The sequence below is a fragment of the Heliconius melpomene genome, chromosome 4 (assembly GCF_056956725.1).
Source record: "Heliconius melpomene rosina isolate 202511_hmr_F chromosome 4, ASM5695672v1, whole genome shotgun sequence".
NCBI classification, from domain to species: Eukaryota; Metazoa; Arthropoda; class Insecta; order Lepidoptera; family Nymphalidae; genus Heliconius; species Heliconius melpomene.
Window position 1 is genome coordinate 8,125,907 of NC_140392.1, and position 144,179 is coordinate 8,270,085.

The following is a 144,179-nucleotide window of genomic DNA, read 5'->3' on the forward strand; positions in this document are numbered from 1 at the left end:
TGAATTAAGCTTATAATAAGTAATAGGTTCAATTTCGTACATAGTATCGTTTGGAAACTCAACGCCTCTGCGTCAGGAGAGCGTCTAATCGACCTCGAAGGAACCTAATATCAGGACACACGGTTACCATTTGAATTTGAGATGCTCCAAAAAAGTATTCCCATCATTATCCACTTGCTTTTTCTTGGTTTTGCTCGATTTAAATAAACAATTAAAAGATTCGAGTATACTATATTTCTGGGATAGAATAAATTATAGGTTGATTTTCTAACAAGAGTTTCTAATGAATTTCCACTTCATCAGTCAGTATACGCCCCATTTATAAAACCTCAACGAACTAATTGCTTTCAAAGGTTAGATTAACGTCTTAGGAAGACTTATAAGTTACTCTAACTGAAACGAATTTAGTGGCGAACTAGCTTTTAAATATTATATATTTATAGTATAAAATATATAATTTTCAATATAAGTTAAAATTTCGAGGACAATTGTGGCTCTGGGTACAAGCGTGTTGGTTCTATTACCATTGTATAAAATTAAACATTTAAAATTTTCATTATGGTGACGAGGCAAAACGCATAATCTCTAGAAAACGACAGATATTCGGAAATGGAAAAGGATCTTAATGTGAACGGACTGACTCAACACTACCTCCTATAGAAAGGAATATGTGCAGGTTACAGCGTATAGCTGAAAAAAAATTCTAGTTATCTATTTGTATCTATAAATTCTTTTTTCTGTGTAACTGACAGACAGAGATTAGCAGAAGAAACATAGTAACACACTCTTTTCCTCACACGGCACTCAATTTTCAACACAATGTTATCAGAGTGCAGAAATGAAAACAACTTATTCTTTTGAATGAGAATCAAACGCACAACCGTCGTTTCTGCTACTGTAAGACCACTACCGCTGCTCTAAAACAGCATCTTATGAAATTGAAAAGTTGATTTAAAACAATCTGAATTACAAAGTTTTAACGGATTCAAATCCATAAAGTCGGTAATTATGGACGATTATTTAATGCATTTCCATTCTAACTTTCGTTGGACAGTCCATTTACGAATCCTCAAACACCTAATGGCTTTCGAAGGTCGGATTAACATCTTAAGAAGTTACAACTTACTTTGGCTAAGGTCGAGCTGTGACCTTATGAAAATTAAAACATTATAAGGAAGATTAGCTATTAGTAAAGTTTTCATTCTTTTATTTGATTTGATTCTATTCTTTGAGACTTTCTGACGCAGGAAGGTAAAACACGAAGTGACTTAACACTATGTTCCCTCTGTCAATCCTTCTATAAGCAGGACACTCAACGCATGAAAAAAATGAATAAAAAACACTTAATTCTACTCTTTCAGCACGTTAGGAACCTAACGTCGCCGTGCCTGTTCTAGCCAGATCCAATAAATAAATTATCAACTCAATTTTATAATATAATAACTAAAAATACAAGAAAAACAATAAAAACAGAAACGTTGATGACAATACAACATTTCATCTAAGTCATTACATTATGCTTCACTCTCCACTCTCCAGGCATAATTTAAAAATTTAACGCTAGGACACGTTTCAGTTTTTTCTCAGTGGATTTAATTCGGTTTTCTCGGCGTCCTGTTCCAGCCGCGTCGCTCTGGAGAAAAAGTCGAGCTGAAAAATTGTGTAAGAAGCTTTAGCGAGCGGAAAGTAGCGAGGAATTAGATTATAGCGAAATAAAATGGACTTGAAGAAAATATTTATGTCCTTCTTTTACATAAGTTTTAAGTCTTTATTTTTGTGTGTTTATTATATAAAAATAATGGTACTGGATATTTATTTTTGGTGTATTTTGCTATAGTTATATTGTAATTGCAGTTCGATTTATGATCAAATTAAAAAGAAGTAAAGTAGTTCTTTTTATAAATGCAAATATTATTAAAAATCATATGGTCAAAATAATATAGGTAATAACGTAATTGCATTCTACGTAGAGTTTTATCATAATATTACTCAACTGTAGAGTTAGTTTAAAAACAAACTCTCTTATCTCAAAAACTCAGAAACTACTGGTTCGAAGTAAGAAAATATTTCTATGTAATCCAGTACTTGTATATGTCTGTAGAAACAAATATAATAGTCTTACATTGTATCTTGCACATAGCAGGGTAGGCAAAGGGAACCTAGAAACCTAGTGTTAAGACACCCCATTTCTATTAAAACACTTCCATTCCCCACTTCCTACCCAATTTTGGAGGCTTTGCGGGTTGAGTGGCGTAACTCAACGCCGCTCTTTACTTTTACTAGAGCGAGTAAATGAAATATCTCATCATATAGCCAAAATCAACTGCAATATAGGTTACCAAAGTAACTAAAATATCCAACTCTTATAGTTAAACAAGCTATATTAGTCACATAAGCTAGCTACACTTAAATAAAGACACAAGATATACTCAAAGTAAATTAATTTTATCCAAAGCTTAAATAATTAAATTTGAAATATTCATATTAGACTTTAATTCTTAGAAAATAGGGGTTATTTTTGTTCAGCTGTAAAATACTTATGGCGACACTCGTTCGCAATGTTTTTTATTACTCTTTACAGAGGCTAATTGCTCCACCCATTTCCTAGGACCGCAGTTGGAACCTAGATTTTCTAGATATTAATGACCTATAAAAGCAATAAACAGCACTATCTATTTAAATCTATGGGTTTTTTCATCTCCAGGCATTTCTAATATCTTAATAGATTTATGTTATTTTGTTATGAAATATTTTTAAGCTTCACGTTTTCCGCGGGAGGTTGAACCTACCCAATTTTAATGTGGCGGAACTCAACACCGCGACATGTCTTGTTTTTTCTTTTGAAATATACCACGAAAATGTCGTCCGTCGTCCATTCTTTTTTTATTTATATATATTTATTATGATTTAAAAAAAATCAGAATCACCCTGTATATATTAAGACACTTCGTCCACACACTCGAGTTGGGCAAAGCGAGATGTTTAATTGAAAATGAACCATTCCTGTAGAACAAAAAGAATATAACGATGCATTCAATCACCTCTGTTTCTTACTAATGAAGCAAAAACGGCCAAGGATTCGATTCCTGTGTAAGACAAATCGATTTAATCTCAACTAATTTACAGGAACAGACAAAAAGGCTATTAATATCAGCGGGAACCTACTAATCGATGTTGTAATTACTTGTGAATGATAAATCCTCGTTAAGTAACCGTCTTGAACTTTGCATAGTTAGCTATTGTTGTAGAGGATAATAAATGTCCAAACATAAATTAAGCAATTACGCTTAAAATTCATAATTTTGATAGCTAATCTGTTTTAATAGTACTGTGAAATTATGATATCTACAATATAATTATGTAAGAGGACAGGCGCGGCGTTCAATTCCGCTAGCTCAACACGTCATTGTCTTGACCAGTTTTTAATATATTACTAAATAAAATAAAAAGAAACAATCCACAAGATTCCCCCGAGTAAACGCTACAAAGCGATGATAACCAGCACGATATTAAATTTTATCATATTACCGTCCATGTCTTTGTTAAACAGACCGTAACTAAAATCTTTACGCGTACTTTTTCTGAATGAAGCGAGGGGTGAAAAGACACTAGGTTTCGGTTTTAATTGTCAGTAAAGTAAGTATATAAAATACTAAATTATGATTCTTGTAAGAAGGAAAGTTGAAGTGGCCAAGTAGCACAGTGTGTGATCGTTAATTTTGTGGTTATATTCGATTCCCACTTGAGGAAATGAAATATTTATTTACATTTATATTTTAATTTCTTCGCTCTGGTGTCGAGGCAAAGAGTGACGTTAAGCTCCGCTACTCAACACACCATGTCTCCAGAATTCGACAGAAAGTGGAGAACGGGGTCTTAAACACCAGGTTCCTCCTGATCTGTGAAGCTGATACAAAAATATATGAATTTGTTAGCATTTAGCATATATATGTTATTGAGTAACAGTGTACGGCTACTTTACGGTCTTAACATCAAACAACCCATATTTACTCCGTACGTTTGTATAATACCCAGCATCCTTCTTGTTTATCTTCACCTGTTCCGTCTTAGTTTAACTAGTTGTGGTCTATAATAAATATGTGTCTTTAGCTTTGATTACTGTATGATGCTATAAATAGTGGTATATCATATATCTATTATTATATATATTATAGAAATGTATGGAAATGATAAATTTCTGTATGTGAAAAATCCTAAGTCCTTCAAAACCCTTCAAAACAATGAATTTAAAAAAAAAGTATAATTATGTATAAAAAATGCTAAATTTGTGGCACATTGCCCCAGTGTCACAGTGGCACACCAACAAAATTCAAATTCAAATTCAAAATATTCTTTATTCAAATAGGCAATTATTATAAGCACTTTTGAATCGTCGAATGAACATATGAACAAAAAGCTACCACCGGTTCGGAAGGCAGTTCTGCTGAGAAGAGCCGGCAAGAAACTCAACAGTTGCTCTTTTCAAAATCAATGGTACAATCTATTACATTAGTTGGCAGCTATCCTGCATTACATTCAATAGACATTAATTCCATACATGTTTGTCCTCTAAGTATTCTTGAACAGTGTAATAAGCTTTACTTGTTAGAATTTTTTTTACTGATATTTTAAATTTTGGAAGTGGCAAATCTAGAATACACTGTGGAATTTTATTATATACACGTATGCTCAGACCCATAAAAGATTTATTAACTTTTTGGAGGCGAAAATTTGGAGTAACAATCTTATCTTTATTTCTCGTTTCTATCGTAAACTGTAAATATAATGGATGTGAGTTCGATTTTCACTTGAAGGAATGAATTATACTCGCTTCCTCGTTCTGGGGACAAGACGAAACGCGGCGTTAATTTTCTCGAAAATGATTCGGACAGTAGGGAACAGAGTGTCTGAACAATAGGTTCGCGTTTCACGAAACAGAGAGCTTCAACACTAAAAAAATACAAAACGGACAAAGCCACAGTCAAACATATGTACGTTTGTTTCAAATTACAAGAACTCCACACAGATCATAAATCATTTCCGGATTTACAATTTACCAAACAGTGAAAAACCACAATTTTAAATTATGTTCGCAGATTTATCTTGATATTGTTGTTTAAATTATACAATATACTTTTTGTGCTTCCCATGCGGTTAATTATAGCTGCGGTCCCTTCCTTCGGAGAACTGCAGAAAAATATAGACTGTAATAAACGTAGGCGCTTAAAAATTGCAGTCTTGGAAAGTCTTCATTAATTAATTTTAATATTTTCTTGCATGTGTTTATTAATAATTTCAATAATTAAATTGCAGAGAAATTAAGTTTAAATTTATGTCAGGATAGCTAAAACCGATTGACGATTTAAAGTATCGATTGAACATACGTTATGTGCAATCGATGTATCGTCAAATGTGATGGTTGGGGTTTGATCCTCACTCGAGGAAATGTTTTTATTTATTTTTTCCTTTTCCCCATTAGAGTTCCTTTAAATCTTAAAAAATGTAAATTTCTAATATGTGCTATATAGGACACAGTGCATATCTAAAATACATATATTATATTAAGTTATATTTCGCAAAAATCCAGGAGTTTTTACTAGCTAGAGATCCAAAAGCTTAAAGACAATAAGGGCAAAAAGGGTGATTGATAGTTGATATCTGGGACCGACAAGCGATAATCGATCACATCGTTACGGCTTTATATGATGAATCCTCATACACCAACCTCCATCAACTATGTGATTATTGAGACATAAAGGGTCGTGGAAAAGCCATACTAAGTAGAATATTTTAACTTACACTTATATATTTCTGTTAAATTTAGAGGGAACTTAGTGTTAAGACATTCCGTTCCTCACTTCTCTGACGAATTCTAAAGGCATTGCGTGTTGAGGCGCGATGGGCGTAGGTTCGATCCTAGTTTACGGATTGATATTCCCAACTGCTGCTGCTTTTCGTTCTTGCTCAGGTAAAGTATTCCGAATTATGGCAGAGAATAAAGAGGACAGTGTGTCTTGTTGAATGAAGAGGACAGTGTGTCTTGAGTCTAAGTTCCATTTATCATCCCGTGCTTTGCCAGAGGGAATCAAAATATTAAATATTTCATTCTTCTGATAGGAAACAAATCGACAGTTGTGTCGCATTTATACCATGCCCATACTTATCCCCATGCAATAGGTAGGTCTCCAGTAAAACCTACAAAAATGATATAAAGCATATTTCTCTTAGTGTTATTAAATTAAATGCCAGCACTGGTCATGCCGAAATGTCTTTGTTAAACAGACCGTAAGTAAACTGCTCCCAGAGTGGAAAAAAATATTTCCACGGAAAATTTATTAGCGTTGAAATGAGAACAAATATAAGCGGAGGGCCAGTTTTAATCATTTTACTTGTGTATCACAAATTTCGATATGAATTTTGTTTTTCGTGAGTAAAAAATAAATTATTGTACAATAGAGATAAAATAGAGACCAGTCAAGTGTGTGACTGTGAACGGCACAGGTAGTAGGTTTGATTCCCCTTTTGAGAAAATTAAATATTTAGTATTTTCATTTACTAGCTTTGTTCACGCAAATCGTTGAGTTCCGCCACTAAACATGTAATGCCTCCAGAATTTGACGGAAATCGGAAAACGGAAATGTCTTCATAGGAACGTAGTGACTTCATACTAAGTTCCCAGGTTCCCTCTACCCCTCCCATGTGCGGGATCCAGTGAACCTGAAAAAAGAACAAAGCTCATGTATTTAACGTTAAATCACCTTAATCAAAGATCACATTTAACGATGCTTTTAATTAACAAATGAAAACTAATTAAATACTGGTAATAAATTATCTCGATACGCTCGGACTTAATTAGTAACAATTAAAATTTACATCTCTATAATTAATTTAGATATGAATACAAAACTATGTTTCTATAATAAATAACATATTTTTTTATTTGCTATATCCATAACTTGAATTATAATAAAAATCAGCAGTCTTTGCTATTAAAAATTGTTAAAATTGTTAAAAGATTTTCGTATTTTCTTTGGTTCTTTCTACCACCACCAGCTAGTGTTAAGACACTTCGTTTTCTATTTATATCTAAGTTCGACATGTGTGTTTAAAGAGTGAAGAAATAGTTAATTTCTCTGATTTGGGATCGAACTCATAGCATCGTGTTTACAATATAATCTTCCCATTAAGCCGCTAAATTATAAGCCACGGAGGTTTCAATGTTTAAAGGAAGTATTCATCAACGCAATCTAATCTTATCTGGGAATTACTGAAATATAAATATATATTTTTGTAACGAAAAAGAAAAAGGTGAAAGTTAATGTGCATTTTAAAGTGGGGCCCAAAATCAGATTCTTAATTTGTAAGTCCCAGGCACTACAGGCCCGGTGCTCGAATCAATGGCATTCTAAGAAATTTCTTAATTGCTTTACAACACTTTCTATAAAGAATGATTGATAGACAATGCACAGCCAAAACTATACAATATAGAACGAATCTTGGCGAATAGGTTCCATTAGGGGAACTTAAAGACTACTAACGGAAACGGAAAAAAATGGGATTTTCTGGGAATTGGATAAATGGGAATTTTACGTCTTGGCGTTCGCAAATACAATTGCAATTGATAACTAGCGCACTATAAAATGGTCAGATTTAAATTTAAATATACAATACAATTTATATACAATTTAAATTTACAATACAATTTAAATATATAAAACAAAACAATATATTCTTATCTTTGAGATAAAAAGATAAGAAAATATACATTTTAATACGAATGTCATTTTCCGCCGCGTTTGAAACTAATATAAATGGGATTAAAATTCAAACGATGCTCATTCCAGATACGATCTTGTAATGCTGCGTAATTTTGATTTTATTAAAATTTACGAACGACTTTCTCTTTCGAAGCAGACTTTTTGTGGTAATTTTAATTAATTAAAAATAGGTATATTTATTTTTATATGTATAATTTTATTGATTTATGTATCTATGTAAAATATATAAAAGGAAAACTGTATGTTTCATTGATTCCTACGAGAGTTGTCTTGAAAGTAAGTAGAGAATGGAGTCTCTCAACACTAGGTTCCCTCTACCCACCCCGCCAGCTGCTTTTTTATATTAAAACCTCCTTTTACTGAAAAAAGAACAGAACACAAAGAACGATGGACCTAGTCATATATTACTGTATTTCTCTCGCTATTTTTTAAATTACCTCTTATGTTGAGGTTAAGTGCGGCGCTGAGTTCCGTCACTTAACACGCAAGGTTTCCCCTATCCTGCTGTATGCGGGATACAGCATGACGTTAAAAAAATACAATTTAAAACGTTTAAGGGTCATAATCAGAAAAAGTGCACATTTTGTGTCTTTTCTTGTCCCGCTACTTTGAATGCGTTTTAAAAATACAATTTTAAAGATAATTTAAATATTTTGCCATTTAAGATAAATTTACTTATTAACTTAAAGATTTTTGTAATATTTTAAATGTATTAAGGCTTTTAATAGTATTTTTTGTTAGTTGCAAAAAACTTTTCAAAATGCTTCCATACAATTTTTCGTGTCCCATTCACCACTTTACTTTTTAAAAATTGATTTGTTACGAATGTTTATGGTTTTATTTGATTTCAGATATGTTTATATTACTTTACTTTATGCATAATATTAAATAGAACTACTTTTATTGATACATTATTTAATAAATAATATATATTAATTAAGTAAATTTGTCCCAAAATATTGTCTTTTTGTTACTCAGGGCTAGTAACGTACAATTAAAATATGAACGCAATTATTTTGGATGGTATTTAATATTAGTTTTTATTGTGGCACCATAATTGTAAAAGTCAATGCTATCGTAGATACAACCAGTAGTGTTCTCGCAGCAGTTGAGGGGTTCAAATGTTTTAAAGGGAATGCGTAAAATTACATCTCAGGGTTATAAACGGCTTTTATTTTGGTAAGTATTCTATAATTTCGTTTTCTTGTTTATGTTATTTGCTTCTTTTTACAAAATCTCAAAAAAGAACGTCAGTGCTTGCACATGCAACACGTGGCTTATGAGCAAATATTTAAAAAGGTTAGAATTTCTCAGACTTCATTCTCAATTTCGTTATATTTCGTTACGTAACGAAATTGAGAAAATATGAAGCCTAGTTCACAATTACGGTACCAATGTTTTCTTATATATGTTTATAATAAAAATTTATCGAACCGGTGCTTGTATATGGAAGATATGTATATAAGAAAAAAAAATTGCTGGCATATGAAAAAAACTATTAGTGACTTTTCATAACGTAAAGTAACCAAAAATAATGATTTTTAAGTTTTTTTGCTTGTTTGCTTGTTTGTCTATGTGTTTGTGCACGCTAATCTCAGAAACAGCTGAACCGATTTAGTTAAATTTATTTTTATTCTTTCTGAAATTAGTTGTGATTTTGTGATTTTTATTTTTTGATATATATTTTTGTATTTTCAGTAAGCGTAAGCTCCTATGTCAAATGCTGAAACAAATGCTTTTTTTTTTTTAGATATAGAGAACGTCTTAAAAAGACCAATCCTATTAAATATGAAGATATGCGGAATAAACACTTACAAAGAATTAAACTTAATTCCAATGATAACGACTCAAATTTTGATATATTTTAAAGTGAATTTAATTTTATCATTAACTTTGTGATCTCTAACTAGAAATATAAGTTTATTACGTTACGAACTAGCATTATTATATTGTTAATATTCTCACTTTGTTATGTTTTCTTCTTACATTTATAATCTGTTAATTCAACGATTGAACCTTTAAAATTTTGATCTGTGTCTCATTAAATAAAAAAAACAATAGTTTTATTCATATAATATCGTTATTTTGTTGTGTATAATGCCTTATGTCATCAGTTTCGTAACAAACTTTATCAGTGTTGTTACTTATCAGTTACGTTACGAATTCGAAAATGTCCACTTTTCTGATTATGACCCTTAAAACGATTCTTTAAAATACTTTTTCAGTCCACGAGAGCCATGAAGTTTTGACAAATGTCGTGCCGTGGTTACACTGACGTGAAAAATTGCTCTCTTAGATAAGGGAGACCAATTGCTATCCAACCAACCCCTTTCCTTTACTTGGCACTCAGCGAAACGAACAATGTGTTACGTAAGAGATATGGAAGGGTTAGATCTTATATATATAATTATATATACTGTTTATTTTTAGAAGTCGTTTAGTGGGGTCAGACAGAATTTTGTGTTAAGTCACTCCGGTCTTTGTTTTCTGTTTTTTGAGGAATATTAAATATTTCATTCCTTCGAGTTGTAATTGAACCCACAACCATCACGTTTGCAATCAAACGCTATGCCACTGTGTCACTACGGCTTTAAAAAAAATTCTTATTCTTAAAATATTTATAGAGCATAAGCTTATTACTATCAAAGTAAGTAGCAAAGTATATTGCGTTCTTTATTAATAATTCACAACCAACCAACGCACGTTGCACAAAAATTTCCGTCAAAAAAAAGCGACGCGAGCGAACGACAAAACGTATTTTCCGCTTATATTGTGTATGTCCTTTCATAAAAAAATTAGCCGCTAAAGAACTTTATGAAACTGTTCATTTGAGCGAAATCTCTCATCCTGGGGGTAATTAAGCGTTTCATCTAACAAGCGCGGTCCGCCTCAATAACGCTTAAGCCAAGTGATAGGCGTCAGTTTGGCTTAAGCTTTAAGCGCTTTTTTAAGCTCTATAGAATTCTGAGCGAAGCTATTAAAAAGCTATCGGACTCTACCGTGTATACTCGTAAACGCCAGTCGACAGTCCTTTTTTGGAGGATATATGATTTTTTTATTAGTTGAACTTGTTCGGTTGGTTCTTATGGCGTCATATTTTTAATTCAAATGATATCAATATTATCAATAAAAATATTATCAGTATTAAAATATTTTGATATTAAGTGTATTTATTTGTTACTAGCGGCCCGCTCGCGGTTACACTCGCGTGAACTATGTTATTATTAATTTCTGTCTCCATGGCTACGTCATAGTGACGTCTATGCAAAATTTGAGACTCCTAGCATTTGTAGTAACGAAGTTTCATACAAATTTTCGACCCCAAAAACAACCCCTTAGAAGTCGAATATTGCAAATTCCCGTCTCAGCGAGCACCTACGTCCTATAAGTAACTCCTATGCAAAATTTGAGATTCCTAGCACTTATAGTTTCTGAGATTTCCTGATGAGTGAGTGACCTTTCGATTTTATATATATAGAAGATATCAAACGGATGATGAAATAATAGTCGTGTCTGAGTATTATTCTTTTCTATTTTAAAATAAAAGTCGTCGTGCCATAACTTCTGACTGTAAGTGTGACAGTTGTAGGTTCAATTCTCAGTCACGAGAACAACGTATTTTTATTTCCTCGCTCTTGTAAGAATAAAGCGTTGGCATTGTATATCGTCAATGTAGACGCAATATCTTAAAAATTAGGTGAAAAAATGGGAAAGGGAAATTCTTAACATTAGGTTCATTCTGCCTTCCCTGGTATATGCGGGATATGGCGTAAAGCAAACTAAAAGAAGATGAAGAATATTACTAATGAATATATTAGTGATATTACGTACTTATCTCAAGAGGAACTGAGTGGAATAAAAAATATTGCATTGAATAGAATAGAAGGATTATTGAAATACTACTACCGTACTACCGTACTTACGGCCAGCGACACATATACAATTATAACGACGTCATATACAACTCTTAGTTATTTCCATTTGAAAACGGGAGGAAAACCGAGGGTAAAATCTATTTATTATTTAAAAAGTGTAAAAATGTAAAAAAAAAGAAATACATTAAGAATATATAAAAAAATATAGAGTAGATGACATTTAAAAATAGAATTCCAATTGATTTTAGCCGATAAAAATCTGTCCATTAGCCAGTGCCTAAGCTAAGTGATAAACGTCAGTTAACTTAAGTGAGCGATTTCGTAAATCCTATGAAAAGGTTGAAAGCAGCTGAAAATTTTATTATTTCGCTTTTTGAACATTTTCGGTATAAAAACTTAAATGGGTCTAATTCAAATGGAATTTTCGTATTTATTTAACAAGAAAAAATATAGTCTGTTAGAGTTTGGGGTTAAAATATGTTAAAACATAAAATAATAAGTGTTAATGTAGGCATTATTGCAGTAATAAATTAGTGAATATAAGTAAAATTATCTATTTATTATCGTTTGCTGTTTTATTTAGATAACCATTATTATCAGCTTGTCCCCATTTGCTGCTAAATTTAGGACTTTACAAAGCTAAACTTTTCATGTAGGTAAAGTAAAAATTCAATAACTCAAATTTTAGAAACAGGTGATTTTTTAAACGTAGCGGGACTTTCTCCTACGCCTCTTTTAAACTATCTAAGGTAGTGTAAAATACTACTTAGAAATTCATCACCAATTCTAAAGTCAATTACTAACCAATAAAGTCAATTCCGTTTCTAAATTAAAAATAATAAGAAAAAATGTATCATCCGTTATATCAGGCAATTTGTACAGAAAATTTGAACTTCTCTAAAAATAGATAAGTCTAAGAAGAAAAATTACTTTCATTTTACAGTGTCCAATATCTCAGAAATTTTGCGACTTCTTTGTCCTTTGAGAGCTTCGAACGAGCTAATAATTTAAGTAATTATTTATTCAAGATAAGAGCATTTTGTACTAACTCGGACTTTCTTAATGGTGGAAATTTATGAAATGCTGTTAGGGCTATATCAGTCATTATGATTATAAAAAAACTAGCTTCATACCGCGGTTTCAGGCTTTACAATTTTTGACGTAAATAAACAAGTTCTCAACTACAAGCTTTACTCTGCCTGCTTTAGGCAAGTAGGAGAAATGAACCGCTGTCAACTCTGAGATCAATTTTGAAAGCGATCTTGAGATGAGATTTTTAATAAGTTATAAATGAAAATTGTACTCAAGATTGATCTCAAGATCTATCTCAGCGTTGAGTGCAATTTAGAAATACGGGAATTAGTATCAACAAACTGTATTCTTCGGTTTCTGCCCTGTACCGGAACCACATTTTGACATGAGTGGGATGTCAGGAGAATAATTCTTTTCCTTAACTGAGGGTCCAACTCATAACAATCACATTTATCCACTACTGTGCGGTTTCGTCGAAATTTCCTTCCACGCGCCACCGAACTGTGGAACGGTCTACCCGCGGCAGTGTTTCCAGGTTGGTACGATATGGGTACCTTTAAAAAGCGCGTCTATCTCCACCTCAAAGGCCGGCAACGCACCTGTAGCTCCTCTGGTGTTGCACGGGGTCGTGGGCGGCGGTGATCATCATCAGGTGACCCGAACGCTCGTTTGCCTTGTCCTTTTACCATAAAAAAAAAAAAAAATTAAAGTCACAACATTGCTATGCACTGCGAGATGCATTTTGCAAGGTAGGCAGAGGTAACGTAGTAAGACACTCCGCTCCCCAATTATTATAATTATATTTAAAAAGTTCTAAACAAATAAATACATTCGTTCGTAACTCCTTTCGTAATATATTCACACCTTGCAAAATTTAGATAGCTCTTAATATATTCTATTGAATAGAGCACTTCGACGACTGAAATAACAGCTTCAATAGAAATAGATATGCTTAGGAAGTTTATTCGAAACTTGTGTGTGGATTTAGTATAATTATTGTATGATAGTTTAATCTTATTAACCATAAAGTATATGTGTACTGTACTATATAAATCATTAATAAATAAACCATTTTAGATTTTTTTATGGCGTATTTTACAAATGAAGCCCTTTTATTTGATGCCTGTATTAGGTGGGTTGTGCCAAAATGTATAATCCGCCATTTTGTTGAGGCGGCCATTTTGGATTAAAATATTAATTTTATGTAAGTTCATTGTTTTTAATTGAAGTGGTAATGCAAAGTTCAGTTAAAGTGAATACTGGACAGTGGGTCATATTGAGCTTGAAAGATTTCACATCTACTAACGCAGTCAGTTAAATAATAACTAAAACAAATTTAAAATGATTAAATTGCAAAATATATATATTATTCTAATACACGAGGCCAGTAATGGCGCAGGGGCATACAAGTGACTGTAAACGCCACGCTTTGCCCCAACACCAGAGCGACGAAATGAGAATAATGAATATTTAATTCCATCGAGCGGGAATCGAACCCACAACCGTGTTGCGTTAAGTCTCAATAAATATATAATCAGTAAAATTACCTAAATCAATATGTCGCTCATACAATACTATTAAATCTATGGCTTATCAATAAATAACATTTTCAAACGACACTGCAATCAGCCGTGACGGGTTTCGAATGATTTCCCAAGGGTATACGATACAATTTGATTTCATTTTTATTCTTTGTTTGCTTGACATTTTAAACAGTCGATCTAATCTTGTTATATGTTTTGTCATATATTTGTTTTTTTTTTTTTCATATTTACGATGTATCCCGCATGTATCAATGTAAGTAAAAAGAGCCTAGTGTTATGACACTCTACTCTACTCTACCTCACTTTCCGCCGAATTCTGGAGGCATTGCGTGACGGAAACCAACACTGCACCTTGTCTCCGTTTCAAAGCGAAGATATGAAAATATTGAATATTTCATTTCTTTAAGTGGGAATTGAACCCATCTGTCACGTTTACAGGTACACGCTTGCCGCTACGGCCATGACTGGCCCAATTTGCAATGTGATTGTAAATTACAAAGAATATAATATCAACGATAAGAACCTACAATATTCACAATATTGAACCTACTAAACAAATCCCATAGATTATACAATATTCTATACGACAATCGCTATTACAAAAATATAATAAAATAGTTTAACTAACATGAAATTAATATGTGTGTATGGACCGATTTTTTTATCGATAAATAGATAACGGATACAATGTAAACTAAATCATATGCCAAGAATATATAAGAATCAATATACTAAATAATATAGAAGAGATAAAGATAACACGATAACCATATCGCTTTGATAGACCTCGATGATAACAGAGAAATATTGAAAATAGATATTTTTTCTTTGTGGTAAATTACGGTCGTGTAAATTATATTATAGTTAAATTAATCAAAATGAATTGGAGATATTATTGTAACAGTACATTGGGGTGGATGTTAAATAATAAAATAATTGTGTTTCTTGGATTACTGTCTTTCTGTTTAATGGTTTCTACTTGGGCATTATCAAATCAGAGAAGTCGACTCGACCGAGAGCTCAACGAACTAAAAGACAGCTTGACTACCTCAGCACCAACGACAGGTAATGCAGGAACCGATCCTGCCAGTCAGCCTGCTACTGACCCTGCCAGTCAGCCTACAACTGACTCTGCTAGTCAGTCTACGAATGTGCCTACTACTCAGCCCCCAACAGAATCATCGCCAAATCCACCAGAAGAAAATGTAAACAAAACAGAAATATTACTTAATTCATTAAAAGAAAGTAAGCTATTTGATAAAATATCAGTACCTGCATAATGTGACGCATTTTATTATTTCTATTTGGCTATAAATAATTTTCTAACTTAGTAAGCATAAAATTGAAAAATAGTTTTCATTAATTTTACCTGTTTTAAATATTTTCAATTATTATTTCAACATTATTTCACAAATTTAATATTTATAAATGAACGTGAATGAGCTTACACAAATAATATTTTAAGTTTTGTAAATGTGATGTCTAGATTAGGTTAATAATAAATAAGTGATTTTCTATTGCGCTTGTTTTCTTTATATACGGACTATATTTTTTTATAATTTTACACCTGTTTTTCAAGTAAGTACAGAAAACCACTACGTGCTCTTTCCAACTTCATTTTAATTCCCACAGATTTATATCCATGGAACGGTTGATGAAGGATACCAATATTTTTGGCTGAGACCAGACCAGTTCGGTTATTTAATAATTGGTGTAATTTTTTGATGACTACATTATCTACAATTTTGACAAATAAGATAATAAGAGATAACGAAAAATTTTTAGTAATATGTGGCTAGTGTTATAAATGATAATACCAAATTTTTGTATTGTTATTATCACATTAGTTTCTATACGCGTCTTTGCTTGCGTGGTTATGACAAGTTCTTCTATTCTCTTTTATAGTCAAAGTGAACACAACTAGCACCATGGTGTTACATTAGTTTAAAATATTTCTTTAGCCTTTGGCCTTGAGAGGAAAGAATATTGGGAATAACTAATAACCTGTCTGTTTGTTGGTAGGCGGCGAAACCTAACGTCATGTTTATTTTAGCAGACCGTAGAATTACAAATAATTTACTTATAAACAAGCGCTCTTGTAAGCGCGAGGGTTGTGGTTCCGATTCCCATTTGAGAAAAATATTTAATACTTTCATTTTCTCGCTCTGGTAACGAGTTCCGCCACTCAATGTGTAAAGCCTCCAGAATTTGGCAAAAAGTTAAAAACGTAATTGTCTTAATGCGACAATTTACGCTTTACAGTAGGTTCCCAAGATTCCCTCTGCATTCCTTGCTATGTGCGGGGTACAGGGTGAAGCTATAAAAAGATTGTACGTATAACTCTAGGCATTGGTAACTCTTCATTCACATTTCATGCATTTCATCCACTGAGCCTTAATGGTGTCTATTTATTTTCTATAGCAAAAATTATTTTAGTCACATGCACACCCATTATTGTAAAGTTAACTTTCCTCTCTGTTTATCGGAAGTGTCTCCGTAGACTACCCGGGCGGGAAGCTATCGAATTAGAATATAAATTGAACTCTTTATATAAACATTTATAATTTGCATTTACAGCGGCTCTACCGACTTCATATCTTAATCTACTGTAATCAAGACGTTATTGATATGGAATCGAGGTATTTTTAGGAGAATGTAGTTTTCGATATATATTTATAAATTTGTTAGATTTCATTTAATGATAGTAATTATTATCAAATACATGAAAAAATATTAAAAAAGGCTAGGTCATTGAAAGAGAGAAGAATTGCTAAAGAGGTCTAAATAGACTTTTTATAAGTACATTTAAGATTTTGGTATTCTGTTAATATATTTGAGGCTTTATTATTCTCGAAAATGATGCAATAATAAACAATTCTGTGTCAATATCACAAATATCATATCTCAAAATGTTTTTCTGAGATATGAATGTCTATTTATTTTAGTGTGTAATATATAGTTTTATGACTTTTATACAGGGTGATGGTATAGTAGAAAAGTTATTATATGCCTAAATAATTATTTATAGAGGCGGTGGCGGCGCAGAGGTAAAAGCCTGTGACTGTAACGCGATGGTTGTGGGTTCGATCCTCACTCGAGGAAACGAAATATTTACTTAAATTTATATTTCTGTTTCTTCGCTGTGGTATAGAGGAAAAACCGCGGAGTAGAGTTGCGCCACTCAACATACAATGCCTCTAGAATTCGGCGGAAAGTGAGGAATTAAGTGTGTTAACACTGTGTTCCTCTGTCTATCCTGCTGTGTGCGGGATGTAATGTGAAGCTTATTTAATGTAATTTTAATAATTATTTAAAACATTGAAGCAAACTTCTAAATACCCCTCTATATGCGGTATATAGCGTGAAACAAGAAAGAAGAAATTGTGAAATATCAACGCGCATCTTATAAATTACTAAAAAGTAAACAAAAAATAAACAACAATGTTCATTATTATATTCTATTATATTAAAAATTCAAAAAGTCATTGTCTATGTATATTACATGTTATTTACAAAAACCATCAATAAAGTAAGACAATTTTTCGTTAAGCATAAACTTAACCGGCGTTCGGCTAATACGTTATAAATATTCATAGTCATAAGTAGCTTCGGAGGCATCGAGCGTTTAACATGGCCAGCATACCGTGACCTGCAAGCTCCCACCTGGCACCCCCCAAACTTTCAGCACCCTTATATAAACAAGGGGTGGAAAAGTTCAAGTAATATTAGCCACGAATAGGGGATTCCGATACACATTATAGCTACGATATTTCAATACAGTATTTATATTTCCTTTGGGGATGGCCTGGCGTTAAATCTGGTTCGTGTGTGGTATTGTCTTTAGGTCGAGACTCGTCTGTTTGTTGTGCTTTGACGATTTCTTCAAATAAATATTCCTCTGCATAATTGCTTTGGGGAGTTTGTGAGACGGTCTGTGTATACGTTGTTAGGACGCGCTACTCGTAATGTACTCTAACGTTATTAGTTATTGACTAGGTTTAACTTTTGTAACTTTTGTAAATTTAAATTTAACTTAAGCTGCACCCAGCTTAAGTTAAATTTAAATTTGTATATAGTAGATTATCTTTTTAATATAATAAATTATTAAATTAATATTAAATAGTGCATTAAATATAATAAAAAAATAAATGCAGCAAATAAAGATTCGGTATCATTAAAAACAGCGTCGCTAATACATTGTACAACTATTCACAGCTTTAGAAAAACGTTCTGCTGTAATAAAAGACCAAAAGAAAAAGAAATGAATTTCATAACCTCCTCTATAAAGTAAACATCATGTACTTTATGTTAGACGAATGTCAATTATGTTCATAAAATGTAAAACCGTCCTTAATCCAAATGCTTGTCATCGCCACCCCTCTTAAGGGGTTCGAAGATAAAATATTCTAATAACCCCCGCCGGTACGTAGGTATTCATTGAAGGGTGAACAAATGAGATCACATTTCTCAAGAAGTCCTATTAGTCAGGAAAATTTGGTAATCAATATTTTTTTTTCTTGTCGTGCTTCCTGTATTAACTGTGATATAGGCTAGAGATCTAGTGATATATCACTTTCTTTTTCTTTTTCGCCTTAAAAGTAAACTTTGATTTAAAAAAATAAAGCAGGAAAGGGCCACATTAAGTTTCTTGTGCCAATTCTTTTTGATATTTTTAGTGCGTCGCTATATTCACAGGGTAGGCAGAACGGACAAGACAATCCATTCCCACTATCTTCCTCATTTCAAGATATGCGCAATAATTTTAATTAACTAATGTATACAAGATAATATTTGCTCCTAATATGTTCGTAGGCGCTCATAGGATTTAGGGTTCTCTGGCAGAGGGTTAAAATTATGCTAAGTAAAGCATTGAGTTTTAAAAGTTTAGTAATATTTCTTGTATGTAAGTTACCTAATAACTGCCAAAGTAACCATCAATGAAGATCCATATTTCTTAATAATACTTACCAGTGTTTAGCTTAGAAACTATAAGGCTTTATAAATACCGAAGGTCTGGCTACTATTGGCTCTCTCTCTCTCTCTCTCTCTACAACGAAATGTGAAAAAGTCGCTGAGATCAAAAATATACCATATATTAATTTTCTGCCTCCTTTTCGGACTATTTATCTAATAACTAATGGAATAATTACAAACATATACTTCAGAACCGAACGGAACTAATACGTAGCTTATGCTAAAGTCTTCCGAAAGCGAATACGTGTAACGAAAAGCTCCAATGAAACTTGTTTTGACATAATAGCTAGAACTTCGGCAGTTTGCGCACCTTTACTGTGTGGCGTAAGTTATAAGTAGGCGTGACGTGAGGCCAGACGTGGCGCTGGACCATAAACGTGCCTGTAAACGGAACAGGTTGTAGGTTCGATTCCTACTTAAGGATATATTTAAAATTTTTATTTTCTCGCTCTGGTAATGAATGTGGTAGGTATAGCTACTTTTGACTGATGTGGAATAATAACTTTTCTTATTCTAATTTTTGTCTGTTATATATTTTAATAAATAAAAATAAAACTGTAGAGTGCCTGATTTAAAAAAAAAGCTTGAGTTTGCTCAGTCCAGATATAATCATATAATCTACGATATAATCTACATCAATATAATCTACGATAGACGAAAGATCCATCTACTATATTCACAACAAACAGAGACAGAAATCTCTTTCTCTTTATATTGAAAATATAATATTATATATAACTTTAATTTTACGCTGTATCCCACATACAAGGTACGCAGGTGGAACCTGGGAACCTAAAATAAAGATACTTTCGTTCCCCACTTCCTGTCGAATTCTTAAAAAAATAAAAATTCGAAAATAGTAGTATTTCAGATATTTCAAATCGCTTTAATCCTGCAACTTAAATACCTTAGTACAGTACTTGCTCCGTTCGCTAGATATAAGGGGCTTGCACACTTATAGCCCAGTCTAATGACCGAAGTTTTGGCAACTTTATACATGCGTAATTACCTTTACAGTTATGATACAATATTGTTGTTCGATATACGTGATTATATATGGCCACTCGATTAGTTAACGTCAGGTTGAAATAAATATTATTTACTATGTAATTATGCTAAGCATAAACTAGATGTAATGCTTATATAAGGCTTTTTTTCTTTATTAAAACTGACTTTTACGAAAGGCTTCGTTGGTATTGTGGAATAAGAATAAAGCGATCAGTTTCGGCTAATTTATTTATTTTATTTACAAAGACAATACAAAAATTACGCTTCACGCTGTATCCCGCACACAGCATGATAGGCAGAGAGAACCTAGTGTGTGTAGTGTTAAGACACTCCTTGCTTTGAAGTGCATGAAGATATATAAATAAATATATCATTTCCTCGTAGGAATCGAACTTACCACCAGTCACGTTTACATTCGCTTCAATTTGAATTTGATTAGGCTTTTATATCTAATTTAAAAGCTACCTACAAACGTAACGTTTTCATATAATAACTGTTGTTTGATAAATTTTGACCCACCCATTGCCTTTGAAGAACAAAGGAGCTTCGTCGAATCTTTAACGAAGTTTCTAAGTAATTTTAGTACTTACGATATGAATCATTTATTATTAAATATGTTAAGCAGATTTTAAGTGCTTTTAATGTAATTTAATAAAGAGGTGTTTTAGATACTAGCTTGTGACACGGCGTTGCTCTAATAAATGTGTTTTTTATTCGATATAAGCGAAACAGAAGCTAGATGCAGCTTCATAATTACCCTTATAGCAAGGATAAGAGGAAACCTAGTGGCAAGACCCTCAGCTCTTCGCTTTTCGCCCGAATTGAGTGAAGCGAAGAAATGAAAGTATTAAATTTTCATCCCCTCGAGTAGAAATTAAACTTACAACCATCAAGGCTACAGTCACATATATCCGACTGCGTAATGAAGGCCTCTACATATATTATTGTCCTATGAAAAAGAATAGAAGTATAAGTGGAAATAAAACCAACCAATTGCGTCATATTTAAGATTTCATATTAAATATATTAAACCTATATACATAATATTATATTATTTCAAAATTCTTAATAGCAAAAAGACATTTAAAATTCAACTTTGTTAACAAAACTCCGGCTTTGACCTTAAGACGAAATCCAAACGTTAACCTTTTAAGCGCCATTTAGCAGAGCTACACTTAGGCTAATGTGGATTATAAAAATTTCAAATTTTAATGTATATTTTTGTATGAGAAAGTAAATTTAAGGTAAAATCTATTTAATTATATTTTTTTTTACAGATTTTTGTATTTGGCTGAGTAAATAGAAATAGAGATAGGGGACAGAAATATCTTAATGGGAACGGAGTGTCCTAACACTAGGCTCCCTCTGCCTATCCTACTATATACGAGATTCAGCTTGAAGAGGAAATAAAAATCCTTAAGATAGAATGGTTTTTTATAAATAAAAAAATATACACAAAAATATTTTATTTACTAAACTTTTAAGTGTTTCATAACATTGAAAATATATAATAAAATAAATATTCAATAGAATATCTCCTAACAATTTCCGCATTAAATTTCTGTTTCCCGGAAACTTCAGCAATAAGTAAATAAAAAACTTATATATATTTAGTATAGGACGATAGGCAATTCTCTGTAATAGATATGATCATTTATCGATGTCAAATATTTAATTTCCATTCAGTCAATAAAAACACTATCCATCATTGTAACTCGTTGACCTGGATCGTTGATTCCGTTGTTGACATTGTATTATTATAGTTATAATGTGAGTTTCATATAAAAAGGTTTTAGAATAATTATTTTTCAGCTTCCAATCTAGTGCTTATACACTCTTTTCTTCCATTTTTGCCAAATTTGCCTGTTACCTGTTGCCAAAACAGCCTGTTTGGTGGCGAATTAAAATAATTATTCATTTTAGTCACATATATTGTAATAAACCAGGGCAGAGAAATGAGAATTAATTGTGCATATCGGGAATCGAACTCCCAACCGAGTCAGACACTGTTCCATTACGCTACGGAATAACTATTAAAATATTATTTCTACTAAAGCAATTGCTCAAAGAAAATTAAGTGATGCGTGAAAACGAAAAAAAAAAACAAGTATTAGAATAATTCCAAATGAATTTTATATTAGAACCTTCTTATATAAACAAGAAAATTTTAAATATTTTAATATAACGAAAATTATATTTCTTGTAATAATATTTTGTAGGCACAAAGACGGAGAGATCTTAGAATCTCTAAGGTTAGGTTGAGTCTACACTGGAGTCTGGTTCGTTAGACGAATTGTTTAGATTCTCTTGTGGTTTTTGATTAATGTATGGCAAATGTACTAGTTACAGCTTAAATGGGATTCATGTATTTTTTTTCAGGTTCACATAGTATCCTACATGTAGCAGGTAGGTAGGCAGAGGGAGGCTAGTGTTAAAACACTCCGCTCCACACTTTCCGTTGATTTCTGGAGCTTGTCGCATTTACACACTTTTGCCACTGTGCCAAGATGGCTTCTGCTGTGTTTAAAATAACTGAAAAGTCCTATTTGAGTTCTATTTGAACTTCTTTTTAGATAAGGCTAATAGTAAAAATTATTTAAAAAATAATGAAGTATTTGAAATAGAACATTTTTTATTATTAATTTAAATAGATAATGTATGAAATTATCCCTCCTATTATTAATGGTAAGCATGTACCGTTTGCCACTATCACAATAAATACACTTAAAAAAATATTTGTTATTTGACTAAAGCTTATTATGTGCAATCAAGTCGCTTACGTTTGTTTGTTTTAACGTAGTGTTGCTACAGAGCACATTTAATTGGTTCTTTCATAGAACTCGTATATAAATTTAAATAGGAAATACGTATCTTTTTATTATTTGAGGCCATTGAGCCGGTAGAACCGTGCGACTGTAAACTTAGTGGATGTAGGTTCAATTTCCTCTAAGAGGAAATATTTTTTTAATATTTTCATTCTTTCGCACTGGTAAATAGGTAAAGCGCACCGTTGAGCTCCCACACTTAACACACAATGCTCTAAGAATTCGGTGGAAAATGGGGAACGAAAGTGTCTTAATGGGGTAACGGAGTGTCTGATCAATAGGTTCCCTTTTCATTTAATACCCATATCTTATTATCATCAGAACTGATGATTTAATTCAAATTTTAAGTCAATCGAATATTAAGTAAGGAACCACCACCTACCACTACAAGTCAATTAAAGCTTATAAAAATGCTAAAACTAGAAAGCACTGAAAATTTCTTCTCAATCCAGTAAATAATTTAAAATAATTAAATTACTGAAGTCCCTCAAAATCTTTGAAGCTGCCTAAAAAAAAAAACAAAAAATGACTACTAAAAACCTTTGTTATAAAACAATTAATCACGACGAACTTTTATTCGGCGGGATGAATCAAAAATTTATGACATTTGTCAAAACGAATTTTTATTGAAGACAATAAACTTATATTTCGCAGAATTCTTGTTATAGGCGTGTTTTTATGTGTAACGATGTATTACCATTTTGAACTTCACATCTTAGACGACAGAGTTTAAAGTGTTCTGGAGGCTTTTTCATGTAAAAGTTTTTCATAACACCGAGAGAAGCAATTGACAATTGTATTTTTTTTCTGTTTAACAGTCAAAAATCTTGAATGTAAAGTAAGTATGATTATTTTTGATTATAACTTAATTTGAATATAGAAATTGACGCCACTCCTGGCGCAGAAGCATAATCTTTCGACTGTAACTGACTATAGTTTGTGGCTTCTGTTCCAATTCCAGAAGACGAAATACTTAATATTGTCAATTCCTTTCTCTAGTACTCGTTACTGTACCAATTACCAGAACACGCAATGACTCTAGAATTCAGCGGTTAGTGGAGAACGGAAGTGTTTTAATGGGAACGGAATGTTCTAATACTAGGTTCCCAGAATCTGTCTGCTTACCTTGTTATGTGAGTGAAGCTAAAAATATATTTAAAAAATGTAACAACATAATATAATGTGCCTAATATATCATTTAAAATATATATTCTCACAAAAGCTTTTATAGCCTTTATAGAAGTAATTATTATTTTTAAATAAGTTGTTTTTGGTGCCTTATATATATATTTTTCTATTTTACAAAAAAAATACGATTTTATTTTAAAAAAATAAAGTAAGATAATAAATATTATTTTTGAATTTGAATACAATACATACAAATGTATGTATGTAATGTATGCAGACTATAAAAACAAAAGTAACTCTCCTTAACATGTACCTTATTCTAGTACATAACCTAATTAAACGATAAAAATATATCGTTCCTTATAAAGTATTACAGATTAATTTCTTCAAAGAAACCTTTCATCGTACGAAACAGTGTATTAAGAAGGCAATACTTAAGACCCTCGCGGGCTTCCTTGGCATTAATCTACAAATAATCAATAAAGTGGTTTATGTTATATTAATTAGCTGTAAGTTGTATGTGAAAAAATTGTTAAGCCGTGTTAAATATCAATTAATATTAAATTTCTTCAAAAAATTCTTCATTAATATTAATGTAGTAAAGGCGTAAAAAAAATATTTAACTTTCTTAAAAAACTACGAATATGTAGCTAAATGTAAATAATATTAAAATCTCTATTTAAAATCATATCGTAAAAAATATTATTAAACAAAAAGTATTAACATTTTTTCCCTATGTTTAATCACATTTCTTATTCACTTAAAAAAGCATTTTTTTAAAGGAAAATGTCACAAACAATATTCAATTTCGAAAACCGAAACTAATTACGGAAATTAATTATTTCGCAACGTCCCTTAAGAATTGAATGAACATCGCTTACTATTAAGTTTCACAGCTAAAGTGTTACATCACTCTCCCGCAGTAGCATGGTAAATGCTAAACACTAGTGGACTTAGAGTTAAGACACTCAGTTTTCTATTTCCGCATAGTTTCAAGACAATTTATTTGACACTGACATTGGCTTTGTTATAACAAAGTGTTATAACTCTTTGCGGGAGCAAAGAGTGCTTTCCTCCAGGTGCCTTCTTCCTACCCTGCTACAGGTATGTGCAGGATAAAACACGCAGCTATAAAAAAAATATAATTACGTATTACGCGAGTGAAGAAATCGAACCTACAATCATAATACATACCGACAATTGCCTATAGAATGAAAGCTTCCTACAAAAAAACAAGAAGAAAAAAATATATATGTACATAATAATAAAAAAGAGAACATAAACACTCTTTTATATTCCATAAATAGAACATAGAAAGGAAACAAAACACATTCGTAGTAATATTCATGCAAAACGCGCAAGGTTTAAACGTTTGAGCGGTAACCTTTTCATGCGGCGCTACGTCCACGTCTACGCCGTAGAGGCTCGTAGGTGTGCGCTACGAGCCTCAGTGTGCTACTAGACGCGGCCACGGTTGGACGTCTGCGTCTGTCGTTACACTACGCCTTGCCGCGATGTTTTTTAGGGGAAATGTATCGAGAATACGTGATTTTGCGTGTTTTTAATTGATCCAAAAACAATATAGTAATATTGTTTTTGGATAGTTGTTTTTTCTTTTGTGTTTTATGAAATCGTTTTGTAAGTAATTTTGTGTAATTGTTACATTTAAATGTGAATATGGTTTAGAAATTTATTTTTGTAGTATACTAAATAGAAATTGTAATTTGTAAGAGTAAAGCGTTAGTTTAGAACGTGCTGAATTAAAATATACAATTGCCCCAGGTAATGTCGTTATATTATGCAGGATGTTAAATTTTAGATAAAAAAGGAAAGATATATGTAATATTATAGATAAAAACTGTATTACCGAATTATCTTAATTTAGTTTGTATTTATTAAATGTATAAATAAATATTTATACCGAACCAATTTTAATTTTATATATTTAATATAAAATTTCTTTGCAAATATTGATGATATATTGCGAAATCGACCAACCAATTGATTTATAAAAGAAAACGGCAAAAAACTAATTGGCTACAATCCATTCATTCGAAACGAAACAATGATTGAAATGAAATGCTTCAACAATATTCAGCACGCTTTATTCGATATAAAATTTCCTATATTGTTTTCATTTTCTTAAAAACCTATTTCTATTATTATTGTATTGAAATTCTGAGTTTATTGTAAAAAATATATTAAACAATTAATATTTTATGGTTAGTTATTTAATTAAGTTTCTTATAATTAAATCATTTTTTATAGTAAATCATATAAATAATAAAAATAGATTAAAATAAGGCCATTAAAAAATACTGTAGTGAAATAAATGAATACGCGAGTGCTCGCGGAAGTAAAATGCCATGTTTCGGATGATACTGTGAATAGTTGATGAAGGCGGAATGAGGAGCGAGCGATCCTGTTTTTGGTCCATGCTTCAAGCTTTGGTCTTATTGCCCACCATGGCTTTGAAAGGTAAGAAATTTATAATTTTTTTAGCTTCAAGCTGTATCCCGCACACTTCAGGGCAGCCAGAGGGAACAAAGTGTTAAGACACTCCGTCCTCCACTTTCCGCTAAATTTTGGAGGCGGAACTCAACGCCGCACTTTGCCTCGACACCAGAGGGAAGAAATTGACATATACATTTAAATAAATAAGAAATTTATAATGATTGTAAATATTTCGTCAGTAGATATTGTTTAGTGTAGATTAGTAGAGTAAGCTTGTATAAAAAATACATTAAATATTAAATTTAATTGTTAGTAAATATTACTAAAATAAGTTAATTTTAGTTCTTGAGTTATTGTGTTTCGAGTGTGTACAAACACAATTGATATTAAATGAGCATTTGTTATGTCTGTCAATAGGCGCACTCGAGATTGTATTAGTTAGCAGTCTACATTTCTAGTATACTAACTTATACAGTCTGGTCAGTCAATAATAAAAAAACATTACTTTCAATCATTCGACTCATAATATATTTATGATTGACGAAAGTAGCAAAGAATTGCAGTTGTTTTTCGCCATTTAATCCACTGAAAGTGGTGAATCCATTGAAATAGTAATCTGTTATTTTGTATGTATGTTTGTATGTATAAATAGCACTAACACCGTACCTCTTGTATAATAACTAAACTTTTGTTATATTAGCTTTCTTAAGCAATCTCGATTTCAGATTAAGTTCGAGTCAAAGTTTCAAGTTACGTGCCAAAATTTACATAAAATGCACAACGAGTAATTCAGGCATTACTGAATTATAATAACCAAACAACTAAACTGGGTCACTAGTTTCGCTTGTACTTTAAAAAAACATACTTGTGCAATGTTTTTTCCCCTTTTTTTCATAGAATTAACTAGTTAGCATACACTAGTTATAGTTCGTTGGTTATATATTTGTAACTATATATTTGTAAAATAAAGCTATAGATTATTTTTGAAATTTCAAGATATCCTTTCTAAGTGCTCTCCTACTTCTCTATTCCACCCTTGGTTGTTTTTTTTTCACGCTGTATCCTCCACATAGCAGAAAAGGCAGAGGGAACGTGAGTTCCTAAAGGTAAAACTGTCCGATCCCATTAAGACACTTCCACTTTTTATTTTGTGGAAACCCTTTTACGAGTACAGCACTCGAGCTGTATATGTGGGATTCATGGACTGGCAGATTTGTTGAGGATTCCTGGAAGAGACCATAACAGGCGGTCTTATCGCTGAGTGGGCGTTCTTTTCATTGTTGAGGTTGCCTGAAAGGGATCGCTCTTAGGGATAAGGTCACCTTTTTGGTAATTTTTAAAAAATATATATATTTATTTGATAAACATTATGATACTATACTAAAAGTCTCATAATCAATGGTATATTATAAGGAAATATTATTATTCCTATGTAATTTTTGGAATGCGCTATATAAAAAATGTAGCAGATCCTGACTCTGATTATGAATTAGTTAGCAAATTCTATAAATAACTGTGTTTTGTATGACTTCAAATTGTTCGAAGCTTGTAACTATTAACAATATCTGTTTTGTGTGCTTTAAAGTTTCATGCCGTTATAACTTAGTTTAATGCTCATAATAATATAAAATAAACTTCGGCTTCTTGTTTTATCCCATATAGCAGGGCAGGATGAATTTAATGTCAAATTCCACCATTCTATACATTTTACCCAAATTTGAGACATTGTGTTGAGTGGCGTAACTCAACGCATCACTTTATAAGAGTTGAGTTGAATACGATGGTTGTGGGTTCGATTCTTACTTATAGCAGTTCATTTCTCGGCTCAGGCATTCGCATTTGTTATTTATTTGTTAATTTTTTTCCTATATACTGAACATAGTAGAGTTTGTAAAGGGAACCTGGGAATCTAAAAACCTAGTGCTAAAACACTCCGTTCCCATTAAGACAATTCCGTTCCTCATTTTTCCGTCAGATTCTGAATTTATTAAATTTGAAAAATATTATTGGTATTTATGTAACTAGTGAATTTTACTGAGATAATTGAGTGATCAGACACTTCATTACTTGCTGCTGCATTACATGGTGGATAATGGATTGTATGAGTACCTAAAGCTGGATTTTTATACAATAATTGAAGAAAATTTCGGCCCCACATTATTTTGTAGAACCAGAAATATCTATATTTATTACACGTTTTAATATATAAATAAATATTTTTGACACAAAAAGCCTAGTGATAAATCATATCGTTTTCCTGTTTACGTATGTGTCTTTGAAACCATTAATATCAGACGGCGCCGTGAAAGCTTCGTTTTTAAATTAAATTTATGAAACATCCAACTAGGGTGAAAAGGCTTTTACTGGTATAAATTATGAATAATTTACATAATTTTTATTTTTGACGTTTCGACGTTATCTTATATTTGGTATTACAGAGAGAATTTAGTGTTAAGACACTCTCGCCAATTTTACTGAACAGAACAAACACACAGATACATACAAACTACTGAACAGGTTTAGATGAAACTTCATAGTAATATAGCTTATAGCATCCGAATAACACATAGATAGATTGGCTATAACATAATAATAAGTTTCAGCGGTTGAAGAGGCATTTGGCTCGCTAGTATTTATATAACTACTAGTGGACCCGAACGCGGCTACGCCCGCTTGAACTATACGAATATTTATTAAATATATTTATGAAATTATTTTCAGTTTTCAATAGAGAGATGCATTAAGCAAGCTCATTTTGGATGACGTTTTCTAACAACAAACTTTGCAAATCGTTGCTTAACAACGACAGTTGTTATTAACATGGCGGAATAAATTGCATGTCAAATTAATAAGTATTTTAATATATTGATATATATATCGAAAATATTACAAATATGAGAAAAAAAAGTATCCTATGTTCATCCCGAGATCGTCAAGTATCTCTGTATGAGTATTTTATCACAATTAAATTAGCGGTTTGGCCCTGATTGCGTAAAAGACAGACAGACAGACAGAGTTACTTTCGAATTTAGAATATAGGTATGGATATTTGTAATGTTTGTTTTTTTTAAATAGTTACATTTTTCACTAAAACTTAAAAATATTCAATTGTCAGTTATAGCAAAAGAATAATTTAGACAGCGAAATATTGTCCATCTTGCTACCTCTATCTAAATCTTTTCTGTTATTTACTGGGTGACAAACAATGCACAGACAGAGAAATTAATGGATTCAGTCAGTTGAAACTTCATATATAGATAAGTTACAGAGGATAACAGACTACTAAAGTAGGATATTTTAAAATTCTTATAAGAACAGGAATTTTACATTTCTACGCTAACGAAATCGCAGGTTTAACCAGTTTAACATAAAAAAACATCACAGCTAGCCACATTTTTATATTTTCTTCAAAAGTTTTTCTTAGGTACTCTTCATTCTTCGTTTTATAATTTTTAAGACATAATGAGTTGTATGATAATGTAAATTTAAATACTTGTGTGAGTAAGAATTGAATACACTATCACCATCGTCATTTTTATATGTATTGTATATCTTTAATAGTTTATTTACTGTATCTCATATTAACATATACATTACCTCGGTAGATAAAAGTAGAATATAAAGCACTGATATCTTTTATATCGAAATTATTAGTTAACTTACATAATTATAATAAAATTATTTAATGGAAGTTAAAAATATTGTAGGTACTTTTATTATATCAATAACATCTATCCACCCGTGTTTCTTTTCTTTGAAATATTCCAATACAGTAATGAAAAATCAATTGAACGAATATTTGGGGTACAAGCAACTTGTTCTGTTAATAGAAAGACGTGACCTCCCATGAATATATATCTATTATTCATTTAATTTAAAAGCTTTTTCTATGGAGCTTTCACTCGATCCATTAGATTTGTGTACAAGTTTTGATGAAATGTAGGAATTTGATTGAACTTTTGTGGATACTGTTAATATTTGATGTAGTACTAGCGGTTAGCTCTGGCTTTGCTTAGGTGGTTAATATGGTATTTTATGTGGAGATTGAACCCACAACCAATGCATTACAGTAACACGCTTCCACCTTTGCGCCTCGACGGATTCGAATTGACTAAAAATATATTAAATGTGAGAAAAATAAGCTTATCACCTCAAATAACACTCAACACATATCATTAGTACTAACTTTTGTAGACAACTATTATAAGTTGCGTATGTATCTTTTAATTAGGCTTGCCTTAATTATAATAGAATTATACTCCCACACAATAGACCTGAATAAACATTAAAATTGAATATTCAAACTAAGTTTATAATTGTAGTAAATATATTTTTTTAAAATTTTACGTATCTTCCATATAAAAGGATAGGCAAAGAGAATTTAGTGTTCAGACACTCCATTGTCACAGATAAGAAAATGTGATAAGATATTCTTTGATATGACGATATGTTGTATGGCATATGATTTGGAGCCCAGTTCCATACAACTAAGCAGAGGATAGAAATGAAAATATTTTATTTAAATGTTAATATAAAAAATAAATTTATCTGTTTTTAATTTTCCGTAACTCAAAACAAAACTTATGTCCGTTTGTGCTCACAAAATGAGGGCCGAAACCTTAAGTTTTTCAATTTTTATACATAAGTTATACATTTCCGTTGACCTACAATTTTGAAATTAGTGGATTTTTTTTATAATTTAGTTTTTCATACATATATATACATTAATAATACCTTTTTATATGAAATTAAATATTTCATTACAGTTGCATTCCAATGAAAATCATATTGCTTAGCAACTGCAATAGTTTGATCTCACGGGATAAACCGGATGAAATAACGCGGAAAACTCGTAGAAAATTTATCTAGCTGTAACCCAGTATATACTAGTAGCTTACCCTGACTTTGTATGGCTGTGTCGCGAGTTTCCAATATAAACTTCCAATACCTTTTGTTTACGTTTAAAATATATTTGTTTTTGTAGTCTGCTTTGACAAAGTTGGACGTTAGTTTCTGTTAGTCGATATGATATGCTATATTTTTGTTCGTATAAAAAGTGGAGAATGAGAACTTTGTGACTAGATTCTCTTTATTTGCTATACAAAATCATAATAGGTAAAGATTATTATTATAGCAGCTTTTAAAAAAAATGTATAGATAGAAGAAACTCTGTCTTTTTTTAAATTAAGTAATTGTATTTTGGTTGATTTTTTCTCGTGTCATTGAATATTATTATTATTCAATTACACAATAGAATATATATGGGTAGCAAAAATTAAAGCAATTAAAAATAAATTTATATAGAACCGAGCAGATTGTTTGGTCTTTTCTTTTTACCTTATATATACGAGATACCACATAAGAAAAACCACCACACCACAAATAAAAAAAAATATGAGTGTATTTTTATCTATAATATAAAATATTTCAAATTTTATATACATATATAAGAAAAGCTGTTCCATTTCTTAGATTTTTAAACCCATTATAAGAAATATTCTTCACAATTTTAATAATCTCTTAATTCATAATAACATTTCCCCAGTAGTTCTTTATAGGCAATGACCTAGATCAAATGGCATACTCAAGAGCCAGATGCTGCTTAATATACTTGGGAATATGATAAGGTGGTGTTAATGTGCTCTCGTTTCCTCGAGGGGGGGAATCAATGTAACGAAGGTCTTAGTGCTGGGGAAGTCGACAAATGAGGGGAACATTTTTTTGTATATATATTTTTGGTTTAATTAAATGTATAGAGAATTTATTTAGAACCAGATTTGAAAATTATAAAATCTTTGTAAAATTATTATTTACTTTTCAGTTCGTTGTTAGAAGTCGGTCTTTCTTTTTGTTAAAAAAATATTTTAAATTTTAAATTCCACGTAAACGAAGTTGCGGACGACCACTTGTTATCTATATATATAAAATCGAAAGGTCACATCACGAAATCTCAGAAACTATATGTGCTAGGAATCTGAAATTTTGCATAGGAGTTATTTATAGGACGTAGGTGCTCGCTAAGACGGGAATTTGTAATATTCGACTTCTAAGGGGTTGTTTTGGGGGTTGAAAGTTTGTATGAAACTTCGTTACTAATGACATTTGTCTTTGTCATTCGTTACTAAATGCTAAGAGTCTTAAATTTTGCATAAACGTCACTAGGACGTAGTCATGGAGACAGAAATTAATAATAACATAGTTCACGCGGGTGTAACCGCGAGCTGGCCGCTAGTTATATATATTTCCTTTATCATAATAACGTTAAAGGCCGAGATGACATTTTCACTAATGGAATATGTACACAAAGAAACTGTCGCATAATTAAATATTGTTTGGCATTAAGAAAAGTTACTCTAACATAGCACAGTCGTTATGTGTCTCTATGTGTGTATCGATAGTTACAGGATCAAATTTTCTTTAATATTATTTTATAAGTAGTACTGATGAAGATGCTCAGGTGGATGTGCGGCGTAACACGGTCTGACCGCAAACGTAACATAGTCTTGGAGTCCGTGACGTTGTGGATAAGCTCCAAGAGCGTCGCCTGAGATGGTTTGGTCATTTTACGCGCCGATGTAAGAACTGCCGATGTAAGAACTGCTAATGTCGGATGCAAATGCCTTCTATATCAGTGAGACCTCTCGGACGCCCAAGGCAGCGCTAGTTGGATGTCGTGATGCAGAACGTGAGAACCGAGGAAGCTAAAGATCGTGTAAAGTGGAGTATGTTGAGCACGAATGCAGACCCTGGCAAAAGCCGAGATTAATGCGAGGAAGAAGAAGAAAAAAATTTATAAGTATTTCTTTTTTAAGGACTCGTGGCGTAGCGTCTAATACGACAATTGTGGATTTGAGCCTAGATAATTATATTATTATTTTCTCTATCTGGTGACAAAACACTGGCGCTGAGACCCCCCCATTCCACTCGTAATGTCTTTGAAATTGTTGTCTCTGCCATGCTAAATGCGGGCTACAGCGTAAAACTAAAAAAAAATTGACGGCAATATCTAAGCGTTATTTAACTATTTCTCCCTATGTAGGAGATGCTAAAAGATATAGCAAAATCCTTTATTTCCATGTAAAAAGGTTTCATTGGAGCATATCCCCTATATATTGGTTGGAAAATGTGACAGGGGACCGGCGCGGCTCGCACCTGTCACCAAATGCTAATGCCCCAAACGCCTTGGCCCCAATCGATACGAATTCACTTTAAGGTGAAATTTTTAGAATGAATTTTTCCTTTATATTAGAGAAATTTTCATTTTTATTGCTTGAAATCACAGTATTTGGATTAGAAGAGGCGCAGGTGGGGATTGTGAGGAAGATTTTAGTTTGTGTTTGTTTGTAGGGAAATGGATTGAATTTGTTTGTATGTGGAAGCATGTTATGCAATTATAACATTAGATTTCTTAATAATTGGAACGAAGTTCCTTACGGCAGGCTTGGAAGGGATAGAGATTTCATTGCGTGACCGAACTGAAAAAAATGTGATAGTCAAACCGTAAGAAAAATGTGTGGAATAAAACCATTAAGAGAGACGTGCGCAGGCGCGACAGTCGCATACACAGACGAGTAGTGTATAATACCTTTCTCTTTCTCCCTCTTTCTTTTCGTTCTCTCATAATTTTTTTGCATGATTGTGTGTTATTGTTGTTTTTTTATTTTAAGTAATTTATTATTTCCTAAAATACTGAATTTCCTAAATACTTTCTTGTACTTAAATAAAAACTAATCAGCAATTTTAAGAGAAAAATCAAGAAAACCTACATAAAATTGAGCACGACTTTTTTTGCAATTTGTGTCGATTCTACATTAGCCGAAAGAACTTCTTTCCTACCTGGTGTCCCACGACACCATTATTAAATTATTAATATTTTTTTTAAAGATTTACATATTGTTTCCACAAAATTCATAAACACCGCACCTAGCAGGGTAGGCAGAGGGAACCTAATTTTAAAACATGCGACGGCGGCGAAGAAAGGAAAATATAAATTCAAATAAATGTTTAATTCTCTCGACTGGTGATCAAACTCTTCGCCATGACTGGCCTCAAAACGGGATTTTAAGCATCTTTTTAAATAAACGCATACCATCCTTGCATTTCCCAGCAACGAATAGCTTAATATCATTTCGATACCCTTGTTCGTGCTTTTCAGGAATTCGGTTTATATTGAAATTGAATTGAATTTTGTAAAATCTATACTTTAGCAAATATCTATCTATTCGAGTTGTATATTTTAAACTGTAACTAATTTCAATAATTTATGATAGAATGTGGCGATATGTTAGTAAAATAATGTGGGAATTCAATAATGTTTGAATTTGTTGATCTATTTGGGTTTAAAGTACGTGTGCTAAATATTGTATTTGTTTACAAATTTCCTAATAATTAGAAGTCATCGAGATAATTATTTTATGTATTACTCCGTTTCCCACTTTCTGCTGAATTCTGGAGGCTTTGCGTGTTGAGTGGCAGAGCTCAAAGCTGCGCTTTACCTCGACACCAGAGCGAAGAAATGGTAATATAAAGGTAAATACATAAATATTTCACTTCCTCGAGTCTGGATCGAACCCACACGTTACAGTCACACTCTTGTGCCACTCCGCCACGATGACCATAGACATATGTATGTACATAGATATAAAATGATATACAGCTTAAAGTTTATTTTAGCACCTGCAACATTCTAATAGAAGTTTCGATCGTGTTGAAGACAACTTAGACAGTGAATCGATCAATATTCCAATTTAACTATTCCGGTTTTAAAGTTACCATTTAAAATCGATATTTGTAACGTAACGTAGTTTTGGGAGAATGATTCGATTTTTATCGATATTAGTACAATATTTTGTAGTATATTATTACACTGTTAAAGCCTTAGTGGCACAGCAGCAAAAGAGTGCGTCTGTTAGGGAGCAGTTGTGAGTTCGATTCCAACTTGATTCTCTCACTTTTCATTTCCTCACCCTGGTAACGAGGTTCTATTTATTAAATAAATTTTGAACATATAACTGCCGTGTGCATACACTTTCACTGAACCATGATAGACTAACTAGAAACGAAAACACCATTTCACACGTAAAAGAATGGAAAAATGCGTGTAGTTTTCCCAAAACTTTTGCGATCATTTATATAGGCCGCGTCATTTGTCGGCTATCGTCATTTATTTGAGTTAACGCGGCCTTACCTGCTACAGTGTGATCATTAGAGACGGTCCACGAAACTACTAGAATTTAAGTTGAATTTATGATGGATGTCTTAATCCATTTTCTAATTGTTTCCCTCGTTCCGTTACATTGTTGAATGGCATAACTCAACGCCGTTCTCTCGTTACTAGAGTAAGACAATTAAAATAATTCATTCTCTTTAATGGAAATCGAACCCACTGCCCATAATATAGCGACTACGCTACGATGGTCACAAAAATTCTTATTTAATATTGCGTAGCGCGTGTGTAATCGTCGATCTGGGATCATTCTATCTGTAATATTCCCAGTGAAGCTATAATACCTCGTAAAACGTTTTTGCTAGTGTCCGTTTCAAATGTACTATAAAAAAGATCGCACTATTTAGGGATAAATTCTATTGTAAAAGTTTTGAAAGTAAAAATGATCCCGTCAAAAACATAAATGTAAAATGAAAGCCAAGTTTAGTAATAAAACATATGCTTTCAGCGATAAAAGAAGTGAGATGTAAATGTATGCCAAGTTCAATGGTCAGTCCTGAAATTTATTTTTAACAATATAAAATATTTTATAACAACTGAAAATGTCCATTCTTCTTACAACTTGGAGACTTTATTTATGTGTAATATCTGACTTGGCCAGTTTTCATATAAATTTACAATAGAATCTGAATAGAATAGACTTTGAATACATTTATTTATATCGATGTAAATTAATTTGAAAACTGGCCAAGTCAGATATTACACATAAATAAAGTCTCCAAGTTGTAAGAAGAATGGACATTTTCAGTTGTTATAAAATATTTTATATTGTTAAAAATAAATTTCAGGACTGACCATTGAACTTGGCATACATTTACATCTCACTTCTTTTATCGCTGAAAGCATATGTTTTATTACTAAACTTGGCTTTCATTTTACATTTATGTTTTTGACGGGATATCATTACTTTTTGTACAGAAATCATAAGTAGAAAGGTTTATAATATAATCAAAATCAAAATGTTCTTTATTCAATTTGGCCATTACAAGTACTTTTCCGATAGGAAGCTACTACGCCAAGAAACTCAATAGTTGCTCTTTTTAAAACATAGTTTAGAGTAAGGGCTTCATAGGACATTTCTGTTCGCCGAATAAACCAAGTAGGACACCATTGTGATAATACACTTCTATCTTAATCTATATATATAAAAGGACTTGTCCTCACTGACTGAGGTAAGACGCACGCACAGCCGTAACCGCTGTGCGTAGAAACGTGAAATTTCGACAGATGTTTACTTCTGTAATCTGGACATCCACTAAGAAGGGATTTTGAAAAATTTTAACCCTGAAGGGGTGAGATAGGGGTAGAAAGTTTGTATGGAAAAAAATTTAAATTGACACCGATTTTTATAAAATTTGCAATTTAGATTTTTAAAAGTATTTAATTGAATGCGTGTTTCATCGTTTTCTAGAATTCTCCCCCTAAGGGTGCAAATAAGGGGTTGAAAGTTTGTATGGAAAAATCTTTAAAACGCCACGGATTATTAAAAAAACTTGAAATTTAGACTCTTAAAAATATTTAATTGAACACATGTTTCGTGGTTTTATAGAATTCACCCCTAAATACGCAATCGAAGCTGCGCGCGTCCGCTAGTCTATATATATAAAAGGACTTGTCCTCACTGACTGAGGTAAGACACACGCACAGCCGTAACCACTGTGCGTAGGAACGTGAAATTTGGACAGATATTTACTTTCGTAATCTGGACATCCACTAAGAAGGAATTTTGAAAAATTTTTACCCTAAAGGGGTGAAATAGGGGTTCAAAGTTTGTATGGAAAAAAAATTAAATCGGCACCGATTTTTATGAAATTTGAAATTTAGATTTTTAAAAGTATTTAATTGAACACGTTTCGTGGTTTTCTAGAATTCACCCCCTAAGGGTGCAAATAAGGGGTTGAAAGTTTGTATGGAAAAATCTTTAAATCGCCACCGATTTTTATAAAATTTGAAATTTAGACTCTTAAAAATATTTCATTGAACATAAGTTTCGTGGTTTATTTTAATTCATCCCCTAGGGGTGTAAATAAGGGGTTAAAATTTTATATAGAAAAATCTTTAAATCGCCACTGATTTTTATAAAATTTGAAATTGAGACTCTTAAAAATGTTTTATTGAACACGTGTTTCAAAGTTTATTAGAATTCACCCCTAAACAATAAGCAAGCGAAGCTGCGCGCGTCCGCTAGTACTGTACAAATCTACTGCAGCCTTTATTTCGGAAGTAGCTCCGTACGTAGTTAAGCAAAGCATGTCTTCTTTAGAAGAGTAAGGATTCCCGTTTCGAGCGCTATTGTAGATACTTAAATCATTCCAGTTACGACATACGTACTCTACTATAGTCTCGCGCAATTTATTAGTTTGTTGTATATCAATACGATCAAACGAAGAATATGCAATAGCATGGAAGGGACAGCTCCCATCGTTAGGCATTGGAACAATTCGGTGTAAGTTCTTGTTTCACCCACAAGCAATTCTATTGAACGACTCATTGTTCAACATGTCTTGGAAAAAATATAAACAATAAATTTATTAAGTGCTGACGGTACCAATCTGAATTGATATGATCCCAAGGTCGACTTCGTTCTCTGCCGTTTTCACAAGTGTTCCTAAAACCAGTAAAATCATGAAACACAGGCCAAAAAAACCATTAAAATATGAGCGCCTTCGTACAATAAAATATATCTAATATAATTAGGTATTTACTTTTTTATTATGGTCAATAATATTATGTTTTATTACTCTTAAGACGATATTTAATTATATATGAAAATAGATTATATTTATATACTAGCGACCCCCTTGCGGCTTCGCCCGCTTTTACTACTGGATTATTCATATAATGTATGTTTGCAAAGCACTTAAGATAATGTGAAAATTAATTAAGCTCTAATGCAACCCGCATTTTCGTAGTTTCAATAAGGATTTTCCAATTGTTTTACACAGCAAGGATTTTTTATTAGGTACCGTAATTTTAAATCTGTGCTACTAATCTTTTCATGTACTTATTAAAATATTTTTAAATGACTATTTTTAGATAGTTAAATGTCTATTTTTAAACGGAAGAAATTATAAACAAAAGCCTACCTACTAATAACTACTACAAAAAATATGAAACCAAATATATTGCGCTGAAATAATACATTCAACTCCAATTATCCAATACGTGCAAACGCATCTAAATCTTCGTTGCTATGTCTCTATAGCGGGCGGGTTTTTTTTCGAGCTTGTGGTTATTGCTGAAGAGGGTATTCTGTCCCTGATGAAAAGCAAGCACTATGTGGCTGCCTGTGAGGAAAATTAAATAGAATGCATTGGCCGGGAATCGAACCCGGGCCGCCCGCGTGGCAGGCGAGCATTCTACCACTGAACCACCGATGACTGCTCATGACGCGCTTGTATAAGCAAAACGTCGCGGGGCGCGTTTCGCAGCTAGGATGTTTTGATATTGTAACAACTTCTAAAGTACTTATTAAAATGAAAAAACAGTAAAAGACAGTTTTGATCTACATTAAATGGCCAACGTAACTAATATACTTATTTATATGCTGAGAGTAAGGGATAAGTAAAACTTGAGTCGGCACAGCTGATGTGTCAACGGCGGGATGTGTCAACAATTAAATGCGTTTTTCTCTAATACTATTCGCAATTTCGAAATACTGTAAAAAGTAAATTTTATCTTCGTTTAACGTAGAAAATTAATAAAGTATTTTAAAGGATAAGGATTAATACCATTATGGAAAAATATCCCTCACAATAAAAAATATATTGAAATTACTATTTTTAGACAGAAATATGATCACTACACGTTATTCTTAAAAGATAAAAATATGCTCTCGCGGACTTTTTTGTAGATCTTATTAAGAGGAACAATACTCCAGTACATTTTTTTCATGTAGTACTTACCATTAAAGCAGCGCATGCGCGAAAGTGTCTCAACGGGTAGGACTTTAGACACATTTATCGTATTTATGTTAATTTACATAAGAATGTACAAATAATAAACTATATATAAACCTTCCCTGAAAAATACTCGACCTAATGGTGAAAACTGCATAAAAATCCGTTGGGTGGTTTAGAAGAAGAAGAGTTAGAAAGTTCAGACAGACACGAAAAGCGACTTTGTTTTATAAGATATAGGATGAATCTCGACTATAGTTTTTATTTTGTTGCTTAAATGACAGTTGTCAGATTAGAAGGTAATGAATGTATGCTGCGTTTAGAAATCTGATATATTTATTATTAATTTTATTATTTTGTTGGAATAACTCAACACGGAATGCCTCCAGAGTTCGATGGAAAGTGGGGAACTGAGTATCTTAACACTAGGTTCCCTCTGTTTACCCCGCTATGTGTGGGATACATCGTAAAGCGGATTTATTTATTTTTTATTATTTTGTTTAAGTAATTCTTTATTTTCTCTTTTTTTCTCTTATTTTTTTATTAATAATTACTTAAATTTTTACTGTTAATAATTACTTTACAATTACTTCTGTTAAGATAGCTGGTAGGCTGACAATATATCAAATTAAAAATAAAATCAGCTTCACGCTGTATCCCGCACACAATAGAGTAGACAGAGGGAACCTAGTGTTAATACACTCAGTAACCCCACTTTCCATCGAATTCTGGAGGCATTGTGTGTTGAGTCGCGGAACTCTCCGCCGCGCCTTGCCTCGACACCAGAGCGAAGAAATGGAAATATAAGTTTAAATAAATATTTCATTTCCTCGAGTGGGAATCGAACTCACTACCAGTCGGTTTACCAGTCACACTTTGTGCCCCTGTGCCACGACTGACCTTACAGATAGTATATTATTATTAAATTTTATATATATTTCTATCAATATAATTATTTTTTTTATATTTATTTTTTAGTGTATTTTTTTTCTGTTTTAGGATTCTGTACCTCGAAAGCAATAAAACAGAACCCTTATAGGATCTTATATAGGACTTAGTACTTAAATATTGTAATAATAATTTAATATCAAATACGTTAATCGACTATGCAAATACTCTTAGTATAATAAGTACTAAAACATATGTTTAAATTATAATAAATAATAATGAAGGATGTTAATCCATTTATTATATTTTTATATTTTTACGTGAAGCCCTTGAAGTCCACATGATGGCAGGCTTTGTCAGGACATAAATTAGAGGCATTTTCAGCTACAAATGGAGACATATCTTATCTTAGAATATACTTGAAAGCATCGTGTTGTTTGAGATGGCTTACGTAAGTAATAGTGAAGTTAGTCTACAAAACAAATAAAATATTTACTAACGCGTGACATAAATTAAAGCAACATATTTATAAATAATGCATTGCTCTTATTTTGTTGGCAGGCGCTAAGCCTAAAAATCAATTATCATTAACTTTGATTGCTATGCTTTCACTACAGGTGCTATAAGTAAATGTTCCTAATTGAATCTATTTATTGAAAAATTATAAGAAAATATTTAAAAAAATACTAGTTTCGGATTTTTCCCTTGACATACACCCAATTACTTAACCGGATGCTAAATTTCACCATTCTAGATCATCTGGAACTTGGTTAACATTAAGGTCTATAGGTCAGTCACCCCCCTAAAAATTTACGATTTTTGGACGTCATTATCTAAATAACTGTTTGAGCTATGTTTATGAAATTTAATGCACGTATACAGGTAGGGGGTCTAAATATTTGAGCCAAATATGACAGCTTTAGGTGGAATAGTTTTTGAGTTACGAATAGGTAAAAAGTGGCTTCAAATGGTTCGTGTAAAATAACACACGGTGCTGCTCGCCAGTTCTGTTCGTAAAAAAACTTGGCCACGCGCTCCGCGCGTTTTAAATTTTTTGTGATATTTTTTATGCTGTTTATTAGAATATATGGTTTGTATTATGAAATGAATAATGTGTCATGTTTCTAACTTTTCTCTCTCTCTCTCTCGCTGTACAGTTCAGATCTGGGTTTAATTTTGGAGGGAAGTTTAATTTTTTAAAATACTTCTATAGCTTCACGCTCAGTCCAGCACAGAGCAGGATTGGCAGAGGGAACCTGGAAACCTGGTCCTAAGACACATTTCCATTGAGAAATTACCGTTCTCTATTTTCTGTCGAATTCTCTGGCGTAACTCAACGCCGCACTTTTGCCTTGGTACCAGAGCGAAGAAATGAAAATATTAATAAATAATATTTCATTTCCAGGATAATTCATATAAACTTTAAAAAAAAATAATTTATTTTATTAATAAACCCTCCATTATGCCCTGAAATATAAATTGTGTACAAATGATTAATGCTTTAAAATAACAATACTAGTTCTAATAGCTAAGTTTCAAATGACACAGCTTTTCCATTTTCTCCAACATGATAAATTTAATTTGTAAGTTTTTAGTGATATTTTATAATATTAGCATGTAATGTGTCATGAACATGAACTTTAGGTATGGAAAAGAGAGTGATATATTACTTATTTCTTTTTTCCATTTATTATAGAAATACTGAAATTAAAGTGTAGATGTGTATCGAGGCCGACGTAGCAGATAATGGAAAACGAAGTGTCTTATCTCTATAATTTCTTGCATTTAAACTCAATGTCGTCATAGTGGCATAATAAAAATCACTTTAAGCGTGATAGTTTTGGGTTCAATCTCACTCGGTCACTCAGGTACTGTTTTCATTTCTCCGCTCTGGCAAGAAAAATGTGGTGTTGAGTTCCGCCACTCAACACTCATATCATCATGAAACTTGGCAATTTTAATTACATGTAGATCAAATTAGAAAATTACTGATGAAACATTGGACTGCCTACTAGAAAACATAAATGTAAAGCACGTTTTTAGTTTTTAAACTTAATTATTAGCGATAAGCTCGCTTATTGTGGCTGTATTTTTTATATTGTTTGAAATAAAGGATTAAAATAAAATAAATAAACAAATGTTATTAGGTCAATATAAAATTAAAGCTTTTGTTTATGCATGAATTTAAATTTAAAACTGTTCAAAGTCCATGCACGAAGAAGTGAAATGAATAAATTAAAAATGTTTTCCAGTTTATATTTATTTAAGCGACAATTTTTGAAAAAAACTAATATAAATTGGTTAGCAATGCAGTTCTATACAGCACTCTAGTTACTATAGGTTTTTTACTGTGTAAAAAAGCTTCACGCCGTATCACATTATTCTAATAGTAAAGTCAGTAAAATTTTAAAGCTTATCATATTTTTAAAATAAAGGCTATAGCATAAAATAATCTACTTATACTTCTGCTCTACAAAGCTGGAAATAACTCTGTTAATGAACGTTAGATTGCAGTGAAGCGAAGTAGTTATTATTTTATAATATTTTAAAGTTTTAATAATCCTTTAGAGTTATTTTTACTTTTATAATTAATTGATTGAGGCTATCGAGCAACACAGCAGCTGACTGTAAGTGACGATTGTGGGTTCGATTCCTACTCAAAGAAAACTCAAAGAAATCGATATTTCTTCGTCTAATAAACTTGGAAAATGGATGACCAATGGATGGATGTGTTCATTTCATACACATGTTTATTGTATACACAAAAAAAACTATTACTTAATATTCTGAACATAATATTTTACATATTAACTTGTCACGTTAAAAGCATTATTCTATATTAAAAAATATATTGTCAAAATATATCATTGTAATAATAATTTATATAATACGTCTCCATCGCTTTGACTTTCAACTTAGAAGCACTAATAACAAAGTATGAGACAAACTTAGTATACGGGCTTAGAAACTTCAAGTGAAATTGAACTTTATACCCTCAAAATAAGACTTCACATAGATCAGCAGCTCAATCAACTTTGAAATCTCTAATAATATTATGTAAATGTAAGTATAAATGTCGCAACATGTTATAGTTGCTTTGACTGAAAGTTCGACGTTTCAAATTTATAATCTATATCAGGTTCTAAGTTTTAGTTGTTGTAGTTGAAAGGGGGAGGAATTTGAATGAAAGCCTTTGTTATATTTAGTGTTTATGTTATATAATATATAAATTTACGTTTTGGACTAGATAGAAATATAGAAATTATATTTTTAGGGTTCCGTACCTCAAAAGTTAAAAACGAAACCCTTTATAGAGTCACTTTGGTATATGTCTGTTCGTTTATCAAGACGTTTTATCTCTTAAATTTAAACTTAATATTAAATATTCTAGTCTACGGTCCCTTTAAGTACAGAAAAAATCAGGCGCTATAAAAACCTACAGAATGCTACCCGTGCACCTACAGGTATGTAATTTGGCAGGAAATAAGAACTAACAAATGAAGGAAAAATAAAACTAAAAATTTACGGTGAAAAACGAAAATTACAGTGAAATACGGTTGAAAGTGAAAGTTTATAGGTATATTTATAGGATAATTCAGAGAAATAAACCATAACACACTTTTATTTACAGTTCCTTTCATACAAAATCAACACTTGCGCCCGCAAACTTAAATTTGTCAACGGCTGGATCTAGTACATTCACGCAAACTCCAAATATAATAATTTTATTATATCTTAATAAATAAAAAAAGATAACTAGATGCCCTTTTTTACAGATTCTCAAACAACGACAAAGAAGTTTCCAGAGGAGCCTTCCTTCGAGAAACCAATCGGCAACCACACTTTCTTCCTTGGAAGGGAGGCTGTACTCGGTTGTTCTGTTACGAGTCTCGGCAAACACAAAGTAAGTTGATCTTAAATATTTGAAAAGAATATATATTTGCATTTTCTTTCATATAGTTACAAAAGCGGTATAGTCAATTTTGTGAACGCGATAGGTTGTGGATTCGATTCCGAGTCGACAAAATTAAATCTCTAATATTTTCATTGCAAAGTAATAGGACCGCGTAGTAAACCAAATAGTAATTAAGTTGGTGTATAGCTTATTTTTCCTAGTAGGAAACATTTTTTTTTAAATATTTTTTCTTTCATAACAATCTCTCCAGAAATATATTTAAAAAAACTAAAAATAATATACAACTACTTCAATTATACTCCAGAATTAAATTTAACTTCAGGCTAATTGCCATAATGAAGACATTAATAGATTCAACTTACAAGTAAAAGCAATATACTGGTGCAAAATATTACTATTTTCAGATATAACTGTCGCTTATATAAGGCCGTCGTGAAACAAATAAACTTTAGACAATTATATTTGGAAAATTATATTATGTTATTCTAGTGTATAGTCTACTTACTTACTTCATGACGGTCCTGGATTCGATTTTACTGCTGGGAAATGAAAAATTGTTATTGTCTTCCTCTGATATAGAGGGGGCGCGGAGTTAAGTTTCGCAACTGGACATATAATACATCGAATATCAAATAAAAATTCAGGCATAGATGATTAGAAATCGAGTCTTAAAATTGACTATTGAGGCCGACATTTCACAAATTGTAACGACGGTAGTGGGTTCGATCCCCCCTCGCTTGAATGAATTATTATTTCTTAATATTTTCAATTCTTCGGTTTGGCATTGAATTTTTCAAGGCGCAACGCAATGTCTTGAAAAATTTGGCGGGAAGTGGGGAACGGAGTGTCTTAAAAATAGGTTCCCCCTGTTTACTCTGCTTTTTGTGGAATATAGTGTGAAGCTAAAAAAAAATCTTAATATTATTATTCCCAGTTTTCCCCCAACTAATTTACTTCCATTAATTCAATAACATACACTCTGTCCAATTTCCCCCACACTTAATGCACTTTAAAGGTTATCTCTGCATCACGTTAGATACAAAATGCTTATGCAAAAATAAATTTGGCTAAAGTAAACGCTTTATTATGAACCAGCCGGGTGCCTCGGGCTAGTTTCTTTAAAGTGTATTCAGCAAATTGACACTTTCCGTCTTTTTTCGATTGCATTTAATGAGATTTTTTAAAAATTTAAATCGAGTAGTTAAATAGGAGGATTTTTATTTATGTTATGTTTTATATTTTAATTTCTATGAGCCGTGTTGTGCCGTGTGATGAGGCCGTAATTCCCATTCGTGGAAATGAATTACATTTACATTAAAGCCACTTCTGTGGAAAGTAGGGGACGGAGTGTCTTAACACTAATTTCCTTCTGCTTACCCTTCTGTATGCGGCATGCAGAGTTAACCTAATTTATATGAAGCAGTATATTAAACATTTTGTAGTGTACGCAAAGAGAACAAAAGAAGAAAGCGACAAATAATTTTAGTATATATTTTTCGTTCTTTATGTCTCTCTCGTTAACCATCAGGAGTTGCCGTCAGAGTTTCAATTTGCGTAAAAATCCAGTAGGAATCGAATCCACAACCTGTCGCGTTAGAATCACACTTGCACCCCTACACCAGTCGTGGCTTCCAGTTCCTACGAGTACATGAAATACAGATATACTATTGAATTTAACGCTGTATCATACGAGTGTATTATTATATATCTAACAATAGACTGGATATTCTAGCATGGGAATGTGCAGCAAATAATGTGCATCTGTGCATATAAAGCCCAACCATGTGAAACCTATTGTAATAGGTACTCGTGGTGCTTTGCCGAATGTTACAGGTTCGATTTCAGTATTCATCTGTTCAAAGCTGTCTCCAAGTTATAAACCAAAGTGAAATGGGATTTTTGTAAAGACTTTTTTGTAAATTTCCCCTGTAGGATACAACGTTAGGCTATAAAAATATATAAAAGAAATATCAAGAAATAAAAATAGATCTTTTTTTAGTAAATACAGAAACCTAAACGAAATTAGTTTTAACTATATGTAAGAGTGCTCCGAGCTGTATCCCGCATATAGCATGGTAATCAGAGGGAATCTACTATTAAGACACACTGATTCCCACATTCTGTTGAATTTTTCGTAGCATTGCCGGGCTCTTGCCTTGATACCAGAGCAAAGAAATGCAATTGTTAATAAATAATAATTCACGCGATGCAAAGACCTGAAGATCGAGCTCAGTGGCGTGCCATTGGAGAGGCCTATGTCCAGCAGTGGACGAGGACAGGCTAATGATGATGATGATGATGAATAATTAATTTTCTTGAGTGGGGATCGAACTCACAACCGTCGCGTTACAGTCACACCCTTGTACCCCTCAACGACCTCTAACTATATTAATTTATCAATATTAATTATGATTAATAACTAGCATACCGTACGACCAACTTAGAGGTTCAAGTCGAGCGTGTATTGGTTTCGCAGTGACCGCAAGTAGTTTCTATGACTTTATTATGTGGTTTTCATTGAGAACTTTCAACCACTTTTGTTTGATAAAGCAATGGAGTTTATAAAAAAAATGCTTTAATATTTGAAAAGATTTTATTCATAATTAATCACAATTAAAAAGTTACGAGGCCAGTCAGTAAACGCGACTGTTGTGGGTTCAATAGCCACATGAATAAATAAATTATTTTTATTTCTTCGCTCAGGTATCAAAACATAGTTCGATATAGATTTTTACAAATAATCAAGGAATATCTCGATAAATTGGGAGGTACCTACGTGAGGAACGGGGTGTTTTAATATAAGATGCATACGCAAAGTAAAAAAATATTATAGAAAAAGATTTACAATATTTCATTTTTTAAAGTAGATTTTTTGAAACCTTAGTGTATCTGACTGCCTTAAGAGGAGGACCTAAGTAATTATACATCCACATCACTTATCCTCTATGCTATGCTGATTTCGCGACGAGTCCAAATAACCTGTAAAAAAGCTCCAAATCAATAAGATTTACTATAAAAGTATAGAACTAGCATCAAACACCAACTTCAAAATTTAGCAACTGTTTCGCACCGAAAACACTAGTTAACAAGTTCCGCGCCATACTAAGCTGTCTCTGTACAAATATTTGCTGCCCACATCGACACCGTTACTAGACTCTTATTTATGTACATTGCTGGTTGTTGAAGCTATAGGTTGGTGGGGTTAGGTTAAATTACGTAATGTATATGTTATAATTGAGGTTTTTGATGGATTGGTATAATTATGTTAATTTATTTGTTATTTAGGTATGAGGTAATTCATTTCAGTTTCAGTTATTTCAGTTGCTTATACATATATTGAGATCAGTGCACAAGTGTCTAAACGCGACTGGGTGATCGATTTCCACTCTAGGATATAAAATATTTAATATTTTCATTTCGTGGTTCTGGTATCGAGACAAAGCGCGGCGTTGATTTCTGTGATTCTACACATAATGCCTCGCGAGCGAACTATTCCTTTTGCTTACTCTCCTACGTGCAGGATTTGAAGTTTTGAATTGATTTATGTAGATTTTTTTGTTATTTACGTTAAAGGTTACATTTCAGTTTCAGTTAATCGACTTGCTAATATGTATGTTTAAAATATCTTAATATTTAATAATAATAATAACTTAATAAATAATAATAACTTAATATTTGGGTACGTACCACTTTCATTGTTAGATCGACTAGTTATATCTCAATTTTAACGGGTGTAAGACATTACATAATTATGATTTAAATAAGTGACGACTCTGTTCTCTAGTCTTCCTAATTAATAGATAAACAATATCCACAATATTTTAGACAATAAGAAAATTAATTACACGAACAAACAATAAGTGGAACATTGTCACTCACCACCAGCACCTCAATCACAACGTCGAATTAGGTTCCGCAATAAACAATAAGAAGTTCCACACAAAAGAGACTAATCGGAGAAAAAAAAACAAAGAAAATCAACGGGCAAAATAAGAAACAAAAGGCGGCCTGGCAACGACGGTACGCGCTCACCTCAGCCACAGAGACCTGATAGGCAGTGCTTTAATAGAATATTTTTCTATTTTTTATTTCATTAAAGAGATGTTTTAGTTTAAGTGGTAGTGTATAGGCAAAAGCGACTATATGACGTGATAGGTCGTGAGTTCAATTCCCACTCGAGGAACTTGTTGTGTTCCGCCACTAAATACAATGTCGCCAAAATTAGTTTCCCTCTGCCTGCGATGCTGATGCTAAAAAAACATAATAAAAAAGTTACTGGAATTCGTCATAGTTATGACAGAAAAAGGTTGCTTAAAGTTTAAGTATAATAACTAAATTATAGTTCTTACATAAATGCAAAATATATATATGAATGTTGTACGTGTTTTAGATGGGGAGATGAAAAATTAAACGAAAAAAAAAAGAAAAAAACAGAGAAAAATCATAATAATCACACCACAAAACTTACCCTCAATCCTGCATAATGATAAATCTAGTACAATAGGTCTTTTTTTAATATTTAAATATTTCTATGATTATCTGTACATTTCTAGTCTGTACAAGCATTTAAGGTCCGTGTGTGATATTAAAATTCACGAGGCGTTTTGTAAACCAGAGGTGCACTGATTTTTGTGCATTGTTATGCTGTAGGCATCCCGCCAACCCGCTGTTCTGGAACGACATGTAATGGATGATAATCGCTCCATTTTCTAAGACCATATATTACTTCCCTTCTCGCATGTGGCAGGATAGGCAGAGGAATCTTAGTGTTTAGACACTTCATTTCCTTACTTTGTGCCGATTTCTAGAAAATATAGTGGTGGAAATCAACGACGCGCTTTGAATCAGCACCAGAGCTAAGAAGAGAAAATATTAAATGTTTCATTTTTTCAAATGGGTTTCGAACCCACTACTGTAGCGTGCCTTTTTGCCATGACTCTCCCAATATATTACGTATACGAATTTTTACAGTTGATTCCAGTAAAAAAGGCACACCTGAAAAATATTAATTCGGATTCAACTTCCTAAAGTTTATTGAAGAGCTAACTAAAACAATGAAAAATTGCTTTTTGCTTCTCAAAAGTGAGTGAAAAAACTTTTTCAATATTCACGTGCGTTTTATTTTGCTAGAGTGGAACAATGAAATTGCATGATTCAATATTGTAAATGTATAGTATAGGGATTTTGAGGTTTATTCCAAAGACGAAATGTTACTAATCATTTGTAGAATACGATATATGAAGTAAGTATAAGTAAGAAATATAAAATTTGAGATTTGGACTCGTTGTTAACTGGAAAACACTATGAAATAACTGAGGTTAAACAATAATAAAAAATATTAATATCTATTGCCCTTATAAAATACGTATAAATTTAAAACATATTGGGTATAAAATGCCGCCTTTTGGAAGCCACAAGTTCTTGTCAAACTACGAAAATTATTTTTTACGCTTTCTAAAAAAAAATCTTTGAAAGCGGTAATTGTTCCTAGGAATAACACTTTAAAAATAATTAAACGTAACGAATTTCTAATCTTTATATTTTTAGGATTTTTGCATTTTTGCATCGTTTTTCATGATTTTCTTTGGAAAATAATAGGAAAATGTAGTATCTAGCACAGTTCAAACGTCTGTTCAATACAAGCATTCCATGCGGTAATTGCACGCATAACTTTCGTTCCACACAAAACCATGATGCTATCGACGTACGAGTACAACAACCAAAATGAAATAATTTAGGATTACATCATTGGCAGTTTAAACTCGTTTAAGAATTTATATTAGAACGACAAAATTTGTTTAAGGCAATTGGATTTTCAGATGCATATAGACAAAATTAAGGCAAAGTTTTCAATGACACATGTTATGTTACTTACAACTATTCTAATCTAGCGGGATTCACATGCAAAGTGAAGAAAATTTCTTAATCTTTTATTATTTTTAGACTAATAAAGTACCCACAATATTTGATTTCATTATTATATAGCTATTTTGAAGTACGTTGCTAGAATAGAAAAGAACAGTAAAAAAATAAGATAAATGGGTTCAATCTACAAATGCACGAGAATCTTAAAAAAACTTATAAGAATATTCTAAAATAAACAATATGTATAGGTGTTATTATATTTATGTGGATTTACGATTATATGGAGACTGAGACGCGTTTACATGTATTAACTCCGCTAATGATGTTTTAAAATGCACAAAATAATCTAATTTCGTTACACAGGTGGGCTGGCTTCGGGCAGAAGACCAAACGGTTCTTACAATGCATGAGCGAGCGGTCCTAGGTTCAAGATACGCAGTCAGCCTGGACTCCCCAAGAACTTGGCAGCTACGTATACGACCTTTAAGGGCTGAAGACAGAGGATGCTATATGTGCCAGATCAACACTCAACCCACTATGACTTGGCAAATTGGATGTATTGACGTTTATGGTAAGTTCTTTTGACTTTTGTTTGGGACTAACTTTTACCTTTGGCGTTGCCGCCATGCCATGTGCCGTCGGTGTAGTTCCTGAGAATAACAGTTCAATTAAAGATAATTTCCATACTGAGAGTGACGCAATTAAAATAAATACAATTTGCTTATAATCAAAACACCACAGATCCTGCAATAGACTTTTTATAATAAGATTCAGCAATATCAGATAGTAAATTAAAGGAAAAATTATCGCAGAAAGACCTCTTCAATACATATTTTTTTCAATATTTTCGCCTAAATATCAAATAGTCAGTCGTTATAATCTCATTATAAAGCGCTTTCTAAATTTAGAAAATCAATTTCATTTCATTAATGTTCTAAAAAGGTAACGTCTTATATTTCGTTTTCCTGTAACATTTTATATTATAACTAAGAGTTTAGTTTGAGTAGACATAGAAAAGCGACTGACTGATATTATTTCCATTTCTCTTGTTCTTGTCTTGCTGTCGCTCACCGCTCGAAATCAAACCCACAATGTTCAATTTCGAGCAGACAACGGAGTGACCGGACACTAAGTTTGCTCTGCATATGCCTTCTATAGGCGGAATAAAGCGTGAAGCTGATAATTTTGAAATTGATTGCAATTTTTATATTATAATTTTTTTTTATTTATAATTTTAAGTACAATATTTAATTTTCTGGAGTGGGACTCAACCCCCAACCTGTTTTGTTTGCAAGTGCACCGTGCCATGCCCGTGCTATGATTTTTTACAAAAACAAGGAAGTGAAAATAATTCTTTCCCCGAGCGTCAACAGTCGCATTAACAGTCTTTCTCTTTATTAGCGTTTATCTTTATATATTTCAAGTAAAATCAGAGTGAACCAAAAAAAAATATCACTTTGCTTTCAACTTTTCGCGTACAAACACCATATTTAGCTTAAAAACTTTTACTTTTGTATTTTTGAGTCATATTAATTAATTGGAATTAATTAGACAAAGACAATCGAGGTGCAGAGAAGTATGATTTAACTATAAGTGCGATGTCTGTAGGTTTGAAATGAGCTTGGGGGTTGATGTTATTTAAATTATTAAAGTTTTCTTAATTCTGGCATTATATGGAGAGCGACGTGACTTTCTCTTTTGCGAAAAAACGTAGAATTTTTATTACTGTAAAAGACATGTTTATTTTTTTTTATAAAGCAAACATAACCATAATAATAAATATCTCCCAACCATCTTATATTTAATTAAAAATATTATACAAGAGAAGAAAAAAACAATATCAGGTTTCAATAACTCAAAAGTGCCTTACATAGTCCAGACGCAGGTAAATTATGATACTATTAAGGCGTGGTGGATTGAGCGTATCTTTGAGTCCCCATAAATTCCGCCCCACCCCCAAGCATTAGGGTAAAATAAGGGTATAACGCTTCAGAAAGATTAGATTCACGTTATGACCTGAACTTCGCTTAATGAAGTTGTAGAAAGTTTATTTAATCAACGATCAGTTTGTTTTTTCAAAATCCAGGCCACAAACGTGCAACTGTAAACGTGACAGGTTGTGGCTTCGATTCCCACTGGAGGAAATTAAACATTTGATATTTTTATTTCCTCGCTCTGGTAACGAGGCAAAGCGCGGCGTTAAGTTCTGCAACTTAACACGCAATGCCACCAGAATTCCATGGTAAATGGGGATCGGAAGTGTCTTAACGGGAACGGAAGTATCTTAACACTAGTTTAACAAGTTACCTCTGCTTAACCTACTGTGTGCGGAAAAAAGCATAAAGCTAGAAAGCCTGTCACATAAATCAAATAAAATACAAACTCTAAATGAAATATAATATACACTAAATCAAATTTTAATTACCATTAACTTTAATAGAAAATATCATATAATAAATTCATTTAGGCCAATTAATTAGCTCATTTGTACGCTAATTGGCCCTATTCAGATATTACAGCAATTAATGTGAAACGTTTTGAGAGCCCTAAGAATAAAAAAAAATCCGCTCGTTATAGGTTGAAAAATAACCATGAATTATTAAAGCTGTTTCTCAAGAGCAAGTGAATAAATGAAAAGAATATTTCGCAATTACCCACATTTTTTTTACTGTTTCAGTAGGATAGCGGATAGGGCTATAACTGGTTTTAATTAGAATCTTTGAAACAGCCTTCGGGAGTATCTAACGTCATTGTACTAACAAATCGTGGCTTACGTAAGATCTCTTGTGATATTTTTTTGTTTTTTTGAGTTCAGATTTTTATTGAAAATTGAGTATTAGTTAGTATTACTTAGTTTTTATTTAAATAAACCTTTAATATTGCGTTTATAATATTTTCTTTAAAAATATGAATTATCAATTTATTTTATATTCAATTGAGGAATTCTATACCTATAATATGTATTTACATTATGTCTGTTGTTTTTCATAGTGAAGAAATGAAAATAATTCCTAATAATACAACGTACAGTCTACGTTTATATAGTATAGTCAGACGCTGTCCCAGTCTAGTGTACGCCCACTATTGGGCATAATAATATTATTTATTCCTTGAAACATTAAAAAATACATTTAACAGAAAAAAAATAGCCTCGGTGGACATATCTCTTTAAGAGATTTCTTCCAGCCAACCTGTGGAAGTGGGTGAAAGAATATGGCGAGGAGACAAAATATGTTATATGAAAATAGAGCGGATGTGAATCTAAAATTTTATAAAAAATAATGTAATTCCTCCAAATGTTTACACGACGCTCGTTCCTACCCTTCCTGTATCAAACAGCTTTCGAGGACTTTCCTGATTGACATTGATCAAAGACTTTGGACTTGGTACCGTGAAGTATTAGATACGAAGATCTGTAGCTCCGCTATTATATACTGTATTTATATCTTCAAGCAAGTTTTCATTATATGTTGTTACTTTCTACAATATAAAATTTCAAATTAAAAAAACCGCTTTTAAAATCGAACTACCATTGCCCACACTACGTATAGTGTGATGCTATCGTATTTCGTAAAATACGATAGCAAATGGTAAAACTCTTGATCGCACTCTCCACGCTATAAAAGTGAGAAACACATTGATTCCCCGCTCGTTGCCTGCTAATTGCCAATTAGAGATGCTAAAAACGTTTAAGCGAACTCCAGCTTTTGGGTATAAGTATGCCGAAACCATAAGCATTATATGTTACGTCAGTATATCGACTCATATGGCGATGTCTTGTTCCAATTAACGGACTATCAGCTATCAGCTATCAGCTCCAAATTTAGTTTTTCGTTTGTTTTGTTTCTTATGAACTGCTGCCAGTCGTGGTAGGATTACTAAAATGGGGGGCTGTAAACGCGAAAGGTTGTAAGTTCGATTTCCAGTTAAGAAATTGAAATATTTAATATTATTATTTTCTCGTTCTGGTTAAAAGAAATCGCTGTTTTGAGATCTGCCACTCATCATACAACTTTCCAACAGAATATTCTATCATTACCGTCCATCAGCCTTGGTGACACCGGTCTCAATACAATAAAATGAAAATGATTAAAATATTCCTTCAAAAATCGATTGAACCTACAACTAACACATAAACAAACTTAGTCCCACTGAACCACAATACCCGGAACAACAAGTAGATATAAAATAAAACTGCAAATACAAGTTCCCAACAGAATATTCCATCATTACTGGCCATCAGCGTCGGTGACACCGGCCTCAATAAAGTGGCGAACTAAGTTGAAATTGAAAAAGAAATCCCGACCGCATGCAAATACGTATTACAATATTGCTAAACTATTCCCTCGTCGTCTGAGGGGAGGTCTTTTATTATATTTTAAGCGGGGCAAAATGTTATTACTCGTAAAAACCTTTTTAACTCGGGAAGTATTAGGCCTGGAATTTTTTTTTTACTTTTGTAGTTGTTTATGTTTATTTCTTTTATTCGTTTTCTTTTGATGTATGTGGAGAGCTCGTTATTCATTGTCCACTTATTTATGGATTCAAGTTAATTCGGTTCTTCATTTGTGGTTTTCGAACATGCCAGATAAGCACAATTATTGATGGAGAATAAGTATTACGTTGCACGCTCTATCCCTCATAGAAGGATAGATGAAGGGAACCTAGTGTCATAAGAAAAATCCTTTATTCATTTCTTACCTATCTCGTGACAATGTAAATTATTATTTTTATTTACATAATTATATAAAAATATGTATTTTCTTAATTTCATGCTGTACCCCTCATATAGAAGAGTAGTCAGAGGGAACCTAGAAACCTAGTAAGACATTTCGTTCCCATTAAAATACTTCCGTTTTTCATTTTCCGTTAATTCTGATGGCATTGCGTGTTTAGTGGCGGAACTTAACGCCCCATATAAAAATGTAAGTTTCATCATCATTATCACTTTTAAATTTTATAAGGCTTTTGGAATTATTATTATTTAAATAAGTTATTTTGCAAAAAAATGTCGTAAGCCCGTGAAATGCTTTAGGTAATTAAGAAGCGTAAGTTTTTTTAAATGTAATTATAATCTTTATAATCCAAGGTCTCAGAATATATTTTTTTATTTAAATTTAAATTTAGTTTATTAACTAACTGTACGAAGTTTTATATATAAAAAAGAAAATATAAGCTACTTACAACGTGTAAAAATTATTTTTCAAGAAACTATTATTTCTAAGCATATTTTTAAAAACACTTTCAAGTTTCAGTCGTTAGTTGTTATGGCGGTGTCACCTTCGCTGACAACGAGTAATGACGAGGCTTCAGAATAAACTGAGATAGCTTTTTCTTACTCCTGCTATTATTTTATATATTTTTTATTATTTTTGATATAAATAGTATGTGCAAAGAGATAAATGACTAGAAAAGAGGAAAAGGGTATTATGGTACAGTTAAAATTTATAATTGAACTAGGTGTTTTGGGTTGAAATACCTCTAGGAACCTTTACTTGAAGGAATGTTTATATTACCGATTTTTAGTCAATTAAGATATCTTTCGTCGATTAGATAACTTTTTTAAGCCACGCTGTATCCCGCACATAGTCTGGTACCTAGTGTTAAAACACTCCGTTCTCAATTACACACATCCGTTGTTCACTCTCTTTCAACTATTTTCTCATAAAATTATATTAACATACATATTTCCAGAAATTAAAAAAAGGTAACTATAGAAACTCAAGTTGCAACAGAAAAAAATAAAAAGGCAAGACAATATAAAGCAATCTCGACATTCATAAACAACAAAATCTCAGAACTGAGGTCTCTTTTAAGCGCATCAAATGCGAGACAGCGATTCTCGAAAGCAACACATATGAGCATAGCGCTGAAATGAAAAAAAAAACTTTAAAAAACACCACTGCCTTAGAATAAAAAGGGGAAGGATAATATGCTAATTGCACCTGTAGATTTTTTTTAAAGTACCCTACTTTAGTCCAAGGAAAACACAAAAAGGCACTTCGATCCCCACCCTCGTGGCGCAGCGACATAAGGGTGTGACTGTAACGTGACGGTTATGGGTTCGATCCGTATTGAAGGAAATAAAATATTTATTTACATTTATATTTTCATTAGAGAAATATCCAGCACACAGCAGGGTAGGCAGAGGGAACCTTGTTAAGACACACCGTTCCCCACTTTCTGCAGAATTCTGGAGGCATTGCGTGTTAAGTGAAGAAATGAAAATGTAAATTTAAATAAATATTTAATCTCGTCGAGCAGGGATCAAACCCGCAACCAGTGAGTTTTACAGTCACACTTTATTGCCCCTGTGCTATGACTGGCCTCAAATTAATTAAGTGATATTTAACATTGTTATTGTTTATTTTAAAGGCATATGTATACTATCTCTAGGCATATTTAGTAATAATATGATATCAGTATCTCAGATAAGGTATTTCATTGAAATATTTACAACATCAAAGACTGGCGCTACCAAGTCAGAGGTACTTAATTAATATGAATTCAAATTAAGCTCTAAATACTGATCTCTCAAATTTATGAAGACAGTTTACTTTGCTCTAGGCTTGACTTAAACAAGCTTGTTATTTACTAACGACGATGTATATATGAATATTCTTCTCTGTTTGTTGTTTCTTAATAAATATTTTTCATTCCTAAGTGTGGAATAACACTTAAAAATGTTAAAAAAGCCGTCTTAACGCAGTGGCAAGAGCGTGTGACTGTAAACGCAACAGTTGTGAGTTCAAATATTTTGATTTCTTCGTCCTATGGAAATCGTTACCTTCTGCCACTCAACACGCAATGCTTCGAAAATTGAAGAAAGTGGGAAACGGAAGTGTTTTAATAGGAACGGTGTATCTTAGCACTAGGATCTCTGTTTCCAATCTGCCAAACCTGCTATCTAGCGGCAAGATGAACAAATATCAAAAATACATAAATAAAACGACCCGATACCATTTCCAATTTATCCTGGTTTCAGTTCTGTGCCGTCTTTGCTTCTCAAAGGAAATAAAAGTGCAACATTAAACATTTCTTGGAAAGTTGGTGTGGAAGTTGTGGAACTATCTCTTATGCCGTGGACATGTTTGTACACTTTGTGTTTTCTATTAAATTTTTCAAAGACAGCCCGTAAAATTATATGCGAGATTATATCCTTCATTGAGATACCAGTGTTATTTGGTTTTACGAAGCCAATTTTTATATATAAATATTAATACAAGCCTGATTTATTATCAAAATTTCCGAGCCCTTATCTATATATATAAAATCGAATGGTCACTCATTCATCACACGAAATCTCAGAAACTACATGAGCTAGGAATCTCAAATTTTGCATAGGAGTTATTTATAGGACGTACGTGCGAAGACGGGAATTTGCAATATTCGACTTCTAAAGGGTTGTTATTGGGGTTGAAAGTTTGTATGAAACTTCGTTACTACAAATGCTAGCAGTCTCAAATTTTACATGGATGTCACTTTTAGGACGTAGGTACTCATGGAGACAGAAATTAATAATAACGTAGTTCACGCAGGCGAAGCTGCGGGCGGGCCGCTAGTAACAGATAGAGATATCTAATTATACTTTTGATAAAAAAAAAATATATATTTGACGAAATAACCTACGTTTTGTGTTGTATAAAAATTGAATTTAATATCAATATTGTAGATATTGTAGGTTCCGCGTATCGCTAGTTTCCAGAGCAAGAATCAAGCGGATGCTGGCTATCGATAGCGCGTGCGTCATCGCCACCGCACAGCTGATAAGCGCCTTGAATTATCATTGCAAATAATGTTTATACATTTATATCTGACCTGAACACTGAGGAGTTCCACCACTGATGCTTATCATCACACAATTTATTAACTAAATATTTAGATTAATATCCATAGTGTAGTGACGCGGGCTTATTAGTCTTTGAACAAAATAAATAATGAACTAACAGTTTGATATAGAGGTCTTAGCGATAGTAAGTTCATATGATAATTTAAATATAGGAAAATACCAGCTGTTTATACAATTTCAAACTTATAAACAACATTTTATTTGTATACAATTCTCTGCAATAATAATAACCAGAATGTATATAATTTATTTATCGATTATTGGATGGTGTAGTGAGGTCTCTTATTAAGCTTAATTTCTCCACATAGATAGATGAGTTCAATTTTTTTCTCCAACAGTGTTACAAAAGTCCATTTTTATCAAGATATTTCTGTTTTCCACTTTATAAAGAAATGTAGAAATGAAATATTAAATATTTCTTCGCTCTCACAACAAGACAAAGCACAGCGTTAAGTTCCACCACTCCACACGCAAGGTTTCGAAAATTGGGCGGACAGTGGGAACCGGAGCACCTTAATACTAGGTTCCCTCCTGCCTTCATGTCATTTTTGGGATACAGTATGAACTTGGAAAAAAACTGTTGTGTTTTTATTTGATGTGGTTATAAGATTAATTAAATTAGCATTTTTGTTAAGTCTGTAGCACACTTGAGTCCACAGCGGCAACAACTTACATAATATTAATTTCCCAAGTCGAATTAAGCATTAAATATGTTTTATATTGTCTTGTTTTTATTAGTATAAAATTGAACTATTTTAATTAAAATTGTATGTCGTATAATTAAACCTAATCAAATTGTAAATACCTAAATATTTGTATTGTAAGGTAAGGTAAGTAAGGTAAGTAAAGTTAACATACTTAACAATTGTCTGGTATGTAGGTGTTCCCCTTTTCGCCTTGGAGTGTATATTGACTAATTGATTTTGGTTTTTAATTGTATACCAAATATAAATACATTTATTTTTTACATTTTTAAAGCGCTTTTCCACACATGGAAGAAAAACAAAGAGTATAGAAATTTGAAAGCAGTGGAATTTGAACCCACGCCTCTTGGAAACCATTTAAGCGCTCTGATAGAACATATGAGAGTGTATGGCTTTTGTTCAAATTTTTACTAGGCAGAGGGAACTTAGTGTTTAGACATTTCCCCAGAGTCCGAGTGGAGATCGAACCCACAACCGTCGTGTACAGTCCCGCCCTTGTGCCCTCAATGTCCACGTTAATAAAATGAATAAATTTATTACTTTCCATTCTTAATTCCTTACAAAATCACAATATACTTTGTAAAAACAAAACCGAAAATTAAACAGAATAGCGAATAACAGTCGAAGGAAATTCTATGTCGTAAATTAAATTTTCTCATTAGACCGATACGAGCTACCGACGCGTTGGTAAGCTGATGTATTTCTAGGTTAAAATACCAAAAGTTTGGCAATTTTACTTTTATTCCAACGATTTGCATCGCAGAACTCGCGATTCCTTTTCCAATTCCAAAGTTACTGTGCTATACTCGAACGCGACCTGACTTTTGTGACTCCATTAGTTTTTTACAGCAATTTCTCTTCGGCCAGTTGGTGTCGAATGGAAATTTCTTTAGGAACCGGGCTCAGGAAGTTTTCTTCTGATCGCTTATTGGTTTTCTTCCAATATTCTTTAGTTCTGGATTAAATTTCTTTTGTGTTATTTGCATGACAAAGTATTATAATTAGATTGAATTTGTCAAATTAGATCAACTAATAATATAGTTGTTTTAGCATCTTCCCAAATGGGAGGATAGACAAAAGGAATACATTCCGATCCTCACTTCATTTAATTTTCGAGATAAAGCATGTTGATTGATGGAACCTAACGCTGCGCTTAGCCTACCAAATTAGGAAAATGAAAATAATTCACACTTTGATTGGGAATCTCTATCGTAAAAATAAAATATTTACTTATTATCGAATATAATTTTAATAATATAATTAAATTACTTTGCCAGTGTATAGCAATTTGCGCGAAATTGTTATAGAGCAATGAAAGGTTTCTTCCGGAAACCTTTAAAAATATATTACGAAGTAGTGTTTGCTTATATAACTTCGGTTTACTTCCTTATTTTGACAAGACTGTATTCAAACAGAAATGTTTTTCTGTATAGTATTTGTAAAATGGATAGAATAGTGTGCAAAATTATGAATATAATAACTTTTTTTTTGTTTTTCTGTATAGCGATTGAGGTTTTTTAAATAAGATGTATTATTTTTTTTTATATTATTTACACCGTGGCTGTCGTGGCATAGTACATATGACTCAGAATGGCGATTATGGGTTCAATCCCCAATCGGGACAATGATTTATTTTAAATTAAATTCCATTGTCCCGCTCTGTGTAGACATAACGTGGCGTTAAGTTCCGCCGTTTCCATTTCCGTTTAAAAGCGTTGATTGGAGGTTTCGATCCTTACTCAGATAGAATGAGCTATTCTTAATATAAAGGAAGGATATGAATATAGGATTATATTCCTAATAAAAACTATTCCCCTACTTAGGCACTGACAGACAAAGCCCAAACGAAACTACCTATATATTCCAGCTCACAACATAAATAATACCCCAAAAATTCCACCAAAACAGAAAATCAATATCCATTATTTTACAACATCTGGTGGAATTTCCACGACAGGTCGTTATATGAGACATATCAGCATCAAATCCCTATTGAAATCCACAAAATATTCAAACGACAAAAATATGAAACGAAATAAACTTGTCCAAATATTGGGTATATTACCAATAACAAATTACGTCAGTAAAGTGTCCCATATATTGTCAATAAAGGCTTAATTTCTTCTACATCCGCTATGATTGATGGATATATGTTATGTCGGGAATAAAGCTTCTGGGATCAACGGTTGGCGAGGCTGGCTGTTTTTACCACGAACACCTATTTGGATTTATGGTAAAACCTATTTTAGTACATGTTTACTAATATTTTAAAGATTTTCAATTTTATAATAGAGGCCAGTGGTGGTGTAGATTCGATCCCCTTCGAGGCAATTAATTATTTTAAGTTCCTTACACTCTATAAGCTAAATAGTCTCTAATTCTGGCAGAAAGTAGAAAACGGAGTGCCTTGACACTAGTTAGGAGAGCTACACATTATTTACTTTTTTCTTTCTCATGAAGCTTTTCCGGAACAATCGTATTTACACTCGGGTAAAGCTAAAGTGGGTCGCCAGTTTCGTTAACATATTAGCCTATTTATTTCCGGTTCCGCCATCTAATAGGTATTTTTCCATGCGAATCGTTCTTTCCATCTATCGCATTGAAAATGATTTGTCATTGGGTAGTTTCTCTACCATCATGGGGTATGAAAGTATAGTTCCAGGTCTATTTTTTTTATATTACAAGCAATAATTCTTATTCAGATAGTATTTCTATGATATATTCTTCGTTAGATGTTCCAGATCTTCAATTTTGATATATCAATGGGAAGTGAAAGAAGAAAGAGATTAAAATAGTATAAGTAGTATACTTATGTATATAGAATGCCTTAAAGATGATAAATTTTATTTGGGTGTGATTGTAGGTTCGAAATCCACTCGGAGAAATCTATTAAATAATTACATTTTATTTCCCAGTCTGGGTGCAAAAATATTTATAATACTATTTTTATTTATTTTTCTCTTTAACAGTGCCACCAGACGTCGTTAGCGATGATACATCGTCGGACGTCTCAGTGCAAGAACTAGAAAACGCAACGCTAACGTGTAAAGCTACTGGACACCCTCCACCAAAAATTACATGGCGAAGAGAAGATCACGAACCTATTTTACTGAAGAAGCCTTCTTCGAGGGACTTTGATAAAGGTTTGATAGTAAAATAAAATTTATTAGAAATAATAGTGAAGGCAAAATTAAAATTGAAGTCGTCGTAGCATAGTGGCATGACTGTGAAAGCGATGATTGTGGGTTCGATCCCCACTCGAGGAAATTAAATATTAAACTGAAACTAACTAACTAACTAACTAACTGAAAAACTTCTTTAAGTTAAATTTTAGTATTTTTTCTACAAGTCAGGTACATGTGTAAGTTTTGTATAATAAGCTCTATAACGTTAAATTTCTACTAATTTGCGTATATTAAAAGTTAAAGTAAGTTACATTATAATATTATTCTGTATAGTGCTATCAGAGTATACTTAATGCAAATTAAGATAATACCATAACCATCTTAGAAGAACAAGCTTAAGAAAATTCAAGTTTTATTTAATAAAAGTGCCTTCATTGTAGCTTGACTCTTCTGATTCAACACGACTATTATGGGTTCAAATTCAAATTAGAGTAATTTTGTATATTATAATTCTCATCTCAATTCTCATTCCCTTCGCTGTAATAATTAAAAAAACTAAAACTCTGAAAAGAGTCGTCGCACTTTCTCTACCAGATCTAAGAAATGAAAATAATTTAAATATAATAATTTCCTCAAGCAATTAATTATCAAATCGTGCTTAGCACTGCTCTAGGACGGTCTTTGCTAATATATTGAAGTTTGATTTGAACCTGAAACAAAACTAAATATTTGTCCAAAAAACTGGAAAACAATTCAAATATAACTTGTTTCTGTCATCTAATGTCATTTGAAGACGACGCTTTATAAAAAAACATAGGCCTTTGATCTTTCAGAAAAATAAAGAAAGAAATAATATGGCATAATTCATTGAGAGCATTTTAATGATCTTATTTGATCCATGTTTTTTTACATAAAAATAGAGTTATTTATATATATATACTTTAAATTAACAGTGTGGGTAACAATTAATATTTGTATTTCGTTCTCTTTTTTAGAGAGATCCGTTGGGAAAGAGAACGGAGAGTCATAAAACAATTTTATTCTGCCTATAAGTATGGTATAAAGCTAAGAATAGACAGGAAAAAAAACGTTATTATTATTATGGCTGGCCGCAAACAAAAAAACAATAAAAGTTTGGAAAAATATTTTAAGTAAAAAATTATACGCGTACAGTGTGTATAATTATAACATTTTAAAACTGAATTTTATTATGGAATAATTTTAATTACATTTTACGGATCCGTGTTAAATTAAAGAAAAATACAAATAAAATGTAAATTGTTATCGTAACTGAAATAAGTTCTTTACAAAATTCAAATTGTTTTTTTCTTTTATATAATCTTCATTCATTAAAAAAATCTTTACGAATTTGCTTCAATAATTATTTGTACGTGATTTAAACTTTTAATGGAGGGTAGGCTGAGGGAACCTAGTGTTAAGACACTTTACTTTCCACTTTCTACCGAATTCTAGAGGTATTATATGTTGAGGGGCGGAACTCAACGCCGCGCTTTGCCTCGACACTAAAACGAAGAAATGAAAATATTAAATATTAACCTGTCGCGTTATATTATTATAGTTCTCACGCTTGTGCCACTGCGAAACAACCTACATCATCCTTGTTATTTTTATTCTTATAAAAATGTATGGTAACGATGCATGTTAAGTGGTTCATTAAATTCATCTGAATTTCCGAAAAAATAACAGTTAAAAATGACACGAAAAAGTATATTTTAATATTGTTATTTCATAAAAGTAATATCCCTTAGCCAAGGAAAACCAATACAAATATTTTCTTTATAAATATTCGATGTTTCATCAACATTTCTCCCCACAAATTATCCGTAAAGCGTCTTGGGGAATATTAGAAAATCAATTTGAAAAGTTCGATGGAATGGATTTGTGAGACTTGTGGCGTGGTAAGTTTAGTCGTACTGCTCGTGGGTTCGATTTCTGTTCGGAGAAATATAATATCAATATGAAACTGTTGAAAACATGAATATTTTATTATGACCGACATACTGGTATTTCAAGTTTAAGTTGTGTTTAATATCTCTTCTTTTCCACGTCCTAGTAGACATAGGGCGGCGGCATTGGGTTCGCCTCTTCACATACAATTTGGCAGAAAATGGGGAACAGAGTATCCTAACACTAAGTTCTCTCTGTCTATTCTAACCTAACTAATCTATACTTAATGTTTATGTTTTGATACACATTTTAACTTTACTTAACTTTGGTTTCTTTTAAAAAAAAGCTTTTTATAGAAATTTCGCTAAAATAACTGAACTATGTATATAAGTATTCCGTTCGAGCCTTGCGCGTGGGTTGGCTACTTTATAAATAAGTTATAAAATATTCAGTACTACAACCAGTCCCTATTTCCTCTGAAAGCTCAAAAGCTCTTACTTTCATATATATGAAACTGTAATATATTTTTTATTTTTTACATTTAATAGGTTAGGCAGAGGGAACCTTATGTCAATAAACTTCGTCTTTTTACCAGAGAAGGAAAAAAAAAAACATTTTCCGAATTGCTAATCGAACCCATATTCATCGTGTTTTCAATCAGACAATGTGCCTCTGCGCTACGACGGCATATATTTTTTCCTATATCTATATATATAAAATCGAAAGGTCACTCACTCATCACGAAATTTCAGAAACTACAAGTGGTAGGTACAATCTAAAATTTAAGGAGTTTTTTAAGGAGTTGTAGGACGTAGGTGCTCGCTAAAACGGGAATTTGCAATATTCGACTTCTAAGGGGTTGTTTTTGGGGTTGAAAGTTTGTATGAAACTTCGTTACTACAAATGCTAGGAGTCTCAAATTTTGCATGGAAATCACTTATAAGACGTTGGACTCATGGAGACAGAAATTAATAAGAACGTAGTTCACGCAAGCGAAGCCGCGGGCGGGCCGCTAGTAATGATATAAAGTTATGCAATATGCCATTTTCTAAGAACTTCCTTTTGTTTAAGAGCTATGATGGGATTCTATGAATTCTAATTACCTCACTTAGTTCCATAAGTAATAAGTACTTACGAGGTTTATACTCTAAGTAGTTTCAAAATCCTATTACCTTTCATCATTATTATAAGTTTATTCCAAGACAAAGCTAACTAGAATTAACTGTAAATGTAATATGTTCGTATATTATAAATGATGAATGATTGTTTGAGGCGGTGCGGTGGTTCCTACGCCAAGGTTCCAAGTTTGATTTCCACTCCACTAGTAGCAACACAAGACCTGGAATAAATTTGTTTTACTCTTCAGATAATGTCTCGAAGATTAAAATGAAAGTAGGTAATCGAGTCTTTACACTAGGTTCCCTCACTTATAATACTGGATAGATTTATACTACAGCTTGTTTTTTTATATTTTTTAGAAATGTAAGAATATTTACCTCAAAGTTAAACATAAATATACGGTTTTAATTTTTTTTTTGATATATTGCAAAAATGACTAATTTTTCATTTCCCTGGTGTGGTTAGACAAAGCCTGGCTTAATACGCAAGCGCAGTTCAGTTCCGGTACTCAAAATATATTGTCTTAAATTCTTTAATACTAATAATAGGTTTTTTTTTCTATATAATGCACGTTTAATTTTACGGGTTATAGCGTGAAGTTAAAAATAAAAAAAAACAATACCCACATATATATGAGGGAAACTATACAATTTAGTGACAAAGTGAGTTAGTTATTCTTCAACCGACCAAAATAAAATCAATAAAAATTATAAATAGTAGCACAGTGTTCAAAAATTGAATTAAAAGTGAGAACAGAACTTCTTAAGGTTCCCTCTAGGTTCCCTCTAAAAGAAAAAAAAAACAATAAAAAAATAGCTTAAATGAAACCGGAAATATCTAGCTATTACAGTAAAAGCTTAACAGTTACTCTCTGAAAGTATGCGTCATAAGTAAATGTTGAGCGGAATGACGGTATGGCGTGATTCCCTCGATAACTTATGAAATTTCCTTTCGTGTTAAACTGAGCGTTGTTCTCCATCATGCTGGAGTTCCCTTTAATGATAACAATTAAAGTGTTCATCTAAAATAACGAACTACATTTCTCTGTTATTTCTATTGAAATGTATATTTTTTTAATTTGGTGAACTTTTATACAATTTAGTAAGATAGAACCTCGGAGCTGGTCTGATGATGGAGCCAGGGCCTGAGAGAAACTCTTCAGAGATTACTAATCTAGTTCATGGTTCATGGTTTATGGCTCAAGCTTATACAGTTTTAGTTCAAGAATGCTCGATTTATTTTTTTTTTCAATTATATAATTTTATTTTCCAATCTAGAGTTAGGTAGAATATAAACCTAAATAGGTACAATTGAATGAAAGAACAAATGAATTGATAGAGGCTGTCGTTCCGCATTGTGGATTCGATTCCCTCTCAGGGGTATGATTTATTCTCTAGTACCAAGGTGAAATCGATGGGTTTTATTCCGCTTATTGACATGCAAGGCCTCGAAGATGGCATGGATGGATGGCGGCAGTAGGTAAAAAACGGAATGCGAAACCTGAAAGATTTCTGAACTTGTTTAGGCATATTTAACTATTACTTAAATGTAATTACTTACTAAGCTCATAGTGTTAAATATAGTCCAAAATAAAATAAAAAAATATATATGGGTCATAATCAGAAAAGTGGACATTTTCGAATTCGTAACGTAACTGATAAGTAACAACACTGATAAAGTTTGTTACGAAACTGATGACATAAGGCATTATACACAACAAAATAACGATATTATATGAATAAAACTATTGTTTTTTTTATTTAATGAGACACAGATCAAAATTTTAAAGGTTCAATCGTTGAATTAACAGATTATAAATGTAAGAAGAAAACATAACAAAGTGAGAATATTAACAATATAATAATGCTAGTTCGTAACGTAATAAAGTTATATTTCTAGTTAGAGATCACAAAGTTAATGATAAAATTAAATTCACTTTAAAATATATCAAAATTTGAGTCGTTATCATTGGAATTAAGTTTAATTCTTTGTAAGTGTTTATTCCGCATATCTTCATATTTAATAGGATTGGTCTTTTTAAGACGTTCTCTATATCTAAAAAAAAAAGCATTTGTTTCAGCATTTGACATAGGAGCTTACGCTTACTGAAAATACAAAAATATATATCAAAAAATAATAATCACAAAATCACAACTAATTTCAGAAAGAATAAAAATAAATTTTAACTAAATCGGTTCAGCTGTTTCTGAGATTAGCGTGCACAAACACATAGACAAACAAGCAAACAAGCAAAAAAACTTAAAAATCATTATTTTTGGTTACTTTACGTTATGAAAAGTCACTAATAGTTTTTTTCATATGCCAGCAATTTTTTTTTCTTATATACATATCTTCCATATACAAGCACCGGTTCGATAAAATTTTATTATAAACATATATAAGAAAACATTGGTACCGCAATTGTGAACTAGGCTTCATATTTTCTCAGTTTCCTTACGTAACGAAATATAACGAAATTGAGAATGAAGTCTGAGAAATTCTAACCTTTTTAAATATTTGCTCATAAGCCACGTGTTGCATGTGCAAGCACTGACGTTCTTTTTTGAGATTTTGTAAAAAGAAGCAAATAACATAAACAAGAAAACCAAATTATAGAATACTTACCAAAATAAAAGCCGTTTATAACCCTGAGATGTAATTTTACGCATTCCCTTTAAAACATTTGAACCCCTCAACTGCAGCGAGAACACTACTGGTTGTAGCTACGACAGCATTGACTTTTAGAATAATGGTGCCACAATAAAAACTAATATTAAATACCATCCAAAATAATTGCGTTCATATTTTAATTGTACGTTACTAGCCCTGAGTAACAAAAAGACAATATTTTGGGACAAATTTAGTTAATTAATATATATTATTTATTAAATAATGTATCAATAAAAGTAGTTCTATTTAATATTATGCATAAAGTAAAGTAATAGAAACATATCTGAAATCAAATAAAACCATAAATATTCGTAACAAACCAATTTTTAAAAAGTAAAGTGGTGAGTGGGACACGAAAAATTGTATGGAAGCATTTTGAAAAGTTTTTTGCAACTAACAAAAAATACTATTAAAAGCCTTAATACATTTAAAATATTACAAAAATCTTTAAGTTAATAAGTAAATTTATCTTAAATGGCAAAATATTTAAATTATCTTTAAAATTGTATTTTTAAAACGCATTCAAAGTAGCGGGACAAGAAAAGACACAAAATGTGCACTTTTTCTGATTATGACCCATATAATATATTCATATTCCATCTAGTTATACAAGATTTTCCAATATCTCCTCGAAATCGCTTTATAATATTTATTTTAGAAAAGAGAAACACCACAAATATCCTTTTCATCCGCTATCCATGTATCTCAGATTGGAATGCATCCTGCTATACACACAAACATACACGTCGATATTTATATTATATTTTGTATTTTGCTCGACACGTTCCCAGTACTCTATATTCTAGAATAGTAGGGGTGTACACGCATTTGTCCTGAATACCAAAGAAGGCAGGAAGAATCTAGTGTCAAAATATTCCGTTCGACGCCCTACGTCCGAATACTAGAGATTATTGAGTCACGGAACTTTACGCCATGCCTAAGCTACCAAAGCATGAAAATAAAATGTTGTGTAGTGTTATTTGCTTAATTAGCTTCACGCTGTTATCCCGCATAACCTGGGAACCTAGAGTTAAGTGCGCTATTCGTCCTCCGAGTCATTGCGTGGAACTTAACGCCTCACATTGTTTTATTAGCAGACCAAATATAAATAAAATAGTTATAATTATTACCCTGAGTGGGTGTCGAACCTACGATCGTCATATTTACACCCCTACGGTCGAATTGCACCCCTACGGTTTTAACATAAGTTAAATTATTTTAAGCTAAATGTGTTCCCAGCTTATACGGACGAGGTAGTCGCAGGTGCGTTAGCAAATTGCAAGGAAGATTGAGGCGTGGCGTGTTTCTTGCTGCTATTTCTGTTTCTGTTCTTGCTTATCCCTTGCCTTTATTCTTGGGTCGTGTTTGTTTTGTGTTTAGCTTTTGATATATTGGTGTTGTTTTACTTTTGTCTGTTGTGTTTTACGTATATTCTTCTGTTTTTTTTTTGATAATATATGACTATTTCTAGTGATTTCGTGATAGAATATCTAGAGAGATATATAGAGGTTTTTTTCGCTCTGGCACCAAGGCAAAAGCCCGGCGTTGAGTTTTGCCACTCAACACACAATGCCTCGAAAAATTCGGCGGAATATAGGGAACGGAGTGACTAAACACTACTATAAGATAATTATTTAAAGAAGCCAACGATTAACTTTAAACAATTTGAAAGTTTAATTTAAAAACAATATCAATTAAAATCCAACCAAACCTATCTATCTATCTATAGAACAATTATAAATTAGAAATTAGTTTAAATTAGCATATCCAATAGACCAATATTCAGTCCAATGTTGGACTAGAACAAGAACTAAGATAAACATTTGCCTTTCAATTCGTAAGAAACTATAGGAGCAAACTTGCTAACTGTGTCGAGTCTATTTACGAAGGCCTTGAATTCGCTAATGCGTTCTAAGCGTTATGGTACAGGTGTAGATATTTGTAATTTAGTAAGAGGATGGGGTTTTGAGGGTAGATTAATATAATATATTTGAGAGGTTGTAGAGGCGCAGTGCTACAAGATCGAATCGATCGAATTAAATATTCATTAATACAGATTATATTTTCATTTCTTCCACTACAGCCACTTAACATACAATGAATCCAATATTCGATGGAAAAGAGGAACGGAGTGTCGTAACACTAGGTTCCTTTTGCCTCCCTTGCTGTGATCGGGATACAGCGTGAATAATTTAACTTATTTATATTTTTTAAGCAATACACAATCAATTGTCATTTTATTCAATTTAAAAATGCAAGATAGAATTTTATATTGGAAACTCAAATTGACCTTTTTTTCCGTTTCCCAACTATTAGGAATTTTCCAGTAAATTATCCGTCTTAAGCTCGCCTCCTTAAATACATCCCGTTGGATTACTGGAGAAAAGAAATAGAGTGCACCTAAGCTTTGTCACACATATATATGTATGTATGTATATTTGTGTAAGAGATTTATAAGAAAAGAACTTAGGCCATAAATGTGCAACTGTGAACGCGACGGGTATGGGTTCAATTCCCACTCGAGGAAATAATTTATTATATTTTCTTTTCTCGCTTTGGTAACGAGATAAAGTGTGGCATTCAGTCCCGCTAATAAACACGCAATGCCTCAATAAATCAGCCAAAAGTGGGGTACGGAAGTATTTTAACGGGAAACAGATTGTCATTAGGTTCCCTCTGCCTGTGAATCGCCTGAAAACCATTACTCAGGCTAAATTTCATTCTTCATTTCATTGAATATTTTTTCATATTAATATTCAAACTTTGCTACGATAATGAAATGCTTAACTGTGAAACAATACAATACTGATGAGTTTTTTATTTGTTATAAAAATGAACGTATTTTTTCTGTTTTTCTACTTACGACCTACCTGTATGTGGTATTTATTATAAGAATTGGATAATATTTGAACTTTTTAATATTAACTACTGCTGTCTCATACAATATTGTCAAGTTAGAGCTAAAATAATTTGCCTGAAGCTTAAAAATAAAGAACCTCTCGCCTTAATCATTCGCTTCGACTGCCACTGAAATTGAACTTTCATGTCTAGGAAATTGATGAGACTCGATGTAAAAATGTAGCTTTGATAGATACGACTCGCGATTTGCTATCAATTGGTTTGTGTTTTTATTTTTTTTATAGTTTCACCCTGTATCCCCTAAATCCCCTGTTCCCATGTTCCCTCTGCCTACCGCTAGGTAGGCAGAGGGAACATGGGAACCTAGTGTTAAGTTACCCCGTTCCCAGGTTTCAAGGTTCAATCCACCTACCGCCGAGTTGCGGAGGAATTGCCACGGAGTGTCTTGACAATAGGTTTCAAGGTTCCTTCCGTTTACTCTGTTATGTAAGGAATACAGCTTGAACCTATAAAAAAACACTAAATATTTATAACCATTGAATGAACTTATTTGAAGTGAGCTCGACTTATTACATATTCAAATTATCTTCAACATCTCTATTTATTATATTTCTACAACAGAAAATATATTTCTAATGTATGTTAAAGTAATTTGTGTAGAGGTAGAGTTCTAGTTATCACAATTCTGTCGCGTTAATAATTCCCAAATTCTAAAGGTCGCCATAATTAAAGTGATGTGAACATTTTCTATTGAAACAGCTGTTGATGATTCGTGGACCTGAAAATTCTATTTTCGTTGACATTAATAAGATATGTGGATATGTAATTATATTATAACTAGCAAACCGTCCGCGGCTTCGCCCGCTCAGAACTATACGTTTATTACTTTCTGACTGCAATGATTGTGTGGGTTCGATTCTTAAGTGGGGAGAATTGTCATATTTTAATTGTTTTGTGGTAGTACAAAGCGCTGCGTTAATGTCTGCGAATACTGTATTCTTCACTTTCCTTATTCAAGAGAATAAAGAAAGTGGAGAATGCATCATCTTGATAATAAGTACTTTAAATACCCTGCAACGAGAAAAAAGCTTGAAGCATACAAAATAGAAGAAAAAATATCGAGGCGTGCCTGACTGAATTTACCTTCGTTTGGACTTAAAAATGTAAATTTAGTACTGAATTGTTACTCAGTGTTACGAAATTAATTTACCGGCTTTATACTTAAAGAGCATTGTGTGTTAACTTGTTAAGAGGCGGACACCATCGCCATTTTATTCCAAGAAGACAGAAAAAAAAGAAAATATTTTATTACAAATTTTCCTAAAAATATATTATTGGTTATTTAAAATTCTAACAATTTTATGTATTCAAATATTTTAGTTGAAAGTTAGCAGTTAACAGTAAGTGAGAAGTTTTTTGAAATGTATTTAATAATATATTTTGCATAAGCATGGGAAGCTGCTCTGGCTTGTAATAAATAATTTTTAATACGATTGTATTGATTTTTATCAGATACCGAGAAAATAAACTTTGAGGCTAAAGGTTGCTATAATTCCCTTACTGGAAGAGTTGGAGACAAAAAAATGGTGTGTAGCTTATTCAGATAAAAATCATACTTCCATACCTTATTAAAAATAATTAATTACAAGCCAGTGCAGCGTGCCCGTGCTTATCGGGCTAGACCCTTTCCGGAGTTTTGCGATTTTTGTTCTTTCATTATGAGAAAATATTTATATATCTAATAGTCATTTACTAGTCATTTTATTTAGATTATTGACCCCTATTGATAAGACACTCCGTCCCCCATTCGATTACAATTTAGGTGGGTGAATTCTCACCCACTTTCTTTTTGTCGCTTTTTTTAAACCAGACTGGGAACTAAAAATAATTTAAATATAATAATTGTATCGGATAGAAATCGAACCCACACGTACTTACTCTCAGACGTAGTCCCACCACGATAGTTTAAAAATCCATTTAAAGTTCAAATCATTTAATATACAAAACTATTTCAGTTGAAAGCTACGTGGGAAGCTCGATGCCCCTTTGGAGAGTGGATAGGCGTCAAATGGGGGCGTTCCTCTGCATCGCCTCGAACGACGTGCCCCCAGCAGTCAGCAAACGGATCACGTTGAATGTTAACTGTAAGTAAATGGAGTTTTTGTCAGTTTTGTCAGTTATTTTGTTTATTTATTAAGAAAGTATACAGTAGCCAGTAATAATTGAAGTCGATAATACGTTGGAAACTCTAGTAGTCTTCGCCCACGACTTTTAAGACGATCAGAGGATCGTCCAAGGGGGAGTCCTAGGTTTATGTTAGAGTTTCAAGAAATCATCTCTTAGTGCTCTCCTACAGAGATCTAAGCTATTTATTACTTTGTTCTTACTTTTAAATAATTTTTGATTCAGATATTTCGTTTGTTTTAGTAAAACATAACGACAAATTTTGAAGTTTAAACTGAAAGACTTAAAGAAATAGAATAATTCCATAAACAATATTTTCATTATATTTCAATACTTATCCTATATCTTATAAAACAAAGTCGCTTTTCGTGTCTGTCTGTTGTTTCTAACTCTTCTTCTTCTAAACCACCCAACGGATTTTGATGCGGTCTTCACCATTAAGTCGAGTGTTTTTCGTAGAAGGTTTATATATAGTTTATTATTTGTACATTCTTATATAAATCAACATAAATACGATAAATGTGTCTAAAGTCCTACCCGTTGAGACACTTTCGCGCATGCGCTGCTTTAATGGTAAGTATTACATGAAAATAATGTACTGGAGTATTGTTACTCTTAATAAGATCTACGAAAAAGTCCGCGAGAGCATATTTTTATCTTTTAAGGATAACGTTTAGTGATCATATTTCTGTCTAAAAATAGTAATTTCAATATATTTTTTATTGTGAGGGATATTTTTCCATATTGGTAATAATCCTTATCCTTTAAAATACTTTATTAATTTTCTACGTTAAACGAAGATAAAATTTGCTTTTTACAATATTTCGAAATTGCGAATAGTTTTAGAGAAAAACGCATTTAATTGTTGACACATCACGCCGTTGACTCATCAGCTGTGCCGACTAAAGTTTTACTTATCCCTTACTCTCAGCATATAAATAAGTATATAAGTTACGTTGGCCATTTAATGTAGATCAAAACTGTCTTTTACTGTTTTTCATTTTAATAAGTACTTTAGAAGTTGTTACAATATCAAAACATCCTTGCCGCCCCGCGACGTTTTGCTTATACAAGCGAGTCATGAGCAGTCATCGGTGGTTCAGTGGTAGAATGCTCGCCTGCCACGCGGGCGGCCCGGGTTCGATTCCCGGCCGATGCATTCTATTTAATTTTCCTCACAGGCAGCCACGTAGTGCTTGCTTTTCATCAGGGACAGAAAACCCTCTTCAGCATTAACCACAAGCTCGAAAAAAAACCCGCCCGCTATAGAGGCATAGCAACAAAGATTTAGATGCGTTTGCACGTATTGGATAATTGGAGTTGAATGTATTATTTCAGCGCGATATATTTGGTTTCATATTTTTTTGTAGTAGTTATTAGTAGGTAGGTTTTTGTTTATAATTTATCCCGTTTAAAAATAGTCATTTAACTATATTTCAATAAGTACTTGAAAAGATTAGTAGCACAGATTTAAAATTACGGTACCTACTAAAAAATCCTTACTGTGTAAAACAATTGGAAAATCCTTATTGAAATTACGAAAATGCGCATTGCATTAGGGTTTAATTAATTTTCACATTATCTTAAGTGCTTTGCAAACATACATTATATGAATAATCCAGTAGTAAAAGCGGGCGAAGCCGCAAGAGGGTCGCTAGTATTATATATAAAATACTTTTAAACCTCAACAACTATAAAACTTTAAGTGTTCTTCATTGAAATAGAAGATTGAAATTAAAGAAAGATTTTTTTATAGTAATCGTAGAGTTGGAAGTGACTCTGAGTAAGTATTTTAAAGAAAAATTAATTTTTAACAAAAACAAAAACCGACTTCTAACAACGAACTAAAAAGTGAAAAATAATTATATAAAGATTTTATAATTTTCAAGTCGGCGCCAAGTAAAACAAACAGGTTTAGTAATTAGATATTGTAGTAAAGGTGTTGTAGCATTAGTTTGACACCGACTTCAAAATTATAAAATCTTTGTATAATTATTTTTCACTTTTTAGTTCGTTGTTAGAAGTTGGTTTTTGTTTTTGTTAAAAATTAATTTATTTTACGATTTTTAGTGATGGGTAGATCTTAAAATGATGCTTCTTGAACGAGTGGTGATGGTGGTGGTAGTGGTTGTCAACGAGTGGTTGTGATTGTTCTATGTAAAACTTCATTTAATTAGCTATTATTTTTGTGCAAAGTTACATTTTGGTATATTGACAAGAACAAACATAATAAAAAGTATTCGGGTGAATTCGGAATCTCCCTTTTTTGAAGTTGGTTGAAAATGAGAACATCCTCTTTTTTGAGATTGGTTGAAAAGAAATGCAACGATCAGGAATCTCACTTCTGACATCAATTTAAAAAGTTTTTGCTTGTAACTATTACAGTATAATTAATTTTTGACCAAAAAAAACAAACTTTCTCAATTTTCTCCGGATTCCATAATCGAAACCTAACCAAACTTTCACCAAATTATCCTTGAAGTGTATCCTTTCAAATAAAAAAAAGAATCATCAAAATCGGTTGGCGCGACATTGAGTTATTCGGCTATTAGTCGCGCACATGCATAATGCAAATTTAAGACTTATGTGATTTTCTCATGGATACCATTGTCAGACATGGACCAAAAAAAAATGGGACCATTCGGGAAGCTATACCTTTCAAATAAAAAAAAAAGTATCAAAATCGGTCCACCCAGTTAAAAGTTATGAGGTAACAAACATAAAAAAAAAAAAAAATACAGTCGAATTGATAACCTCCTTTTCTTACAGAAGTCGGTTAAAAAGAGTATTATCAAGTGTTTTTAGGCCTCACACCGGGAATTTAGGGAACCTGGGAACTAAGTGTTTTCACATTTCCGATCCCCACATTCCGCCAAATTCCGGAGATAATGCTTGTTGATTGTCAGAACTTAACGCCGCGCTTGCCTATTTACCAGAGCAAGGAAATAAGAATGTTATACAAATATTTTATATCGCAAAGTGGGAATCGAACCCACATCCTATCATGTAATATAACTAATGTTTCTTCAAGATTGATTATATATAGATAGGTTTTTCAATTATTCTACTTCAAGATTCAATAATACTTGTTCGTGGTAAACAACTTTGCCTAAGAAAGCTTATGGATGAACGGAGACGGATTGTTTTATCCTGGGTGCCTTCCAAGCGTGACAGACGGCGCTGCTGAGGAGATTACGTTGTTATTCAAAAGAAATTTTACTTATAACTCTTATATATTGTATATGGTTATGTAATTTATGGTTATGTTAATTTTGTATAATATATTCATATGTATAATAGAGAGGCCAGAGAGGCCGGAAAGGCGCAGATGCATAACCTGACTGTAAATGTGACAGGTTGTAAGTTCGATTCCGAATTCGATTCACAAGCTAAATAATTATGTAATACAAAACTCTTTGTTGTTGAAAATGTAAACTTGTTTTATTTTAAAGGACTCCTTTCCACCTAAATTTTACCTAGGCATTTCTCGTTTGCGTTGGAAATCGAGCTTAAAGTCCAACTATTTATTAGTGAACTCTTGCGAGTTCAACGTAGTCCTTAATGGATCCTGCTCCGCTCGCGGTGGAGACCCAGCTTAACGTTGAAGCATCGAAGTAGCTTTTATATTTCTTAGATACTGTCATTGTGCGATTAGTATGTCAAACTATAATATATATGGTGAGTAAATTGAGGGTTATTTGGTGGAACCATTTGAGCTTAAAATATACACAATAATAAATAATAATATATATTCACAAGTTATAGTATACCTTATCAACCACATAAAAACGGAGAAAGAAAGTACAGAATTTATGCCTGACAAATATTTGTAGAATTAACATAAAGAAAACAAGATTATTTTCGTTAATTCAAGTATCTGGTACATAGCAGAGTAGGCATAGGGACCCTCGCAACTTCGTTTTAAGACATTCCGTTCCCCATTTACTTCTCTATTCGAGTAGCGGAGCTCAAAGCTGCACTTAAAGAACAACAAACAAAAATCAAGCTTAAACAAACTGTTTGATATATTTTCAAGTAAAAGTTCCTCTATATAAATTCTAGTTTAAAATCTAGCACGCACACAAAGCGAGAGCTAGAGCTGACTTTCCGTTTTTCCATACATTTAATAGCGCAGCAACGGCAACGGACCGCCCGCCGTAGTGCACTGACAATTTTATTTCTACCCTGAATGTGTGAAAGGCAAAACAACAGTTTAAAAAGTGGTGACTATTCTTTTTCAGTCTATGGAATAGTGCTATATCTAGGAAACGCTTACATCGATTTTGATAGAGTTTCGATTGTTTGGATGGTTTATTATGTCGGCTTTGGAGAACGATGGCTCAATTTCGCTGTGTTTAACTCCTCATATAGATTATTTTCAGTTTCACCAGCCAAAATGGTGTTTTTTTTAATGCGACAAATAAATTCTCTGAATAAAATACCGTTTGTTGTAAAACATCCGTGATAATATAAAATAAATTGTTCTTAGATATTCAGCAGAAAGGAGGGAATGGAGTGTCTTATCACTAGGTTTCCTCTGCCTACCCGGCTGTGTGCGGGATACAGCGTGAAGCGGATTTATTTATTTTATTTTTGTTCATAGATCGTTACCTGCAATATTAGTTAATGTATTTTCACATAATATACCTACAGGTGATTTAAGGGACGGTTGAGAAAAAGTGCCATATTTGATTTCGTAATATCCTGGTAATCAGAAAAAGGATAATGGTGTGATTTATCATAGGGGTCCAAAAAAAGGAAACGTTGGGGTACTGCACATACATAGCTAGATGTCACTCAAAGAAAAGTTCTTTTGAGAAATCGTTATTTATTCTCTTGTTTTTTTTTTGGAACCTGGAAACCTAGTGTTAAGACTCTCCGTTCTCCGATTTTAGAGACATTGTATGTAATAACGTGCTTTACTTTGTAGAGCGAGTAAATTATAATAATTTATATTATTATATTAATTTCCCCAAGTGGAGGTTGAACCTGTAGGTTCAAACAATGCGGTAGCAAACGATCCCGTTTCAGACTCCCGATGCGCCACAACCATCGACGACGATACGTACCAATAATTGAATAAAAATTAATCTATAAATAACATCAAGTACTTAAAATCTATCTTTTTAATAATTTTGTATTTTAGTGCAAACTGCATTAAAATCCGTCGAAAATTTTGAAAGATACTAGTGTACAGCGGAGGAAAACCAATTTGTTCTATACTATGTAAAAATGATGAACAATATTTTTCATCTGAAAGAGATGCTGATTGATTGTATGCATTTCATAAAAAAGAATGAAATAAAATTACATTTGGGTCAAATATTTGCTTGCATAATAAACATATGTATATGTTTATATAAATAATAAAAATATTATTATAGACGCAGTCCTGGTACAGGCGTGCTACTGAAAACTCGATGGTTGTGGGTTCGATTGAATTTGAGGGAACATATTTTAATTTTTCCGCTCTGGTAACGATGTAAAGCGCGGCGTTGAGTTCTGCCACTTAACACGCAAGCTTCCAGAATTCGGCAGAAAGTGGGGATCGGAGTGTTCACACACTAGGTTCCCTCTGCCTCCCTTGCTATGTGCGGGATATATCGTGATGCATTTAATTTTTTTTTGTATATTATTTTAAATTCAGCTTTATTTATAAGAAATCAGCTTTATATTTGTTTTGTTAGACAATACGCTTAGATAGTTTTTTACCAATTCATCCAGGTAGCGTTTGGACGCTTGCCAGTGGCAGATTCATCTGTCACTACGTAACAGAGCTCCCTGCACTTTAAAATGTTGGATTGCATTTGAGAAGTAAAGACGAAAACGAAATTAATTCTACTAGATCGCACCGTGAATGGTATCTTTAAACGGTTTTTTTATTTTGAATTTGGCTTTATTTGTACTGTATTTTATGTTCAGTTGTATAAGGAAAGTGTTTAAAAAATACTAATAATGTATTGAAAAGTAAATTTTTAAATTGTTATGTAACTATGACAGTTTTACAGATTTTTTTATATATAAATAAAATGTTATGTAATCTATATATATAAAAGGACTTGGCCTCACTGACTGAGGTAAGACGCACGCACAGCCGTAACTGCTGATGGTAGAAACGTGAAATTTGGGCAGATGTTTACTTTTATAATCTGGACATCCACTAAGAAGGGATTTTGAAAAATTTTAACCCTAAAAGGGTGATATAGCGGTTGAAAGTTTGTATGGAAAAAAATTTATATCGGCATCAATTTTGATAAAATTTTAAATTTAGATTTTTAAAAGTATTTAATTGAACACGTGTTTCATCGTTTTCTAGAATTCTCCCCCTAAGGGTGCATATAAGTGGTTGAAAGTTTGCAAAGATTTTTTTTTAAATCGGCACCAATTTTTGTGAAATTTGAAATTCAGACTGTTAAAAATATTTCATTGAACACATGTTTCATGGGTTATTAGAATTCACCCTTAAATACGCAAGTGAAGCTGCGCGCGTCCGCTAGTAAACAATAAGACGATACTGTACTCGTACTTATTTCCATTTAGGCTTCGCCAGTGTCGGGTAAAATAGGATAATGTTCTTTTCTATCGATATTAATGACTAATTGTATGTTTGTTTGTTTAAACAGTTGCGCCCACAGTGAAAGTGCCAAACCAACTCCTGGGCGCGCCGCTGGGCACCGACGTGAAGCTGAAGTGCTACGTCGAAGCCTACCCTAACACTATCAATTACTGGATCAAAAATCGAGGAGAAATGCTTTTAGATGGGTAAGTGGAAAATTAATTAATAATAAAGGTCATCGGTAGCGCAGTGTCTTTAAATGCGAATGGTTGTAGATTCGGTTCCCACTCGGGGGAATGAACTATGTAATACTACATACAATTTTCTCGGTCTGGCAACAAGACAAAACGTGGCGATCATTTCCATCATTAAGCACGCAATGCCTCAAAAATTCAGCTGAAAGTATTTACCATAACTAAAGATTATTATTGAAATTATTTATATTTCTGTGTATTTTTAGAGTTCAAGTTATTTTAAGTTATAACATACAACATAAAGTACAAAAATTTAAAAAATGCTATATGAAAGTACTAAAAGCATTTTAAATATATTATTATGTAAAAGTACATCACTAGGTATATATAAAATGTTGTAAAAGTAGTATTCTTGTATTAGGAAGGAAGCACAATTTTCTCGTACGTTGAACAAAATAGTCACGAGTCACCACTCCAATCAATGCGACGGAGAAAATTCTTAAAGCTGAAAATGTTTTCTCAAATAAGCTGATATATAAAAATTAGAAAACTCTATTCTTTTCTAAGGTTTTCTACTGTTTTTTTAGAAAACTACAAAAGTTTTGTAACTATGCTATTTTTTTCTATATATTCAATTCAATTCAGCCTTGTAGTTACAATAGGTTGCTTGAACATATTCTATTTATATCATAAGTAGAATATGAATGTATTTAAAAATCTAAAATTTGATAATTATGTAGGAGGATGTCGATGTAGAGGCCGTAGTGGCGCAGCGGCACAAGGGTGTGACTGTAACGCGACGGTAGTGGGTTCGATCCCCACTCGAGGAAATGAAATATTTATTTACGTTTATATTTCCATTTCTTTGCTCTGGTGTCGGCGCAATGCCTTCAGAATTCGGCAGAAAGTGGGGATCGGAGTGTTTTAACATTAGGTTCCCTCTGCCTACCCTGCTGTGTGCGGGATACAGCGTGAAGCTATTTTTTTTTATTTTTTAAATACGTAAGTACAAAGGATTTCCCGGAGATATATAATTTTTGATTGCATTTTTCATATTCTTAAACCCAACGTAAACAAGATAGAATTCGAAGACTAATATTTAAGTAGTATATCGCTAGGTTGAGCTGAGCTATAAACAACAACCGTAATGGCAGCTAGCTATAAATAAATAACAAAATAGAATTTTCTAGAATGTTCAACAGAACGAAGTTAAACGCGGTCAGCACTCGCGTCGGAGCCACGCAGGGTAATCCGGAGGAAATTTTACTCTCAAGTCGACTGAATGGATGGTACAAATTGCTTAGGATGTGGAAATCAAATAAAATTAGATTTTTAGGATCTCTTCTTGAGATCTTGGGTTTATGAGATTATGTTATTTGTTTTGTGTTGCATTAAAATGTTGTCAATGCTCACTTTACTTTTTAACCGACTTTAAAAAAAGCGAAGATTTCTAAACCGATTCGAGATACGAGATTCTTCTTTCTTCGATGCGTAATAACTAATAGTGATAAGGTCGCCCTTGCATGCTAGTTATATTACTATAGCTATTGTTTTTCTTTTTTTATTGTACTTATAGTTTGTGTATGCAATAAAGAATTTTATCTATCTATCTAACTGTCATTTAGTTCTATACTAATAAAAGTAGTTGTATTATAATAATCATATTTAAATATTTATTAAGTTATTTTATGTCTTTTAGTTCTTGAAATCGGTTTTTCTTATATAGTTTTATAGTTTTTTTTAATATGTATCAAGTAAAACTATTGTATACAACTAAAATAATAAGTCCACCATACATATATACAATGTTAAAGTTTATTAAACTATACAAAAGAAAGCACAATACAATAAGCAACGGAAGAAAAGGTAATATAAAGAATTATAGGGAGCACAAGAGTTTATATATATAGGGAAGCAAAACAGAAAAGAAGGAATTAGCAAGAAGCGCAATAGTTTAGTAACGATTATTATGAGTATTTAGAGATACTTATCAACATAAATTTTACCTGGGAACATAAGACAACCCGTTCCCATTAAGATACTTCCGTTCCCACGCAATGTGTTGAGTGGTGGAACTCAACGTCGCGCTTCGCCCCGTTACCAGAGGGGGGACATCAAAATAAATACTACGAAACTGTATATTTTATATTCGATTACATCCTTACAAAAGATATCACAATGAAAATATAATATTCCGTTCCGTTATACGATTCCGTTAAATGTAAACAGTTAAAATTTCCGGTTACAAGCACTCTACCAACGTTTATTTATTCATCTCTTTGTCCCGTTTGAGTTCGAGTGCGACTCGAAACGATTTACATTCTATTTCTTGGTAATAATTAAACTCACCAGAAACAACAGTTCTTGAGAATTATTTGAATACAAATTGAACTGTCTGTCGATTGGTAATGAATATTTTGGTTATTTTTAACCGATTTTAGAAGAGGAGGTTCTCAATTCGTTTGTTTTTTTTTAATGTAGAAGTGGTTTGTTACTCGTATGTTATGTATTTTTTTCACGTTTTTTTATAAGAAACTAGCGACCCCCTTGCGGCTTCGCCCGCTTTTACTACTGGATTATTCATATAATGTATGTTTGCAAAGCACTTACGATAATGTGAAAATTAATTAAACTCTAATGCAACCCGCATTTTCGTAGTTCCAATAAGGATTTTCCAATTGTTTTACTCGGCAAGGATTTTTTAGTAGGTATCGTAATTTTAAATCTGTGCTACTAATCTTTTCAAGTACTTATTAAAATATATTTAAATGACTATTTTTAAACGGAAGAAATTATAAACAAAAGCCTTCATACTAATAACTACTATAAAAAATATGAAACCAAATATATCGCGCTGAAATAATACATTCAACTCCAATCATCCAATACGTGCAAACGCATCTAAATCTTTGTTGCTATGCCTCTATAACGGGCGGGTTTTTTTTTTCGAGCTTGTGGTTAATGCTGAAGAGGGTATTCTATCCCTGATGAAAAGCAAGCACTACGTGGCTGCCTGTGAGGAAAATTAAATAGAATGCATTGGCCGGGAATCGAACCCGGACCGCCCGCGTGGCAGGCGAGCATTCTACCACTGAACAACCGATGACTGCTCATGACGCGCTTGTATAAGCAAAACGTCACGGGGCGCGTTTCGCAGCAAGGATGTTTTGATATTGTAACAATTTCTAAAGTACTTATTAAAATGAAAAAACAGTAAAAGACAGTTTTGATCTACATTAAATGGCCAACGTAACTAATATACTTATTTATATGCTGAGAGTAAGGGATAAGTAAAACTTAAGTCGGCACAGCTGATGAGTCAACGGCGTGATGTGTCAACAATTAAATGCGTTTTTCTCTAAAACTATTCGCAAGTTCGAAATAATGTAAAAACAAATTTTATCTTCGTTTAACGTAGAAAATTAATAAAGTATTTTAAAGGATTAATACCATTATGGAAAAATATCCCTCACAATAAAAAATATATTGATATTACTATTTTTAGACAGAAATATGATCACTACACGTTATCCTTAAAAGATAAAAATATGCTCTCGCGGACTTTTTTGTAGATCTTATTAAGAGGAACAATACTCCAGTACATTATTTTCATGTAGTACTTACCATTAAAGCAGCGCATGCGCGAAAGTGTCTCAATGGGTAGGACTTTAGACACAATTATCGTATTTATGTTAATTTACATAAGAATGTACAAATAATAAACTATATATAAACCTTCCCTGAGAAATACTCGACCTAATGGTGAAAACCGCATAAAAATCCGTTGGGTGGTTTAGAAGAAGAAGAGTTAGAAAGTTCAGACAGACACGAAAAGCGACTTTGTTTTATAAGATACTAGCGACCCTATTGCGGCTTCGCCCGCTATTACTACTGGATTATTCATATAATGTATGTTTGCAAAGCACTTAAGATAATGTGAAAATTAATTAAACCCTAATGCAACCCGCATTTTCGTAGTTTCAATAAGGATTTTCCAATTGTTTTACACAGCAAGGATTTTTTAGTAGGTACCGTAATTTTAAATCTGTGCTACTAATCTTTTCAAGTACTTATTAAAATATATTTAAATTACTATTTTTAGATAGTTAAATGACATTAAATAATACATTCAACTCGAATTATCCAATACGTGCAAACGCTTCTAAATCTTCGTTGCTATAAAGGCAGGCAGGTTTTTTTTTTCTCGCTTGTGGTTAATGCTGAAGAGGGTATTCTGTCCCTGATGAAAAGCAAGCACTATGTGGCTGCCTGTGAGGAAAATTAAATAGAATGCATCGGCCAGGAATCGAACCCGGGCCGCCCGCGTGGCAGGCGAGCATTCTACCACTGAACCACCGATGCGTGTAAGGCATGCGGGCGCGGCGGACGCATGGCGAGTGGCGAGCTGTTTCGCAGCAAGGATTTTTTGATATTGTAACAACTTCTAAAGTACTTATTAAAATGAAAAACAGAAAAGACAGTTTTGATCTACATTAAATGGCCAACGTAACTAATATACTTATTTATATGCTGAGAGTACGGGATAAGTGAAACTTGACTCGATACAGTTGATGTGTGAACGGCGTGATGTGTCAATAATTAAATGCGTTTTTCTCTAAAACTATTCGCAATTTCGAAATAGTTTGAAAAGCAAATTTTATCTTCGTTTAACGTAGAAATTTAATAAAGTATTTTAAAGGATAAGGATTAATACCATTATGGAAAAATATCCCTCACAACAAAAAATATATTGAAATTACTATTTTTAGACAGAAATATGATCACTACACGTTATCCTTAAAAGATAAAAATATGCTCTCGCGGACTTTTTTGTAGATCTTATTAAGAGGAACAATACTCCAGTACATTTTTTTCATGTAGTATTTACCATTAAAGCAGCGCATGCGCCAAAGTGTCTCAGCGGGTAGGACTTTATACACATTTATCGTATTTATGTTAATTTACATAAGAATGTACAAATAATTAACTATATATAAACCTTCCCTGAGAAATACTCGACCTAATGGTGAAAACCGCATCCAAATCCGTTGGGTGGTTTAGAAGAAGAAGAGTTAGAAAGTTCAGACAGACACAAAAAGCGACTTTGTTTTATAAGATATAGGATAGGATGAAAGTGAAACCGAGCGCCATAGTTATATTATTATACGATAATTTATTTATTAAATAATTCAAATGTTTGAATTCGGCCAGAAAGCGGAGAATGGAGTGTTTTAATACTAGATCTTCTCTGCTTAACCAAGCTGGATAAAACATGAAGCTAATATTATTTAAATGATCAATCTTCTGTTAAGTGATATGTATGTACAAAAAGATATAAAAAAGCTATAATATGATTAGAAAATATTCCATAAAACTTCAATAGAAAATTATATTATAAAAATTGCTGAGACTTGAAGTTTACACGCTTAACGAAAGTTTACTTCTTTCTTAATAAAGATAATCTTTTTGTATCGACTATTTTCTACTTTTTTTATATCTCCTCTAGCACTCTTTCTTGCCAATTTTCTCCGCTGAATAAAATTAAAGTATCATATTATACATATACTATTAATTACAGAAACATTACGTTTACATAAATTTTATCTAAATATATTAAAACCTTAGAAATATGAATACATGCCTTTCAAATTAACCATCTCGAATATAATGCAAAAACAATATAAATAAAATACGTGTTACGACTAGAAACGTTGCTCGAAGAACATTTTATAGCCGCCATTACACGCCAACGAATGCTTAAAAGCCTCTAATATTTATTAAAAAAGTTTGCTCAAAATTATTTTTGCATTTTCTAATAACATCTGTCCCTTGTTTTATAGCTACAGAATATAGAATCTGTCAAAAATTTTAGTGTATCTTGTTAATAGCATGTGATTTGTGAGGCCAGTCATGTCTCAGGCCAAAAACGTATTGTAATCGCGGCAGGTGGAGGGTTCGATTCCCACTCGAGCCGCGTTAGAGAGAGCTGGTTTCTCTCGTTATCTCTTAGCACGTTTTCGTCGAGTTTCGCCTTTCTACACGCAATGCCTATGAGGTACAGCGTAAATCTGAAAAAAAAGATATAATAAATCAGCTTATAATATATTTTTTTTATTTGCTTTTATTTTCTTTGCTCTGGTGTCGAGGCAAAGGCAGTTCTATATATCAAAAATAGTTCCTCAGACGAATGTGTTCAATTCAACAAACTCTTCATTTTAGTATAGATTTGAACCTGCGACCAGCGAGCATTGATCTTATGGAAAAGGTCAGTGTTACTTTAAGTTATTAACCAATACATTATCGAAGCATTAACTATAGCGCCTTGTGTATTGAAGTCGTCAGAAATTCTAACCTAATGTGAAGTTATAATGTAAAGTTAGTTATTAATAACTTTAAGTGAGAATTTGTAAATTATAAGTGTTAAATACAATATACGCCTATAATTTATTTTTAGCCTTTTTTTATTAATATTATCTTTATTTTTAAATTTGTATTTTTTTAAATATGAAATGTTTGTTTGGTTTAACGCGCATATCTCAAGAATGTAAACTAAGTTAAAAACAAAATGTATGGAATAGTGTATTTGTCGAGAAAAGCTATATAATATCACGCATTATCGTGATCCCATATTTCCATATAAACCCAGTGTACTCCACTCTTAGTTTTACCACCTCACCACTCCGGCGAAGCCGCAGGAAAAGCCAGTTAACCTACTTTTCATATCAAAAGATGTATATTATGTGTTATATTCAAATATTAAATATTTTTCAGGCCAAAATACGTTATTCGTGAGGAAAAAACTTCGTACAAGGTGTCAATGTGGCTGACGATCAAGCAATTCTCCAAAAGCGACATCGGAACTTACAACTGTGTGAGCACCAACTCGCTCGGCAAGAGCGAGGGGACACTCAGGCTCTATGGTAAAAGTTAAAGAGTAATTCTTATATTTTTTTTCCACCCCACATCCCGCTCGTAGCACAGGTAGATAAAAGGAACCTGGTGTAAATGCACTCTACTTCCTACGCCTCGCCCAAATGTCGATTCATTGTGTGTTGAGTGGTGGAAATCAACGCTACGTTATATCTTGTTACTAAAATGAAAAAAAAAAAAATTCCAATTGAAAATGGAAGCCACAACTGCAGCATTTACAGTCAGGCTCTGTACCTCAACGGCCTCTAACCATTTCTAGATCTGGAACTGCTGTAATATTTCATCTCAACACACGATATGTAGATGCAGACTTGGAAAACGAATTTGAATATTTAAAAAGGCTCAGGAACTGATAAAGGCATAAATAGGCTACAGATATCCAATACTTTTGTGAATAGCACCCCCCTGCCTAGTGTTGGCACGTGACTCCGCTTAGCATTTGGCTCTACGCCCAGTATGAACGTGATGACATTATCGTTATATTATAATATTCTAACACCATTTCATATGTTTTGGTAGTTTATAAATATTTTATTGTACTTATTTTGCATTTTAAATTTTTAGTTTGAATTTAATAATACTAGACTGACTAAAACTAGGTTACTAAATAACTAACTGAATAGAACTAGATAAATAAATAAATAAAACTATTCACCATGGCTCATGGGAAGGAAGTTTGTCCGAGTGTAATGGAACTGAGTTCTAATTACTTTGAAAACCAATTATCCATACCTATATAATAAATTCGAAAGTAACTCTGTCTGTCTTTTACGCAATCAGGGCCAAACCGCTTATTTAATAGTGATAAAATACTCATATAGAGATACTTGAGGGTCTCCATGTTAATAACAACCATCGCTAAGCGACCGTTGCTAAGCAACGATTTGCAAAGTTTGTTGTTAGAAAACGTCACCCAAAATGAGCTTGCTTAACGCATCTCTCTATTGAAAACTGAAAATAGTTTCATAAATATATTCGTATAGTTCAAGCGGGCGTAGCCGCGTTTGGGTCCACTAGTTCTAAATAAATAACAACATACAAATTTTAAGCAAAAAGTCACTTAAAAATTAATATTTTTTTAATATAAGACAAATATTCATTAAAAATACTTTATATAGAAATAATGTTATAGAAATAAGTAATTAAAACGTCTGTGAACTTTAGAGCTTTTCAAAACTTTCAAAAGTTTGCTTTCAACTTTAATTTCTGATACAGACACAAACTTACTCACCGTTGCTAAGTAACAATTCAAATTATATTTCAATGATATCTTTGGTTTTTGACATATTTAATCAAACTCCATTTTGATATAATTTAATATTTTACCAATTACGAGTAAAAGTAATTTGTAAAGTTAACCAAATATACTTATGCCACTTAATAGACAATGTTTCGAAACTTGGCATGGCAACTTGGCTTGAAGAATGAAGCGTTGCTAAGTTTTCTTCATCTACCCTGCTATATGCGACATACAGCGAGAAGCTTAGAAAAAAAAGTATTTAGAAAACGTTGTAGAACTTTAACGGATCTGGACTCAAACCTGCAGTTTCCCGTACCCGCGCTATCTATCCCGCCAAGCCCTATAGCTAATTAAAACATAATGTGTTCTTATCTAGAATTACAAGACACTGAGTCACTACGTTCTCCAATAGCTCGTTATTTTACAGTGGTAAAATTTGACACCGCTCTACAAAATTGAAGAAGTGAAATTATTCTTTTTTAAAATAATTATTTTCACTTCTTCAAAAACTCTATGGGGCGGAGTGTTAAAAGTGTAGTCTAGAAAATCCAAACTATCACATGTACAAAAAAAAATTATATTCCTTTAATTTAGAACTTATATAATACATATAAATTAATATTCTCCATTGCGTTTTTCTTTTACAGAAATCAAGCTGAATTCATATTCGGAGGACTTTAGCAATCAAATAAGCGTCGCGGGAGGTAAGAAATCAACTTTTTTGCCAACTAAATGTCAGGATTCATATAATTCGCGAAAGTTCCCCCAGCACAGGTAACTTGGAGGAATTAAGTTTGAAACGTCGAGCTGCCAGTCACAACCGTTACGTTTTATTAAATTTTAGGTACAACTTGACTATTAAGGAAATTTATTTTAATTTTTAAACGACTTCGCAAGTATTACGGGGCGTTATTGCGATTTCGGAAGGTACAGTTTTTTCTTTATATAAAATTTAAATGTGTAATTATTTTTAGTGATTAGTGATTTTATTTTAACATTATAGATAATCTTATATCTAGGATTAAGAAACACAATTTTTCCTCATTAAGTTGTATTAATTTAAAACAATAAATCGATAAAAACTTTTCATATTAATACGAGTAATTCATATTTAACTTTCATATTAATATTAATATGAGAAAAAGCGTGACTATCTCCACCTCAAAGGCCGGCAACGCACCTGTAGCTCCTCTGGTGTTCCACGGGGTCGTGGGCGGCGGTGATCACCATCAGGTGACCCGAACGCTCGTTGACCTTGTCCTTTTTCCATAAAAAAAAGAGTTCTCATTAATTTATCTGAATACACCACACAAATAAATACAAACATTTACTTTGACAGCTATTCTTTTCATTATCTCTAAACTAATGACCATAGTAAAGCTACGGCCAGCGGAAAACGAATGTGGAAGAATATTACTTTTGAACTGTCATTTATATTAGCGGACTACGAATATGAAATGGGAAGCAGTTTGCCCAGTGCATATAGAACCAGGCATTACTCTATGACGTTTGTTTTACCATTTTAAATTTATATCAAGAATTTAATGATATGAGTTAGTTTTTATTGTTTTAATAAGGTATACCAGAAATATTGGTTAAATAAAATATATAAAGAAGTACTTAGTTGATTTTAAGAAGTTTAATTGAAAAACCCCCTTTTTACTTCTTTTCACTTCTTTTGGAATTTCGAGAAATCCTCTCTTAGTGCAGCCTTATTTATTAAAAAATTTAAATATAATAACTTATTACTTAAAGTTATTACATGTTTTTATTTTTATTTTTTGTAAATAAATAAAAAAATCTATTTTTGCTAAATTATCCTAAATCACATTAACCCATGATTTCTGAGGGAGGTTGATGACAGTTGACGAGGCGAAAGAGGTATGCAGAGACTTCACACATGGATAAGACACGAGGCTACATAATTATAATAAATCTAACCCTATTACATTTATTAAAATTTTAACTAAAGTATTATAGGCTTTTAATATACATTTTTCATATTTTTCAACAGGTCTCACCGAGGCAGCCAAAGGAAATTCCCAAAGTAAAACGCATCTACAAACTTTACTATTTCTATTACTATGTATAGCGCACTCATTCATGTTGACGTAGTTTCTAATGTAAATACGCGTTGGATCATTTTATGCTTAAATCTAATTAAATGTTTAAATTTCTGTAAATATTATATGATAAGATGTAAAATGTAAAGACAACGATATCGTTTTGTCATGGAAAATGGTCGTTTTCATATATTAGTCAATTTTTTTTTTTTACTTTTTTTTGTTTAAAATATTATAGATGAAAGATGATACATAAAACTGACTTTAAAAGTCTATTAATTACCTATATTGTACCTACATGTTTCCCACCAGGAAAAAAAATTACGGAAAAACATACGTATACTAACAGAAAAAGCACGTATATGTTTGAAAACTTTAATTATCATTCTCAAATTTTGAGACGTGACACCGGGGCACAAGTGACAACAGGTGACAACAAACGTGACAGGTTGTGGGCTCGATTCCCACTTCAGAAAATATTTAATATTTTTGTTTCTTTCGCTCTGGTATAGACGCAAAGCGCGGTCTTGTCTCCAAAATTTGACAGAAAGTGGAGAGCGGAGTGTTTTAACACTATGCTCCACCTGCCTAAAAAAAATCACCAATGCTAATATATGAAAACGGCCTGGAGCTCTTGTAACCGTTCGCTTAGACGCCAAATTGAAGTACTCGTATAGTTCATCATTGAACTCATCGCTCGATTATAAGACTGTTTACAACAAATAAACTGAAATAATAACAAATGTTGTTTTCATTTATTCACCTTTAGTTGAGAAATTTCGATTTTTTTACCCCTGGCAGAAATAGAGGGCTGTTATAAGCTTGGCGTGTGTGTAGGTGTATATATAGTAGACTCTGTTCGTAGCCATGACTAAAGAAAATATGTGCAGGTGGTTCAATATTATTTGGTAAGGTAGAGAAACCTGGTGTCAGGGCACTGCTCTCCGCTTTCTACCTCATGGTCCTCAAGTGGAGATCGAACCATAGCGTTCACCATCAGATACTACCCCATAGAGAGAATTTTCTTTATACTATACAAAAGTAAAGAGACAATTTCTGAGTAATAAATTAATAAATATTGGAAAACTATCGGCGTGACGTGATATAGTTTTCTGATAAAAAAAAACTATTTTTAAACTTGTTCCAAAAATATTTCTATGGACTTTGCTGTTGAAATTTAAACTTAAATTTAAATCAATCAAAAGAAATAACATAGTAAAATATAACACAGAAGTTGGAATATCATAATTGAAAGTAGAAATTTTAACTATTTAACGAAAAAAAAATATACCATAAATAAATAATATTTCCTAAGGATCCTTAAATCATGCAATAAAATTAAATTATTTTCACAAGGTATTCATAGAGGCACAACAAAAGGAGTAATGCCGGTGCAGAAACGCAAATAAATGATATCGAGCCTTTCAATTCAAAGCGTACGTGATACAATATTTTATAACTAAAAGACAGTCGGAGTGGAAAAACTCAAAAGATTTTTTTTTGTATTTGTATTGAATTTTTCTTTGTGTACATAATATTTTTTGTTTTAAATATATAATTTTTTTATTGATTTAGTTTTCATATTTAATTTAAAGTTTGATAAATAAATAAACTATTTTGTTTTATTCTTTTAGCTTCATACTTACACCGCTAAAAATTTCAGACATGTAGTGCGTTCTCTGTTATTAGAAGGGAAACGAAAATAATATAAATAGAGTCATACACTACCTACTTCCCTCTGTGATCGAACGCACATCTACAGCGTTAAGGTAGAACACAAGACCGAATTAAAAAATATCAATAAATTGTAGTAAAAAGTGAATTATAAGGAAAACCAATGGAATGACACATAATGTACCAAAATATAATAAGTTCAAGAGAAAATAGGAACGAATACATGCATACATACGCGCTAAAACATAACCCTCCTTTTATATCTCACAGGTAAAAAATAATAATTTATATAATTTTGTAATCATTAAAATAATGAAATACAAAGAACTAAACCTACCCTCCACATTGAAGATTCTCTGAAAAAAACATCAATTAACAGACCGACGTTATCGTGCTACAGCCAGGACGTGTCTTACTGGAACTGCCTACAGCCACGCGATCATGTTGAAATTTAAAACTTATTTTAGAAAAAGAAAATACTTGTGGTATTTTAACTGTATCTACTTACGATATAGCGTGTGTGAAAACTCGGCGGGCATGAGTTCGATTCCCACCCAATGGTAACTAATTATTATTTATTAATATTTTCATTCATTTGCTCTGGTTCAAGAAGAAATAGGGAGAAAATTTAAACGTGTTCGCTATGCACCGCCCAATTATCGAGTTTAGAGAGAACATTACGTTGTGAGTTGTGGAACCCAACGCTGTGATATGTTTATTTACCAAAACCAGAAAATAAAAAAAATCATTGCCTCGAACAGAAATCGAACCTACAATCAATCATCTCAACTAGTCTCACAAATATAAATGCACCCACACAATAATTCCATACAACGCTCTATCACGTCACAGGAATTAAACACTTAATTAATCACGCAAAGCGGTACATCCATCTTGGAGCAAGACGTGTGTACATTTATATAGACAATTAGCGCCTACAGAACACTACTAAAACAAATGACCAAATATATTGAATGATGAAGCAATTTTCTGATTTATGGTCTTATTGTATTTTATGTTCTGGATCTAGAGGTAATAATTAATGGAAGATGTGAGTTTCTTTGAAAAATACTAAGCATATGTATGTTTGACTGTAAATTTGGTGGTTGTGAGTTCGATTTCCATACGGGGTAATGAGTTATTTTCATTCCTTAGGGTTCCATGGACTCGATAGCACGTCGTTAAGTTCCGCAACTCATCACACAATATCTCAAAGGCGGTGTATATGCGGGATACATCATGAAGCTTAAAAAAACCATGTCAATTTCATAAAGAGTAAATACAAAAAAATATTTTCATTTACAATTCTAAACAGGTAAATAATATGGAATATAAGAAATAGCAGACGCTGTTATTGTGTAGTAGGACAGAGCTTGGCTGTAAAGGCAACGCAACGGTTCGATTTCCACTAGAAGGAAATTATTATTTATTTTTTTCACTATGGTAACAAGAGAGAGTGGAGAACAGAGTTTATTCGCACTATGTTGCCTCAGCCTATTTCATCATAAACATCATCATCAGCCTATTCTTGTCCACTGCTGGACATAGGCCTCTCCAATGGTATCACTAAGCCTGCTTTGCTAAGTAGGTTAAAGCGAAATGCTGCTTTTTAAGAAAATGGATTATAGTAGCACAGTTCTCGTATCATTGGGTACATACTAAAACAATAATGGATTCAATTTTGTTTTAACAAGCCTTATATTTAAAACACTCCTATACACGCAAGGTCTCTGATAACCCAATCACCCAGTTATTTTTACTAAACTTAAATAGGTAATTATGTAATTTGACCTGAAGAAAGCTTCAGGTGAAGGTTAGAAAGCGTGCAAAGATATTGATTTAGAAGTAGAGCTTATAGAAACAAATGGACGAGCGGATTGACTGATGAAGCAACATTCTGATACCGAAATGCTAGTAAGTTTTATTATACATATAAATATTCAGTTTTATATTACATCAATAAAGAAAAGGTGAAAAGTGGCGGGTTCCATTTCCACTCAGGAGGAAAACATATTCTAATTCAGTGAATGTAGTGACTTGACATTGAATGAAAATAATAAACACTTAATTTCCTCGAGTGGAAATCGAATCTACAACCTATAACTAAAAATAGATATTTTATTATTTGCATCATGTTTTATATTATTGTATGTAAATAATAATATAGAAAGATTAAAGTTCTTCATTAATAAATGATTCTTTGAGCAGGCTTCTAGTTCAAAAAAAAAAATAATAACAAGCTGTAAGGGTTGGAGGGTGCAAGAAAAATATGTAATTTACGTGCAAGTGTTTCCTCATTATATTAAACGGCAGTATCGCCGCACGAAGTGACTAATGCCGTTATGACACGAAATTTAATTAAAGTGGCATTGTTTTGGAATATAACATGAATTCAGTATGAAACTGAAAAAAATATTTTAAATGTTTGTTTGTAAAAAAGATATGTAGAAGCGGCTTTTTGTTTGTCAGGCTAAATTACATCAACAAATAAGATATATGATGAAACTAAGATTTTAAATATTCGTCAATTATATCAATATAACACATGTATTCTTATTCGTAAAATTTTACAAAACAATTTAGAATCGGAGCTATCTTTTCTGACAAATGAACAAATAGGAAATAGACCACTTAGAAGTGCAAATAATTTATACTTACCAAAAACAAGAACCAATTACGGAAAAAAATCTATTATTTACGAAGGAGCAGAAATTTACAATAAATTACCTCAATATATAAAAACATCAAAAAATTTTAATAATTTTAAAACATAATTAAAGGAACATTTTATAAAATTAAAATAGAATCCGACCCTGTATTATGATTTCTTCAAATGTGGATAAACCTAACTTCATTGTGAATGGTCATGGTCAAATATGTTTAAATTATCTCAATATACTCTCTTTCACTTACATTTGTTAATTGAGTATTTCATATTGTTTTCTTTTTGTTATTTATCATGTTTTGCTGATTCCAACGCTCACATTGATGAATATGTACTAATTTAAGATAATTTTGTATTTCTCTTTAAGTGAAATGTAATTTCTTTTGAGAAATAAATAAACTCTTTAACCACAAATTAAAATAGTATGAAAACTTTTGACTGGATTATATTATGTAAAACATTTTAAATATATAAGTAACTTCGTCGGTGAAGAAATTTGATTCCCATTCATGGTGAAGAGTGGAAGTGGAAAATAAAGTAAAGAAAATCTAAATTCCGTTCCCCATTTTCGCCGAATTTCTGAGACAATGTATTGAAGGTGGAACTCGACGTCGTGCTTTGTCGTCTGCATAGGTATACATTAATACTCTCCGTTCTCCACTTTCTGCCAATTTAATTGAAGAGAACGTAGTGTATATGGGACATTAGGCAGAGAAAGAATTTGAGAAATTGTTAGTTAAAAGTATAAAATATTAAACAGCTATGGAGTTGTCGTAGCAACGTACAGCGTCTAGTTCCCACGATTCGCATTTAGGGAATTAATAATTACCATTTTCCCGCTCTGGTAACCATGCAAAGGGCGGGGCTCCACCATATAACACACAATGAAAAGTCGAGGATATAGTGTTTTGGTACTAGGTTCCCTCTCATACGCAAGATATAGCGTGAACCTGATAAACAAACTAGTAATTCTTAGTACAAAATGTACTCATTTTAGTTATAGTTTAATAAAGTCAGCACATTCTATGTATTTTCCTTCTAATACATAAATTTAGACAAGCCCAAGTAAGATCCGCATTATTCGTACAGTGTCACTATTTCCTCTAAGAGTAAGCTAGAGAGGAGTTATTATTTAAGTCAGCGCTTGCCTCTGACGGCTTTATATGGAGTACAAGTGGCAAGAGGAATGCTTAGGTTATAAACTGATATGGCTATGACTAATTCATATGTAGTTACATTTTTTTTTACTTCACGCTATATCTCGTATGGAGCAGGATGAGCTGAGGGAACCTAGAGAACACTCCGTCATTAAGATACGAGTACTTTTGTTCCAAAAGCTCCGTCAAATTATCATCAAATTCTGTAAGCATTTAATAATAAGTGTATATTTGGCATTAATGTAAATTTACTTTCCCTCTGCCTCTCAGCGCTTATAGCTTAAACCACCAGTAATAAGAACAACGACAAATTCCCTCAGAGAGTTACAGTATGATAAAAATATTCTAGCGCTACGTATATTGAATTAGAAATATTATATTGTTTTTATGAGTATACTTCCCAAAAATGGCTAAAAATACAATATATTTTTGTTTGTTCTTTGTATTTAAAGTATAGTTTCAAGATTGTTTTTTTTATTTGCTTCACGCTGTATCACGCATATAGCAGCGTAGGCAGAGAGGATCTAGTGTTAAGGCACTCTGTTGCCGACTTTTCCGCTCAATTTCTCCAGGCATTGCTTGTTAAGTGGCAAAACTCAACGTCAGACTTAAAGATAAACATAACAACTCCATTCCCGGTTTCCCTCCATTAAGTGACATAAATTGTCACTTCGCAGTTGCGGTACCTGAAGTGTTATATTATGATATTAAATGAAATTTACATAGATTACCAAAAAAACACAAACTATTGATTTCCTATAACACTCCGTGACGTAATGTAGTTAGTTTCCATTCCTCCCATGCACACTGGTGTACTCGTATGTGTATAGCAGCTGCCTTGAGGCCGATAGTTGTGATAGGTCATATCGAATAAATCAGGTCAACGCCTCAGATCTTGTCGTTTAATAAACTTATGTTATGTTTTCGTAAGAAAATGAAACAAATATAGTTTAATTATAGATCACGCTTAATATTTCTGAATTCTAATTCCACTTAGCGAGAAAATGAAGTGGGTTCAATTCTCATTCGGGGGTGTGAATTATTTACATTTTCTACCTCTGGTAAGACCTTATATTAGCATTAAAGTTCATTCGCCTGCATACGTTCAAGTAAATAAAAACGCTGTTTCCGGTACATAGCAGTATAGGTAGAAGGAACATGGGAACCTTATGTTAAAACAATTCGTTTTCAATAGCACACTTCCGTTCCCCATTTTCTGCTGAATTCTCCAGACATTGCGTATTTGCCTTTATTACAAGACAAATAATAATATTATATAAAAACTTGTACTCAATATTGATATGATAAAAATTAACAAACCAATTTGAGCTTAAAAACTGGTTCCCTTAAAAAAAAGATACAAGCGGCATCAACCCAACAAGAACAATTAGTTCGACCGTTCCACGTTACAAAGCCTATAGCGGAACGAGAAATTTTAACATCAACCCGTGGTCGACTGTACGAAATGTAGACACTTAACAAGAGATCTAAAATTCAGTGAGTAGGAAGCAGAAAGCGCTTCTCACTACAATGAAAATGAAGTTTTTGTAACAAAAACAAGCAAATATGAAACTCGCTCAGAGTCACCTAATGCTGTTATATCCATGCAGTGTTCATTTTTTGTAAAAGCTTCGCGACATAATTCGGTTTGTGTTCCCATACAAACAGATATGTGGGGAAGTTTGCCAGGATTGTTAATATTATTTTAGTAAATTTTGGGCTTTAGATGTAATTGTTTATTATTTTTATTGTAAAGTGACTTAATTTTTTAACCGGTTACACAAAAAGAGGACTATAAATTTCCTGTCCGTCTGTGCCGCTGTAACTCCTACATGAATGAACCGAGAGCGATGTTTCCAGCAAAAGCTTTGTACATGGCGATGATTTTTAGGTAAGTTTCATGAAAATCGGATTAGCAGTTTAAGCTATAAGCATTTTGCCATGACGAGTTAGTGACTTTTTCACTGGTTTATTAGGATTGAGGAATGGATGGAAAATAAGAAAGAGAGAGAGAGTAGAAAGAGAAAGAAGAGAAACGAGTAGCCAGTAGTGACGAGAGCCAGTAGTGACGCAGAGGCTCAAACATGCGACTGTAAAGGTAACAACAACAATAGGTAATGAGTTCGATTCCCACTCGACGAAATGACTTAACAAATATTTTCCTCACTCTGACAACGAGGCAAAGCGCGACGTTGAGTTCCGCCACTTAACACGGAGGACCTGTTAGAATCGAACAGAACTGTTTTAATGGAAACAGAGTGTGTGGAACTTAACAAAAAGAAAACTATATTATAACTTCAAAAACCTTCAAAACTAGACAAAGTAAAAAAATCACACAATTTCGAAGCGCATGGAAAATCTTTTGGTGAGGCTTTTGTATGTAAATCTTATATAGGTGGTGGTGTCTAGACATGCGGTGAGAATAACAATCGTATAAGTATACTATCAAATAAATAAAATATACTGTATTAGTTCACATATACTAGTTTCCACTTCCGAAACTGGTATATGCGAACCCGACTTCTTATTATGGTATTTAAATATATTTTAAATAATAATAATTTTTATATATCACAGGGTTGCCATAACTAAAACTTGAATTATTTGGTAACAATTTTTTTGAATTGGTAAGTTTCACATACTGAACCATAATATACTTGGAGGTTTTTAATATCTAAAAGTCCAACTAGACTTAATTAGGAGGGAAGCGTCCTATTTTCGCTTCCATATTTTGTTGAAAGTTCATACTATTTTTAAGGACTCGAAATATTTAAACTGCTACATTTAGTAATGTACATTTTCAGAATAGAACTCAATTATATGTGTGACTGATATAATAAATATGTAAATAGAACTAAACTACTAGATTTGAGACTTTGGCACATAGGGACGTTACGTAATCTAGAGGAGGACTGGAGGTTCCCTCTTTTCGAAATTTCTAAAGGAACGGGTAATGAGACTTTTCACTTTATGTCTTAAAAAACACGTGAGAAAAGTTGCAGGCGATGATTATAATAAAATCTATACTTTAATAAAACAGTAACAAAATGTTTCTGTTCATTTAATGTAACTGAGAAGAAATAACGTTTTAAAATAACTAGAATATGTATATTTTTTTAATTTGTCTGTCTGTCCTTCTGTTTGTCTGATGCTGATCTCCCAAGAAGCTAAACCGATTTTTATTGCATCTTCACTAATCCATAGAGGAGCAAACAAAAAAAATCTATTAAATATACCAATTTTTGGAATGAAAGATTGAAATAATGATTTATTATGTGTAATAACCGAATAGATAATCAAATTCAAATAATTAACTAATTTACACCACAGATAAATAATATGAAATAAAAAACAAGCAGGCGAAGCCGCGCGGTATCCGCTAGTATAATATCCAAATCCTAGACCAAATGTAACATACTGAAATAGTAACGTTACTAGAATATTAAGTCGGCACATTAGAACTAAGTGCAAATTTGAATCAGAGCTTCCATATCATTATCAGCTTCTAGGGAGGGCCTATTTTACAATTTCAAGCTGTATTTTCCATAGCAGGGTAGGCAGAGGGAACCTAGAGTCGTCTCCAGTAAAATATTTTCTGATAATATAAAGAGAAAGTTGTATATTTTAGCGTCAGTGCTGTATCCCGCATACAGCAGGGTAGGCAGAGGGAACCTAGTGTTAAAACACTCTATTCCCCATTTTCCGCTGAACTTTGGAGACATATTGCGTGTGATATTAAATATTTCATTTCCAGGAGAAGGGATCCAATCCACATGCCCAATGTCGCTTTTACAGTTACGCCTGCACCACGTCTGGGCTTTTTTATATTTTAATATATAAAAAACCTCCTCCTCCTCATATCCTCTTCCCCCCGGACCACCGTAAGGTGCAAACGTGTCTATAGTGTCTGTGTTAGTTTTATTTAAATGGATGAATAATATCAATTCATCTAATTTTATTCGCTTAAAATAATAGGAGATTATAAGTTCAAAGGAGATCTATCGAAAGTCAACTTTGTTCCTGCTCGCCTGGTACTTCTTACTCCGCCCATGTGAGTCTATACATCTTATAATATCTGCGCAAACGCACGCCCAGTTACTTTCACCTGTTGAATGTCGTCTACGCCTCCTTAACGTAATTGGCACATCACTTGTCAAAGCGACTGGATTGGCCTATTTGACTTCTTTTGTCTAATCGCCACTGCACTTATACAATCCTAGTAACTCAATATGGAAAAGGCTTTAAATAAATCACTGTCTGACACCGAAATTGACAAGTTGGAATCAAGTAACACTCCTCCTAACTTTGTGTCAACTAGAAATAAGAGGAAACGAGATGACGAAATATCATCGATTGAATTTTCTGCCTTCAAGGAGGAAATGAAAAACATGATTTCTAGTTTATTATCATCGCATAGTCAGGATTTTAAGAAAAATATAGCTATATTAAAAGAAATACAAACAACTAACAAAAATATAGAGAGTTCCATAGCGTTCCTATCTGCGCAAAATGAGGAATTTCAGAGCAAAATTTGTTCTTTAGAAAATCAGTTAAAAGAAGATAGAAAATACATAACCATTTTGGAGGATAGAATAGAAGAAATGCAGAGAGAAAATCGTAAATCTAATTTTGAAATTAAAAACGTGCCGAAACAAACAAATGAAACCAAAGAAGACTTGATTAATATTATAGCATCCTTATCGGACACCATTACCTGCAACCTAAATATATCTGATATTTGTGATATATATAGAGTTCGTAACAAAAAAGAAAATGTACAAAATACCCCGATTATTGTTAAAACCGCATCCACGCTATTGAGAAACAAAATTGTAAAATTATGTAAAACGTTTAATACTAAACATCAAAACAAACTCGCTGCCAAGCATCTAGGCCTGCGTTCTTCCTCGGATACTCCAATTTTTGTTACTGAACAACTGACTGCCAAAGGATCACGCTTATACTATCTAGCGCGGGACCTTGTTAAGACTAAGAGTTATAAATACTGCTGGACAGCCTACGGAAAAGTCTATATAAGAAAAGGAGACTCATCGCCAATAATACTAATAATAAACGAAGCTCAAATTCACAAACTATTACAACTATTACAATATTATTATTTTTCACTGTCTACAGCTAAAATATGTTTCTAGGACTTTACTAAGTATTCCAAATTTATATAATCTCTTACTAAAAATGTTTATAATAGTTTTTAATCTTATATTGTTTTACATGGATTCTTAATATATTATCTCTGTAAATTATTGGGCAAACAACATAATTAAGATATTACTCGTACTAGAATTCACGCTTCTTAAATTAAACAACACACACTTAACAAACATATACATCTATATTGAAAACTCGCCTATTGGTATCGAAAGTGGTCTACATATATATGTATTGTATTATTTCCAGGTTTACTCTGGGCTTAATTCTAATCTTGTTACTCTACCCCATACTTATTAGCACCCTGTTTATTTTTGTAATTTTTAATGGATCATAATTCACTCGAGACGTTAAATGAATTCGACCAAACAGCGATCTCGTACTCTACACAATGTAATGTCGAAGATCTTACCAATATAAAGCTTGTACACAAAGGTGATTTTACGGTTGTGACGCAAAATATAAGAAGCATTTATAATAATTTTAATGATTTTCTAATAACATTATCACAATTTAACTTTAGTATTGATATTTTGGTTTTGACCGAATGTAGACTGAACTCATCAAAAGAAGTACCACGTCTCGATAATTATAATATATTCACAACATCTCATCATCTTAATCAGAATGATGGTGTCGTTATTTATGTCAAAAAATCTCTAAGGGTAAATTTGAAAGAGATAAGACTGGAACATGCTTCTTGTTTGCAATTAAACCTGGACGAAACTATCATCTTGGGAATTTATAGGTCTCCATCTAGTCAACAATATGGCTGCAGTGATCTTTAAAAAAACTAAGAAAATATTAATTAGCTGTACATAAAATGCCAAAGAAAATTCCTTAAAGAAGATTTTATAATGGAAAATTATGGAAAACCTAAAAGTAAACTTAAACCGCAGGAAGCGTTCCTTTTTAATACTTTAAATAATTCAATTAAAACTTTTTGGTATACAAATTAAAACTCTAGAGCCATAAAATGTTAAATTACTGTATTTTAGCATATTTCTTATTTTTTAAGCTGCATCCTGTTGTTGTCATTTGGTAAACGAAACCTAAAAACCTAGTGTTAAAACGCTCTGTTTCTGACTTTGCCTCGTCACCAGAACGATGAATTGAAAATTTTAAACAATTCCCCCGAATGGGAATCGAACCCACAAACGTCGCCATGACGGTCAGGAGCTTACTACCTAAATTATACCTATAGATATTATGTGATATGCATTTGGAACAATATCTTATTTCAATCTAACAAGAGAGAATATAATAATTATAACTGACATTTAAGACCATTTTAGCTAGACTAAGGCACAGCGGCACAATTATTAAAGCGACGGTTCTTGGTTCAATTCCCACTAGAAGGAATTAATTATTTTAGAAATAATGCAAGTAATTCAGATTTACATAAAATACATATATAAAGTAAATAAACTTCTCGTTATTATTAAATAGTACATTTGTAAAATGGTTCCTAAATACTAAGAAGGCTTACGTGACAGTGTAAAACGTCGCTGGCCACCGTGACGGACCTGAGCCCGAACAAGCGTCCTTACAGACGATACTAATGTACAGATAGTATAACAAATAGGTCAGGTAATGTTATTTTTATTATAATATATGTTTTTATTTTTAAATATTTTTTTGTGTCATTACTCTCGTGTTGTTACCGTTGTAGCACAGAGGTAGAGCAGAGAAATGTTTTTTTTTTTTTCTATTTCTTCCCTCTAATATCAAGATAAAGAGCCGCGTTGTCACAATGTCTCAAAATATTGGCAATGCGGAATGTCTTACCAATCTGTTCCCTCTGCATATCCTGTTGGAAATGCTGCCTGGAATACATAGCGAAGCTACAGAAATGTTAGGATGGTTATGGTTTCATTTTTCTCTTAGGAAAAAATAAATTATTTTCATTTTCAGGTTGCTTGATGCTGTTCCAAGTTCAACTTTATGCCGAAGACTCGTTCAAGCAATTTAAATTAAATTTAAAAATATTGAGCGTGGCGCATGTTTACAAGCGTGCGCAGGTTCGATTCCCACTCTGGTTCTGGTACCGAGGCAAAGCGCGGCGTTGATTTCCGTCACTCAACACGCAATACCTCAAAAATTCTTCGAAAAAAGGGTTAACAGAGTGTCTTAACACTAAATTCCCTTTGCGTGAAGCTGAGAAAAAAGCATTTTTATATGAAACCTAATAGCAATCAATATCTTTAATATCTTATATCATCGCATACACTGGTACACGTACCCAAAACTCCAGTAGCGTGACAAATTGTTCTGAAAACTAAGTTCTAAGCGGAGTTAGGGAGGAAAAATATATGTTAATAGTACTTTGGTCTACTTAAACTGTTGTTGAGAATCGTATTATGGTTTTCCATGTGTAACAACTGAAATTCAAATAAACAAACATTATTTTCCAAAAGTTTTATTGTAAGTTTTTGCATAACTTATTGTATATATGATATACTAGCGGCCCGATCGCGGTTTCACCCGCGTGAACTATGTTATTTCTGTCTCCATGACTACGTCCTAGTGACGTCTATGCAAAATTTGATTTGTAGTAACGAAGTTTCATACAAACTTTCAACCCCAAAAACAACCCTTTAGAAGTCGAATATTGCAAATTCCCGTCTTAGCGAGCACCTACGTCCTATAAGTAACTCCTATGCAAAATTTGAGATTCCTAGCACATGTAGTTTCTGAGATTTCGTGATGAGTGAGTGACCTTTCGATTTTATATATATAGATGATATAATAGTATGTGATGTGATTCTCTTCATAGATATGATTCTGGAACTTCTGCTCCCTACTTTCTGCTGAATTTGTGAAGCATTACGTGTTGCATCGCGGAGTTCAACGCCGCACTCATGCCTGTACCCCTGCACCACGACGGGAGTCAAACACTAATATTATTTTCTCCTAATCTATCCTGAAAACACATATGCTATATGAAGCCGGCGTAGAAAAGCTGATGATCTGATTGTAAATAGGATAGTTGTGGATTCAATTCCCACTCGGAGAATTAAATTATTTTCATTTTTTCACTGTGTCTACAAACAAAGCCTGACATTACGTTTTGCCACTCTAATGTTTTAGCACTATATTTACTCTCTCTAAATATAATTAATAAAATTAATAAACGTATTAATAAATTTATAGCATACATTTAAAATATCAAAACATATATTTCAAGAACATTTATATATTTTGTAAGTATATCGGTACATTTAAGTTGATTTTGTATTTTTCTCTAACGAACTCGTCGTTTCGTTTAAGATGCGACACAGTGTAGTAGAAAGGCAAATTGAAGCTCCAACTGAATACGTGCAATATCCGCATTTCGCAGGGACTATGGGCTATGTTTCCCTGAATAGAGGATAAATTTATAAATTGTATAAAAGATAAACATATAGACATTATTTTTATATTCATATAAAATTTATTGTTTTTTGCATCAATGTTTTTATTTTTCTGCTCTAGGGACACTTCACTTACTTAAAAGAAAAGTTTCTAATCCCCATTTGTACAATTGACAATCTGGTAATTTTAACTACCATACCATTTTCAGTTTTTCTTATTATTTTCGATTCAACATTTACTTCTATAAAACTACATTTAAAACATTGTATAAATAATGAAAATGTATTTATTTCATCTAGTTCAGGCATTCCTAGGATCGTCCCTTATAAATATTTAAGTTTAATCTAAAAAAGGAGTTAGAGAGTAGAAAATGGGAATTTTTGTAGAAACACAAATTGAGCTACTGCTAGTAAACAGACTTGCAATATCCGGTGGGACACTGCGGTCGACATTAGTCTATGCAAGAGCATAACCGAGTAATTGCGAAATGTCGAATTTATAATTATATTTAATATATTATTAAATTAATATATCTTACTCTTTTTTATAAATATCGTATTTATATTTAATTTACTAACCATATCCACATTAAATATTTAAAAAAAAATTTAGAAAAATTTGGTTGATCTTTGAAAAGAAAGTATCAAAGATACTGGAGAACGGTCACGAAAAAAGCATGAGAACCCCCCGGAGGACATATATGAAGAGGTTGATGATAGTGAACGAGGCGAAACCTGACTATCCCTCTAAGTGTACAGCGTGAAGCATACGATTTAAGATTATTTACAATTTAACGCATTTACCAGGTTATAGCATTAAGCAGCCAGTCACACAAATACTAAAGTAATAATGTCTCGTACGCGAGCGGTCAGTAAATATGACCCAGAGAGAGTTCCTCCATCTAAGTTATTGGAAAACAAATCTTCATTTTAACTTGTTCTCCACTCTGGTGGAAGCATTACTAAACTACCTTACTTATATTAACTACAGTCATTTAGTTCGTACTATAAAATATTTATTATAAAAATATATTTTCTAGAATATATAGTTAGTTAGTATAAATCCTATATATCATTCAAATATTAGATTTATTTGAGGCCAATCTTCGCGACTGGTTATGGGTTTGATTCTCTCTCGAAGATTTCTGTTTAGTATTTTCATTTTCTCGTAACGGTAACGAGGCGCGGTGTTGAGCTTAGCCACTCAACACACAATGCCTCTAGAATTCGACAAAAAGTGGGGAATGGAAGTGTTCTCATGTGAACAAAATATCTTAACACTAAGTTCCCACGTTCTCTCCATGATGCTTAAAAAACAAAAATATATAGTAAAAATAATAGCATAAAGGAGTCTCCTAATTGTTATAAACGTATGTAAATATAATAATGGGTACTTTTTTTTTATTACGTTTTCCTCGAGAGACCCATACAAGAATTCACAGCCAGAAACAAACGCACTATTATAATTATTATACTAGAGCTAAAATTTCAAATTTTGGATACAAAATTACGAAATTTAAACGCTCTTTTATATCTGCATAGCGATTCAATGCACCGTTAGTTCGGGGTTTTTGCATTCTAAAAACGATGCTTACGCTCATTTACTGTGCATTCATAGCGACCTGTTTTTCGGTAGGGTAACGTTTATCTGCGTGTGTACTGTGTTTTTTGGTAAGTACTTCTGAGGCCAGTCATGGAGCAGGGGCACAAGCGTGTTACTGTAAATAGTAGATTGTGGGTTCGATTCCAATTTGAGGAACTGAATTGTTTAATATTTTTATAATTTGCTCTGGTATCGAGGCAAAGCGTAGTGTTGAGTTTCACCTCTCAACACGCAACGTCTCCAGAATTCGGTGGAAAATAGAGAGCGAAGTTTTTCAACACTGAGGTAAGTTACCAGATGAAGCTAAAAAAAGCACTTTTAATATCTTTTGTGTAACAGAATGATACACAAAATATGTCTGACAGTTTACAATTAGGAAGGGAAGGAATTAATATTTAACACAATTTGTTCTGGAGGTTTACTTTCTTTAAAAAAAAGGAGTGATTCCTCTCATCTGAGACAGAATATGTGCTAAAGTACGGTGCGGTAAGAAGTGCTTTAGGAGGAGTAATATAGAGAGAGGTAAGTATCTTTTTACCAATATAAATCTGGGAGATAAGTGAAGCTTTGAGCTTCACGCTAGGTTCTCGCTTCATTTGAGGCAAAAGAAACTTAGTGGTAAGACACTCCGTCCCTACTTTTTGACGAATTTTTGAGGCATTGGGTGAGTGGCAGAATTCAACATCGCTTTTTGCCATGGTACCAGAGCGAAGAAAGAGTTATTACATTAAATAATAATTTATTCCCCGGAATGGAAATCGAACCCACAAACATCGCGTTTATATATGTCCCTACGATGGCCTCTGTATTATATACAAAGCGAATATTTTTTTTATGAAAAGTTTTAACTAAAATCTATGAAAATAAAATAAAAAATCCATTCATAATTAAAGCTTAATTGTAAATTGATTTATACTGTAATCCCAGCGATGAGATGAGCTGGAATTTTGTATGATATATAGGATAGGGTTTTAAATCGTATATGTCCAGCAATTTCACAGTTTAATGAATAAATGAATGATACCATTTTACAGCTGGAACGTATTTTTCTAACTAAGTAAGGTTACCAGTTCAATTCCCGTGGTAAAGTAGTATTAAAAAACAACATTTTATTTGAAAAAAGGTTTTGTAGGCGTGAATTTTTACTTAATAAAAAATTTATAATTTTGCAAATTATTTAAATTTTAATTAGTGGTCTAGAATATTTTTGCTTCTTTAAGAAAAAACTTGATACCTCTTAAGGAATGGCACTGTGTTAATGTGGAAGTTTATCTCATATTCCTCAAAAAATAAACAATAATAGGTATAACAGAGACCTGTTGAATGTCGTCATATTGGTTCCATAATGTAGGTAGTAAGAACCAAGTAAAAATTCAACACGTTTTTATGGTAGCAACTAAGTAGGAAAATGAAAATTCTTCCGAGTGGGAATCGAACCTACAGTCAGACAGCTATCCTACTGCGCTCTTTCCATTCCGCTCTCCATATTCCACAAAAAACTTCAATCATTGCGTTTGGAGTGGCGGAATTCAACAACTTACTGCCTTGTTATTAGGACTAAGAAATGAAAATATTAAATATTTAACTCACCGGAGAGGATCGAACCTACGTCCTTATGCCCGTGTTTCCAATTGGCCTCATCCCCAGCATATTAATAGAAGAATTCCCAACATCTACATACTTAAAACATTTGTTATAACATAAATTAGGCTCACAGCGTTCGGAGGCATCATTAATGAACTGCTACAATACAATAGCCCCCCGGGGCACTATTACGTACTTTACTGTTAATCGTGACGTTTCCAACTTGTAAATGTTTCATAATATATATTAGGATGCAGAACAGCTCTTAAATTATGTTTAGTTTATGTTTAAATGTAATAATTCTGGGTTTAGTTCCGCTATTCAATGGGTATTGTTTTTAATTGGGGCAGTAGGTGTGAAGAAAAGAGTATTTCAACACAACATTTTTGGGGCATGGAGGTACCTATGTGAAGGAGTAATTTTTTTTGTTTTTTACTTCCCTCTCCATTTTCCGCCCAATTCTGGAGGTATCCGGTATTAAATAGCGAAACTCAACGCCACCCTGATACGAAAGTAAAAAAGAAATGCGTCATAATGATACGATGAAACAGGTAGGAGTGATTTGTCACTAAGTTTCAGCAAGGCTCATCGTAAATATACCACAATATTTTTTATTGTATATTTACAATAAATAATCGTTTCTGTAACAAGATGAAGTACTTCTTTATATATTTTTTCGAAGCTAAAATCTGTAACAACAGTAAATATAATAAATAAAGTAAAAAAACAAACTTTACTCCACTTTCAGAGCCAAGTTAAGAAGTTTTCGTCGAATGAAAGAAACTGTACTGAACAGCAAATATAATATTTAACTTTTAGTAAGTTGATTTTCACCTGCACTCGGATGAGCATTCGCGTCTACCTTTAATTTCAACAAACACCAACGTTTTGAAATGCTTCGTTTACTTAACGTTTTTATTAGTGTTATAAAATGTGTTTTTAGTGAATGAATCTCTAATAAAATTAAAACGGCCATGGGTTGGCAGTGAGTTCAAGTGTGGCTGTAATCACTTTTGTTTGAGGGTTTTATTATCCTTGGGGAAATCAATTATTTTTATGTCCTCTCTCTGAGGAGACAAAACGCGGCGTTAAGTTGCGCGAAACGCAAAATTTAGAAATCGAATGGAAAGTAGAGAACGACGAGTGTTAATGTACAATTATGTGTTTTTTAACAAACTCAATGTAGGAAGAAAAGGATAATAGATATGTATAGATAAGTGTTACATAATTCACAGAGAAATCAGAATTCAGCGTCATTTTAGAAAAAAAACATATTAACACTAGAAGCGCCGCCGTCCCATTTTTGACCCAAACGCAAGGTTGATTGTTTATAACTTTTTTATTTGTTAATTTATGAAGATGAAATTTTTTTACTATTACCAATTTTACACCTTTATTTAATTAAAAATATAAATAATTTTATAGCAGTCATACTTTTTGAAAAAAAAATAGATTTACCTAGAACTGCCGCTGGGTCATTTTTGTCCCGCCATTATTATTTTATTATTTGAGGGTATAATTTGACATATTTTCATTCCTCGGAGACGAGGTGGAGGGGAAAGGGCAATGCGGGGGCGGAAAAAAATTTAATAGTAGGTTTAGCAGTCAATGCCTAAGTTTTTAGGGTTCTGTAGCTTTTAAGGAAAAAAAACCCTTATAAGATCATTTTTTTGTCCATCCGTCTGTCTGTGCCTTTATCTCAGGAATGCTTGGAGAAATCGAGTTGATGTTCATATGAGTATATGAATATGAACTATATGACGATCTACAGTCCCTTGATTTCCTGAAAAAGCGCCCTTAAAAAAAGATATGACTATTTATATAGTAAAAAACATGTATTTCGACACTATAAAGGTACTTTCAGTTAACTTAGAATTATGAAATTTGGCAGCTAGCATCTATATGTAGTACTAGTACAGGAAAAAATCTGAAAACTACACATTTATGTATAAATCTTAAAAAATAATAGCCTGAAAAGTAGGATAAAATTGGTGTCAATACTAAATTTTGCCGCTAGTCCAAGTGAGGTATCAGATGAAAGGATGACTAAGCTAGACTTGAATTTCAGAAAAACACTTGATACCAAATGTGGGCAATTGTAGGGTAGGTGGAGGGAACCTGGGAACCTAGTGCTATGCACTCCGCTGACATTTTCCGCCGAATTCTGGAGGCATTACCACGCAATGTTATAAATCATCTGTGATGAATCACTGATGAAGAATATATTAATGCATTACTTGGCCTACTAATAATATTAACTAATTTCAATAACTTATAATTTTGTAAGAGTTATTCAGTTAGTTGTCACGACCTTAGAACGTATTAGAAATATTTGATTCTTTCTTTGGTTTTTTATTTTTTGGTACTTTTATGTTTGTTAAAGAATAAGAATTGATTATTAAATATGGTCTACATATTTTACGAATTATTTTAATAATATATTTTTTGTATTATACCAACAATCAACATAATAAGTAGAATGGGACAAATTTGTCACGACGGCGGTTCAAGGGGGGTATCAATCTTCGGCACTTCTAGTGTTAATAAGTGATTTCTGTATATAGCTATTATCAAAATTATCAAAATCTAAACACGTGTTGAGCCATATAGCTTTATTTAGTTGCTTCTATCCACATCTAGATTGGTAGGCAATGGCTTGCACAGGCACGACGACTTCCCTCATTAAACATTCCTACCCCGACATCACCCCCCATAACCCCCCAACAATTTCCCCATACACCAAGTAATTTTTAAACATAATTCACGTGGAAAACAATGTCCCCCTTACGGTAAGTATAAAACGTACCATATATTACGCTTACAAAATTACCCCCCGCCATATCTCGTAAGACAGTGGCCTCTGACGTATGACGTCATATGTCACAAATATACTTGGAGGGATTAAGAGACGTATACGTTCAAACGGCTGATGTATGAAAGCGTGTTATCGTTGATTCATGTTCTCTTCTCTGGTTCAAGCTGTCTCCCTTACTATGAAGTTGTGTCGATTTTGACTCGATATTGAATAATTTAAATTGTTATTATGTTAATTTTTGGCCAGTCGTTTCGCAATAAACGTGACTAGTTGGTGGTTCGATTTCCAGTCGAGGAAATCAATATTTTTCAAAAATATTTTATATTTTCATTTCCTTGTCCATATTAGATAGTAACAAAGTGCGACGTTGAGTTCTGCAATTCCTCCAGAATTTGGCGGAAAGTGGAGAACGAAATTGTCTTAAGGGAAACGTCTTAACACTAGGTTTCCAGGCTCTGTCTGATATTATGATTACTTATTAAACATTAATTCGCTTTTACTCTGTTTATTAATTCAAAATTATTACACATCGGTTTTTAAATATTTCCATTTTTATTAAAATCTACAACTATTGCGAGCAAGTAGTCACTTCCCAATAGAAGGGCAAGAGGGAAAAAATATTTTATTATACACATTTTAAATTAAACTGAGTAGACAAAGGGAACCTATTATGAAGATAACGTCCCAATTACCACAATATTATCAAGACATTGCATATTAAGTTACAGAACCAACTCCGCTCTCCGTTCCTTATTATATAGGGTAGGTAACTTTTATTAAAAATAGTAATGATAATAAATAGTACGGCCATTGCAATTTTATGAGGCAACTTGTCATCTTCGAGCGCTATTTTTCGTATGTCTCACATCGTTTAGGTGATATCTTTGCCTTTGATAGCATCTACACAAACCAGCCAATGAATAAATATTGTGTATTTCAAATAAATCCCCTAAATATTACGATACGCGTTGTCTCTTACAAAAGATCTTTTTATGTTTTTATTTGTCTTATAACGTATAGGAACTAACACTTAATCGCTTACTTCCTTAGTTTCACGCTTTATCCCTAGCGGGGTAGTTAGAGAACGGAGCGCCAAACGCTATGGTTTCTCCATCCTCTTTCACCTCGTCTGTCTGTCATCAACCTCTTCATGTGACCTCCAGGGCGTCAAACTTTCTAAATGATTTTCCTCCAGTATATTTGATACTGTGTCTTCGAGGGTCAATGTCTCCCTTTACCTCTCTACCTTTTACCAATTAAAATATGTTATCTATATATATAAAAGGACTTGTCCTCACTCACTGAGGTAAGACGCACGCACAGCTGTGACCGTTGATGACAGAAACGTTAAATTTGGAGAGATGTTTACTTTCGTAATCTGGACATCCACTAAGAAGGGATTTTGAAAAATTTTAACCCTAAAGGGGTGAAATAGGGGTTGAAAGTTTGTATGAAAAAAATTTAAATCGGCACCGATTCTTATAAAATTTGAAATTTATATTTTTAAAAGTATTTAATTGAATACGTGTTTCATCGTTTTCTAGAATTCTTCCCCTAAGGGTGCAAATCGGGAGTTGAAAGTTTGTATGGAAAAAAAATAAAATCGGCACCGATTCTTATAAAATTTGAAATTCAGACTCTTAAAAGTATTTAATTGAACACATGTTTCATGGTATATTAGAATTCACCCCTAAATACGCAAGCGAAGCTGTGCGCGCCCGCTAGTAATTTATATTTCCTGCTCTAGTATTGCACGCAATATTTCAAATTCAACATTAAATGAGAACAGAATGTTTTGATACTGGATTCTCTCTACAGTGAAAGGGATCCATATGGGGTATTTACTATATATAATATACTAAAACATTTAAATATAAACTCCAAAGTATATATAAAGCACTATTTTACCCGTTCATTTATCGGTCGAATGTATCAACATAATATGTCGTATTGCGATCAAACGGTACAAAAGGAAATAATTAATGTTTCGAATCCTCTAACTGGTGTGTGTGATGACCACGTGTACAAATAAGTAAATTCACATTTTCATATAGATTGATTTGAAACTATTTTCATTCGTAAATGGAATATAAAGTTTGGGTGGTGGTTACATTGGCTTCGTTCTGATGTGGAGGCAAAGGGCGGCGCTGAATTCCACCTCTCAACACGCAATGCCCTCAGAATTTTGCAGAAAGTGAGGAACGGAGTGTCTTAACACTAGGTTCCCTGTACCTGTCCTGCTGAGTGCAGGATAGCGGTATCCTAAATAAATCCTTGCAATCCTGCAATCCTTGCTTGAAGCTGTATACGAGTATAATACATATAAGATATAATTTTCAACATTTCGTCCCAATGCTCATAAGATAACCAAAGGCTATATTACTCAAGTCCACATACATTTAATGCTAGTTCAGTAGTTACAGCTACACTAAGAGTTGTTTAATTATATAACGAAACAGTCTCGTGATCAAAGACCCACCTCGGGACGCCGAGAATATGTACACAAATAATCTAGATGTCTAAATTGTCTAAGTAAATGTGGGCTAGGGTGATAATAAGTAAGGTTAGGGTATAATAGTATGTTTTCAGTATATACGGCATGTCTCGTGGGGAACGGAAGTGGCTTAATGGGAACGGAGTGTATTAACACTAGGTTCCCAGGTTCCGTCTGCCTACCCTGCTTAGTGCGGGATAGAGCGTGAAACGAATAAGGAGTTTTATAAATTCATACATTTTTGTCAGGTTTCTTAATCCTGGCAAAGTGCAGTGAGATTTGTCCCTTGGGAGATGCTAAATAATACAGTGGGGAAATAGCTTTATAAGAAATTCTGTTTGATTCAGTTTATATTATAAATTGGAACCTTTGAGGGCAGAGTTCAATACTTTTATCCAATAAAATAGTTGATTTTACTTTTTAATTTATTACAGCAAGTACGAAAGCAATTTTAAATACGAACATTCTCTTTTTATTTCTTGCCAATTCTTCTCTGATTTTCCTAGTTTACAAAAGTCTATTTAAATAAACAATATTTCGAGTTAATTTTATTATAATATTTAGTACAATATGTATTATTACACCTTATTTAGAAAGTGAAAAATACAATCTATAAATATCAATTTCTCTAGATGTGCTATTACAAACAAAACAAACGGCACAAGTACAGAGAACATATAACAGCGCTTAAAATCAGCTTCACACTGTATCCAGCACACAGCATGGAAGGCAGAGGGAACCTAGTGTTAAGGCACTCCGTTTTTCACTTTCTACCCAATACAGGAAACAGAAAACATAATATTCTCAAAAGAAATATTCACACGCATCTATTACATACTTTATAAACAGCTATTTAAATCTATACAAAAAAAAAATATATTGCAATGTTCAGGTAATTTATTTGATTTATAGGCTATTACTTCGCGTTATTGGAGTTGGTGGAAAAAAAAAGGTTAGAAACACCTCGCAGGGCAGAGGACAAAGGTGGCAGTGTTGCCCTAACTACCGTTACGGGAATATCATTTCTTCGTTGCTATTTATTTCTAAATTGGTTGGATGAATTTTTGTTTCGTTTAGACTAAGTTAATGACGTCAGGGAGTTCAGGATCTGGAAATATTCGTGAGTTGAGTTTTTTCAGGTGTAATGAATATATTTAAGGTTATTTGTGTTGGAATATTTTTAAACGTATTCCAGATATAGCAGGGTACGCAGAGGGCTAGGAAATCTAGTGATAAGACACTCTGTTCTCATTAAGCCATTTTCACCTTTAACTTTCCTATAAATTCTCAAGTCATAGCATATACAGTGGCGTTTACAGTAACACACTAGCACACTTGTACCCCTGGTATCGCCTCGGTATCGTCTATGTTTTGGCTCTCTTTCTATTTATGCACAAGATACTATAGATAAAATTAATCAAAGGAATAAATAATTAGCTAAACACTTTCCTCCGTACAATAGAGAAGGCTAAAGAAGCACAACGCCGTACCTTATCGACAAGAATGAGAAAATGAAAATTAATATAACAATTTCTAGGAGTGGGTATCGAACCCATAGTCATCTCGGTTTGACGCTCTCACGACGCAACCCCCTCAAATTAAATTTCTATTTACGTAAAGAAATGAACGAGTTCTAACTGACTACATCCAGAGAAAATTAGCAAATATTGCTTTTAAATATACATATGTATTTTATAGCTATATTATTTCACACCAATCCTCTATACCTTTATACTTGACGCGTAATTAAAAATCTCTTCATTTATTTTAATGTGTTCGAAAAGATTTTAGTACACGTGTTGGAGGTAATTTAATAGAATTTTTCATCGCTCAGGTCATGTTGAAATGAACATACAGAAACTAAATGAACGTATAAAAAATTAATTATATACATACGAGTACATACGCTTAAAAATTTTGCGTAAACGTAATAAAAGACAATCTTTTTTTTGTAAGTATTTAAGGATTTATGCAGGTGACTGAGTATTGAGTGACTGAACTAAACGCCATCTAGATAAGCATTTTTCTTTCCTAATAGTGATATAACACTTAAAAATGTTAAAAACAGTAGTTTATAACTACACACCTTGATTTGACTAAAATAACCGCAGTGGCCAGTTGAGCTCTACGCACTTCACAATCTAGTAAGATTGACTGACATAATGTAAAACCGGTCATCTTCAACCTTCGACACATCTACGTATAAAAATACAGCAGTGTAGGCAGAGGGAACCTAGTGTTGAGATACGATCTTCTCCATTTTCTGAGGCATTGTGTGTTAAGTGGCGAAACTCACTGGACTTTTTACGGGCGCTACGATGGCCTCAAAATAACATATCAAATCTTATAAATTTTTTTCCAGTATATTAAAATTTTTGGTATCTATATTGAATTTAATTAAATTGTAAGTTGATTTAAGTAGAGAGCCGTACCCATTCCCTTTCGGCTAATTATAAGATAGATTGGCATTCATAATTACCGGCCTTTGTTTAATTTTCCAAGTCCCTGGAAACTTATTAACTTTGCGTTATGACGGCCTTTTGACGTTTGGAAAATTGTGATATTTTTATAGTACAGTATTGACTTTCGTGCTTATTTTTAGTATTTTTTTGTATTCGTGATAAAATATTTGGTATTCATTTCCTGTACTTTGATAGGTTGTTGTGGCGCAGGAGACACTATGACTCTACGGTTGTAGGTGCGATTCCCTTTTGAGGAAATAAATAAATATTTATTAATGTTTTCATGTCTTCGTTCTAATATTACGGTAAAAGCGCGGCAGCTCTGCTGTTCAACGTGAAATGCCCTGAACAAGGCTCAAGATGGGGAAGGAAGTGTTTTAACACCAGGTTCCAGGAAGCTGCAAAAAACAAACAATGACTCTAAATCGACAACAGAAAATTAAAAATTCGAAGAAAATTGCGAGCGAAAATTTATTTTATTATACATTAAAAAAAGAAACGTTATTTTAATATAATTTAAGGAAAATTTGTAAAATGCACTATATAAAAACCCATCCATACATTCTCATAGTCAAGTAGCGTGACCCCTCCGTGCTCCGTCACGCTGCCGAGTTCCAGACTTATTGCTCCAAGTTGTTAGATTTTACCCAACATTTTTACAGTGACATTGTAAATGTAAAGGTTTTCGTTTTGTTGAGAACTTGTTATTTTATTTGCTATTGAATGATTTTTAATTGAAATATTTGTTCTGATTAATAGCTTTTATTTTATTTATTACTTGAATTTGATTTTATAAAATAAAAAAAAATAAAAATTCCACACTGCATCTTCAATATAGCTGGGTAAGCAGAGGAAATCTAGTGTTTAAACACACCGTTCCTTAAGCAACTAGTCAAAACCACGTTTAGTTTACCAGAGCGAAAAAAAAATTAAACAATGTTTATTCTGCCGAGTAAATATCGAACCCACATTCGTTGCACTTACGATCGGACGCCGTTCCACTCCGCCACGACGGATTTAAGAACTTAGCTTAATCAATGATAGTATTTATTATACATATATGAAAAATGTAAACCTGTGGAAAACAGGAAAACCTAAAAATATAATAACTATCTTTAAATCATGTAACAAGTATCTAAGCTTAATAAAAAAAATCTGTGAATTGTTCAATTCATAGGCTACCTTACGAAAACGTTTCAAAAAACATGTGTGAAACGACTTCCCATACATTAAGGAAGTGGAGAGGCCCGAACGCTCCTTGATTTAAAGAACGCTTCGTCACGGTACCAACTTTGAGACTTATCGCCCCAAGTTGCCAGATCCCAACAATTCTTAGCAACTTTCTGATCCGAAACGTTAGTGGCAGAGGATTTTTTACTGCTATGGATGTAATTAAAGAAAGTTGAACCTCGTTAAGCTGTTTTAAGTTGACGACGAAGGAAAAAGATTGCGAGATCCACTTTTAAATGGTGTTTTTATGTCATTTCAGAGATCTTTTCTAAGTTTTCTTTTAACTGACTTTTAAATGTATAGCTTCTAAGTTTTAAGTTTATATAACGTAATCGATTTAAATGTGAAGTAATGGAAAAAGGCTTTAAGATAATGAAAGGTTTTAAAATATTGTACGTAAAATATGGTATATGTTCATCTATGTGTGCATTACGTATAATATTTGTGTGTGTTTTTTTGTACACAACGTTTTTGTTTAAGTTATACGTATCTCTTGACTTATATGTAAAGAAAAAACAACTTTTTATTAGTTCCAATAAACATTTTCCATTTTTTTATTTATTTATTCACATCTCTCTAATTATAGTTCAATATACGAAACATCGTGTCTTGAGTGGCGGAACTTAACGCTGCAGCTTGCCTCGTTATTTATTCTGCCAAATAGGAACCGTATTTACTCACAACCAACGTATTGATAGTAGTCAGGGATTGTACCCCTGTGATATGATGGCCTCAAAAAATGAGAATTAAAAAAATATCTCAGAATATAAACAAAAAGATATCAGTAAATAATTTAAAACTATAACTACATTTTCTTTGTTATCCCTTTTAATACGGTCTCAACGTAATGGCACCTTATTTGGTTGAAACACGGTCCCCCTAGTTTTATTTCCGTCATAACTTGTCATTCCCACAATTATTGTATAATTAATGTACTAGAAACTCCGCTCGTAAATGTTCTTGAATATACCCAATGTAAGTATAGCGAATAACAGCGTGTAAAGGTGGATCTTCACTAACAAATATGCTAAACTGTATTATATTGAAAATTATCATAATTTTCTGCTTCACGTTGTATCCCGCATGTAGCAGGGTAGGCAGAGACCATAGTGTAAAGAAACTCTGCTTCTTACTTTCCACCGAAGTCTGGCGTCCCAAAGCAAAGAAACGTAAATATTAAATATTTTATTTCTTAGAGTGGAAATCAAACCCACAACCTGTGGCGCTTACAGTCACGACTGTCCTTTGAACATCATGATTAATGAAAAATAAGCAACTAGAGCGCAGTGTTAAATTCCGGTACTAAATACACGATATCTTGAAATCTCTCGGTAAGCGGAGAACGGATAATCTGGTCACTGCGTAGTGCCTACCATACTACTACACAAAGCAGCGAAGGCAAAGGTAGCCTAACGTTTAGTGTAGCGAGATATTTTTAGATTCTCTACGCGCCGCCAAAATTTCGAAAGAGTGGTGGAACTCAACCCCATGGTGTTTCTTTCTATCAGAGTGAGAAAATTAAAATATTTCCTTACCCCCGTTACTTTTTTTAACATATTTAATAATTATAGCATCACATATACATTGGAGTGTGATCCTAATAAATTTATGAAGGGCTTGTTTGAAGCAACCTCCTGTATACAGTGAAGGGATGTTAATCATGATTATTATTTGAACATAATTTTTGAATTCTATCTTTTAGAAATGATATATTTATTACATTTTGTAACAGGTTTCTAGAATGAGTTAATTTTCTATCGAATGTTTTATCTGAATGAATTATTGTCTTATTTTCAATCCCCCACTTTCAACTTCTGTTCTGTTCTGTTCTTTTTATTATGGCGTTCACCAAAACTTCATCAATTTCAAGTTAGTGAGTAGGCTTATTGTTTTAACTATATATTAGACTAATACTCCTCGACATTTCAGCTTTGCTAAAATTACGTAGGTCTGGCGTCTCTGGGATCTTGGGCTGTAGTGTTTCTACAGCAATGTGAAAGTCTATTGTCTGTGAAGGGGTACTATCATAAGTGGCGAGTAAGAGACAGATAATGGACGACGAATGACGGTTTAACGATTTCTGTGTTTTTCAGAAAATAAATCGGAAATTAAAATAATATTAACATGTTTTAGATGTAATTTCATAGATTTTCATAGATATCTTTAGGAAATAATTTCATATTTTAATCTATAGATTATACTTTCTAATCTTTGAAAATGATTTCATATGAACCTCAAACCGAATCAAATATAAGAGGTAATTCGTTATAAATTTCCTATTTTGGCCAGAGCTGTCTTCAATCATTCATAGCCGCCTGACATCTTATTTCCGTGGACTGACTTACCAGAGTTGCTTTAGGTGCTTTTGTAATACTTATATTATATACACGTTTACATAATATATATGAGGAAATGTTAAAGATTATAAACGAGGTGTAATGGTAAAGTGTTTAAATGTTAACTTGATGCGTGTAGGTTCAATTCGTAATTCAAACTGTCAAGTTATGTTTCTTTCTCCGAAAATATGGATTTTCTTTCACCATTTCACTAAAATGGTCAAGAGAATAATTTAAATCTAATCTCGAAATGAAATACCTAGTTTATTTATTTTCTTTAGTTCAGCTGCAAGCATGGAGAAATCCGTTACTATCAAAAATTAAATGTATTAAAGATTTAAAGCTTCATTTAAGCGTCGCGCGTTTGTAACTATACTAGGGAAAAACTTATATCGGGGACGTTTGAACATTTACTGAGAGCTTAAATAACTTTACAGTGAAGTATTTAGTTTTAGTTCTTCTTTTCCTTAAATTCTAGGAATCCTAGGAAAATATTAAATAAAGGAAAAAGATTTTATGTAAATTTAAAATAAAAAAGTCACAAATATAAAACAGTATAGAATTTTTAAGAGTCTAGTGCAAAAGTTTCTGAAAGGTTTGCAACGCATCAGCAAATTCAGATAAAGATGCATATTTCATGAGTCAGACAGCCTTCTCTTTTGCCTACACTTTTATAATTTTTAAACCACAAATACTATGGAAAAGTTGATAAAAATAAACACCAAATTAATTCTTTTATTAAAATTATTTATAGTTATATCCACGCTCTGGTTGGCGGCGTTTAGTTCCGACAATCAATACGCAATGTATGTAAAATTTAACTAAATTGTGCTGTAAACGACAGGTCTCAGAGTTTTTGTTGAATCCTATTTTCTACTTAAGCGTTTATTTCTTGTTTCCGCACGTCGCATACCGCAGATAGTAGAATGGGGAGAGGAAACCTAGTGTTAAGATCCTCCGTTCTACATTTTCCGCCAAACTCTGAAGGTTTTGCCTTGTTAGTGGCGGAACTAAACTCCGCGTTTTGCCTCGACAGCAGCAAGGAAATAGACAATGCCCCCAGAATGCGGTGGAAAAACGAGAACGGAGTGTGTTGACACTAGGTTCTTTCTGTATGTGGGTAGAACGTGACGGTAATTGTATTTTTTTACGTAAAAACGGTTTTTTTTTGCAGATTTGAAATTTCAATTAAAATTTTGTATATTCTACACAAACACACATCTAACATAAATAATGCTATTAGAAAGAGAACATTAAGACAAAAGTAAAACATAATATTAAAAATTTCTTCATCGTTACTAAAGTAGGGAAAAGTTATTTCATTACGTTGGACTTATTCCGTGGAGCTTAGTATGTGAATACCAGTTCCAGAAGTTTCTCTATTAAGCACCCATAGACAAAGTTTGTATGTTTTAGCTACAATATAAAATCTTCGTTAAGTATTATTATTGAGTTTAATGCTTTTAAATAGACAAGGTGAAATGAAATCATATTACTTAAATAATATATTTTTTATTACTCTATATATTCAGTGCACAACAAATTAGCAGGGTAAGCGAAGAGAACCGAGAAGTAAGACACTTCGGTCTCCATTTTTCGCCCAAACGCGAGATGCTTTACGCTAATCCCGCAGTCACTCCGCCCCAGCTGACTTTCCATTACCATTCTTGCCCCCAATTTTCGTAAGTTCCTTGAGTGAAAAAACTCATCGCGTTTTATATTGCTACTAGATCCGGTAAAATATATCATTCCTCTTAGTGGGAATTGAACTCACAACCATCACCTTTATAGCCAACGGCCTCAACTAACATTACGTGTGTTAAATAATTAAAATTAAAGCAAAAAATCATTGTAACCATCAAAATAATAAAATTATTTAAAATTCACTTAGTTATTTCATTTATAGAATTACAAAAATAAATTTTCATTAAATTTATTAATATAACCACCGACCGACAATTAAGTATCAGTAATAAATTTAAAACAACCACTAAAATCTCTTTACACCTCGCCATATTGAATACGTATAAAGTTTTATACGTCGCGTCGTAAAACTCCTACTAAGATCAAACGGGGATAATTTTATTGGCAACATCTCTTCAATTTCTTGTTAACAAGCTGGAAACATTTTAAAATTTCAACGAGGCCTTAAAATATTTATTATGGGGGCCGTCATGGTGTTTCTCTATAAATATATCGATTTCCATGTTTAGCGTTGAGTACCGCACAATGTCTCGAAAATGGAAGTGGAAAGTAGAGGGCGACAATGTTTTAAAACTTTAAAACTATTAACTAGTAAAAACTGTGTCATTTTGATCACAAAACCTAGTCTGGTAGGTCAAATCAATTATTTAGATCGCTGACTGACCTCTCACTAACTCCACTGACATTTGAGAGAAATAACGGACATAATTATGATAAATATTTATATTTAGCACAAAGATAACAACTCTAAAAATAAGAAGAAAAAACAAATATCAGCTTTAGGTAGATCATTATATATTTAATATCCTGATGTCTTATCAACAATTACAGTTCTAGCTATAGATACAGAAGGTCAAGAAAAATAAACAACTCATATTTCACCATGAAAATATATTATTTTCAGCTTCACGTCGTATCCCGCATAACAGAATAAACAGAGGGTAGCTAGTGTTAAAGCACTCCGTTCCCCATTTTCCGATAAATTCTTAAGGCATTGCGTTTTGAGTGGTGGAACTTACCGAGTTTTGCCTCGACACCAGAGCGAAGAAATGAAAATAATAAATATTCCATATCTTCGAGTGTGCAGAAAACCCACAATCGTCAGGTTCCAGCTACACGCTTGTGGCCCGCCACAACTGGCCCCAAGTCATGAATAATAAACAAGTAAAATACAATATTGCTATTATATAAATGTAATATATATACAATATATTTGTTCACATTTCTCGTAATCGGATTACCGAAACGGACCGTTTTAATATTTTATCGCTAAGTAGATTGAAAATGAATTGTCTCCGTGTTTATCCGATTACTAAAACTCGTTTTTGTCCATCGAATATAATGAGGTCGTAGATAACGTTGGAAAAATGTTCTGCTTCTCGATTGTATTGTATTACATAAATCGATATCGGGAATAATGTTTTTCCATAAAATATGTTAGATAATAAATAATATACTTACTTTAGATAATATTTTTTTAGCTTCAGGCTTGTATTCCTCACATAATAGAGTAGGCAGACGTATCCTGGGTCCTTAGTGTTTAGATATTCCGTTAAATTAGGATACTTTCATTCCTCACTTTTTGCTGAATTCTGGAGGCATTATGTGTTGAGTGTTACCAGAGCATGAAATTGAAAATATTAATTATTAAATTTTGTTGAGTGGGAATCGAATCCACAACCTGTTTGTCGCATACTTGTTCACCTGTACCACGACTGACGAATACCCTACTTACTTTTTTTAAGTCGGTTAACAAGGTAAAATAAACAATTGTATTTTACAGGAATAGTTCCATCATTGCTCACGGTCAGAGCAGCTGCAGGTGAGGTATAGCAGCGTAAATCCCTTATGCACGATATAAAATATCTTATGAAATTTAGAATCTTGAGACGAATTGTTTCTAAACAACATTTGTTCTAAGGATCTCTAGTTTTTTTTTTATCTTTTAAGAGCAGTATGAAAAGTTTAGTGATGAAATATGTTTTTTATTTAAGTAATTTTTAGCTAAATTTTCTAGCCATTTTTTATTAAGTGGCGGAACTTAACAACCCACACAAAGTGCAAAACGTTTTTTTTAAAAACTATGAAATATGTAATGATAAGAGAATATGTAAATTTAATTACATAATCTGACTGTCAATTATTTCTGTCTTTATTTTTTTAGCTTCGCGCTATATTTCACACATACCAGGGTAGGCAAAGGGAACCGGGGTTCCCAGTACTTGACACTCTATTCAACACTTTTCACCGAATTCTCCACGCATTGGGCGTTAAGTGGCGGAATTCAACACCGCGTTTTACCTTGTTGCCAGAAAATATCAAATATTTAATTTTCAGAGTGGGAACAGAACCCAAGACCGTCGCGTTTAAGGTGAACGGGGCATCACCCCAGCGTCGAGACGACCGTTAAATAACATTCATTAAGTTTCAATCCAAAGCTTACATAAAATTCATTGTAATAGTAATAAAATAAGAGTTGCCATTAAAATATTTCTATTCAAAGAAACAAAAGTTAATCGGGTTACGCTCTAGCAATAATAAAGTTTGGCGTCCGTAATCACCATTTAAACAACGTGCTTGGATCGTTCCGGGGAGCTGGGGAATTGAAAAATAACTTGATGTCGCTGTAATAAAATTGAAGGTAAAAACTTCTCTTGTGAATTTTCTATTGAAAATTTAGAATTCAGGTTATTGAGGTACTATTTCAGGTGTTATAATTGTATTTATTTTCTTATCAGTTTATACTTGTATGATATATTGAATTTTTGAATATTTTTTTTATCACCCGTATCATTGAAACTTGCAGCAGATGAATAAAGAGAACGTAGAGTCAATAGTCTCTGTTGTCTGCCTCCCGCCAAAATTCGAAACAATAGTTTAGTCTTTCCGCAGCAATAACAGCTTACGTATAAATATTTCCCTGAATAGAGCGAAGGTTATGGGTTCGATTCCCACACGGGGAAAAAATATCTAATATTTCCTTTTTTTCTCTATGATAACAAGGAGAAGTGCCGCTTCAAGTTCCACCAGTCAATACGCAAGGCCTCAAGAATTCGATTTGAAGATTCGATTCGACTCAAGAATTCTTGAAGAGAAAGTTTTGAACTTATGTGTCCTAATGGATAATAGAGTACTTTAACACTAGGTTCCCAGGTTCCCTCTGCCTATCCTTTTAACTGCAGAATGCAACATGAAGCTAAAAAATATATATCAACATTATATACTATGTTTTAAACCCATAACCCCGCACACATAACAACTGCACCATAATCCACGAATCCTCCAAGTAAATTATAATAACAATTCTCATATATCAACAAAATGAACTCTCAACTAAAACAAAGCAAAACAGAGACTATTTACAATAATTAGAAGGCTGCCGTATAAATAAATGTACATATTATGCCAACGTTAAGTCAGTTCGGCGCAGGAACTTCTCAGTTTGGCAATTCCTATTCTAGGAAATGGAAATAATAAGGGAATAACTATTCCGTTTATTTAAGTTCCCGGAGCGTCCCTTGCAAGTTGATTTTATTATAACATTTAGCTTTGGAAAGTATCTGGAGAATTGTTGTAAACCTAGTGGTAGTCTGTTTTGTGTAAAAGTAAAGTGGGGTGTGGACTGTGGAATTGAATTTTGTTTTTAGATATATGATTATTGTTTTAAATTTTATTGTTTTGATCAAATGTATAGCGTATATTTTGGTCTTTGGGAAAATATATTTCCAGACATACTTTGCAGTAGGCCGTGGTCAATGGTAGACTGTCTGACTGTCCTAGATGGTAGAAATTTTCCAATTATTTACTTTCTTAATTTATTTCTTTTTAATTTTAAGCTGTATCCCGCATTTCTTCACTCTGGTGAAGAGGCAAAATGGTGTCTTGGGTTCCGCCACTAAATAGACAACGCCTTCAGAATTCGGTGACAAACGGAATGTCTTAATCACTAGGTTCCCTCTGCCTACCCCGCTGTATGCGGGATACAGCGTGAAGCTGATTTAATTTCGTATTTTTGATTTATATATTATTTTGTTTTAGATAATATCGTTTTAAAAAAATACATTAAAAAGTTAAAGAAAGGAAAATAAGAGTGAATTGAAAAAAAAAATTCTACGTTGTTCCAGAAAGGTTTCAGGCACGAACACGAGTGAAGTATCGCAGGCCTTTTACGATAAAAGTTTTCTTTATTTACTATTACTTTCATGTAACAATGCTAAGCTGAGCGAAGTTATTTTAATGTGAAAGAATGCATCTTGCATATATGTTAACGCGCTGGTTTCGGGTTTGATTCCCGTTTGGGAGAAAAATGTTTTTCATATTTGTGCTCTCTTATGTAAAGTTTGCTATGGGGGGGGGGATAAGTTTCTGAAAAAAAACCCTTTCTTCTTCTTCTCCGTAATAAAATTTTAATAAAACCTAAATAATGATAATGGCACAAGGATGTGCTGACTGTAACGCGACGTTTATGGGTTCGATATTGTGAACTATATGTTCAGGAGTATGAAGATTACATTTTTTATAAATACGTTGATTGGAGGTACCTTCGAATAAGATAAGTAATTGCAGTGTTGAGTTCCGCTATCTAGACACTAGGTTCCCTTAGCCTACCTTGGTATGTACAGGATATAGCGCAACACCTAATAAAACGTATCACCTGAGTAAGATTTCAACTCACTACCATCACGACCACCAACTCTGCAATAACGAATTTAAAATACAAATAGCCAAGAAAAAAATACCTTTCTAATACTAACATTACTTCTATTTTCTAACCGCCAATAGTCTTTATAAACTATAGAGTAAGTCTTAACTACTTAAAGTGGGAAGTAGCCATTTGCTTCTAGTGGATCTCGATTTGAGAGCCTTTTAAAGATCTGTAATTACGTACAAGTACTTTCTTAGTGCATGCCTTGGAAGCTATTCTATGATAAAATAGAACTCTTGGGTGTATGCATTGTTGAATAATATTATGCTTTCGATATCTTTTATTGTTTATTTTATATTGTGTATGTACTTAGCGAAGAAAAATTTTCTATTACTGATAGTAAATTATTTTTAAAATAATAAAATAGTTAAATCAACTTCATGCTGAATCCCGCCGGATAGTAGGTAGAGGGAATCTAGTGATAAGACACTCTGTTCCCCATTTTCCTGCAATTCCAGTGCATTTTTCGAGGCATTGCGTGTTAAGTGGCAGAACTCAACGCCGGTTAATTACCTTGGTGCTAGAGCGAAGTAATGAAAATATTAATAAATAATTCATACGCTCGAGTGGGAATCGAACCCACCAACCCGCTTTTTAAAATCACACGTTTCTGCCCCTGCGTCTCGAATCTCTTTTCTATATGCGGAACCTAAAATTATTTAAATTAATTTAAAATTTCATTTAACTTAACTTTTCTTATAATTAAAAACTTAAATAAAGGTAATGCGGTACAATAAGTAAAGAAAACAGGCGTAACTCGTAATCGCAACACGCAATCAAAGTTCACAACAGTGAACCCGGCTGTTCTCTGGCTCTACGCCAATAAAACTATTCAAGCTAATTCCTTGGCCCGAGTATTTTATTTATTTGTATAACAGAACATATATAAGGTAAGCCACGAAATGTAAAATTTAAATTTGTAAACAAATTTTTAAAATTGTAAATGTGATGGTAGTGAGGTTGATTCCCACTAGAAGAAGTTTTTCTCACACTGGTGAGAATGTAAAAGAATGTATGTAATATTTAAGCGACATATAGCTAATACGATTATTATTAAGGTGATGCAAAAATTGTCATAGAAAACGAGAATTAAATTGTCTCTCTGTTTGTCTGTTTGTACACGCAGCACACGTTTGTTAGTCCCAGGCAAAACCGTAATTAATTTTAAGACACCGTTCCTATTGAGACATTTCCATTCTCCAGTTTCAGCTGAATTTTGGAGGCATTTCATTTAATTTCTTTGACTGGGAATCGAACCTACAATACGTGGCACGACTGGCTTCATCAAATTTCACAAAATATATATAATACTAATACTAAGCCTATAATAAACTATGATTTACAAACTATAAACCAACTATATAATAAATCGTATAAAACCAGTACGTGAGAAGATAGAGCTAAGTACTCTTTATAATCTATTTAAAATCTTAGAGAAGGACCCTTAAACACTATTTTATATTTTATTACTTCTACATCAAAAATAAATTGCTTTTTCATGAATAAAATTTCAATATAACATTAGTTTTTCAGTTGATCCTCAGGGAGCAGTCATGTTGTGCAGTTAGAATATTAATTATACTTGTATTGTTTTGAGGCCGTCATGACTCAGTGGAACAGCATTTGATTGTAATCGCGATTATTTAAGATTCGATTCTCACTTTTGATTGTATTTAGGTAAGTAATTTAGCAATGTCTAGAAAAAAGAGAGTATGTAACAGATGATATTAGTGCTAAGTTTACTCTTGCTAGTTTGCCATATACAGTGAAAAAATAAAAAAGCGACTAGAACTAAAATAACATAGGTAAATGATAAACATACACACTGAATACTTTAATTAAATAAGAGAATAAATTTTGCATTTTTAAATATAAATTATTATAAAAAAAAATATTTTAAAATATAAATGATAAATAATTATTATCTTCGATAATGACTGTGTTAGTACAAACTGTATTACAGCCATTAACAACTAACAAGAAACAACTAATTTAAAATTTAATTGCATATTATTATTAACCTTTAAGTATGGACGTCGGGTCTGACAGACCCATCTAGTTCTACGATTCTACAAATCGGCCACTTCTCGGTGACCTCCGCCACTGAGTCGCTCAGTACCTTTCGTATCAGTGACAAAATGAATGTAGATAGCAGTGGTTGCGTCTCTGGGTTCAAAACACGTGAGTATTTAACTTTCTAAACGGGGCCTGGGTCTGTCAGACCCGACGTCCATGTTTCCCATACATGAATGATTTCAAAACGCCATATATTTTTATAATATTACAAAATATACTTTAATATTTTAATTGTATTATTTGTATTCAAATGTTTGTATTGTTATATATCATATATTATTTTGCATTGTTTGTTATATATTTTAGTAAAATAAATATTATTTACCTAAAAAAGATTCTTTTTTTTTTGTTTTTATGATAAAATGGAAAAAAATGATCGACCAAGCACGTCAGGGACAGAAATATCGGTACTTTATAATCAACATCAAACAAAAGAATTGGACGACGACATTTTATAAAGAAAATAGCACTTTATCAAATAAAAAGACGCGTTTCGTATACTAAAATACTCTAAGAATTGAGAATGACTTTGACTGGCGTTTCGCGATCTGATCTATCATTTATTGAACACTAGCGACCCTATTGCGGCTTCGCCCGCTTTTACTACTGGATTATTCATATAATGTATGTTTGCAAAGCACTTAAGATAATGTGAAAATTAATTAAACCCTAATGCAACCCGCATTTTCGTAGTTTCAATAAGGATTTTCCAATTGTTTTACACAGCAAGGATTTTTTAGTAGGTACCGTAATTTTAAATCTGTGCTACTAATCTTTTCAAGTACTTATTAAAATATATTTAAATTACTATTTTTAGATAGTTAAATTACATTAAATAATACATTCAACTCGAATTATCCAATATATTAGTTATTATATCCAATATAATTAGTGCAAACGCATCTAAATCTTCGTTGCTATAAAGGCAGGCGGGTTTTTTTCGAGCTTGTGGTTAATGCTGAAGAGGGTATTCTGTCCCTGATGAAAAGCAAGCACTACGTGGCTGCCTGTAACGAAAATTAAATAGAATGCATCGGCCGGGAATTGAACCCGGGCTGCCCGCGTGGCAGGCGAGCATTCTACCACTGAACCACCGATGCGTGTAAGACAGGCGGGCGCGGCGGACTCGCTTGTATAAGCATAACGTCGCGAGGCGCGTTTCGCAGCAAGGATTTTTTGATATTGGAACAACTTCTAAAGTACTTATTAAAATGAAAAACAGAAAAGACAGTTTTGATCTACATTAAATGGCCAACGTAACTAATATACTTATTTAAATGCTGAGAGTAAGGGATAAGTGAAACTTGACTCGATGCAGTTGATGTGTGAACGGCGTGATGTGTCAATAATTAAATGCGTTTTTCTCTAAAACTATTCGCAATTTCGAAATATTTTAAAAAGCAAATTTTATCTTCGTTAAACGTAGAAATTTAATAAAGTATTTTAAAGGATAAGGATTAATACCATTATGGAAAAATATCCCTCACAATAAAAAATATATTGAAATTACTATTTTTAAAGAGAATTTATTTTTATTTTTAAAGAGAATTTATTTTATTTATTTTTTTAGAAATATGATCACTACACGTTATTCTTAAAAGATACGAATATGCCATCGCGGACTTTTTTGTAGATCTTATTAAGAGGAACAATACTCCAGTACATTATTTTCATGTAGTACTTATCATTAAAGCAGCGCATGCGCCAAATTGTCTCAGCGGGTAGGACTTTATACACATTTATCGTATTTATGTTAATTTACATAAGAATGTACAAATAATAAACTATATATAAACCTTCCCTGAGAAATACTCGACCTAATGGTGAAAACCGGATCCAAATCCGTTGGGTGGTTTAGAAGAAGAAGAGTTAGAAAGTTCAGACAGACACAAAAAGCGACTTTGTTTTATAAGATATAGGATGAAGCTAAAAAAATAGTTTTGGGTTCCTGAAAAACATGTACACTTTGCCCCCAAAAGTTATATAGAAAGACAACACATACTTATGTTGACTGCAATCGTCCTGTTTGCCTACAATGTTGAAAGCCATTGTGTATCGATGTTCAATAATACCTTATCTTGAGGTGTTGTCAAAAATTTTATTTTATAACATAAGATGTAATTTGTTTATTTTTTTATTTGTTGGACTTTATATTTTCTTAAAAAAATATTTATTTTATTATCTGTCTTTTTTTTATAGTATTATTTTCTTAAGAGTCGTCCCATGTGGCCAAAGACTGAAATTGTGACTTTAAGTTACTTAAATCGTTGTGATGCGTAAACTTTAATAAAAAGCGATTTTATTTATATTGATTTTGCTTGATTTGAGGCTATTAATGTAAACTAAAACATAAAATTGTCTTTTTCCTTTAAAAAACAGACGGAATATGAGCAATAAATGCACTGGTCTGACAGACCCGACGTCCATATGTGTGTTATAAAAAAATCACGTCCATAGTTAAAGGTTAATATTGGTGGCCATCGTATCGTATATGTAAGGTGACGGTTGTGCGAGAAAAATTGGCAGAAGGTGGAGAACGGAGTGTCTTAACACTAGATTCTATCTGCCTACTCTGCCTCAACTAAGCTTGTAGCTCAAATAAAAAAGTAACAGCATGTTACTAAGTTATCACTAGATTATAGCTTTTGGAGCTTTTGGACTCGCACGTACCTATTAACTGATTCGAGCAAGAAGAGAACTGGAGTATTATTCAAATATGAACGATATAATGCAGCGTGCACCGCCCACCATGAGTTTTGTCTGTAAATGGGTTATTAATACGTAAATTGTGGTTCATTTGCTTGATTACAGTGTGCCTAACTGCCTTCTTGTGGAACAAGGGGTGTAAATCAGAAATTTAAATAAGTGATGGTGGGCTGGTGTTGAAAGTTGCTGAATTAGACTATATACAGGGTGTCCCAGGAGTCAACGATAAAACGAAAACAGGTGATAGACCAAGTCGTGACAGTTATGAGAAAAATATAAAAAAAAATCTGTGTCATGTATTTTTCATATTATATTGATTTTAAAAAATACCGGAAAAACCGACACCCTGTGATGATTTTTCAAGTCCTAAGACTACAAATATTGCTCTTTTTTTATATTTTTTTCTGTAATGTAATCATGAGTAACCCTTCTGTGAATTACAGTTTAAGATTTAAACATACCAGTTTTCAATAAAATGTGGTGTTTTTGCCAAACATTAAATTCAAAATATTTACTACACCCAACTTTAACCGACTGTACTATAAAAAAAATGTACTACACTGTTTTTGCAAGTAACTTTAAAAGTTGGCGCATTTAATCTGGATTCCGAAATGGTACAATACTTGCTGGATTACTTCTTCGTTGAAGAGAGAAAAATCGAAATACACGATAATCGGGATAACATTCAGACTTTTGGTATCTTTTCCGATACATTCTAGCTGCAGCATTAACGTTACATAACCATTCTCCATGAATGAAATGCATATTGGCAATGTGTCAAAGACCGTGTATATGGCCTGCGAGAGCCCGGACTTGAGCACTATCCTTATAGGTCCTCAGCTCCTAAGTAGGAAAAGTTCAGGTTTGGACGGTACCCTGCCATCACAGACCACACCAGTGACCTTCCACCGCTTAATCCAGGCAACGCTTATCCGACCATGGAGATCGTGATCGATGCCTCCAGACTCGTCCATGACGGATCTAAGATACCTGAATTTGTCCGACTTAGGGGCTGACCTAGGACCTATAAGGATAGTGCTCAAGTCCGGGCTCTCGCAGGCCATATACCCGGTCTTTGACACATTGCCAATATGCATTTCATTCATGGAAAATGGTTATGTAACGTTAATGCTGCAGCTAGAATGTGTCGGAAAAGATACCAAAAGTCTGAATGTTATCCTGATTATCGTGTATTTCGATTTTTCTCTCTTCAACGAAGAAGTGATCCAGCAAGTATTGTAGCATTTCGGAATCCAGATTAAATGCGCCAACTTTTAAAGTTACTTGCAAAAACAGTGTAGTACATTTTTTTTATAGTACAGTCGGTTAAAGTTGGGTGTAGTAAATATTTTGAATTTAATGTTTGGCAAAAACACCACATTTTATTGAAAACTGGTGCAGGTATGTTTAAATCCATAACTGTAATTCACAGAAGGGTTACTCATGATTACATTACAGAAAAAAAATTAAAAAAAGAGCAATATTTGTAGTCTTAGAACTTGAAAAATCATCACAGGGTGTCGGTTTTTCCGATATTTTTTAATATCAATATAATATGAAAAATACATGACACAGATTTTTTTTTATATTTTTCTCATAACTGTCACGACTTGGTCCATCATCTGTTTTCGTTTTATCGTTGACTCCTGGGACACCCTGTATATTAAAAGGAATAATTGATTTTTTTAGCTTTCACTCTGTATCCCGTGTATATCGGGGTAAGGAGAGAGAAACAAGTGTTAAGGATACGCTATTCCCCATGCAGCGTGGCGTAACTCAACGACGAGCTTTGTCTTCTTACTATAGCGAGAAAGTTATTTTTGTTATTATGTTCATCTAAAAGCATATTCTATGAAACAAATGTACCAAACGCAACCTTTATTTTTGTTGAATATATAATTTTAGATTCATGTTAATATTTTGTATGTGAATTTTTCATTATGAAGTATTTGGTGTATTTTAATGCATATTTTCATGAAGCTTTCTCATTATCGCTCACTTGTTGTACTAAATATTTATAATAAATATACATATTTAAAAAATGTTTGTATATAATCAGTTTTTATGGTATTATATAAATAAATATTCAAAAGATTTATCGTTTTTTTTAAAATAAATAATAAATATTCAAAGAATATTATCGGCGCAGGGATACAAGCGCGTGGCTGTACACGTGACAGGTTGTAGGTTCTATTGCCACTCCAGGATGGGAAATATTTAATGTTTTCATTTCTTCGCTCTGGTAACGAGGCCGTCGAGTTCCGGTTGCCTTAATGGGAAAGGAGTGTCTTAACACTAGGTATCCATCTCTGCCTACTTTTCTACGTACGGGAAGTGTCAATCGAATATACCATCTGTCAATACAAATTAATTATTAATTAAAATTTCTCACAATGTTATTGTAGCCTTATCTCATAGGTCTCATTCCAATATCCAATATATTCAAACCAAATTTTATTAACAATAGTAAATTTGGTAATGAATTTCGAGTTCCTTTGTAAAGAACGAAGGCACATTTTATCGGATATGACAAAGAGTCATCTATTACCGTCGACAGCGAATGGAGGGCTTTGACCTGATGAATATAAGATTAATTGATGTCCACATTGGGAGAATGTATTGGAAGGGTTGATGGAATCCTCAGTCTGATGAGCTTTCATAATCATTGTGTGACTCGTGAAATTTTAGATACAAATTAGAATATACTATCTATATTCTAATATTGATTATAGATGTGGATTCACCATTCGGTGAAAGTGAAGAATGGTGTGTGTTGGAATTCGGATGAAACAAAAAAAAAGGATTCCAATCCTCGTGCCTTTAAATGAACCAAGCTCTATAACTATACAATCCTAAACAGCCGTTCAACAGTACTGAAATGGCGAAATCATAATGAAATATTTTAAGCCCACTTTCATCTTTGTAGCAAAGTTTTTACAATTATAAGAACGTGATTTAGGAAATACTAATAAAATGTAAAAATAAATTTACAAAAGATTATGATACTTAATTTTCTACATTTATTTTTACGCATCTTTGTCAGTATACAAAACAAAACCTTCCATACACCGTTTAAATAGGCCTCAAATTATGCACAAATTCGTCATTCATCCCTTAATTAACAAGCAGGTTACATTCACACAGGAACCTATATAACATCACCCAATCCGAATCCAATGTCAATTCAATCAAATCGATATTAATATTAATTATTAATATTATGCTAAAATTCTGATCTGAAATGAAACGACCTGATTCCAACCGCAACTTAACCAATGGTTAATGTATTATAACATATATTTGTACATTCAGGCCTTTGAATAGAATTCAATAAGTCTCTGGTCTGAATCAACCATTGTTCGCGACACATAGAAATCGAAGCACTATTCATGCATTTTAAGTGTAACTGGTGGGAGTGGTGGTGGGGGTATGTATCTAAGTCCTTTTGTTATTCAGAATTCGATGACGCGATTTAATTAAGTCTAGATCGTGATTGCGCTGGATTGTTTTAAATATGAGATATGTGTTTTACGCTTATTTCTACGATTATTGGAGAATAAGTAGTGAACTATTTTTTTATATTTTTCTAGAGCGTTTCATCGTACAATTGAAATATAAATATTTTTTTGAACCCGCGCTTTTTGTAAATCATTCGTGAATTGCAACCACTAAGCTATAAGGATTTTATACATTTTCTAAAATTAAAGCTATATCTGATTTGATCATTGGGATTGTCAGGTAGGTCTATTGTTATAATAACATGTAATTTGTAATGGTTGTGGGGTTCTGTTCCTATTTGGGGTATTATTATTTTCATTTAACATTTTCGTGGCGTTCAGTTTCACAATCAAATAGTATCTCTAAAATCTGAATAAAGTGGAGACTGGAGTGATTTAACACTAGATTATTTCTACCTACCCCGCTCATAGGCTGGAGATTGATAGAAAGAAAATTAAATGAATATACAACCAATTATTAGTACAATGCTTGAATTTATATATTTTAAATTTCAAAAATCCATTGAACTACCAAAAAAAAATCAATAGAAAATGAAAAATTTAAAGGCAAATTTCCAAATTACATAGATTAAGGTTGAAAAGCTAAATCTTTTACTTATTTTTATAATTCGGCAACTTGTGCCAGTCACACCGAGTCGTGGGACAGGAAGATTAATGTTAGCCGCCTAATTAGAAAAGTTTTCCACCAGCTACTTAACGAGCTCCTCACCTAGGACGGGGGCCTCGAGGGTACCTATGGTACTCTAGATGACTCCCTTAATTATTATTTTGGGTTAACCCCAAGATTCTACGAACTTGAGCATAACCTTGTTATTGACATCTGAAATTTGCATAGTATTTATGAATATTTGTTGTATTTTTTTTTAAAAAAATCTATTAATTTTTTTAGTATTTACACGTAGTTTATTTAAAAAAATTGAAGTGATTAAAATAGTTGCATCAAAATATAGACGCAGTTCTGTAAAAGAGTATATTTTTAGAGCGGCGTTAAGTTTCGTCGGTTTGAGTTCCTTGAGCAACAAAATTAAAATAATTCATTCATTGGAAATCGAACCCAACACCATAGCGTTTATAGACTCATGGTGTACCGCGTCTTGTCGAAATCAAAATATTTGAATTAAAAAAATAAATATTTCTAAACATGTAAACTATATTTAATAAGAAATATAAGCAAAGCCGATACACGGCTGGGCTTTCATCATCCTGGTATGTAATCCACAGATAATCCAGGATTAATTTTAAACTGCCGTTAAGCCCACTGCTTTATGATTGATTGTACATCGGATTTTCTTCTTATGCGTTAATTATTTTACGAAAAATTCAATATTGATATGGTAGTCAAGTTACAAGGAGCTTATTTATATTAGTTTTCACGAAACTACTTTCCCAAAAAAACTATCAAGTTTTGTGGGAAAATGGCAAAAAAAAATCGTCACGTTTGTCTGTATGTCTATATGTATAGTCTGTATGTATAAATACACATTTAAGAATGTACATTTTTTATCACGTTGCGGGATTTTGCGGGATATAGCGTGAAATAAAAAATAATAAAATATTTAACCATCGACGAAGGTGTTCACCTTTAACTCCACTTACTAAAATTTTATCCGTACCCTCTTTTGAAGAACGGAAGAATATTCATTTTGATCCTGTTCCTTAACGAAATTAAGAAAAGCTTTCAAAATTCAGATGTGGCATATGACAGGTAGGTATACCATATTATGTAAAATATTTACGAAATATATTCTAACAAGATATTTACTTCGAAGCCTTCGTGGAAAGGGCACAAGGGTGTGACAGTAACTCGACGGTTCTGGGTTCGATTCCCACTCAATATTATAAATTAATATTATCTTTTCTTCACTCTGGCACCATGCTGTCATGGAGCATAGTTAAAATTCGACCCAATACAAACGTATTAGTAAAATTTAACGCACAGCAGGGTAGGCAGATGAAATTTAGTGTTAAAACACTCCGTTCTCCATTTTCTTTCTTTTAAGCATTGGCGGAATTCAACGCCGCACCTAGATATCTATTAAAATGCTTTCTTCCCATTTTATAATATACTTCACACGTAATTACATAGCAAATTAATAGGTGTCAAACATAGAGGTTCCAATTACGTACGGTTTATCGGATTTCGCGTTCGCATTATGATGTTGCGGCCATTTTCGGTGAATAATCCGACATACAATGAACACATTGATACATTTTATGTTTTAAAATTAACTTTATTATTATGGGAATAGAGTTCAAAATAAGTTTGTGCGTTGTGTTGATATTATAATAAAAGTGGGTACGAAATTTTGTCACGCTTCAAGAATATATAATGTGATGTCGCTAACTAGATTAGAGGATTTTTTTTGTTTATTTTTGTTTTTGTTAATAAATAATAATTAAATATATATCGTAAAGTAATATTTATAGTATTAAACTGCCAATTAATGACTTATAAGGCCGTCTTGGCGTAGAGGTACAGTGTCTGTCTGTAAACACGACGGTAGTGAATTCATTTGTCACTTGGAATGCTTATGGTGACAAAGAAATTATTTAATATTAAACAATAGAAGCCATTGTTTTGTCCGGAATTTGACACCAAATGGGGAACGTAAGTGTTTTAATAGAAACTCAAAATGTCTCCACACTAGGTTCCCAGCTAGGTAGGCAGTTTCCCTCAATCTACTTTGTTATATGAGGAAAACAGTGTAAGCTAACAAAAATCTATTTCACAATTACACAAATCTATTTACGTTAATATGACATGAACAATAAGCCGTCGTAGCGCAGCAGCACAAGGGTGTAACTGTAAAGCGACGTTTGTGGGTTCGAACCCCAATCGAGGAAATAAGATATATATTTACATTTTCATTTCTTCGCTCTGGTGTCGTGGCAAGGAACTGCGTTGAGTTACGCTACTCAACATGCAATGCCTCCAGAATTTGGGGGAAAGTGGGAAGTGTTCCACAAGGTTCCCTCTGCCTACCCTGCTGTGTGCGGGATACAACGTAAAGCTGATTTTTTTTTAATAATTAATATAATACCTTCATGTTTTTATATAAGCATATTATAATTATAATTTGTTTTGATTTCTACAAACGGTATAAACGGGAACAAATCACTAATCCGTCACCGCAGACCGCGGCCGCAGAGCGCAGCGAACGTCTGTCCGTATAATTGGTGGTTCAAATGATTGGTGATTACCAACAATTATTGGGTGGTTGAGAATTTTAAATATTTACATAATTTATTAGCTTTATCAATCAATATGTTATTAACATTATTACTATTTTTAAAAGCTTTTATTATATTATTATTTTAACATTGTTTTACCAACTGGTAGCCCGCAAATTAGTTTATGTGGTATAATCATGTATATATCACATTCTGTTTGTTTGTTTTTAGGAAAAAAGGAACCCTTATAAGATCACTCTGTTGTCCGTCTGTCTGTAACGACCCTTTATCTCAACGTACGAGTCACCTGATGGTAAGTGATCACCGCCACCCTCGACTCGTGCAACGACACGTACAACAGTAGAGGTGCTACAGGTGTGTTGCTGGCCTTCAAGATTACCAAGGATACCGACACGGGTACCTTGACTTAACTGCAGCACTGTTTCCGTTGACCTGGAAAGAGTGCTGCAGTTATGCAATTCCACAGTTGCGTGGCGCGTGGAAGGAAGTTCCTACGAAACCGCATAGTAGTGGAGTGCCATGTATCCTGGTGGTGTGGGTGTGATTTTTAGTTTGTACATACTGTGCGATTGAAAATTCGGTGGCAGGTAACAGGTCAAACAGTTCTCTAGATCACTCCCCATATTAAATGAGATAGAGAACGAACAGTGAGGAGAGAGAGTAGGAGCACTGAAGTAATTCCATATTACAAAACATTTTGTTGGTGGAAATATAAACATATTTAAAAGGAATCTGTTACGTCTAAACATTAACCGCTCATTTCTCTTTCGCAGTGGAAACCGAATGAAGAGTGGGGAAATGAAGTAATTTTATAATTCTCCTAAGTGGGGATGGAAGCCACAGCCATACGTCGCGTGGAAAATTAACCTTTTAAGGAGTGCCTATCATTGGATTTTATTTATTATGTATTTTATTATGGATTTTATAATTTGTATACAACTAATACAAATTCACGCTGTTATTTTATTAATGTCAATACAATGCCATTTTGGTTAGAGCTAAATAGTGTACCAAATTACGTGGCCGCAAAATTCATTATTCATAGAATATAACGTTATAAAATGGTTCTATCGGTTTTTAATGTATTGCTTTACATATGAATATATAACAATAATTGTTTGTTGAAAAATTATAGATATTTGTTTTAGCACTGCGCATATAGCGAGATAGGTAGAGAGAACCTAGAGCTAATACACTCCGTTGCCTTCCTTCCGCAGTATTATCGAAGCTTTGTGCGTTGAGTGGAACTCAACATCGCGGTTTGCCATGGTACTAGAGCTAAGAAATGAATAAATGAAAGATAATAATTCATTCCCTCGAGTGCCACCAAGCAACGACACCCTCATAGGTACTCAGCTAATATTATTTTTTACAGCATATTCCACAAAAGATTCAATATTTTATTGGTTTCCATGCTACGAAGTACGAACCCAAAAAAATCCCATGATGGAAAGCAAAATAAACGACTGGAAAACTAAGCTACATTAAGTTTCGAGCGCCTCGTAAAGCGATCCAACGCGACTGTCTCTCGTTACGCAACTTTTCATATAAAAACATTCATTCTCTTTGTAAATCTTCTTTTGATTTTGATTACGGGGTTAGTGTTTTTTTTGTAAAAGAAAAATGTAATTGAATTATAATTTTGTTTTATGTCTTCGAATCTCCTGTATTTATACGCATAGTAATAGTGATAAGTCTCCGTTTTCCACTTTCTGGAAAAAAATAACGCTGTATCTCGCACATAGTTCTTTAGGCTGATGAAACCTGGACACCTAATATTTAGACACTCCACTCCCATTAAGACACGTTTTAGTTCCCAACTTTCCGCTGAATTTTTAATCATTGCGTGTTGATTGTCGGAATTCAATTCACGCTTCTCCGTTACCAGAGAGACACAAAGAAAATATTAAATAGATAATTTTCTCGAATGGGAATCGAACTCACAACCTGTCGCGTTTATAGTCGCACGCTTGTACCCTTGAGCTAAGCCACTTAGTAAATATTAAAATATTATGTATTTAAAAGTGAAACCTATCTGCCATTTTATCTATTTCTTTTAATTTCATGCTTATTCCGCATACCAGTATGGCACATAACGACTATCTATACTAATATAATAAAGCGGAAGAGTTTGTTTGTTTGTTTGTTTGTTTGTTTGTTTGTTTGTTTGTTTGAACGCTAAGATCTCTGGATCTACTGGTCCGATTTACTTTGTTTTTGTTTTGTATGAAAGCTGCATTCTTCAGAAGTGCTATAGGCTATATAATATTACATTACACATATATACTAATAAATTAAAATATTTTCTAATTTGACATGCAATTTATTCTGCCATGTTAATAACAACCGTCGTCGCTACGCGACCGCGTTCGTTACCGCGTCATTTTGATATTCATCCTTATGAAAATAAATATAATAGTCACTTTTAGCATTTCATCTAGATTGAAATTATATTTCTATAGAAATTATATTCTTATATTTCAAGCAGGCGTAGCCGCGTCCGGGTCCGCTAGTTTACTATATAATATAAATTCAACTAACGTTAAGTTTAACTGTAATAGTAACAAATCTTTTGATCGTAGTTGTTGGTTATTGATGATACTCAATTCCAAGGATTCAAAAGTTATTTAGTCCTGCAAACTCACAAGATTTATAATGTAACCTCCGTTGCTTCATTTTCTTTGTGTCAGGATGTATTTCTCAGTTTTAAATTTTAGAATTCAAGTTGAAGGATACAGCGAGAAATATACTTAAATAAGTATCACGCTTTAAAGTTTAAATTTCTTTTTTAGATTAGGTGGAGGGAACATGGGAACCTGGTGTTAAGACACTCCGTTCTCATTTATAACACTTCCGTTCCCCACTTTTCGCTCGCACTCTTGTGACACTGTACTACGATGGCCTCTTATTAAACTATTTTGCTTGTTTTGTTTTAGAATTTTTTATAAAATTCCCTAAAAGGAACCTAAATTAAAAAGTAGCGAAAAATATGACTCGATTTAATAGACGGATTTGAATCCACATTCATCACAAAAAATAATATAAAACAACTAAGCTACAAAGAAATTCTCTAATGTCCAATATTTTACTTTTTAGTACTTACTCTAACATTTACTTATTTAAGTACACTTTTATCAAGATATATATTAAAACTTTTGAATCTAATCAACGCTACCAACAATGTTTGCTCTATACTAGAAAGAAATTAAAATAAAATAAATAAATCAGCTCACGCTGTATCCCGCGCACAGAAGGGAACCTAATCCTGCTGAATTCTAGTGGCATTGCGTGTTGAGTGGCAGAATTCATCGCCTTTGCCTCGACACCAGAGCGAAGAAATGGTAATTTAAATGTTAATAAATATTTCACTTCCTCGAGTGGGGATCGAACCTTAAAACGTCGCGTTGCAGCGTTGTGCCGCTGCGCTACGACGGCCTCGAAAAATTTAAATACAACTTACTAAGTAAACTTTACTCTCATGACTTACACTGGCAGCCATTCTTTGAACAGTTTAAATTGCTTTTTCAGACACAAACCGTCTATTCCGAGTAACAACAGTTTCTTCTCGATATTAGTCCAGGATCAAGTTTAAACGATTTTTGTAGGCAAATAAAAAAATGTCTCTCTTTATACAGACTCAAAGAGTTCGTGTAATGTAATAGGATGAAAGTTGAATAGTGTTTTGCAGAAAAAAAATACTGTTCTTTTGAGTATTTTTAAAACCCGATGCAAAAAGGGGTGTATGAGTTTGACAAGTCTGTCTGTGGCACCATACCTCCTAAATTAATGATTCGATTTGAGTGTGTTTTTATTATTTGTAAGCTTTGTTCGTCAAGGTGGTTCTTAGCTATGTTATATGAAAACCGGATAAGAAATTTAACAGGTACAAGCACTTTGCCAAGATGTGATGATGCAACGTTACCTTCTTTCTATCTGATAAAAAGAAAATGATCTGTGTCTGGGGAACGGAACATCTTAACAATTCTCTCCCTCTCTCTCTCTCATCTCTGCTTACCCTGCTATATACGGAAAACAGCGTTAAGCTAAAAAAAATATTAGCTATAAATATAAATTGCTTGTTAAGCTCGCGTCGCATTGTAATGTCGAGGTTAGCAAAGGTCATACGTAAAAGAGAGTACGGAGTGACACGTCACTATGTTTTTCAGTATGTATGTAATTTAAGCGAATAGAAAATTACCGAACTTTCAAGCGCAAACTAAAAAAACAAATTACGAAACACACGAAACCGTACAAACTTCGTATTCTAAAGTACTTAGTGCTTAGTATCAGTGGTTTCCAACTTACCGGTCACTTATTGTCCCCGGCGACGTGACGTGAGGTACGATGCGGAACTGGAGGTCGTTGACCCGAGCTTCCGTATTTATTTAAAGCTTCGTTTTAACATAATGGATAGAAAATAGAGAATTTAGATTTGTTTTAGTTGGAGAATATAATGATTATATGATCTCAAGGCTGTGACTGTAAAAGCGACAGGATGTGAGTTCGAATTCCATTCGAAGATATGGAATATTTAATATTTTAATTTTTTCGCTCTAGGCACGAGGCAAAGCGCGGCGTTGATTTTCGTCACTCAACACAGTATGGAAGTGTCTTTATGATAACGGAGTGTTTTAAGTGTACACACATATCAATTTAATTTCTATGTAAGTGTGTAGAAATAATTAATAATTTTGAATATGACACTTTTTTTGATTTATTAGTAAAATTACAGTAATAAAATCAAATGATTTCATTAAATTCTCGTATTAACGGCCGTTTTTAATGAAAAATAGTCCTCATTAGTACATTTTATTATATGTAGAAGCGTGAATAGGTTATGGTGCATATGAAATCATTATACAAACTAGTTTAAATTTCAAAAAGCCTAAACGTTAATTACGTATATTATTATAAACAATTGGCCATGCCTACTATTAGTCTTGTATGAACGAATATATATTTTACTATAACTGCATACTGTCAAACACAAATTCTGTTTTATATGATACTAGCGACCCGCGGGTTCGCCGGCTTGAAATACACGATTATTTATTTAACGTGCCAATTTTCAGCTTTGGTATTGTATTATCGTAATTCTTATAGGGCGTTTTAATTGTTTTTCAATAACAAACGACCTACATATTTTCTTCTTGATATACTGTATATATTTTGTATTGTAATTTTTTTAAAAGTGGTAGTATAACTAATAAGATTATTTTTTAATCTTTAATCTAGTATTTTAAGTTTTATTTCGATTAATAAAACATATTTTATTACAAATTGTACACATACTTTAAAGAGTTTCTTATTCATTTAGAGACCTGTCCACCCCAATCACTCTGGAGTTTCTAAATCCTGTAAACTTTGCAAAGATCGACAGATTGCATACAGTCCTTTGAATTCACAGCATTCGATAACGAATAGAAATTTTAACTTAATTAAATTATAGACACCATTAAATATATTATTTTGCTGTACCCTTTTAGATATATACGCTATGTTTTTTAAGCCAATTCTTACTAGAACCTTTATCAGTTTTTCTCGATCCATTTGCTTCTAAGTGATAATTCTTAAAATATCACCTATACCTACACATTTTTTTTTTGATTGCGTTCAATTAAAAGCTAATTTTTATGCTCTTGACAGATGGACAAACTTACAATAAAATAACCCATAAACGTTCCACTTTCTCCTTTTGAGATACGGAACCCTAAAAACAGATTCCATATCCGACCATATTAATTCCACTTGCACATATTTCACTAAAATGACAGAAAACCAAAGCTATTTCAATGAAATGGGTACAAACAATTCGCAAATAGCACTTCAGTTACAATAAATGATGCATCCAGCAACACGCCCAAGGCATACCCACCTTTGTTACTTGGAACACACAAAGCTCTGATTTTCTACCTCGCTGTATAATGTGTAATTGTGTAAGTGGGTACACGAGTTGCTTGCTGATTTAAATTATATGTGGCGTAGTGGTAAACATGGACTGTAAAACCCGTTGGCTGTGGGCTCGATTCCCAATCCGAGGGCTGATATTAAATATTTTCCGTAATTCCGTAATTCTTTTATGGGACAATGTGTACGCTTTTACGATAGGATCTGAGAAAATGTGAGATTTTTCTATATCACGATTTAAAAAAGTTGTGAAAAGAGTAAAGGATATTAGCAATTTAATGTTTTTTTGAAATACTCGCTCCAGTCTGTTTCAAAGGTATCATTTTGACAAATAATTAAATATGTAATTGCATAAAAGTGATTTTAAAAAAGTCGCACTAAATTTCTTGCGACGTTTCTTTTTGGGTCTGAGGCATCAACTTTAGTGAACTAACTGGTGATAAATTATGTGACGTTCAAAACATTAAGCATTAATTTTGTATTTTGAATAAAAAGACCGACATAATAGAAAAGAAAAAATATTAGACTTTGACTTTCATTTCCTTTGATTTTCACTTTCCATCGAATTTTGGAGGCATTGCGTATTAACTAACGGAGGAATTGAACTCACAACCACTTTTGGAACCTGTTCTGGAGGTAAAGCGTGAAGCTGTAAAACATACAACTTTTTGAACCTAGCGTTGCATTGTATTATATTGTATAATCCGTACACGAATTGTTTACTGATTTAAATTCGTTCAGCGAACTATGAAAGTGCTGTTCTGAATATGTTAGGAGACAATGGGAATGGGAATTGTGGTGAATGGAAACACACAATTTAGTGTAAATGCTCCTTGTCGGTCTTTGAATTGTTATTTATTATTTTTATATGTATATTCAAATTATAAAAAAGTTTATTGAAAATTTTAACATAAGATTTTTTGTTTTACAATATTGCAAATTTTTAATAATTATATTTGTTTAATGTTATATTATTGCAAATATTATGTGAATTATAAATCCTCAAATTCTGAAAGCGTGCCTGCAAATCCTGCTTTATATGTTTATAATTTTTTTATTGTTTCCCTGGTGTAGTTTTTAGGAAAAAAAGAGAACCGAATATCTATCTCTGTGTGTAATGTTGCCTAAGCCATGAGGGCTTTTACGTGACGTTTCTCCAACACTATCAATAATGTATGTCCGAAAGTTAACCAAAGTTTCCTCCTGTTTCTTTTACCTCTCACTTATTTTTTTGACCTGTCTAAGTGTCCATGTCCAAAGGCATGTTCTTTAATGGAGTTTCAATAAAACATTTATAAGTGTATTTTACCTGCTCAATAATAAAAAAGTGCTAGATTTTATATAATTAAACAAATTCATTAAAATAGATGTCTTTTTTTATTATTCTACGCTTTTTTTGTTAAGGGAGAAAAAAGTAACATTCATGTAATAAATAATATAAAATAAAAAAGAAGCAATTTCTCATACCATTGACACGAAAATCTAATCTTAAATAATACAAGCATTTTACGCAAAGTATGAGAATAAAAGGAATATCCAATAAAGAATATTACAATATAAATCTAGATCTCGTATGAAACATTGTTTGAAGGCATAGAAAAGTACCGAAAGAAATTCTTTTTACTTTCGGGTGTACTTAAAAAATAGGGTAAGCTGGGGCTTATTGCACAACAGTTTCTAATTTAATACCGGCCGCCCTATTTGTTTACAAAGGAAAAATTTATTCATGAATTTTTTCACCTTGCCTTGGTCCGATAAAATTCTTTTCTAGGTAGGAACCTGTTTGGGACATTCCAATATTTTCAATAATGTTGTCATTGTGCTTATGTTTTTTGAACTAGCTAGAGCTACCCGAAACTTCCTCTGTATAAACTATAGAATTACTCTTATATAAGAAAAACTCTAATTTTTGCCACAAACTTACATTCACATTTATAATGTTTTAACAATATTTTGGACATTGTTCCCATGCAAATGTACTGATAATTTCATAAGAATGTTGTAGAATCGATTCGC

The 144,179-nt window shown here is 32.6% G+C and overlaps 1 protein-coding gene across 2 annotated transcripts; it reads left to right on the forward strand.

The window, feature by feature from the left end:
* Window positions 1-25,612: 25,612 nt before the first annotated feature.
* On the forward strand, window positions 25,613-90,556 carry DIP-gamma (Dpr-interacting protein gamma). 2 transcript variants are annotated; one of them, XM_085184977.1, is made up of 10 exons: window positions 25,613-25,802; window positions 26,433-26,642; window positions 44,408-44,535; window positions 50,776-50,983; window positions 61,935-62,108; window positions 72,662-72,790; window positions 79,454-79,592; window positions 86,352-86,500; window positions 88,398-88,454; window positions 89,765-90,556. In XM_085184977.1, exons 2-10 carry the CDS (start codon window positions 26,570-26,572, stop codon window positions 89,863-89,865), a joined length of 1,158 nt encoding a protein of 385 aa, XP_085041103.1. In that variant the 5' UTR covers window positions 25,613-25,802; window positions 26,433-26,569; the 3' UTR covers window positions 89,866-90,556. The 2 variants fall into 2 exon arrangements, with proteins under 2 accessions (XP_085041103.1, XP_085041104.1); XM_085184978.1 differs by lacking the exon at window positions 25,613-25,802 and adding an exon at window positions 25,928-25,946.
* Window positions 90,557-144,179: the final 53,623 nt, after the last annotated feature.

Coding starts and splice junctions, on each gene's coding strand:
- DIP-gamma (XM_085184977.1), top strand. CDS start 26,570: ATGAGGAGCGAGCGATCCTGTTTTTGGTCCATGCTTCAAGCTTTGGTC. Junction 44,536..50,775: donor CGAGTCTCGGCAAACACAAA/GTAAGTTGATCT, acceptor TTCGTTACACAG/GTGGGCTGGCTTCGGGCAGA. Junction 88,455..89,764: donor TCAAATAAGCGTCGCGGGAG/GTAAGAAATCAA, acceptor ATTTTTCAACAG/GTCTCACCGAGGCAGCCAAA.